General features: G+C 45.2%; 3 protein-coding genes across 9 annotated transcripts; 1 reads left to right on the top strand and 2 right to left on the bottom strand.

Annotated features, from left to right (window-relative positions):
* Positions 1 to 3490: 3490 nt before the first annotated feature.
* Positions 3491 to 12701, top strand: CYREN (cell cycle regulator of NHEJ). 4 transcript variants are annotated; one of them, XM_084612640.1, is made up of 5 exons: positions 3491 to 3915; positions 5320 to 5374; positions 8667 to 8817; positions 10290 to 10356; positions 11835 to 12701. In XM_084612640.1, the coding sequence occupies exons 1-5, from the start codon at positions 3805 to 3807 to the stop codon at positions 12072 to 12074; spliced, it is 624 nt and encodes a 207-aa protein (XP_084468766.1). In that variant the 5' UTR covers positions 3491 to 3804; the 3' UTR covers positions 12075 to 12701. The 4 variants fall into 4 exon arrangements, with proteins under 4 accessions (XP_084468766.1, XP_084468763.1, XP_084468765.1 ...); XM_084612637.1 differs by having other exon boundaries at positions 3770 to 3915; positions 8688 to 8817; XM_084612639.1 differs by lacking the exon at positions 3491 to 3915 and adding an exon at positions 3922 to 4114 and having other exon boundaries at positions 8688 to 8817.
* Positions 12702 to 15975: 3274 nt separating this feature from the next.
* On the bottom strand, positions 15976 to 24225 carry TMEM140 (transmembrane protein 140). Of its 4 annotated transcripts, XM_084633408.1 has the most exons (4): positions 24010 to 24225; positions 21087 to 21172; positions 19534 to 19637; positions 15976 to 17185 (listed from the first exon to the last, which is right to left on the bottom strand). In XM_084633408.1, exon 4 carries the CDS (start codon positions 17126 to 17128, stop codon positions 16541 to 16543), a length of 588 nt encoding a protein of 195 aa, XP_084489534.1. In that variant the 5' UTR covers positions 17129 to 17185; positions 19534 to 19637; positions 21087 to 21172; positions 24010 to 24225; the 3' UTR covers positions 15976 to 16540. The 4 variants fall into 4 exon arrangements, with proteins under 4 accessions (XP_084489534.1, XP_084489535.1, XP_084489533.1 ...); XM_084633409.1 differs by lacking the exon at positions 19534 to 19637 and having other exon boundaries at positions 15976 to 17182; XM_084633407.1 differs by lacking the exon at positions 19534 to 19637 and having other exon boundaries at positions 24010 to 24224.
* An 11844-nt stretch (positions 24226 to 36069) lies between these two features.
* AGBL3 (AGBL carboxypeptidase 3) lies at positions 36070 to 104853 on the bottom strand. Its single transcript, XM_084637676.1, has 22 exons — positions 104809 to 104853; positions 103056 to 103158; positions 100051 to 100111; positions 98477 to 98659; positions 90937 to 91044; positions 87939 to 88077; positions 86439 to 87221; positions 82237 to 82399; positions 81299 to 81425; positions 79018 to 79118; positions 78736 to 78857; positions 69575 to 69641; positions 53044 to 53142; positions 51190 to 51258; positions 48275 to 48328; positions 46781 to 46835; positions 46222 to 46293; positions 42887 to 43075; positions 41715 to 41763; positions 40072 to 40274; positions 38384 to 38633; positions 36070 to 37319 (listed from the first exon to the last, which is right to left on the bottom strand). Exons 2-22 carry the CDS (start codon positions 103140 to 103142, stop codon positions 36923 to 36925), a joined length of 3378 nt encoding a protein of 1125 aa, XP_084493802.1. The 5' UTR covers positions 103143 to 103158; positions 104809 to 104853; the 3' UTR covers positions 36070 to 36922.
* Positions 104854 to 144179: the final 39326 nt, after the last annotated feature.

Raw genomic sequence — 144179 nt, 5'->3', positions numbered from 1 at the left:
AGAATTGGTGGGAGGTTACTAAATTCTTGCACCTTTAGCTAAGGTACACATGGAAACTGGTGATTTGCAGGCTGAACTGATTGTCGCAGCAGTAGCACACAATTTTGCACCGTTTCTACTGGGGAATGGCTTTTTTGATGTGGCAGAATCTGTCCCAGGGTTTGTTAGTAGCAAGAAGGAATCTTGTGCTGAAAGCCTGAGGGGAGGGTGAAGTCACATGCTGCTGGAGAAGTAGGAGAGTGTCTCTTTAATTACTCTGTAGCAGTGGAAAATGGGCTATTGTGGGCAGGGATGGTCAAGGCCAGTTCCTGTAGCCCCGGGCCTCAGGGGTGGATAAAGCCAGCTCCTGTCCTGTGATCATCTCCCTGGGTGGGGGTGGGGAGAATAATCCACCTTGTAATGGGGAGGCCTTCCCAGCTGCTGACTGCCAGGAAGTGGCACATCAGCAGGGGACAGGCCCTACCCTGGGGTACACAGAGAGACATGTATTCCAGAGATGGAAGTTGGGGTCCTGACAACCGCTGTGGTGGGAACAGACCCCAAGAGTCTGTAGCTGGAAGCAAACCCAACCTCAGTGAAAGGGATGGGATTTTGTTGGCCAGTAAAGGGTCGGTCAGGGCTGTTAGCTGAGAGCCCACAGATGGATCAGGAACAGTTTTCCTCTTCGGGGACACTGGTATGTGCCTCGTGGGGAACCTAGAGAGGAAAGTCCAGATGGAAGGTGAGGGGGGACAGGAGGGTCTGCCCGCCTTTTCTTGGAAGGCTTTTCCCCAGCAGGAGGGTGAAGGATCTGCATCTGAAATGCCAGACCCCTCACCTGTGGATCAGGTTTTAAGGGAAGACTGGGGGTCAGATCTCCTGGAGGGGAGAGTCCACCCAGTTGACCTTTTAGGTTTGAGGTAGGGGATGCTATTAGATAGTTAACAGCTCTCAGGCACTCTTGGACTGTAAATGGCCTTTCCTACAACGCTTCCATCTTATGGGCCTGGAGCACCTTCAAGACCATTACCTGGTCCCCTACTTTGAAGGAACACTCTCTGGCATGTTTATCGTACCAGGCCTTTTGCTCTTCCTGAGCATCTTTTAGGTTTTCTCTAGCAAGGGCTAAAGAGTTTCGGAGCGTTTTGTAGGGAACAAACACCCCCCAACCCCCATTAGAAAGTATCATCTTTCCTTATTGGTCCTTTTGGTCAGGTGCCAACCAGATTATTCGAGCTTCTTAACCCCTTACAGATAAAGCAATTCAGTACAGCTTCAAGGAGGGATTTTATGCTACCCTTATCTTTGTTTATGACACAAGCTAAACTGTGTAAACACAGCCTGTCTGTCATTGCTTTGCTGGTTATCTTGTGTCTTTGGCTACTCCACCGATGGGTCAAGACAAAGGAGTTAATACTAATGGTAAACCCTTTCAAGATGTGTGACATACCTAATTTTTGGAAAAAAAATTTTTGTACATGCTAGGGATGGTGACAAGACAGTCCCACCAGCATGTTGCTTTCCAGCTTACACCTGTAAACAAGCTGGAAGCTTGGCATAGCAGCAAAAGCATAACAGGCCTACACTGCTGTGTGGAAGGGGAAACTGAGGCACACCATCTCATGGCATTGGTGGCTAAATTTCAAGACACCTACATTTTAACAGATATTGCTATCTGCACTCCGTTGGTTAGACACTGTGGGCTGTGGTGGGGGGGGGGGAGGAGGTAGAAGAGGAGAGGCAGAAAACTGTAACACATTAAGTTTCTGTAATGCAGGCAAAGCTAACAAACAGTGGAGTAGTAGTATATAGAAGCCAGGTTCTCCAGCTTTTACTTCTTCCCTTTGTTAATCTTCTGATCACTGTTGTTTCCCTTACATAGCCTTGCGGATCTCTAGGGAACATGTTTCAGCCCAGCTTCTGGGAGTTGGGGAATAGTGCACAAGTGAAATGTAGCATAAAATCCACTCATTCACTGCAGCTGTGTGAAGATAACTGAACCAGAACATTTTGGTCAGCCACGAGAGAGATGAAGGGGGAATGATCAAAGTCCATTGCTGTGTGTGTTGGTCTGGATCCGACCCGTGATCAATGTGCTCCCTTAAAGTGCAGCAAGGATAAGGGGAGAAATCAGGCAAGATGGGGGCAGGGGTGGAGAAGGAGTAAGGAGGGAAAAAAAATCAATTACTTGTTAAGTTGCTCAAAATAAGGCAAAAAACAGCCCTGGTCTTTTCAAATGTATACCCTAACCTTTACCCCAGAGAGAAGCAAGGTGAGGGTTGCCTTGTCTGTAATGCACAAATATTTCACACAAATTAGATTGTTGTTGAAGAGGCATTTTTTTCTGTGAAATGTACAGAGCGGAAATCATAAAGCATCTATTTTTTTCTGGGATAGTGACCATTTTTAAAAATTATGAATGTTAATGGATTAAATGAGTCCTGTCATGCAGTCTAAGGCTACAATGGGACCCTTTTAAAAACTGCTTCACTCTTGGCAGAAGAAGTCATTCTGGCATCTGTATAGTCTAAAATCCCCACCCTGTAATCACAAGTTTAAAGCACTACAGTACTAAGTTCATAATTGACTTAACATTAACACTGCTGCTGTGCAGTCTGCCAGCAGAGGGAACCCAAACTAACAAACAGTTCCAGGCTGTGCTGACTTCCAGGAAGATCCAGATTTTGCGATAGGGAGATAACCGAATTCCCTTGTCGGGTGTAGGGGGGACCGTGCTGTTTCCTAGCTGTAAAGGGGAAGGACCAGAAGTGTCACTTTTTAAAAACAACAACTACAACAAGGAGTCCTTGTGGCACCTTAGAGACTAACACATTTATTTGGTCATAAGCTTTCGTGAGCTAGAATCCACTTCATCAGATGCATGGAGTGAAAAATAACAGGAAGCAGTATATTATTACAGCACATGAAAAGATGGGAGTTGCCTTATCAAGTTGGGGGGATGGACGGTCAGTGCTAATGAGGCCAATTCAATCAAGGTGGTAGTGGCCTATTCTCAACAGTTGACAAGAAGGTGTGAGTATCAACAGAGGGAAAATTACTTTTTGTAGTGACCTAGCCACTCCCAGTCTTTATTCTGGCCTAATTTGATGGTGTCCAGTTTGTAAATTAATTCCAGTTCAGCTGTTTCTCACTGAACTTTTAAAAAATTTTTTTTTGGTTGAAGAATTGCCACTTTTAACTCTGACAGGTTTCAGAGTAACAGCCGTGTTAGTCTGTATTCGCAAAAAGAAAAGGAGTACTTGTGGCACCTTAGAGACTAACCAATTTATTTGAGCATGAGCTGTCGTGAGCTACAGCCCATTGTTTCATGTTCTCCGTGTACATAAAATCTCTCCACAGTATGCATCCGATGAAGTGAGCGGTACCTCAGGAAAGCTTATGCTCAAATAAATGTGTTAGACTCTAAAGTGCCACAAGCCCTCCTGTTCTTTTCACGTCAGGAAAGCGTCTCTCGGCAGCAGCCTGGGCCGTGGAGAGGGCCCAGCCTAAACCAGAACACAGCCAGCCCTCAGGGCTGGAGAAGCCCGTCCCGCGCCTGGCGGGTGGCTGCGGCACCCTCGCCACCCGGGCGCAGCGCTCGCCCCAGAGCGGGAGGGGCGGGGTCTGCTCCGCTCGGTCCCGGGCTCGGGCACGAGGCTGGAGGCCCCTGGAGTGGGCAGCGCGGCAGCGCGGATCCCCTCCCCCCACAGAGCGCGGCGGGACAGGGCCGATCTGCCGCCGCCGCCGCCCCCGCCCCATTTCCCGGGGGGGGCCGTTGCGATTGCCCCGCCCCCTTACGCCTTCGTGTTTTCCAGTCGCCCTCCAATGGGGAGAGGGCGAGGCGGAGCCCGGGGCCCGCTCCGCGTCACGAGAGGAGGCGTGAGCGCCGGGGGGCTCAGCCCTTTGCTCGCCGCTGGCCTGAGGCCCTTCCTGGGGGTAAGCGGGTGCGAGGGAGGCAGGACGAGTCCGGAGACGTGCCGGGGAGGTGTGTCAGTTCCTGCAGGGAGCCGCTTGTCTCCCAGCACCAGAGCTGTGGGGGCAAAAGGGACGGGGCAAGGCAGCCTGTCTGGTGATGCCCATTTGCCAGCTTTCAGCGCCCCCCCCCCCTCCCCGTGTCTCTCTCTCTCTGATGCTGGTGGGTTTTGCTGGGTGTTTTCCGCAGTGAGACGTTTCCGAGCACAGTCCGATCCTCGCAGCTCTTCGTCCGGGCCGCGTTACGGAAAGGTCGCTCCTTACCTGGCTCCGCGAGGCTAGAGCTGAGCTCGGGCAGGTCTGGGTGAGAGCCGCGCTTTAACGAGGGGGGGGGGTGGTGTCCGTTTCCCTAGCCCAGGCGAGGCTTCGAGCAAAAGCTGTTGCCCAGATTCCAGCTTTTTAGGCACCTTGCCCGTATCCCTGCTGCCGTTTGAGGCTCCGGAGGCCGCCAGCGTGAAGAGCTCATTGGGGGCCGGGCGGTAGCAGCAGAGTCCAAGCAGAACATCTCCTTGAGCCCGCTGCTCCTCTGTCCAGCATCCCCAGGCCTGACAACCACAGGGCAAGGAACCCCAGGGGCCTGCTTGCAGAACCAGGGGCCCAGTGAAGAGACAGAAGCGAGGCACAAAAGCAGGGAGCAGGAGCCAGCTCCGTGCTCTGTTGAATTCCAGACTTTTTAAAACAGGCTTTGGTGGAGGTTTTGCCAAGAGGGTGGGGCACAGCCTGCTGCGGGAGGGTTTGTACTCCAGGCACAGGTGCATCCTCTGTTGGGTGTATAAGGAACGCATGCTGAACGCTGGTGTAGGTGAATCCAAAGCCTTGTTCTCATAAGGTTCTTAACCTCCCCCCCCCCCCCCAGTGTAGGCCGGGTTTCAGTTAGTTTATTCCTCCCTGTAGTAATGTGTACACCTGTAAAGCAATCCATCTTTAACAAGCCCTTATGTGAACAAAAGTATTTCATGAAATTATTTTGAATGAAAACATTTTTGCGGGGGAGAGGATATAAATCTTCTCTTGGAAGAGTTGTGAGCCTAATCACAGCCACAATTGATTAGTGCCCAGGGACCAGAAAAATCTGATGAGGGGAGGCAATGTGGTCTGAGTGCAAAAATCGCATTTAGGAGCTTCTGATCCTGATTAGGTTCATGGCCTGGGGCTCATCACTTCACCTGTCTGGTTAAGTGACGGGGTGAGGAGCAATTAGTAGGGCCCTACCAAATTCACGCATCACAGACCATGAAATCGGATCTCACCCATGAAATTTAGCTAGTTTATGAGGGAGGGGCAGGGCTGGGGGCACTTACTGTACACTGGTCTCCAGATGCTAGATCTGGACAGCTGGGAGTGACAGGACTTCCTCTTCCCCTGCAGGGGCCGCTTCCAGGGACCGGTCAGACCCATGTCCGGAAACCTCCCCAAGCTGCAGGTACCTCCATGGCTGCTCATTGGGAGCCCAGCTCTGAAGGCAGTGTCACTGCTAGCAGCAGCACAGCAGTGAGGGTGGCAATACTGTGACCCCCCCCCACCCCACACACACACCCAACAATAGCCTTGAGACCCCGCCACGACCTCCATTTGGGTCGGGACCCCCGTGATCCCTACACCATGAAGCTTCTGATTTAAATATCTGAAACCATGACATTTACGATTTTTAAAATCTTCTGACCATGAAATTGACCAAAATGGACCGTGAATTTGGTAGAGCCCTAGAAATTAGTTGCTCTTTATGCACAGTTAAACACCAATTCTTCTGGTCAAGATGAGGGAAACTGCAATAAGTAACTGGCAACAGCTAAACGTAAATCAGATCTTCTAAAAATGCTTTCAGTCCTAGGTGGTGAGAGAAGCCAAGTTTGTTTGAAATTAAAAAAATTAACCCACTGTTAATAATAGAAATATCATTTATTTAAATATTTTGGATGTTTTCTACATTTTCAATATATTGATTTCAATTACAGTAACTCCTCACTTAAGGTTGTAGTTATGTTCCTGACAAATGCGACTTTTTATGCGAAACGATGTTAAGCGAATCCAGTATCCAATGGGGAGGTTAGGTTCCAGGGAAATTTTTTTTCTCTGACAAAAGACATTATATACATATACAATATACGTTTTAAACAATTTTAAACAGACAGTTTAATACCGTACACAGCAATGATGATTGTGAAGCTTGGTTGAGGTGGGGGAGTCAGAGGGTGGACTATTTCCCAGGGAATGCCTTACTGCTAAATGATGAACTAGCCCTCGGCTGAGCTCTCAAGGGTTAACACATTGTTGTTAATGTAGCCTCACACTCTACAAGGCAGCATGGACTGAGGCAGGAGGGAGAAAAGAAAATAGATGCAGGGCAGTAGCTGCAAACACTTCCCTGCAAAAACTGAACATGAGGATGAGCCCACGCTATCCAGCTGGAGCACACCACGCCCTCCTCCTGACAGCACATGCATGGCTGCACAGGTGCTTTATTTCCAAAGTGCTGGGGGGTGCGTGCATGAGAGAGAGAGACGTGCATTGCTCCTTTAAGAGTGCTAACGCCACGTTGCCTTTTTAAGCAGATCAGCCAGTTCAGACAGGAAGCAATAGCTTCCAGCAAGCTCCCTCCTTTCTGTCCCTGAGCCCTCCCCGTCCTCTGCTTGAGGGGGGCACAGGAACAGGGGGACACCCTGATATCAGCACCCCTCCCCCAGCAAGCAGGAAGGTCCAGAGAGCAGCTCCAAGGCAGAGGGTAGAGCAGGAGCAGCACGGCGGGGGTGGGGGACAGCTGAACTGCTGCTGGGCAGCTGCTGAGCCACATACCTTACAGGGAATTTAGGGGAGCTGAGGGGGGAAACTGCCAGCCTTCCCTCGTTCTAATCCCCACGAGGAGGGGCTGCTCTTCCAGAGAATCCTGCAAGCAGTGGACAAAGCAGGCAGCTGTCAAAGAACGTTATAAGGGAGTATTGCGCAACTTTAAACAAGCATGTTCTCTCATTGATCAGCAACATAACGTTAACTGGGACAACGTTAAGTGAGGAGTTCCTGTACAACACTGAATACAAAGTGTACAGTGCTCACTTTATATTTATTTTTTTATTACAAATATTTGCACTGTAAAAAAAATTATATTTTAATTCACTTAATACAAGTACTGTAGTGCAATCTCTTTATAATGAAAGTTGAACTTACAAATGTCGAATTATGTACAAAAAAACCTGCATTCAAAAATAAAACAATATAAAACTTTAGAGCCTACAAGTCCACTCAGTCCTATTGAGCCAATCGCTCAAACAAGTTTGGTTACAATTTGCAGGAGATAATGCTGCATATGTCTTGTTTACAATGTCACCTGAAAGTGAGAACGTGGCACTGTTGTAGCCGGTATCGCAAGATATTTACGTGCTAGATGCACTAAAGATTTTTATGTCCCTTCATGCTTCAACCACCATTGCAGAGGACATGCATCCATGCTGATGATGGGTTCTGCTTGATAATGATCCAAAGCAGAGCGGACCGATGCATGTTCATTTTCATTATCTGAGTCTGATGCCACTGGCAGAAGTTGATTTTCTTTTTTGGTGGTTCGGGTTCTGTAGTTTCTGCATTGTAGTGTTGCTCTTTTAAGACATCTGAAAGCATGCTCACCTCATCCTTCTCAGATTTTGGAAGGCACTTCAGATTCTTAAACCTTGGGTTGAGTGCTGTAGCTATCCTTAGAAATCTCACATTGGTACCTTCTTTGTATTTTGTCAAATCTGCAGTGAAAGTGTTCTTAAAACGAACATGTGCTGGGTCATCATCTGAGGCTGCTATAACATGAAATATATGACAGAATGCAGGTAAAACAGAACAAGAGAAATATAATTTTCCCCCAAGGAGTTCAGTCACAAATTTAATGCATTATTTTTTTAATGAGCATCATCAGCACAGAAGTATGTCCTCTGGAATGGTGGCTGAAGCATGAAGGGGCATATGAATGTTTAGCATATCCGGCACGTAAATATCTTGCAACATCAGCTACAAAAGTGCCATGCGAATGCCTGTTCTCACTTTCAGGTGACATTGTAAATAAGAAGCAGGCAGCAGTATCTCCCGTAAATGTAAACAAACTTGTTTGTCTTAGCAATTGGCTGAACAAAAAGTAGGACTGAGTGGACTTGTAGGCTCTAAAGTTTTACATTGTTTTGTTTTTGAGTGCAGTTATGAGACAAAAAATCTACATTTGTAAGTTAAACTCTCACGATAGATTGCACTACAGTACTTGTATGAGGTGAATTGAAAAATATATTATTTCTTTTGTTTATCATTTTTACGGTGCAAGTATTTGCAATAAAAAATAATATAAAGTGAGCACATACACTTTGTATTCTGTGTTGTAATAGAAATCAATATATTGGAAAATGTAGCAAAACATTCAAAAATATTGAATAAATTTCAATTAGTATTCTATTGTTTAACAGTACGATTGATCGCAATTAATTTTTTTAATTGCAGTTAATTTTTTTGAGTTAATCATGTAAGTTAACTGTGATTAATCGACAGCCCTATTTGAAATATATATTTATTCTGGCAGTGTCCCTTTAAGACATTAACTGGGACCTGTGCACATTCCTTGATGCATTAGCTGTGGATTAATAAATGCTTCTGTTTGCGGGGGGACTGTGCATAGGACAGTACCAGACAATCAGGCACATTGGTGAATGCTGAACTGTGTGAATGGCTGAGTCTTGACTGTGTGTCAGTTCCTTTTTTTAAATGCAAAGAGATGGAAAGTGCTGTGTGGAAGGCAAAGAAGAGAGTCCTCCCACCATGGATGGCCGTGCGGGAGGTGGAGCCAAGAAAGACTAGGTCAGCAGTGAGACTCAAGAGGGCGAAGAAGCCAGCTGTGGCAAGGTAAGCGCTTTGTGCAGCTGTGCCACCTGGGGCTGCAGTTGCATTGGCTCCCATGTGCAAAGCACCATTGGGCCTGGTCACCGGTTGGCTAGGAAACCTCCAAGGAGAAGCGAGGGTATCACACAAAAGTGGGGTTGGAGGCTCAGTCAGGGTGTTCTTCGCTGTGTCAGAGCTGCAGGGAGCGCTGTGCTGGCAGAGCTGCTGTCTCTCAGGAGAGATGGAAAACACAGAGCTGTTTGCGTAGATCTTATTACGCTCTTCACAAAAGCTGGAGCCATGGTTGAATCCCTTGTTGGGTATTTACCTTCTCTCTGAGCTATGTTATTCTTCACTTCCCTCCCTACACTCCCTCTTGTGCAGCATTCCTGGTACTCGATCCCTGCTGCTGGATTTGTACATGAGCCCTGTTCCCCCAGCCAGCACGGTGCTTTGCAATCCTGCAGGGATAACTGTTGTGTTTAGAAGTGTAAGGGATTATAATGGTTATTGAAATATACAGAAAGGAATGTTCCAAAAGGGTTCTGATTTCTGCTCTGAGCTGATGTACATCAGGAATAACTCCACTCAAATCATCAGATTTATACTGGTGTAAAAGTGGTGTGAGAGGACAATCAGGCTCCAGCTTCTGACTTCCTGCTATTGAAAAACAGGAATTTGCAGAAACAAAGGCAAACATTACAATGACTTCCTATGCAGGCATTCCTTAGTCCTGGGGGAATTCTATCCCCAAAAATTAAAAATTCTGCACACAATATTTTAAAATTCTGCATATTTTATTTGTCAAAATAACACTATGCAATCATGTCAGTTTCAATTATTTTGATAATTTATTTCAAAATACCTATCAGCAACTCTGTCTGTAACAATACAGACACAAAAAAATGTCTCCAGGAGTAGGGAGTTAAGGAAACCCCTACAACAACTCAGTTTCTGTTTGTCTGTCCCCTGTCTGGAGAGCCCAGCAGGGGGGCCAGACACCCACACTCCCTCCCCCCAGAGCCCAGCCCAGACACCCGCACCCCGTCCCCCACAGAGCCCAGGAATCGAGAAGGAAAAACAGCATGATGCTGGGTCCTGGGATTGTATGGAGTTTCCTGCATGCTCTGTCCTATTCAGGACATGCGGGGAACTGCAGCTGCAAGGAACCCTCCAGCTCTCTCCCCCTCACCCCCTGCAGTGTCTTCTATTTGCGAGCCAAGCTCTGCCAGCTCCAGCACGCCCTTAGTGGCATCCAGCAGCTCTGCAGCCCATTTCTGTCAGGGGAAAAGGAAATTTTGTTCCCAAACCATTAATTTCTGTGCAAATTCTGCATTGTGCAGTGGTGCAGAATTCCTTCACGAGTACATTCCTCTAATGTTTCCTATGCTGATTGTGTTTCCATGGGGGCAGCATTCACATTTCTGCCCATGACAGTGTTCCCCATCTGATTCCTGCTTTTGTTTTCTCTTCTGATCTTCTCTTGGTCTGCTCAGGACCGTGACTGTCTATTGTATGAATGAAGCGGAGCTGGTGGATGTAGCATTGGGGGTCCTGGCTGAGGTGAGCACTGAGGCCTGCTGGTCCATGCTCCTGCCAATGCAGCAGTTTCCTAACATGTCCCTGTCCTGATGCTTTTGCCCAGGCTAATTTAAAATGTCCTGCTTCCACCACTTCCCTTGGGGAAATGCCACTGTAGGGGGGCTAAATGGAAGCCTTCTCCTTTGTAACCAGCCACTTCCATTTCAATGATGCCATGATCCGGCATGTGTAACATTGTATCACGCCCCCCTGGAAGTGTTGTGATGTAAGCAACAACAGTGAATGGGTCAGTCAGGAGGAGGGAATGGGTGACCTGGGGGTTGAAGCTTGGGACTTGGGAAGTCTGCATGATATTTCATGCTGCGTCACACACTCCTGCATGACCTGGGGCAAGCCACTTAATCTCTCTGTGCCTTGGTTTACCCCTCAGTAAGTGGGGATAATGGTACCCCCCACCCCCTCGCCAGGGCATTGTGAGGGTTACTATTTGAGATGCTCAGACAGTGGTGAGGAGGGCCGTAGGAATGCCTATAAATAAATGTGAGGAGAGAAGTCCTCTTTACACAGACGCCCTTGTAATCAGCAGGAAGGCGGTGCAGAAAGAGGGCACCTGGTTAATGGGATTTACTAGCATGATTCCCAATAATTATTTATTTTGAGGGGAGGGAAGATTTCTCTGGAGTCCTGCAATTCCCCCCTCCCCCCTAAGCATGTCTGCCTCTTCCCCCTCCAACACCTACATCACAGTGACCCTTGCTGTGGCTGAGGGAGCCTCCAGCCAATCAGTCCTGCTTCCTGTGGCGGGGGGTGGGGGTGGGAGTGGTGCTGTGTGTCTTGAGAGTAAGTGCTGTGCTTTCCTTCACGGCCTTGTGGGGGCTGGGAGATGCCACCTGGGTTTGGTGTGCCAGGGGGATGGATGCAGGCGTTTCTCAGACACTCACTTGGGTGAGTAAATGCTACAGTGCTGAATTCACACTCCCTTGCAGGAGACTATGTTAATGGCACCTCAGCAGCTTTCTCTCGTTAGGTTGGCAGCTCCCCGGGCTCTCTGCCTGGAGTCTCCCCCTTCCTGTGGCCCTGATCCTGCAGTTAGATCGCTGCAGGCAGACCCTGGCTTTCGCATTGGCTTCAGTGATGGGTCAGCCCACGTGGCTGTGATTGCAGGACTGGCCCTTAGTTGTTCCTGAATGGAGAATCCGTTATTCCTCAGGAGATTAACCCCCCTCCTCCCCATGAGCACTAAAGACCCCGTGACACTCTGTGAAGGTGCACACATGTTAACTGCAACGTCCTCACCAAACTGTAGCTTGGGTAACTTTGTCCAAAATTCCCCTACAGCTTCAATGGTGAAGAGCAGTGTTCTTCGCTGCCCGGCCTAAGCCGGTGTTAAGTGGGGTGGGATGCAGCAGCTGTTGATCAGCCTTCCGCTGACTGGGGGCCTGGTGCCAGTGGGGATGGGTGTTTCTTCCTCTTGCTTCATGGACGTGTTTCTGTGCCAGAACTGTAAATACAAGGAAATAGAGGGGAGCATTCCATCTGAAACCGAAGGGGAGCAGGAAGGCCAGCAAACGCCGACGGAGCCTCAGTGGAGTCCAGCAAGCAGTGGCGGGGCCAGCACGCCCAGGCCAGGCCCCGAGCCCCATGCTCAGCCAGATGCTTTGGGCTGTGCTAGCAGGACAGACGTGGAGGACGACGAAGATGATGCTTTGAAATATGTCAGGGAGATATTTTTTAGCTAACATCTCACGAGGGTTTTTTAAGCAGAGCAAAAATAATGCCAAGGGAGCCATAGTCGGAGGGTGGGGCAGACCCAGGGGCAGGCTACAGTGGGTGGGGATACGGCAGTGTCGGGCTGTACGGGTTCCCCCAATGCCCTCCCAATTCAGAGGGAGCCCGGAGCAGTGGTGTGGATGGGGCCCCAGGAGAGAATGTCTGAGAGGAGCTCGCCCTCGCTCTGCCCTGAGCTGCATGGCCAGTGTCTGGTTCAAGTACAGCCCTTGCCCAGCGTGTCTGAGCCTTGGGACAGTCCCTCACCTTCCCCAACACTCCCCCCTTCATAGCCTCTTCCTTGTGAGCCACAGGTCCCCTCCTCCCTGGGCCAGCTCCCCAGCTGATCCTAAGTGGCCTCCTGATTGTCAGTCTCTGCCCAGAAGTCATGGAGATTGAACTCACCCTTCCAGCTCTGGGGTGGGGCTCTGCAGGACAGGGCAGGCACATGGAGGTGGGGGGGCCGGACCTGCTGTGCAGCATCCCTTGATCTGTGAATAAACAGTTTGTTCTGAAGGGCTGTCACTGGGGCACCTTTTATCAGTATTGTATTAAATTTGAAAGGTTATTAAAATATTAAATGTCTCTTTTAAAAACAAGCATCTGTGTGTTCTGCCTGCACCATGGGCCACCCTGTGCTGTCTCCTACCTCACCTGTGGGCATCATATTTACCTGATCTGTCAGTGGACTTGCATTGTCTCTGCTTGATGACAAGGCGAGCCAGAAAAGCAAACCGGTTCCATTGTCTAGGGCAGACCTGTTCACAAGCTCCCCCTGCCATGCCTGGTTTAAATGCACTTTAGTCATAATTTCTGCATCTACCCACAATTCTTAGTACCCACTGTGCACCTACCTCATGCAGGAATAGTAGTGAGCAGTGAGTTATTTGTCTGCATATTGTGTATAAAGATTATTGCAACGGTGCGAATAGAGAGTGCTTTGAGTCACACGCGTTACTCAACCAGAGAGCAGAGATGGCACCAGCCAAACATGCTCTACGACATTCCACCACCCTGTTCCAGCTCTGCCCTATTCACTCCTTGTCCTGAGTCTAGACAGTGGGGAGAGGCCCGCAGTGGCCGTTTCTTCTCTGTGGACAACTAGGACTTACAAACTGTGTGGTGATGCCACTATCTCATTTGCCATGAACAAGTAGCGGGTGGTGATACTCAGGTCCGCTCCAGGTCTGTAGAAACTAAATCTGTGCTACTGGGAGAGCTCAGCACCTGTTTCCCAACTGTCTGAGCTGCATTTTCTGCCCTGTTAACATATAAAATATGAGCAACTCATCTGAAGTATTTTGCGGGCAGGTTTGAATGCACATGGGTGTGCTGGAAAAGGTTTTCCACTGTCAGTGTTTTGGCCTTCTCTTTTTCAGTCTCCTGTCATAGGGACCAGATTATGCATGCAGCAGATGAAATTACCCAATAGAGCTAGAAAAGACCTGCGAGCCTTTCCTGATCTCCCTTTGGGCCAGGTACTGATGCTGTAGGTGACATGCTCGTAATTAAATCATAGAATATCAGGATTGGAAGGGACCTCAGGAGGTCATCTAGTCCAACCCCCTATTCAAAGCAGGACAAATCCCCAATTTTTGCCCCACATCCCTAAATGGCCCCCTCAAGGATTGAACTCACAACCCTGGGTTTAGCAGGCCAATGCTCAAACCACTGAGCTATCTCGTGCCTAAGCCCCCTTTATAGCACATAGGCATCCCCCTTTACAATGAACATAGATATGCCAGCATACCCACAAGGCTGCAGTAACCCTTCTCTGTTGAGTGGGTCTGGTAGGTAGCCCTGGTTTGTCTTACATCTCTTAGCCACTACTTAGAATTCTTTGCAACGTGCCTTTATTGTACCATGACTAACCACGGGCTCTCCTATATTTGCCTTATTCAGTTTCCTCAAGGGCACTGACCAGGCCGCAAGAGTCATCCTCTGTACACTAGCTCAGTTTAAAGCATTAATTCACTTTACCCTGCAGAAATTTACATTTCTGTACCACAAACTGTGCAACACTGTGCTGGCTGTAAAAGCCTTCCAGTCTGCCAGACCTATTAACACAATACTGAAACTGTAGATTTAAACGCTTGGATCCTCAGACATATATTTTTTAAAATAGAATCATAGAATCATAGTAAATCCTTCAAAGAACCACTCTGATCTAAAATACACATTTTAATTTTAATTACTATAGTACAAAAAACTTTCTTCCAAAGTCTTCCTGTCCTTTCTGTCCATCCCTTTCTCCCTTCACCCCCACGTTAAAGAGAGCCCTTAAAGGGACAACACCCCTTTCCTGCCAGATAGTGGGTCAAATGAGTTTCCCTTTCTTTCCGTCTGACTATTTGATGAACTAGTTTTAAGAGACCCCTCTAGCAAAATCAGTACCTTAGTAAGATATAAAATCCTTTGTTATGCCTAAAGTCTTTGGAAACATATTTTTTAAAGTTGGTGAAATTTCATAAACATGTCTATTGTTATGGAGATCACACAAAGTAAATTAGTGTTCGCTTTGTCTAAAAGCAATGAACATTGTTATGAACACACTAAACCTCTGCGATTGATTAATTTAAAATAATGTCTTTGTTTCAGTGAGTTAAATATGTAGTAATCTGGAATGATTACTTAATGATGGCTTAAGAGTACATTTAAAATGTAAAATCAGCTTAGAAATACTGATTAAGAAAATGTCATACAGAAGAGCTGCCTCACGTATTCCATAATATTTAAGGTTGTATTCAGCAGGACAGGTGACTTGCCTTTACTACAAAGTTTTTGCAGATAAAGCTCTGACAGACTTCAGGGTTTATAAAAAAAAAACTGTGACTGACATTTTTTTATTCCCAAGTTTAGTGCTTTTCATGAGGTACCTTCTGCATGTCCACTCTTCACCTCCTGGCATGCCGTGGAAAACATGTTCCATCTTCTTTAGAAAGAAATTGTAGAAGAGCGATTTTTTTCAAATGTCATTTGCTTTATTTGGGTTCAGGGATTTGGCTGGAAGGGGGGAGAGCAGGGAGGTGAAGGGGAGAGAGTGGGAATAGGGCGGGGCTTGGGCAGAGTGGGGGCGGGGCCTGGGGCGGAGCAGGAGTGGAGTCTTGGCAGGGCCACAGGCAGAAGAGGTGGGGTGGGGAGCTAGGCTCCCCAAACTGCAGCTTGACCCACCGCCCATGACAGCAGGTAAGAGTGGGTTGGCTCCCGCACACCCAGTGCACGCTACAGTCTCTTTAGGCAGGGGCTGTATTCACAGAGGCGTAGTCTGTGTGAGGAAGAGGGTACGGCGGTCTCTGTGGGGAACTGTGATTCTCTGCCGCCAGGAGGCAGGCAGGGCGGCTCGGTATCCTTTGCTGTCACGTCCCTCCTCCGCCCGGGCTGTGAGCCCGGGCTGCCATCGGGCATAGGGGCACCAGTTTAATAATACTGCGTAGGACCCCATAACTCCTAAGGACAGCCCTGTGAACTGCCTGACAAACTTAGACACAGAATAGTGTTTCAGCCTGTTCAGGTTTCTTCCCCACTCTGAACTTTAGGGTACAGATGTGGGGACCTGCATGGACCTGCTTATTCTTACCAGCTTTGGTTAAAAACTTTTCCAAGGTACAAACTTCGCCTTGTTCTTGAACCATATGCTGCCACCACCAAGCGTTTTAAACAAAGAACAGGGAAAGAGCCCACTTGGAGACGTCTTCCCCCAAAATATCCCCCCCAAGCCCTACACCCCCTTTCCTGGGGAAGGCTTGATAAGAATCCTCACCAATTTATACAGACGAACGCAGTCCCAAACCCTTGGATCTTAAGAACAATGAAAAATCAATTAGGTTCTTAAAAGAAGAATTTTAATTAAAGAAAAAGTAAAAGAATCACCTCTGTAAAATCAGGATGGTAAATACCTTACAGGGTAGTCAGATTCAAAACTTAGAGAATCCCTCTAGGCAAAACCTTAAATTACAAAAAGACACAAAAACAGGAATATACATTCCATCCAGTACAGATTATTTTACCAGCCATTAAACAAATGGAAATCTAACGCATTTATAGCTAGATTACTTACTAACTTTACAGGAGTTGTAAGACTGCATTCCTGATCTGGTCCCAGCAACAGCATCACCCAGATGGACGAACCCTTTGTTCCCCGCCCCCCTCCAGCTTTGAAAGTGTCTTGTCCCCTCATTGGTCATTTTGATCAGGTGCCAGCGAGGTTATCTTAGCTTCTTAAGCCTTTACGGGTGAAAGGGTTTTGCCTCTGGCCAGGAGGGATTTTATAGCACTGTATACAGAAAGGTGGTTACCCTTCCCTTTATATTTATGACATGGCCCAAAGCTGGAGATCAGTACACAAGAGCAGGCTATATAGGTTGAATAGTAGATGATGATAAAAACTTGATTGGGGAGCTCCCACAAGCTAGCACTGCATCTTCCTCCCTCTCTGCCTTCAGACCTGCAAGGCTGGGGCCTGCTTCTCAGGGGAAGGGCTTCCCTTTTCAGGAACCTCCTTGAGCCACGTGACATACACAGCAGCAGCAAAAAGCTGGAACAGCAGCAGGGCCTGAGCCCCAGCTAGCGCCATGAAACCCCCACTGAGTTCAGAGAGGTGAAGCCAAACCCAGGTCTGGAGCAGAAACAAGCTGAGGCCACCAGCCAGAAGTGCAGCCGAGAGGCCCAGCACCACAAGGGTCACTTCCCAGTCCTCTCTGGTGTTTGCACATTGGGCCTGTATGATTAAAAAGGGGGAGAAGCTACAGAGGACCTGGACAGTGTATACACAGAGCCTTGCCAGGACTAGCTCAACCTGGCCAACCCCCCTGTCCATCAGGTCCTTGAATTCTAGGCACTGCAGCTCTCCAGCCATCTGGTTCCACAGGCAGAAGTTGTAGAAGCCGATTCTTTTGTGGGGCAGGTTGATGATGTTTCCAGCATTCCATATCAGGGCATACAGCATCAAGAAAAAGGACCCTCCAGCCAGGAGGAGCATGGTCCAATAGAGCCGGCACGCCCCAGTTTTCTGCTGCAACAGACCCATTCTAGTTTCCACACTAGCTCCTCAGGACCACGGTCTCACTGTCCTCAAAGAGACCTGCTGTGAGACATGAATGGGGAGAGCCCTCAGTTTCAGTGTTCATGCCAGTAATCCCACTGCTTCCTCCATGCCCAGGTAACACACTGATTGAGGAAGTGGTGTAGCTCCTTCACATGGCTGGTCCACTAGAGGATAACAGCTTACTAGTGCTCAGAGACTTTAAGGTCAGAAGGGACCATCGTGATCACTGAGTCTGACCTCCTGCACACTGCAGGCCACAGAACTCACCCAGCCACTCCTGTAATAGACCCCTCACCTCTGGCTGAGTTAGTGAAATCCTCAAATTTAAACGTAAAGACTTCAAGTTACTATGAATCCACCATTTACTCTAGTTTAAACCTGCAAGTGACCCCTGCCCCATGCTGCAGAGGAACGTGAAAAAGCCCCAGGGTCTCTGCTAATCTGACCCTGGAGAAAATTCCTCCCCGACCCCAGATCTGGTGATCAGTTAGACCCTGAGCATGTGGGCAACACCCACTCACTGGAAAGAATTCTCTGTAGTAACTCAGAGCCGTCCCCAGCTAGTGTCCCATATCCAGCCGTTGGAGATTTTTGCTCCTGGCAGTTGCCAGTGGGCCACATGCCATTGTAGGCAGTCCCATCATATTATTGCTTCTTTTGCTAAAGGGGGCAGTTTGGTTGCTGAAGGGATGGGGTCTGTAGTGTGGGCTCAAGAGCCCAAATTCGAAGGCTGCTGACTGCTTATATGAGGGGCTGTTACATGCATTGTTAGTTTCCTGCATGTGGCAAATAGGGATTTTACTTCTTCTGGAAACAAGCAAGGGAAGAAATGAGCAAATTCTGTGAATTAACCAGGGGAACATTTAAACGTTAAACTAGAAGCAAACAAGAGTTCCTGACCCCGGCACCGGGCTGCAGGTACAAAGGTTAAAATTCCAGCTGCCTGTGAAGTGGGGCTCCCGTTGGAAATGTGACTAGAAATACCCTCGCAGGGTTCTGTTCTCACCAGTCCCACAGCCAATTTGTTCCGGTGACGAGCCAGGAGACGGTTGTTCTACTGGCCAGCCCCACACATGCCACCTGCGATCTGCAGCCCAGCCTGTGCTCGGCCTTCCTCTCATCAGTACCAGTAAGGACGAGTCTGGCTGACAATGTATGAGACAGCCCAGAGGCTTTGGCCCCCTCCCGTAGCTCTGCTGGCTGGGCAGTGCTCACTGGAGGACAAACAGGGCTGCAGCAGGAGGGGCGAACACACATCTTTGTGACATGAGGCAGAGTCACTTGTCTGACTGTAACCCTGCTGGAGGGCTGCCATCCTAGAGACAGAGGCTGAGGGAACTGAGGGGGCAGCACAGTTAAGCTGCTTTAGGGCATTTTCAGTTTTTCCAGTGCCCACCCCCGCAGTGACGCTGCCAAGAACTGGAGGTCGTCACATGCATTTTGCCTCATTTGAAGGCCCAGCAATATGGGACCTTACAGGGATGGGGGAAGGGACCAGGAATACCAGAGCATAACCTCACATTGGAAACTGACACCCATTTCACTGTTCCACAACTCCTCCTTCTGTATTTCTGGGGGCGGGGACAACAGGAAATGAGCAGAGACACCCACCATCAGCAGGGGAACTCTAGAGATAATCAACACGCTTCCTCCAGCCACTTGTAAGAGCAGTAAAGGCAAATGGGCCAGGTTCTGACTTTTATACACGTGTACACGCCCCCTCCCCAGATTGACGTCCTCCAGGGACGTACAGCCAAAGGAGGGGGGTGGAATTTGGCTCCATGGGAGAAAGGCTATGGATTGTCTCTACCTATTCAACTCATGCCTTATTGGCCAGGTACCCAGCCACCAAGAGTGAAAGTGAAAGTGCCTCACTGGACAAACATGCTCACATGATCCAGTTGATACAGTGCCAATAGTTATAACCATGACACATTATGGACTTAATCTGAAAAAAACAAACAAACACTAAAAGAAGCAGCTCTTAAGCAAAATGGTCACTGTGAGGAGGAGAGGGGTGAGCGTTGCCTTAGCTTCAACCTAAAGGTCTCTGTCAAGGACCTTCTAGATACAAACTTTTCTTGGCTGGACTAGGAGTCAGTTATTAGGCCAGTTAGTTGCCAAGTTTGATAGTGTGAAAGCCTTGGTGTCATTTACTGTAAATGCCTATATTGGCAGCACTGTCTCCTCCCAGGGAAAGCATTTTTTATTTCAGTTCTGGTGAAAATAAGCATGAATCCTGGGAAAACCAACACAAGAGGTGGGATTCCTATTGCCTGAAGTGGCAATTAGGTGCCTATCTTTCTCTCCTGAATCTCAATGGAGGGAACTAAACAATCTGACTATGGCCCCGAGACCCCAAGGAGACAGGTGCTATGGGAATCAACCTGCAGTCTCTCTTGTTCAGCTTGACTTGGCGGACTTCACTAGCGACTTCTCTCTTAGCTCCTTAGCTTCCTTTCAGCTGTGTTTTTGTGGCTTGTGGTTTAGGCTGAAAAACAAAAGCTGAGGTAAAAGCAGGCCTACGCAGGGAAAAGGATCAGCAAGATCTGCTGCCTCAGCCTCTCAAGGATAGGGTGACCAGATGTCCCGATTCCATAGGGAGTGTCCCGATATTTGGGGCTTTTTCTTATATAGACTCCTATTATTCCCCACCCAGTCCCAATTTTTCACACTTGCTGTCTGGTCATCCTGCTCAAGGTTGTCTTGCTGGTTGGGTCTGCATGTAGGTATCAACAAGGGACTGGGAGTGAGCGGGGGCCTGCCTACGCCGTGCTTAGCTTTGAACACTTCAGAGAGAGAGCATTTGCCTCTTCAAGCATAGTTAAGGATAAGATTACGTTACGGATTCTGTGACTTTCAGAGACCTCTGTGACATTTTCCAGCTCCGGGGTGGCAGGCTGGGTCTGTCGGCTGACGGGGGCTTTGGAGCTCTGAGCTGCCGTGGGCACAGGGGGCCAGGTGTCAGATCCCCTCCTTCTGCAGTGGGGCTTGGGCTCTCATCCCCGCCTCCCCACTTGGGCTCCAGTCGTCCCCCTGTCAATCCCATTTTGTCACAGTTCTTTTTAGTAAAAGTCAGGAACAGGTCAGGGCTTCTGGGAATGTTTGTTTACTGCCCGCAGCCTGTCCCTGACTTTTACTAAAAATAACCATGACAAAATCTGAACCTCAAGCATAGTCCCTGGAGTGTATTCCCTTGGCGGGGTATCCTCCTCTATGTATCCACCACTCAGTTTAACAGATCCACCCTCAGACATTTGGTTCTGGCAATGAGGACTTTGAATCATAGAGTATCAGGGTTGGAAGGGACTGCAGGAGGTCATCCAGTCCAACCCCCTGCTTAAAAAGCAGCACCAATCTCCAATTTTTGCCCCGATCCCTAAATGGTCCCCTCAAGGATTGCACTCACAATCCTGGGTTTAGGAGGCCAATGCTCAAACCACTGAGCTATCCCTCCCCCCTTCCCTGAACTCCCTTTGGATCCTGCCATCACCACTCCATTGGCTGTTACCACTGAGCAATGCGGGACAGGTGCTGTCTCGTGTCTCCCAGCGCCTGATGGTTATCGCGTGGGGAGGGGATACAGTTAAAGCCTCTAAACCACAAGCTCAAACCATGTTTTAAGTGTACCATGGTGAGATGGCTGGGCTGGGCTGTGCTGTGCTCAGGGCGTGGCTGCAGCACGGGTGGTTCCTGGGAATCCCCAGTGCTTCCAGCCCCTGTGCTGAGAGCCCAGGACAGGGAGCTGAACCAGACGGTGCTCAGAGCCTGTAAGCGGGTCTCTTTGCTAACCAACAGGCCACAAGCCATCTTTCTGCCATTGACAAAGGCTTAGCACCTACAGTGTAGGCACCCCCTTCCCTCCCCCCAGCCCGGCTCACCCACTCTTCTGGGGTGAGGGGCCCCAGTTCTCTCAGCATTACCCCTAGATCATCAATACCTCACTTCTGCTTCCGTATGCTTCGCTTAGAGATCTTCTGGCGAAGCCTGAATGTGCTCCTGCGCTTGTCAGTGGGGTCCAGTGCACTGTAACAAACACAACCATGCAAGCAGCTCAGAAGTGGGTGAAAGCCAGAGCCGGGGGCGGGGAGACTACAGGGCAGGTACTTGGTTGACTAGATTAATAGTTCCCAATTGATTTCCACCTGGGATGCACTGTCACCCTCCCCAAAAGACCCTGGTTTCTTGCTGCAGCCTGCCCCATCCAAAGGGGGATGAGACTTGGGGTTCTGGGCCTGTCATGGGGTGGGGCAGGAGCTGGGCCAGGGAGCGGGGGCCAGGCTGGCAGCCTGGGTTGGGCTGGTGTGGGAGCAGATACCAGCCTGGTGGCCAGAGAAGGGCTGGTGTGGGAGTGGGTGCCGGGCTGGAGGCCTGGGACTGGCTGGCATGGGAGCGGGCATGGGGCTGCCAGCCTGAGGAAGGCTGGTGTGGGAGCGGGCGCTGGGCTGGCAGCCTGGGGAGGGCTGGTGTGGGAGCGGGCGCTGGGCTGGCAGCCTGGGGAGGGCTGGCGTGGGAGTGTGCATGGGGCTGGCGGCCTGGGGAGGGCTGGCGTGGGAGTGTGCATGGGGCTGGCGGCCTGGGGAGGGCTGGCGTGGGAGTGTGCATGGGGCTGGCGGCCTGGGGAGGGCTGGCGTGGGAGTGTGCATGGGGCTGGCGGCCTGGGGAGGGCTGGCGTGGGAGTGTGCATGGGGCTGGCGGCCTGGGGAGGGCTGGCGTGGGAGTGTGCATGGGGCTGGCGGCCTGGGGAGGGCTGGCGTGGGAGTGTGCATGGGGCTGGCGGCCTGAGGAAGGCTGGTGTGGGAGCGGGCGCTGGGCTGGCGGCCTGAGGAAGGCTGGTGTGGGAGCGGGCGCTGGGCTGGCAGCCTGGGGAGGGCTGGCGTGGGAGTGTGCATGGGGCTGGCGGCCTGGGGAGGGCTGGCGTGGGAGTGTGCATGGGGCTGGTGGCCTGGGGAGGGCTGGTGTGGCAGCCGGCGCTGACAGAGGGTGTATTTAGTTATGAGATCATAATTTGGCTTGGCTGGATTCGATTTAAAGGCTAGAGGTTGGTAACGTCGATTTCAGCTGACGTACTGACATCAATACACAGGAATTGGATGGGTAACATCTGGCAGGAGCGCAGCCTTCCCCACTTTCTGCCTGCAGTGATCGGGTGGCACCAGCCCCACTCTCTCCCTCCTACCCCGAAAGGTAGAGTGACCAGACGTCCCGTTTTTAAAGAGACAGTCCCGTATTTAAGCCCTCCAACAGGTGTCCCGACTTTCTCTTAAAAATGGGCAAATTGTCCTGTATTTTCTGCCTCCCCTCAATCAGTACTGGCAAGTCCTGCTGCTGGCCGGATCCTTGCTCACCAGCCGCCCGCCCACCAGTGGGGGGGTCCAGTGGCTGATGATGGAGGTGGGTGTGCAAGGCTGGTGGCGGAGTGAATCCAGTGTCCATCGGCTGAAGAAGGCATCAAATGGAAATAACCAGAGGACCCCCGGAGGGCAGACTGGAATCCACCCAACAGCCTCAAGAATGGGAGAACCAAAGAACAAGATAACATCTGGCAACACGGAGCTGTCAGGAATGTGCCATCTGCTGATTGATTCAGCAGCAGCATGATGAAGCAATTCCCATAGACTGGCATAGGAAGAAATTCCTATAAAAATGGACTCTAGAAAGTGAGAATTTTGGGGTCTGATTCTGCAAACCAACTTCCAGGAGCATCAGATGAGCATCTGACAAGGCCCTGCTCCCTCATGTCCAGGCCACCTGGCCAGTGGCTTGGCATGAGCAACTCTAAGGCTGGTAACTATGATAACAACTTTGCAGAACCCGTGTGTGTGTGTGAATAAATATGAAATTGAATGGAATGTTATAGCTATAACTAACTGCTTACTATGATTCTTTCTGTATTCACAATAAATGTGGCTTTTTGCCTTTTCCCCTTTAATAAGATCCTGCTGGTTTTTATTTTATTGGTATAACAGAGATGAGGAAACTTTTGCTCTGAACATGTAGGTGGGAATGAGATTAGGTGCCTAAAGGATTTGGGGGGGTGGGTTCTGGATCACAGTGGATCCAACACTGGATCTAAACCCCAGAATTAAACCCCTTTGTAGATCTGGGCCTTAACGATCACTTGTAACATGAAAACTAAAAATAATGGGGGCTGATTATGCTCTCAGTTACTCTGTTTTTTCATGGTTATAATACGCCACTGAAATCAATGGTGTTGCTCATGAGTTGCCCTAGTGCGAGAGAAAAATCAGGCCGAGGAGATGTGAAAACTGATAGGGACATTTGGTAATATACTAATAGGACAAATGCAGATAACCAAATTTTTATTTTCTCAATCAATTCAACTGACATCCTCAAGTGGAAATCTAATCCATTGCAAAAAGAGAGCGTGGAAAGTAGTTTCAGGTGCTTCACCTACTCTCTGGAGCCCAATTACCTATTTCTGTGATTCTTTTCAGTCACATTTTTTCCCATTTAAAATTTTTGCTTTCTCTCCCCTCTTGCTGGGCAAAAATCTCATGCAAACAACAAAGGAAGCTGACCAAACAGAGAGTACTGCCAAATTCACCGAGTAAACAACAGGGGAAACTGACTATGATGAAATGAACTATACCCATAATGCTCTCAAATACACAAAGGAATCAAACTGAAAAAATAAATATATTTCTCCCGGATCTCTTTGCATTAGACTGATTTTAGGCATTCCATATATAACAGCAATAGGTAAACAATTCAGACAGAAGTAGGGTTTTTAAGTTGATAGTGTCCCTTTAAAAGACTCAGGAAGGAATGGACTCTGTGTTTTGCATGCACAGTATAATCTCAAAGTGACATTGCTCCCAGCCCACCAGAAGGGTACTTACATGAGGACCACCATTGTGCTGATTGCTGAACCCGAAAAGAAACACCAGCAAGAGGAAGCACTTGAAGTCTTGTTCAGTTTATCCTCTTTAGTACGGTTCAACAGCCCTGTCTCGGATAGAGTGTGAGAGCAAAACTTGAGCCTGTCCTCCTCTGAAGCTATGTAGTTATGCTGATAATCTTTGCCACAACACAGCAGATTTCACTTTCATTTTGATTGTTTGGGACTTCCCACACAATAATGGTTCTAGGTCAGATGAATGTTCCCAATCCCACGCCCTATTGTTGACTGATTTACAAGACAAACTTACCACGTAGCTGGGGTGCTCAGGCAGATTTGCATTTATTTCCTCGGTTGCTACTAAAAAGGGGGTTACTTGCTAAGAGTAAAGCAGGGTTCCACTAGAAACTTTTGCCAGTATAGCAATGTCAGTTATGGTTGTGATGCTTTTACAACTTTTCTATACCAGCAAAAGCCCTAGTTTAGATAGTTATACTGGCCTAAAAGTGCTTTTGCTGGGGTACCTTATTTTGCTTGGGGAACAGATATAAGCTATGCTGGCAAAAGCACTTTTGCTGGTATAAGCTGTGTTCACAGTAGGAGGGTTTGGACTATAGCTATACTATTCTAGCTTTTCTAGTATAGGCCCTGACCTGATTCCTGACTCACATTGACCCGCTTTCCTTCAGATCCCAACTTTCAGTATAGCTTCTGGTGGTTCTGAGTGTCTGCCCTTCACACACACACAAACACACCCATTGTCTATGAAATTCTCGGTCTCTTAGGAACTGTGCACACCACACAGCGGCTATCTGCCAACTATTTCTCAGAAAAGTTCCATGTGGCTAGGCAGGTAACTAGTGTGGTGTGGAGGCAATGACATGAAGGAGAACAATACCTACCTCAAAGAACTGTGCCGAGGATTAGTTCTAGAATCTTTTTAAAGTGCTCAGATTGTGTAAATAAGTGTACAGATTATTTTTACCTTCAACAGAATCAGTCAGGAGATGAGATCAGAGCCCCAGAAAAAAGCAGCAATTACACCAGCTTTTTGAACTCTGATACTTCCAGTCTTCATCAAGTCACCCAAAACTATGCAAAATCAGAGAGTGGTAAAAAGAGGGTGTTTTAGCTTTAGGACCTTGGGATCATTAGTCACAGCAAAGAATATACACAGAATTGATTTGCTTACAGTGTAGAATGAGCATGGACTATGAAATGGAATTCTAACCTGTTCCCCATTCACACTAACAGATCATTTACACACACAAGTGGAAGAATTAAGTGCCTTGAAGCAAAAATATTAATTCACCTTTTTGACTCAAATTTGTACACAAATTTGTTGAAGAAAGCACCCTGAGCTCACCATGATCAGAATTCAGACAGCCTAGACTGGGAGCTATTTAACAGTGACCTAAAGAAGAAGATCTAAGGGCATGTCTACACTGGCAGAGTTACAGCACAGGCAGTTACAGCACCGCTCAGAGAGCGCTGAACGGAAACCGCTGTTGTGTGTTCACATTGACAGCTGCCTGCACAATAGTGTGTTCATACTTGCGACACTTGCAGCGGTATCTGGAGTGGTGCACTCTGGGCAGCTATCCCACAGAGCACCTCTTCCTCTTCTGCCACTAAGAGTCACATGTGGGAAGGTGGAGGGGGTCGCAGGGCATCCTGGATCCTGTCCCAGTGCCCCATGATGCATTGCTTCTCATCCCAGCAATCCCTGTGCTTCCGTCCGCATTTGGTGCCATCTTTCAACAGTTTGCATACTGTGCGCCCTGCCCTGCCTCTTGCGGGTTGCAGGAATGGATCCCAAACTGCTGACCAATATGCTGCTCACTCTGACCAACACATCACAAGTGGTAGTTGAGTTATTCCTTAAACTACAAAGTATTGTTCCTGGAGGGGTCTGCCTGGGAGAATAGTGTCTGGGGGGCTTATTCAGCCTGGGTTGCTGCTGCTGGGGTGAAAGCCCAGGGTGTGTGTGGGACCAGATGATGTTTGGGACAGGAATATCTGGTATAATCTGGATCCCATGGATCCAGAACCCTGATGGCCGGACCCCAGACACCATGTTGCAGTGGTCTGAAGAGCGGTCTGAAACTATGGGCCTGTGCCCGCAGGTGGTGGGGCACCCCCAAGTACTGGACACATTGTAGCAGAGACCGAGTTGACTCCTGCACAAGCAATAAAGTTAGCAAAAACCCCGGGTGGCCCCTCGTGTTCCAGGTTCAGCGGGTGGGCCCGGGATATGGTGACTGAACCTAGCTGAGACCCAGCTGGCGTTGAAAGCCGCGTCCGGGTCGGGAGGAGATTTAGCAGGGGCAGCTTGGCAGCAAGCTGGTCATGCCGCACACAACAGTATCTTTGATATGTTGGTGGGGATGGTGCCTGCCATGCGGCTGAGCACATTGTTGGCAGAGTTTGTCTCAGCAGCTGCTGTGCCTGGGGAAGACCCCGTCTGGTTCGTAGAGATAATGGCTCTTCTGGCATGTTTGTGTGTCTGGAATGTGGCTGCTACAGTGGGAGAGCAGGTACCCCCGACCATAGCTCAAATAGCCCTTCCTCTGGAGGAATTGAGACTGATTGCCCAGGGTCTCCCAGCCCACATGCAGCAGGCAAAGTGGGAGGGATCCTATATGGTGGTGAACAGGGCAGGAACAACAGTGTATATAATAGATAAAACCCTGGAGGGAAAATGGGTACACTGCAGACAACTCAAATGAGCAGGGTCTGCCGCGGTGGGAGCATGGTGCTAATTTGTTTCTAAGCTTCTATCTTTCAGCCTCCAAACCGGAACATCAGGGGAGCTGGTACCAGCTGAAGAGTTATAGAAATGCCATGGTTCTAGTGTCATGACAAAGTCTGTGTTCAGTGTTCTGTGTCTGTCTCTAGTGGGCGTCTTGTGCTAGCACTGGGTCCAGAGAAAGAGGGGATGCTACACTAGACAGGATAAATACCTTTTCCTCTCTCTACTTCCCCCCTCTCCAACCAAATTATCTAACACATCCACCTCTATCCAAAAGACTTTGGTCCCCAATGCATCAGATTTATTTTTTGTTAGGTTCTCTAATAATCATTTTGTTGTTGATTTTTGTTATAGATACATTTGTATTGTTAGTTACATTTTCTTGTATTGTTAATCCCACACTTTCCTCTATGCACCCTGGTTCTACTTCCCCAAGCCCTGAAGGGTAGTTCATGGGCCCCCATATTTCATTATCACCCATTTTGACCTTGGCCCATAATTGTAGGGCCCCATCTTTCCGGTTTTGGATTTGTTTCCCCCCACCTCCTGCCCCCAGAACTCTTAAGAACTGTTAGTAACAGGGGATTCTGCAACATTTTAGCAACTACATGTTAGTTTAAGTATCAGCAATTTCACCAAGTTCTCTGTTACAATGTATCTTCCAAATCAGTTTCACCTTGCAGGACAACTGTGGTACTCCTACAAATCTTATTTGTTGTGTGTACTTTAAGAGGTCCTGACCTCAGTGACTTATTGTTTGATGGCTATTGCAGCATCAAACTTGAGCCTCATTTTGTTTGTTGATGTACTCAATTATTGTAATTGTAATGGTTTATTTTATATTCACCTGGTTATGATTGTTTGGTTCGTTTGCAACAGATCACCTGTGCCCTACAATGACAACAACTACTGTAATGACCACAGATCAAAGGGCTGAGTGTTGTAAGAGCAGTGGTGATCTGTATGCTCTGTATAACTGGTCTGTTCAAAAGGTCTGTTATACCTTCCTCCCCCTTTTGTCTCTTCTCCCTCTTTGAATACCTGTGAAGTGGCTTTCCCCCTCCTCCTCCCTCCTGGAATGCTTGTGGGATGAATGGGCTGCTTAAGCAGCTGGAAGATCAGAAGAGCTCCCAAGTAGACAAGGTGTCTGGGACTCTAATTAGGCAGCATTCACACACCCAATGCATGGACACTGCCCGAGGTGGAGTGTGACCAACCAGACGTGGCCAAGTCATTTCTAGCTGCAGGCTATGAGGAGCAGGTCCTTAAAAGGGGAAGGGGCCATGTGCTCAGGAGTGCACTCACAAGATTGTACCTCCTGTAAAAGTCCTTTGCCCGGACCGCCTGGCCAGTGGTTCACCGCGTTGCATTCCATCATGCCTTGGGAAGACTTACCTTCATTGCACCATCCATCGCTGTGCTGTGGGACACTTATCTTGAAGGTTCCTGACATCTCCAGTGCCGTGCCTGTCCTGGAAGTGTGAGTATGTGAGTGTGACCCTCCCCCTTCTTTCGAGCTTAGCTATCAGTATAATAAATGTGCTGCTTTCTGGTGGGTCATTAGTCCTCCCTAAGCTTACTAGCTGGCCCAATTTTGGGTAACATGGGTACCTTGACAGCTGCAAGGAGCGGTTCAACAACAGGCTGAGCAAGTGCAAAATGACTGTTGCATGTGCTTTTGGCTGTTTAAAGGCCTGCTGGTGCTGCCTATATGGGAGGCTGGACCTGGCCGATGACAATATTCCTATACTTATAGCCGCATGCTGTATACTCCATAATATTTGGGAAGGGAAGGATGAAAGCTTCACTCGGGACTGGACCATTGAGGCTCAGCGTCTGAAGGCTGCATTTGAACAACCAGGGACCAGGGCTATTAGAGGGGCATAGCGTGGGGCCATAAGGATCAGGGATGCTTTGAGGCAGCAATCTGAAGCTGAAAGCCACTAATATTTGTTGCTATACTTGGGACTGCAGTGCTTGTAATGCTAGGAGGTGATTGATCCACATGATGCAAGAGGGGCCTTAACATAATTGTATGTTGCTTTGCAGTGCTCTTTTTGCTTTCACTTAATAGAATAAAGATTGCTTCCAAACAAACACAATTCTTTTATAAAGAGACAACAACAAGAGGGGAGAGTCAAAAGAAAAAATACATCAGCAGAGAGGGGGATGGGGGAAGGGAATGTCCAAGGAGGAGGAGGGGGCCTTTGGGATGCCTAAAGATTTGTGTACATCCAGGAATCATGTCTAGCCTTCACCTCTGGAGTATAATGCAGTGGGTGCTGTACTTCAGCAGGGCCAAACTGCAGAGGGATGAGCATTGAGTGTAGTGGGTAGTGGGAGTCCACAGTACTGGACTGTGGGGAGGGAGGAGTGGAATGCTGCGGGTAGAGACTGGAGCCAGGAGGTTGATAAGAGTGTGTTGGCATTGTAGGGTGCGGCACATGGGAAAGAGTTTTGCGACAGCGGCTGCAGGGGAGGGCAGGCATGCTAGTAGCGCCTGAGGCATGTCCGCTTGGCGCTCCATAACATTTAACAGCCGCTCCGTGGCTTCGTTCTGGCACATCTCATTCCCCTTTTGGTCCCTCTTCTTGGTGTCCCACCACTCCTTCGATTCTTGTTTTCCGGCCGCCGAGTGCATCGTGACATCAGGCAGAAAGTCCTCTTTAGTTCTTCGTGGCCGCTTTCTAATTCTGCGCAGCCGTTCAGCTGGCGATAACAAAGAGGGAGACTGGGCTCCCAAGGTAATATCTGTGAAGCCAAAATGCAACGTTTTACAGAAGCAGTAATTGTTTGCAGTACACAGACCGCTGATTTAAAAGACAGACACTATGCACATACCTGTCACTAACTGGCTGACCCCAGGCAAGCACACATGAGCCACAAGACCCCCAAAATGGTGAGTAACCACAGGGGCAGAGGAAATCAGTGTTCCAGGACCATACTGTACACTGGGCACCTAGCTCTTGGGGAGAGCCAGCACTATAGTGGGGTCCCTATAATCATTCCTGTCCCCACATTTTCCACAGGCTGTGTTCATTATGGAAGATATCTCACTGCTGAGGTTGAGCAGGGAATCAAGGGATGATCTTCTCCAAGACTGCGGCTTCCATGCTGACCCTTATATGGCTCACCTGTGTGCAGCAATGGTCCCCCCAGTGATGGCAGAGTAGTGTGGGAAAGTTACCCTTAATGGGGCAAGAAACAAAGCAGCTCTGCCAAAGAATCTGCGGCAGCAGATGGCCCAGTATCTCCATGAGAGTTTCCTGGAGATCTCTGAGGCAGATTCCCTTGAAGTGAGGGAGTCAATCAACACCCTGTTCCCCCACTCAGACTAGGCATGTGGTAGTACGCGCATCATACAGACATAATCCTGCTTTCTGCAACCCTCCTGCCCTCAACAACTTGCTTCAGCGAGTCCCAAAATCAAAGCCACTTACCAGGGACCTCCTCTCCTGTTTGCACTTTGCCAAGATCCAACAGCTGTGACTGGCTAGCCTCCCCCAGAGTAGAGAAGAGCTCCAGGCTGCATGCATCTCTGACCTCTGAGTCATCCTCTGCCTCTGGGTCCCCCTCCACACCCTCATCCAAGACTTCCTCCTCTTGGCTTGGTCCACCCTCGACTGCCATGTGACCCAACAAAGTATCCACAATGGCCTTCGCAGTGGAGGTGGGGTCGCCACCGAGTATCGCGTTCAGCTCTTTGTAGAACAAGCAGCTCATGGGTGCAGCACTGGAGAGGTGATCTGCCTCCCATGCCTTGTGGTAGGTGTTCTGCAGTGCCTTCACTTTGACCCTGCTTTGCAGTGTGTCCCAGTTATGGTCCCTTTCTGTCACGCATCATGAAATCTGTCCATAGGTATAATGAAGTGAAGCTCTGTACCTCAGGGGAACACTCTACACAGCCATGTTCATCTTTATAAAATGATTGTGTGGTATCCAATGCAAAGTTTGTCACGTTGGGTGTCTTCAGAAGGTTCATGATGCACTGGGCATGGTTGTTATAGTGATGTTATAGTAATTGTTACAGTAATGTTATAGCAATGTTATAGGTTATAATTTCATGTAAGTAGTTATGAGGGTGAAAATGTATCCTCATGGCTTAAAATAAGCCCAGGCAAAAACTCTCCAAGAGCAGAGAGGCAGTTCACACTTCATCATGGCAGGTATGGGACAAACCCAGCCCAGCCTCACAGGAACAAAGGACGCTGACCTAGGCAGCAACAAAAGAATCTGTTAGACTCTTGAGGGAGCCACCCCCCTTCCTTTGGTCAGTTTGGAACCGCGATGAGGTAATACTCACTTGATTCTGAAGCAGGGGATGGGGGGTGGGGGCAAAGCCAAGAGGGAAGAAAGGACATGATAAAAGGGAGAGACATTGGCCATGCTCTCTCTCTCTCTTCCACCTACATCTATAGACATCACACCAAGTGACTGAAGCGCTGATCAAAGGGGAGAGCCTGGCTGAAGAGCAACCAGCCAGCCTGTGATGAGAAGCATCTAAGTTTGTAAGGGCATTGAAAGTATTAAGATCAACTTATAGAATGTGTTTTGCTTTTATTTCATTTGACCAAATCCAACTTGTTATGCTTTGACTTATAATCACTTAAAATCTATCTTTCATAGTTAATAAATTTGTTTGTTTATTCTACGTGAAGCAGTGCATTTGGTTTGAAGTGTGTCAGAGACTCCCCTTGGGATAACAAGCCTGGTGCATATCAATTTCTTTGTTAAATTGATGAACTCATATAAGCTTGCAGTATCCAGCAGGCATAACTGGACACTGCAAGATGGAGGTTCCTAGAGTTGTGTCTGGGACCGGAGATATTGGCTAGTATCATTCGGTTGCACAATCCAAGGAGCAGTTTACATGCCAGAGGCTGTGCATGAACAGCCCAGGAGTGGGAGTTCTCACAGCAGAGCAGGGTAAGGCTGGCTCCCAGAGTCAAGAATTGGAGTCACCTAGCAGATCACTGGTCTGGATAACACCAGAGGGGAACGTCACACATAATTCCTATGGCTGGAGCACAGCTGGGACTGGACAGCTTCCTCTCCCCAAATGCTGATGAGGTCCAGCAGCTCTGCATTGCTCCAAGTGGGGGACTGCATGATCACCTGGAAAGATGCATTGAGACCACTGCACGCATCACTGAGCAAACAAGACGGGGACTTTCAAAATTCCCAAGGAATGTATGGGGTGGGGCTCACGGTGGATCACCTGATGGCAGGGCAGTAGAGTTCAAGCCGATAACCAGAGAGGCAAGAACAGGCATTGTGGGACACCTCCCAGAGGCCAATCCAAGTGCTGTAATCGACCAGGTGTCTATACTGGCATCGCAGCGCTGTAGCCCCAGTGCAGAAAGCTGTACGCCTCTCCTCGGGGTGGGTTTTTTACAGCACTGCAACTGCACAGTTTCTGTGCACTAAGTGGCTTGGCAGTGTGTACATCTCAGGAGTTACAATGCAGAAAGCTCCTTTACTGCGCAGAAACTTGCAGGTGTAGACAAGGCCTAAGAAAAAGACCAGTAACTAGAGAATATAAAAGTGCAATAGAAGCATGTATAAAACAAGTGACATGAAAGAATATTCCCCAAATAAAGGGCATATACAACAGGAGGAGGCTGGAAAAAGAACAGGGTGCGTTACTACATTGTCCTTTCACCACTGGAGACCTGAATTCCAATCCTGTTTCAAATCACAAGTGAAAATGCTGATTTGTCTCAGATGATGCTTTGGATTAAGAAAAAAAGGGGATGTTCCATGCATTTAGGCTTGAGGTGTATCAGCAAAGCAGGTCCTGGCTCAGTGAAGGCCACAATAACCACCTGGAATCAGCAGAGGAGGTAGGTGACTTAGAAATGTTACATTTTACTTATTGTCATTGTTGGCCATATCTTTTACTGTTTGCTTTGCTTCACTATTTGTTTTCCAAGGAGGCTGGGTTTGTGTTCCTCTGATGGAGGCAGAATTTCCCAGGTACCTTGCCCTGAGGCCTTTTTCTGCAGCCATAGTAGGAGAGCAGCAGCCATGTGCCAAGACTCAGGAGGTAACATCCTCACATTCCTTCTAAATTATGTCAAAACATTGTAATATTGGGCTGGTAAGAAAGCACCATCGCCAGATAAGAAAGGAATCTCCTAAGATGTTTCAAGAAAACTTTGTTTGTTGGCACTCTACCTGGCAAGGAATCAGTTATCAACAGTTGTAGGTGTGAAATCTATATTGTTTATCTCTATGGTTTCTGTCTACTTCTTTGATTGTTTCTGTTGCATAATTAATTTTACAAGATTTAAATCAACTAAGATGGTGGGATATGAATGGGTAAAAAATTATTTCACAATATGTTAGGATTGGTCAAAGAATTATTTTCTAATATTTTCGTAAAATGATTGGTTAAGGTATAGCTAAGCAGAACTCAAGTTTCACTAGATAAATTGAGGTCCAAGATGGAGACCAGCTGGGAAGGAAAAAAAAAAGGAAAAGGGAAAAGAATAATAGGAAGGAAAGACCTGAAAGAAGGACTCACCCCCGAAGACACAGCCTGAGAGCAGAGCTGCAAAGAATCCTCTGCATGACTGTGATGTGAAGCAACCAGAACCAAGATGAGACTGAACTTGCCTGGGCAACAGGAAAAGTCTAACTGTGTGATCAGGATTGGCGAGCATAGCATTGTATGCTTAGCATGTGTATTTTGCTTGGTAATTGTTCATAAATAGAGGACAAGGATATTACTGTGTGAAGCTCTTTCACTGGTAAAAAGATCCTGGAAACGCACAGAAGAGTATGCCCTGAGCCCTAGGAAATGGGTAAGGGTGGGTACTTAAATGAACCAGATTATGCCAGGAGCCCTAGGAATTGGGTATGGGTGGCCCTGAGCCCTAGAAACTGAGTAAGGGTAGGTGCCTTTTGCCCAGAGCCCTAGGAACTTGGAAAGGGGGAAGGTGTGTAAATCAACCAGGTTATGCCTCGAGTCCTAGGAACTGAGTAAAGGTAGGTGCCCTAGAGTGTGTGGGTAACAGCCACAAATCTGCCACTGCTGTTGAGGCTGCTATACCTGGAGGTAGGGTGAGTCAAGGCCAGTGAGGAGTGTGTGGGGGGCGGGGCATGACCTCCTAGTAAATGTACCATCGTTTTAAACTGGTACTGTAATTTGTTATCCTGGTGAGGTATCAATACTGTCAGCAACATTTGCATGCTGGACCTAACCCACTTCATGTTTTCTCTCAACTGCAGGAAAACCTGCTGGAACTGCCAGCTGGAGAGAAGCAAGTGTGAACTTTCTGTGCAAAGGCTATAAAGCTACTCATGTTTGTAAGTCTTTACAGGATAAGGCCCTAACATTTCATATACCGATCTCACTACTCACATGCATGGAGTGAGTGTGTAAAGGTTTGAAGCTTCGAACTGAAATGAGCTATCTTGAGATTGTTACTGGCTCAGGATACAGCCAAAGCAGCTACAGTTACATCATTATCCTGTTTACTTACAATATCGTGTTGCTCAGTACACAAAAGGAGGGAGTCAAATCTATAAACTTTGGATGCTGCTTGTTACTGTGACATTCCCACAGCACAGGGAGGCTGTGTTTGTTGTGGTATAAAGCCGAGTAAATATCCTTTTGGGGCTCTCCATTATCTGACCCACATTTCATGTGAGCATGAATATTTTCCACAACGCTAACAGATACACATTTCCAGGAGAGGGCAGTCAGGTTTGTATAATTTTTGGTGGTGCCCAGAATGGGTCCAAGTCCTGCCCCCCCCCCCCACCTGCCTTGTAAGACAATCTATATTTTTTAAAATAATGTAAAAATGGACTGGAAACAGTAAGTGTTTAACAGTTTCCTTCTATTGCACCACTGTCACTGCCCATGCTCCTAGGGCTCCTCTCAGGTCCAGGGAGTTACACTTCCCCGGAGCAAGAAATCCTCATTCAAAAACAAGAGCAACAAGAGTTCAGAGGGGAAACTGACAGTCAACAAACTTTTCCCCACCCTCAACTCCGGAGAGAGATTGGGAGGGTGGGGGAGAAACTTCAGCTGCATCCCGGGAGAAGCCCTGAAAGGAGCTGCTCATGATGCGGGAGGTGCAGAGAGAAGTCCTGCTGGCCACAGGGCAGCAGAAGGCTACATTGCACCCAGGGAGACAGAGGGGAAAGAAGCTGGGAGGGGGGAGAAGGAGAAGCAGTGAAGTTGTTTGCAGTGAGGAGACAGGAAAACAGCCCAGAGTGGAGATGGGGAGGAGGAAACGTGGTGTGTGGGGGGGTTGGAGTGCCCTGGCTATAGCCATAAAGAAGGGAAACTAGCAAAAGAAAAGAAAAGCAGAGGAGAGGAAGGGAAAGAAAAAGCGCAAAGCAGGCTGAGCAGCCACCTGGGGCTCCCTGAGCTGCTGCAGACACTCTCTCCTCTGAAGCTCCACCCAAATGCCTCAGCCTGCCACAGGCGCTGCTCCCTTTTGTAGCTGGAAGCGGCGGGCAAGCGAGCACAGCACGGAGTGGCAGGACAGCTGCCCGCTGCCCAGGGGGCAGGCAGGGATGCTCTGGGGGAGGCACGTGGGGGCGGCAGGCGGGGCTGGGGGCTGGTCCAGGTGAGGGGCGCCAGGCTGGGCCGGAAGAGAGATCCAGCCCCGAACACTAGTGGAGCCGGGCCCCTGTGCCCTGAATATTGCTGGAGCCCGGGCACCGCAAGCTCATATAACTCGCTACTCTCGTTCCAGGATTCATCACAAACTGCATGCCATGCTCTCACTGAACCTCCCTGAAAAACTGCCCTGAAGCCAGCTTACTTAGCTGCGTGGGAATGCTCCTTGGCTGCTTGAAGATTCCCTGTACAGAGAGGAATCCTCTCTGGTGGTGTACGGCTGCTGCAGCTTGCTGGCCATCCTGCCTCAGAACTGTGCCTGCCAGAATAGGCCCTGGAGGTTGCTGACTGTTGGTGCAGATTAATGTAGGCTGATCTAATCTGTGCCGGTAGACTGGCCTGGTGCTGAGCTGCCCAATGATCAGGAGGGTTCAAACGTCACCTTTACAATCTGCTCTGGAGCTGCACTGAGCCCCGTTGGTCACAGCTCAGGATCTGTCCCACTACTTGAAGGTTTCCTACGGTGCCTCTCATTAACTGAGGCAATTAGGAATTACATGGAAATCCAGACCTGGGGTTTCCAGCAAACTTCCTGTTCAGATTACTGATTGTAAGAATGTCTAATAATTTCTATTTTGTGGGGCACACTGTATGTCAGTTCAAGGAATAAAACCAGAAACATGCATTGCTTCATTGTACCATATGTTGAGCTCTTCTCATAGGGTCACATGTTTGAACAACACACCTTTATTCTAGTCACAACAAACACTAAATGCACAGCGAGGTTCTGGGATACAGTGGACACACGTATCATCTGAGTACTGAGAAAAGCATCTCTGCACTTAGCACTGGTTAGCCAACTTTACTGATGTTCTCAAACCCTGAGCTCGTGTCCTTGGGATTAATCCAGGTCCATCTCAGGGAAGGAACAAATATTAAATTGGCATAAGCAAAATGAATTACATGGACAGCAACAAAGACAGAAGTTCTAGTCTCATCTGGGATGCAGCCCATAGCAAGGCCTGTGACAAGATGGAATTTTTAAGGCACTTTACTTACTTTTAGCTTTTTAATTTTAGAATAAACCTCTGCTTTATGCTTTTGCCTCACAGCGGGACAACATTCCCCTTTACTTCGCCAGACACTCTAGCATAGCCAGTCCCTCATCTGTATTCCCTATATTTCCCCAAAGCTCCTAATCTGTGACTAGCACCATTCAGCAGTACAGAACTGGATGGAATTCTCTTGGGGATTCACCAGCACTGTTTCTTAAAGTGGCTGGTAGGGTCTGAATTGAGTAACACAAATCCTTCCCCTTTTTAATTTTCCATTCAGGTCATACATCACTTTAATTCCGAAGAAGTCAGATGATTCAACTGGGTTTTCTTATGTCTGAAATTTGCTGACAATTAAAAATTAGAAAAGAAATTTAAATGCTGTGCCTTCTTTAGCTGTCACTCAGAAGCCCCGGAAATCTAGAATCTGTCTTTCAGGACAATGTGAGGCTAAACTCCTTTGCACTGTATACACTTCTGCTGCATTTGCAGAGCACTCCTTCCAAAGGGTTTCACCGGGACTGGAGTCCTAATCCCTCAGGGTATCTGATGTGAAGCCACTCATTTCCCAGCGTTGGAGTCCTGTCTGAATGGAGCCTGGCTGGCTGTATATTTTAGCCTGTAAGGTACCATTTTTCATAACATTTGCATCAATTTCTAAGCCTGAAAGGAAATTCACCCAGTTGCGACTGGAAGGTCTTGTAAGTAGAGTCTGTGACCCAGGCTCCAGAGCTTTTCTCTTAGCCATGGCCTTGGTCTCAATATTGCACAATAAGCCTTTTGCTGATGTCTTCTTTATGGCACATAGCAAAGAGTCTGGACGGAATGTTTCTCTGTTGTCATGTTGGGCCAGTAAAATCATTTTGCTTGATAATGTAGGCCTGGCCATGTTCCCTTTCATATTTGAACAAGTTGCCAGGTCTGCTCTGTATAAAAAAACAAAACATGTCAGTCAGTGCCTTACATGTATCTCAGTCCACCCTATTCAACTTGTATTATAGCCATGTCTACAAAATACCATCTGGTGGCTGCGTCCTCCAATTCTGTCTATCCAATCAATCTAGCTATCATTCTAAGTATTTTACCAATTCTATATCGTAGTTAATAACTCTTTCTAGCAGCATACAAATATAATCAATGGAGATTTCTTGTCCTACTGGCTAAATCCAGTGCTGGCCACACTCAGCTGAACTGCTCCGTACTGGGTTTTGACTTAGTTTTGGGGTACAAACCATTGAGAGGTAGAGATAAAGAAGAGGTAGTGAGAGGGCAGTCCTAGCCAAACTGCATGCTGGGAAACTGAACATGTTGGGAAATTTGAACAGCTAGAGTTCAATTGGATACAAGATATTTTGCACTTCCTGTGCTACACTGTTGTACAGTAGCATGCCTCATAAGTGGTTGCAAATCAACTCACAGGTTTCCATTGTCAATAACATGATACCTGTGCACAGATTTTGTATGATTGTAAAGTGCAATGGGATTCTCCCGGATGACAGGTGACAATTATTATAATCTATATGGCTTATGACCCTCCAATTTATCTAACACAGATCAAGAGACACGCATGTCAGTCTCAAAAGATAGGTTGAGTGGCTTGGTGAATAAACCTCTCAATGTGTATATCAGGGATCAAGAGTTAAGATTAGCTTGAGATGCCAAACAAAAATGAGGGCTATGTTCTTAGCTCAGTTCTTACTGGGCAGCAGTTTGCATTACAAAAACCAATGCATCTGATAGACCACAAGTCAAGTGGAAGTTTCTACTCAGGAGAGACTCAGAAATAAGCTCATGTGCAGTGAGAATGGAGAGATCCCTGAGAGGGTGAGATCCCTCATATTTCAGTTGCTCAGCTGTGTATGGCTTAGAAATAAAGCAAGAACTTTTGCTTCTGTTAGTGCTGACACCCTCATTGTTCATGCCACAATGTACATTCAACGTATCACTGACTGGATAGGCAAGTTCAGTAACTGGACTCTTCTTCACCTACCGGTGCTGGCCAAAGGCTTTTGGCTGTGGTTCACCCTCATGACACTTTTCATTGGATTGCCTGCCCTTTGCACCAGGTACTATAGGGAGAGAAAGTTGCAATGATTCTTCTGTCTGGCAGGACTTGATCATCCTAACATTCGCTTCTTGGTTTGTTGTCCTGATTTGGCCGGACCTTGCACTTTTCAGTGGTGGCCTCTTCACTTTTCTTTCTTCCCTGTTTGAACTGCCCTTCGCATTGTGATCCAGATCTGGGCCAAAAAGGAAAAAAAGCTACACCACATCAGCCATATGTGAATTCTTTATTAGCTAAGATGACACCTGGTTTTAGTGAAATGGAAACCTGCTCTGATAGTTTAGTTTAATTTACAAGAAATGGAAAGTCTGGCAGCAGTGGGTGCATCCAGTACAAGAAGTGATCTACAACATGCTTTACAGCCTAATATACTGTATATAATGCAGGCCCCTCTCAACATGCTATAAAAATTCCAGAGCCCAGCAGGGGAAGGGGGCGCCTTGGGACAGGGGCCTTGGACATAGGCGTAGTTTGATTTCTATTGGAGGGGGGGCCGGGGTCAGCGGGGCTTGAGCCATCTCCGCATGGTGGGGTCCAGGGAGGGAGTTTATATATTTAAATTACAACTCAAAGGTGGGGGGCTTAGCTCAAAAAATTTGAAAACAGCTTAGGGTGCAGGGAGGGGGTAGCTAGGGGCTGTGTGCAGACAGAGGGTAGCTGGGGCGGTGTGCACACAGGGGGTGGCTGTGGGTGCAGGGAGTGGGGTGGCTAGGGGCTGTGTGCTGGGAGGACTCCCATGCCGTCACTGTTCCCGGAGGGGTCTACACCATAGTTGGGTCTCTCCACCCAGGGGGCTCTTACCAGTTGCCTCTGTGGGAGCAAAGGGGGCTGGGAGCCGAGGAGCAGCTTCAACCTGGGGCACGAGCAGGAGATCAGGGAATGCTGCCGCTGCCTGCTCCATGGCATCAGCCAGAGCAGCAGCTGCCCCACACTGCCCAGCTCTGGCTTCCTGCCTCCAACCTGGCCTGGGGGCGGGGAGAGGAGATTGTAGGGGGACTCGGGGAGGTGTAGAGCTGCCCCCGGGACTGCCATGCTCTTGCGTTGCAGTTTGGGGTGGGGGAAGCAATGCCCTCCATGTCCTCAACTCTGTCGACCATGGGCTCAGGGCTTCTGCCCCACAGGGAGCACCAGGTCTCGGGGCTCTGGACTTCAGCCCCACAGGGGGTGCTAGGGATTGGGGCTTCAGCCCCGTGCCTCCCCCCAGCTTCAGGCCCGCGCGGGGCGCCGGCCAGGGATTGGAGCTTCAGCCCCGCGGGCAGCATGGGGGATCAGGGCTTCAGCCCCATGCGTCCCCCGGCTTCAGCCCTGCAGGGGGCGCTGGAGATCAGGCAGAGGTTAACTTCCAGTAGAAAAGATATAGATTCATCTCCTGTGTCCTGGTCAATTTACTCAATGAAACCAGTTCTGACATCCTCTGGCATGTAAGTTATTGCTGAAAACCTAATGTTTCCTGTATTTTTCAGCACAATCACTGCACTTCCATCATCTATCTCATTGCTTTGTAAAAGGCTTTGAGATATCTGGAATAGGGAATGCACTAAACAAAAGCAAATCTGTTGTCTTTTGGCACCTAGAATACTTTAATTAAAAACATATAAAAAAACCTTTCGTACAGGTAACTGTCTTTTCTGTGCAGCTGGTGACCCTTTTGCCTTGGTGCTTCTCTACACTTCGGGATGTCATCCTGATGAACGGTGAAGAGAGGTTTGTTCTCTTAGGTAGGTTTGCATCTTGGGACATGGTTTCTCCTAATCCCAGTGGCAAACAATTATTTTCAAGAATGTTGTCTTGGGCACCCTGAGTCAGTCTCTCAGAGCTGAAAGAGATGGCGTTCACACCTGTAATTAATTTATTTCCAGACTAATTTGTGACTATATATATATATATATATAAAAGATAATGACACGAAAAAGGACACTGTTACAGCTGGAGGATTTCCTGCTGTTACATTAATGCCAAGTTAAAGTGAGGCATTTTCCCATATAGTTCAACTGTACAAAACAAACTGTGGTGGCTCAATCATTTTATCTGATGGATACTGATGCAAATGACATTTGGCCACCATCCATCCAGGATCTTATACTGGTGCCCGTTCCAGGAGTACTGGAGAATCATCAGAGTAGCACAAGAGTAAAAAACAAGAACAATGATATTTCTTTTTTCCCTTCCTGGGAAGATAGACTTAGGTTCTTTTTATTTTTTTAATACAAAAGTATGAGACATAAGGTACTATTGTGGGAAAGCTTGAACGAAGAGGTGGGTTTTGCTTTAACTCTGAATGTAGAAAATTTAGTGGTTAACCTTATTTCATAAGCTCTTTGGGGCAGGGACCAGCTTTTTCTCCTGTGTTCGTTCAGTGTTTAGCACGCTGGGATTCCGGTCCATGACTGGCGTTCTAGGGTGCTACCACAACAATAATAGTAATAAGAATAATAATCAAAGAGTTCTCAAGTCTTGGTCTGGCTCTTGTGAAGGTTCTTTCTCTGCTGCACACTGATAGATTTAGACAAGTCTATCGTTAGCCACTCATGCAAGCCAGCTTCAGCATAAAAGTATTGTTTTTAAAGCATATGGTACTTTTTATAAATAAATTGGATGCTGACTGGCCGAAGCTTTATCCTCTTTCAAATGTAATAAATAATTTTCTGCCATCCTGCAATTTGACTGGCTACCAGTAGCACTGATTCTACTTTTGAATAAGATACCACCAGGCATTGCCAACCCAGGAATAGCTTACAGTGCATATTGAACAAGCAAAGGGAACTAATAGCCTATCAATATGTAGGTATTTATGTACATAATGAACACTGAGTGTCAGTGTTACTGGTATAAAAGTCCTGCAGATCCATAAGAGAATACAGCCTTCAGAATTCACTGCCAAGACAGTCCATGTCTTACCTGTAAGTATGTGAGTAGTCCCATTGACTTCAGTGGGACAAATCACATGCTTAAAGTTAAGCACATGTGTAAGGATTTGCAGAACTGGGGCCTAAAATGGCAAGACAAAATGACAGAAGAAGAGAAAGTCAGATAAAGAAAAAAGATTGGTGGGGGAAAAAACCCACCACCACCACCACCAGCAGCTCTGAAAATCATCTTCCAAAAGGTGATCATCCTTCCCCTGGTGAATGATTTTAATCTGTGTTTCAGTCTACTTCCCTCTCCACATCATAAAGAGGGACTTTGAAAAATCAAGCTGGGATCACTCTTTCCCCTCCAGAAGAAATTCTGGAAGTCAAATGTAATGTTCTCTTACCTGAAGCATTTTCCCACTTGCTTGATGGAGGCTGTAACAGGCAGCTTTACTGTAAAAAGTGGGAAAGAAATCATCACTGTAATGAATGTGCATGTCAGATTTAGAGGAAACAGTTCGTCACACAATACAATACCCTGATTTTTGTCTTTACAGTTTACCCCCACTTTTGATGGCTAACTTAAGTCATTGGGAGTTGTGGGTGCTTAGGACCTCTGAAAACCAAGCCACTTATTTAGGTGCTTAAGTACAGATTTAGTAGCCTAATTTTAGGCATGCAGCTTTGAACATTTTGACTTTGGATCATATATCCATTATTCTGCTAGTACCTCAACTGGATTTACCATGATATTTGAAACAGCACAACTGATCAAATAGTCTTCAGATTAAACAAAATTTAGACTATTCAAGGTCTGATAGATGAGCAACATACATTATAACTTCCATTAAAATGAGTACATGCTGCTTTTATTTATTTAATTTATAATAATTTCTAATGAGCTCAATACCTTAGCATCTGAGCACCTCTAACATTAATTAATTAGTCTAAACACCCCTATGAAGCAGGGAAGTATTATTATTTTTATTTTACAGATGGGGAAACAGAGGCATAGAGCAGTTAAGTGATTTGCCCAAGGTCACACAGGACAACTGTGGCAGAGCTTGGAACTGAACCTCAATTTCCTGATGCCCAGGTCTGTCTTTAATCACAGGACCACCCTCCCTCCCATTTGATAGTATAGTTCTATCAAAATCAAGAGGAAGGCCCCCTCTACTGCACCTAGTTTCAATATGTGGGACTCAGGGTCTCTGGGTTCAAAACCTGACCCTGTCACAGACTTCCTGTGTAACTTGGGGCAAGTCACTTCATCTTTTTCAGCCTCCATTCTCCATCTGTAAAATTGGGATAATAATATTTCCTTTTGCACACACTTTGAATGTCTTGCTTACTTACTCTGTAAACTCTTAAAGACAAGGGCAGTGTCTCCTCCCATGCACATATAGAGCACCTAACCGACCCCTAAGCACTACTGTAATACAAATAATAATTAGATCCCAACAGTCTTGCTCTGGGGATTGTCAGCTGCCTGATGATCTCTAATGTTAATATGCCATTCAATTTTCTAGATATGTTTTACTCCTTCATCTCCCTCCCAGTTTCCAATACTCCTCACCTCTTCGCTGGGCCTTTTTTTCTTTCACTTTTGGCCTATCCACCACCTTGGGAAGCTGACACCCAGAGATTGCCCCATTCCCTGCTGTTGCACCTTTATAGCACATTTGTTTGAGGATGGCAGGAGGGAGAAAAAGTCTCTGGGATATGAAATGTTTTAGAGGTTGGGACACAGTGGTCCAGTCCAAGTCTAAGAAAACAAGAATCAAGGTCAAAGATAAATGCATTTAGTCATGCATTTCCTTTAGTCATTGCTTTAATCATTCTTCCTTTAGCTAGTGCCATTTCCAGAAAAACCTAGCAGAATATAATCTACAAATCTCTACAAAGTTGTTTATTTTTGGATATGGGATACAATAGCTGAGGACTGTGAAAGATAAAGTGTATAACCCCTCTAAAGGCTGCAGGCCAAATCTCAGAAACCTTATTCTACTAATGAATTTTCAAGTTCCTTGTTAACCTCTACTTCTGCAGACAGGCCTTGAACAAGCAAAGCATTTAAGCCTGTGCCTAACTTTAAGTACATGAATAGTCCCACTGAAGTCAATTATGCCTGGAACTATTTGTGCCCACAGTTAGAGGCTGAGGGGAAAAAAAATACAAAGTCAGATTTTTTAAATCTGTTCCTCCATAATACCTGGGCTGGTATAGGTATGTGAACTATATCTGTATAGGTGTGAATATATATACACTCTACTCTGAAGCTACTTTCACTCTAAATAAAGAGTGGGTTTTCTTTTAATAGTGAAATACAATATATTTCAACAATAAAAACTCTTCAATTATTATTATTTAATACAAAAGTTGGCAAGCTGGAGACCAGCAACAAAACTTTTTGTGGAAATTTTGAAAGTCTTAGCTGTCATCTTTGATCCACTAACCCAAAGAAGGAGAAGGAGGCAAAATGTAAAAGTTAAAATGATTTTTCTACATATTTTTAAATATATATTTTTTTGTTTCCCATCAAGTTCTACAAGAGAAAAGCCATCAAGTAGATAGCTCCCTTGCTAATGGTAGGTATTGTTGGATCATATTAAAGAAGTTCTGTATTAAAATCACAAATGAGTTTGATTCCCCAGAGTTTCAATTCCAGGGTATTACTAATTAAGAGGTCTCTTGGTTTTTGGTACTGTTTCTCTCCCTCTATGTGTGAAACTTGCAAGCTGCTAACTGTGTTAGTACATTCTAAGACAGAGTCTGTTCTCAAAGCAGTTCACAGAGAGAGAGACTCAAAGCAATACTCTAACAACAGAAACAGCACCCAGAGACTCCCCACCCTTTTGTTGTATTAACAATTGTGATTAAAATAGAGATAGAGGATGTATGTGGATGGATGCTTGGTGTGGATAATAACTGAATGATCAGGGAGGTGCCAGCCTAAGAATCCAGTGTCCATCGGCTGAAGAAGGCGTCAAGTGGAAATAACCAGAGGACCCCACCAGGAGGGCAGACTGGAATCCACCCAACAGCCTCAAGAATGGGAGAACCAAAGAACAAGATAACATCTTGGAGCCGTCAGGAATGTGCTATCTGCTGATTGATTCAGCAACAGCATGATGAAGCAATTCCCATAGACTGGCATAGGAAGAAATTCCTATAAAAATAGACTCTAAAAAGTGAGAACTTTGGGGTCTGATTCTGCAAACCAACTTCCAGGAGCATCAGATGAGCATCTGACAATGCCCTGCTCCCTCCTCATGTCCAGGCCACCTGGCCAGTGGCTTGGCATGAGCAACTCTAAGGCTGGTAACTATGATAACAACCTTGCAGAACCTGTGTGTGTGGGTGTGTATGTGTGTGGGTGTGTGTTTGTATGAATGAATGTGTGAATAAATATGAGATTGAATGGAATGTTATAGCTATAACTAACTGCTTACTATGATTCTTTCTGTATTCACAATAAATGTGGTATTTTGCCTTTTTCCCTTTAATAAGATCCTGCTGGTTTTTATTTTATTGGTACAACAGTATAGCAACTCTGAATTCATGTCAGGAAAAACAGATAGGGATTCAGAGACCTGTTTTTAAGCAGCATGAATGGAAAGCATGAAATCATCATTAAAACAAATTGTTACAGTATGACATTATTATTATCCCTCAGTATTGTATCATGGGTTTGTTTTTTTAAACAAATAGCCTTCACAACATACAAGATATTTACGTATAAAAAAAGAGAAAGCTACTGTCTAAAATTTATCCCTATGTGTTACCAATAAATCCTGACCATGAACCAACTCCATAGGGTTTGTCAGGAGTTTTGTTAAACCCTCCACAGAATTCCTGCATTTTAGGTGCTCAAATGCACACATTCTCCTTACTTACTTATTAATTAATTATTATTATTATTACAGAACGCAAAACTTGGTAGGCTCCCTATGAGTGATGAGGCCACTCATGTCAGAAAGGCAACTTCCAGTATCCTAAGTACAGCTATAGACAGAAGAATCATAGAATCATAGAATCTCAGGGTTGGAAGGGACCTCAGGAGGTTATCTAGTCCAACCCCCTGCTCAAAGCAGGGCCAATCCCCAACTAAATCACCCTAGCCAGGGCTTTGTCAAGCCTTAAAAACCTCAAAGAAAGGAGATTCCACCACCGCCCTAGGTAACGCATTCCAGTGCTTCATCACCCTCCTAGTGAAAAAGTTTTTCCTAATATCCAACCTAAACCTCCCCCACTGCAACTTGAAACCATTACTCCTGGTCCTGTCATTTGCTACCACTGAGAACAGTCTAGATCCATCCTCTTTGGAACCCCCTTTCGGGTAGTTGAAAGCAGCTATCAAATCCCCCCCTTATTCTTCTCTTCTGCAGACTAAACAATCCTGGTTCCCTCAGCCTCTCCTCTTAAGTCATGTGTTCCAGTCCCCTAATCATTGTTGCCCTCTGCTGGATGCTTTCCAATTTTTCCACATCCTTCTTGTAGTGTGGGGCCCAAAACTGGACACAGTACTCCAGATGAGGCTTTACCAATGTTGACTAGAGGGGAACGATCACATCCCTTGATCGGCTGGCAATGCCCCTACTTATACAGGGCAATTGCCATTAGCCTTCTTGGCAACAAGGACACACTGTTGACTCATATCCAGCTTCTCGTCCACTGTAACCCCAAGGTCCTTTTCTGCAGAACTGCTGCCTAGCCATTTGGTCCCTAGTCTATAGCAGTGTATGGGATTCTTCCATCCTAAGTGCAGGGCTCCGCACTTGTCTTTGTTGAACATCATCAGATTTCTTTTGGCCCAATCTTCTAATTTGTCTAGGTAAGAAATAAGTTATCACTTAGCTACACTTAATCGATATGCAATGTAGACACACACACACACACATTGTTACTCACCCGATCCCTGTTCAGGAAAATAAGGACTGAGATATTGTTCTGTGTAATTTGCTTCCGCGACTGGTATAGCTTCTGGAAAAGATTTTAAAGATTGCATTTAAGGGAAAGCAAGCTTCAGGTTTTCTATCTGCATAACATTTCATCATGGTTGCTTAACCAAAATTTTGCAAATGAAATGTTATGACATTTTGTAAAGGCAAAAATATTGACTGTGTGTCTGTGGAGAATCTTTCTGGAATAAATAATTATTAAAGGCATAAATAAATAAATAATGTCCAAGTAAAAACAAAAATTAACAGTAGGGTGGGGTGAGGTGGGAGCAGGGAAGGCTTATACTTGTAATTGTATTCTTCTACTTTCCTCATTGCCTAACTTATTGGTTCCTGACTCCACGATAAGCTACTGGGGCGTGTGATGTCTTTCTGCCCAGTTGTTGGCCCATGAAGCAGCAGTATAATGCTATGTCCTACAAATCCCATCAATTATCAGTGCTAAAAGACAATATTTGGATTACAGGGGCTTCATACCCCTCTGCATGCCCCCAAAAAGTGAGGCTTACCTTTCACCATGGGATCAATTTCCTTAAGTATTTTATGTAATGCCATGCTGCTAGTCTGTAAGAGAGGACAGAGACATATATGTATATTATTATTATTAGTCTACTCTAAATGAAACTGTGTGAGAGACAGAAAGAGAAAACGGCATTGTGCTGCTGCTCAATGGTTTGCCGAGGGAGTGCAAATTGGTTCAATGATTTCCCCAGAGGGTGAAAACTTGGGTAGAAGTTGGGTGGTTTGTTCCAGTGGGAGAGGGTTAATTGGTTGAGACTGAGTGGTTTCCGGAAGGCTGAACTGGCTGGTTGGATTGCTGTTGGGATAGGCGGAACAGACTGACCATGGGAGTGAAGCGGGATGTAGAGGTATTGGGGACATGGAGACTGATGGAAAACACTGGGTCACATGATAGACCTTGTTTCTGGAATTCTTAATTTGGGGATGGTAGTGGAAACTGAGAAAAAAATCAAGCGGGAAGACTCATGCAATATTAATTTTATTTGCAAAGAGATTCAGTTTTATATTTCTTAATCATTTTTAGTGGCAAAGCTAATACATGAAATAATTTTACAAAAATGATTTTGGAGATGACTGGGTCTCTTTACCAGGTCCATGAACTAATAAAGCAAATGAATCAATGGTAGTAGACACATGGATTTATTATCTTTTATTTATGTTCTGCTCAATTATATCTGTAGCACTGCACAACAGTGAGAAGCACCACAGCAAGATTCTTTAAGATGAAACTCACTATCACGATCGAGAGTCTTTTAAAAAGATTTTGAGCCAAACACTCAAGTGTTGTAAAATGCCATTGCTCTACTGAAGTCAATGGAGTTATGCTGGTTTACACGAGTGGAGAATCTGGCCCTTTGTGCACATCACTTCATTTGTAGAACGAGTGTAGCATTTAATAAGTGGCAGTGCTTACTAAAGCAGGCTACGTATCACAATACTTTTTGAATACAATACTTAGTGTTCCTGGACCATCTGAGGGACCCTGACAAGGCTTCCTTTAGGTGTGACCTGAGTGGCAGTGAGGTTTGCTTTTTTTTTTTTTTTGTACTTCCTTGATTCCTCAGGATTTAGCGGACTGCCTGACAAGTGCTGTCTGCTGTGTCAACCAGAATCTTTCCTCCTGGCCTCTTCAAGCTGGGTTGTGCAACACTTGTAACACTGTTTTGGCTCACCCATCCACTATGCCTGAAATTTATGAACACTTTACATGCTCTCTGTCACTAAATCCTTGTTTGGATTTACACCCTGGAGTAGGACTAATTTAGACTTGTGGCCTTAATTAATGTCCTTTTTGGACAGCTGGGCCCACTGTTTTAAAATCCCATGTATGAGGGATACTCAGGGTAAAAAGATAAAGAAACAAACAAAAGCTAACCACCATATTAGGGATGGATGCAGATTGATCCTTCTGGACAGCATGATTTATAACAGGAACTATAACCTCCTAGATCACAAGATTCTTTCCACTCAAATATAAGTACCTGGACTTTGGTGACATCATTACTTCTGGAACTAAAGGGGAGACAGACTGAAACCTTTGAAAAGAGAAACATATGAATCATATGACAGAATGACACCATCAGCACCACAAACAAGGAAATCAATAACATATTTCATGCTACTATTGTTCGGCGAGCTCTCTGTAGACTAAAGCAATTTCAAACATCTTTTACAATTTTACTTATCGTACACAATGGGAGTCAATAAAGGGAAATTAGCAAACAGGTTTTTATTTACCTGCACTAGAAAAAAGCATCGTGTTTGAAAACGGTTTCTAAACATAATCTAAAACACAGTTTCTCTAAACCAATTCTGAACACAGTTTGGACGAGATTCTTTTTTTTTTTCGAGATTCTTTTTTTTTTTTTTTTTAAATAGGAACCTAAAATTAGGCATCTAAATAACTGGCCTGAATTTTAAAAGGGCTGAACACTCAAAGGGGCCCATTGACCTGTATGGAAGCTGCTGGCACTCAACACTTTTGAAAAACTGGCCACAAGTAGGTGTTTACACAGAGATTTAAGAGCACAACTTAAAGCTCTTATTTTTTGAAAATCTTGGCTTTAGGGCCAGTTTTTCAGTGATCAGGACCCACAATAAGAGTGTATTAAGTTTTAGATATACAGTGTATTATTAATTACCTGTACTATTTTTTGTATTCTGAAAGAGCCCACAGTACACTAAGTTCTGCCAACCCCCACAGAAAGATACAATACTTCCCCTGAAGCTTTAGGGCTTGCAGTCTAATTCTCCAGTCCTGCAAACACTAATGCACATGTGTAACTTTACCTGTGGGACTTGTGAGATAGGATACGTTGAAACAGAATCATCAGTTATACATTTCTAATTATTAAATAAATAATAATAATAATAATACCACCCGTCCTGAGGCCACTACATTTACAACAAAGTCCTGAGTCCTTCCATGGATCCCCTTTAAACTTGGCTAGGTTAACAGCACACTCATCTGATTGCTACATAGCTGTTCCTGGCCAACAGCATTTAGGTTATGCAACAATTTATGGGAACTGTCTTTTGGCCTGCCTACCAACAGTGTGTCTGATTGTGGTGTGTTTGCGTGTTCTAGACATGAGTGATGGTATCGTTTCTTTCCTGTTAGGAGGCAGTGTATTTGAAAGAGCAGGATTCTTGTAAATTTCAATTTACTGCCTGCACATGAGAAGATTTATTTTATGATCACTCAGCAGTGGTCTTGCCATTGATATGCCAGAAGTCCAATTCTATTCCATTTGACCTACTGGTAAAATTCCCATGGACTTTAAGGGGAACATGATTGGGCACATGTATTTGTATAAAGTGTACTAAAGTATTAATTAAAACATGCTACTTGTTATAAGAGAGTCAGATTTTATATCCAACAACTTTGACAGTGTGCTTTTGACATAATTAAACACAAGAGATGCTAGCTTGGTCAGTTAATACATGCTAAGTATCATGTTACTTCCTTTGAAAGGTAGGAAGGTATGTGAATCGGCATCACATATGAATAGTGCAAATATTTTGATATTCAGAACTCTGGGCTGAAATGGTTTCCAAAGGTTATTTAGAATCATCCATGCCTTTTTATCTAGAACCCCAATAACCCTCTTTTTTCCCTCCTCTTTACAGGCCCCAAAGTGTTTAATAGGACAAGTGCAGAGTCCTGCACTTAGGACGGAAAAATCCAATGCACCGCTACAGACTAGGGACCGAATGGCTAGGCAGCAGTTCTGCAGAGAAGGACCTAGGGGTGACAGTGGACGAGAAGCTGGATATGAGTCAACAGTGTGCCATTGTTGCCAAGAAGGCCAATGGCATTTTGGGGTGTATAAGTAGGGGCATTGCCAGCAGATCGAGGGACGTGATCATTCCCCTCTATTCGACATTGGTGAGGCTTCATCTGGAGTACTGTGTCCAGTTTTGGGCCCCACACTACAAGAAGGATGTGGAGAAATTGGAGAGAGTCCAGCGAAGGGCAACAAAAATGATTAGGGGACTGGAACACATGAGTTATGAGGAGAGGCTGAGGGAACTGGGATTGTTTAGTCTATGGAAGAGAAGAATGAGGGGGGATTTAATAAGTGCTTTTAACTACCTGAAAGGTGGATCCAAACAGGATTTATCTAGACTATTCTCAGTGATAGCAGATGACAGGACAAGGAGTAATGGTCTCAAGTTGCAGTGGGGGAGGTTTAGGTTGGATATTAGGAAAAACCTTTTCATTAGGAGGGTGGTGAAACACTGGAATGCGTTACCTAGGGAGGTGGTGGAATCCCCTTCCTTAGAAGTTTTTAAGGTCAGGCTTGACAAAGCCCTGGCTGGGATGATTTAGTTGGGATTGGTCCTGCTCTGGGCAGGGGGTTGGACTAGATGGCATCCAGAGGTCCCTTCCAACTCTGTTATTTTATGATTCTATGATTGATGGAGAAATGCCAGAAGAATGTAACATTTTAAAGGACTGACAGAAATCCCCATAAAGGGAAGGAAATCATGGAGAGAAAGTTTTTACAGAAGTGGAGGGAGAGTAGTAGGTGGCTTCTGAGGTCAGAGGGGATCTGGTCAAATCCTCTGCCCCAGTGCATGTCCCTACAGAAAGGGCAAGGCTATCAAATAACATGCTAGTGGAGACTGAACTTTAGCATCTTTGGCCTCTCTCAGATTCTTGGATGTGGGTACCTTCCTTTAGCTGGAAACCTGTGACCTAAAATAGATACATTTTACTGTAAAGAGAAGTGATCTTTTTCCGATTAAGTATTGTTGTTTTATCACAACAGTGTGTCCAAACTCACTCCTTCTGAATTAAGCTGCCCATATGTTAGTTTCTGGTCAGATAAAGAACAACTTCCTAAGCTGAAAGAAGGCACCTCCATAGTTTAGAGTATTGAAAAGCCCTCACATTTTTGCTTCCATTTCCTCTGTTCTTAGTGATGCTGTGAAAATTCTCTTCCGATGGTTTGGCTTTTCTCTAAATGGAAAACAATAAATAACCATCTTAACACATAAGGAAAAATATTCCAGCTCACGAAAAGGGTGGTACAGAATACTAGGGTTCCAATGCTAAAAACATGAGGTGTGGGCAAACCGCTGAAGATCAGTGCTTTCCTCTTACCGTTCTAGTCACAAACCAGTTATGAATCCTGGACACAAACATACCTCGAACTGGTAGCAGGCCCCACTCTTCCTCATCTCTGCATACCTGTCTTGTAACTCCTGGGATCGAGGGTGCAAGGTAGTCTTGGTGGCACGGTTGCCACTCTTTTGTAATTTCATAAAATTAATATACGGGTTCCTGTAGAGGAAGCTATGTATACGTAGTACAGAGCACAACCCAGCTTGTGAGGCATCTTTTTATCAATCTACTTAAACCAGTGTTCCCCAAACTTTTTATCTCGCACCCCCCTTACCCCTGTCCGTGTCCCCACCCCTCTGGAGCCAGGGTCGGGAGCAGGGCCACAGCTCTGGGAGGAGAGGACACAGGCAGGAGTAAGGAGGCCAAGACTGGGGTCATAGCTGGGGACGGGGACAGAGCCAAGGCCAGGGGCTGAGGTCAGCAGCCAGGGCCCAGGGCCAGCAGCCATGGCTGGTAGCTGGAGCCCCGGGTGTGGGGCTGGCAGCTGGGGCGTGGGCCAGGAGTGGAGCTGGGTGGCACTCCCTCCCCGCTCCCTGTGGGGCTGGCCTAGGCCCCAGCCGTATCCGCCTGAATGTTCCTCTGTGCCCCTCTACGGGAGAGTGCCCCACAGATTGGGGACCTCTCTGATCTAAACCATTAATAAAACCCTCAACACTAGAGTATACATACAACTCAAAAAGGCATATCATGGAGAAAGCAGTTAACTTATTACTATTTTTTCTTTAAAATTTGTGAGCTATTTTAGTTTTCTAGACTTGGTCAGGCAAAGTGTGGGTGAGGGCTGCATGCAAACTTCCCCCCAGGGGAGTTGGACAATGTACTTAAATAGTGACCCAGGATATCTGTGGCAATTCAAGTCCTAACCCTTTTCTGACAGCTCTAACAAATTATACAAAATTCTGTGGCCATTTCTTGAAGGCCACAAGAGGGGATGTTGATAAGATCACTGATCTTGTTACTTAAATTAGTATTGCACAACATACTGCATCAGACAGCAAGTGCTCAAATTGTAGTAATTTTTTTCCCAGAAATGATGATTTACTATGCTTTTGAACAGATTTGGCAAAAGTTATTAATCTTCCCCAAGTAGCAGCTTACATAACAGTTTACTGTTTCTTGCTACTATCCTACATACAGTAGAAACGATAATCCACACAATGTACAATGTGCACAAGAAATTTTTAGTCTCTTTCCACATCTCAGCAAAAATTGACTAGCAAATGGCATGGTGAAAGTTCATATGAATAAGATTTAATTGTTTTTACACTATATACTACAGTACATATGTTAGAAGAATGTGAGGTGAGGTTGGAAGTAATTAGAACTGAAATTCACCAAATAAAGGCCTGATTCTGTGAAGTGCTGAGCATCCTCAACACCCATTGACTTTAGTCTTTCACAGGTGATACTCTGTATCCTGCAGGATCTGTATTGCACCATCTTTACTTTTTTATTGTTTGATTGCTTACTGGCTAATTTGCAAAGTGTAGTAATTCACAATGCAGTCATTAATGCAAAACTGTAAGGTTCTAGTGATCCTCCTAATTCTGTTGGATGGAGAAATGCTATTACAATTCACTGTCTAGCACGTATATAACCCCTGAAATAATCATGCCCTACCACTTGCTCTTGAGTATAGTTTGTATGGTTCTTTTCCAGTGTTACTAGATAGGAATTCCTCTCTTTCTTCGTTTTCATGCACTTCTTCTTGGATTTTACCTAGCAAACAAACCAGAATTTATATGGATGAGAAACAGTAGCACCTTACATTTCTATGAAGTTCCACTGTCTTGGGTAACTGGAGTCTGGATAAAAACAGAGTCATGTCCCCCCAACTTCTATTATTTTCATTGAAAATTCCCTCTATTGCCAGAAATCAGTTATCCAAAATGATTTAGTGCCCCCCATGACATTTGGAAAACCAAGGCCATAGTGTAGTGCTTTGCATCCTGAGGCCTCAGGTAAACCACAAATGTGTGTGTTCTAGAACGAACTTTTGTGGAGCATCTATATCAGGGGTGGGCAAACTTTTTGGCCTGCAGGCCACATCTGGGTGGGGAAATTGCATGCAAGGCCATGAATGTAGGTCTGGGGCAGGGGGTTGGGCTGTGGGAGGGAGTGTGGTGTGTACAATGGGGCTCAGGGCAGGGGGTTGCGGTGCATGAGGGGGTGCAGCATGTGGGAGGGGGTTCATGGCAGGGGGTTGGGGGTTTATGGCAGGAGGTTGGGGTACAGGTGGGGTGCAAGGTGTGGCAGGGGGTTGGGGTGCAGGAGTGGTGCGACAGGGGGGCTCAAGCAGGGAGTTAGAGGGCTCAGGGCAGGAGGGTTGCAGGAGGGGTTCGGGGTGCGGGCTCCTGCCCGGTGCCGCTTACCTGAAGCGGCTCCAGGGTGGCAGCGGTGGGCAGCGGGGCTAAGGAGGGCTCCCTGCCTGCCCTGGACCCGTGCCACTCCCAGAAGTGGCCGGCACCACGTCCCTGTGGCCCCTGGGGGAGGGGGAGCAGAGGGCTCTGCACTCTGCCCTGGCCTGGGGGTACCACCCCCAAAGCTCCCAAGTTCCTCGTTCCCAGCCAATGGGAGCTGCGGGGGGGCGGTGCCTGCAGGCAAGGGCAGTGCGCAGAACCTTCTTTCCCCTGCACCTCCAGGGGCCGCAGGGACATGGTGCTGGCCGTTTCCGGGAGCGGTGGGGGACCAGGGCAGGCAGGGACCCTGCCTTAGCCCCACGGCACCACAGAGGTGGCAATCCTGCAGGCTGTATCCAAAGCCCTGACGGCCCGGATCTGGCCCGCAGGCCATAGTTTGCCCACCCCTGGTCTATATTGACACCTGTAAAGGTGTTATCTAACTGCCAAATCACTTGAATCAGTTAACTCAGGTTACAACAGGACCACAAAAATAGTGAGTGGCTTTTATAGTCAGCACAGGAGTAGTGCTGATGGAATCAAAGTCAGCCCTCCTTGACTAGAACCATGGTCTTTTCTGGGTCGACTCAAGGAGAGGAATATATAAAGATACATCTTTGTACTTTGCTATCATGGGATCATATGACCGAGTTTGAGCTTTACTGTTTTGTTTTTTTTAATTCAGGGGAGGGATTTTTGGTAAAAAAGCTCAGGTTTGGGGGAAGATTTTTCACACTGCTTTCAGCTGGCTACTCCGCACAGCCCACCAGTCTTGTGTCACTCGTTAGGATAAACATGCACAATGCTCACCTGATGGTTGGAGGTGGAGCAGAGGGAATGAAGAGTTTGAAAGTGTCAGGAAAAATCCAGTTTATTTTTGTATAAATCAGTATTTGCTGGTAAGTCTAGAACAGTGGTTCTTAACCTGGGGTGCATGCATCCCCTGGGGTGCGAGATGTCCTTTCTGGGGGCGTGAGACTTGCCAGATTTTTTTAGAAGGTAAATCATCGAAAACACAAATTAAGCACAGGCACGTAAGTACAACTACTTTGTTTCATCAAACCTATGTATTTATTAACATTATACATTTTTTAATGATTACTGTAATATACAAACAAAAATATATCTAATTTTAAAGAACTGACCTACTTCAATGATTTTTGATAAGGGATGCGAGTACATATTTTGATTTTTGATAAGGGGTGCGAAAACATATTTTGAGAACTAAACGGGTGTAGGCTGCAGTAAAGGTTAAGAACCTCTGGTCTCGAATCTGTTTTAAATTTTTATTCAGCTGGTTTTAACAGGTAAATATTAACTCTTCACACCCACAACTGGAAAATTTTGACCTAAATATTTGGACATCTGGATTTATAATTCGTAAGTGGATAACTCTTAGACTAAGGTTAAAGATGGTAATTTTTTGAGGAGGCCTGCAGGGTACAAAAGACAGAAATGCCAAATAAATTCCCACATAAAAGAAGAGGTGGATTAATCTCTGATAAGAAATAAATCTGATTAAATCAGAGTTAAAATAGTCATGGTATTACACAGCAATAGTGGTGTAATTTATAGTACACAGCATACATTGCTTGGTTTCTTTAGAAATGGAGCAAAGAGGGGTGGAGAAGCTTTAGTTTTAACCAAACATCATCAAAACAACCCAAAAGTTAGAATAATCCAAATGAAATCATAGAATCAATCAGCCCAGTCATCCAGAAAGCCTGTGTGTATTTGTTTTTAAAGGATTTTAGGGGCAGGCCACTTTTGGTATATAGATTTCTGTTTTATAGCTTTCCTTTTATTGTTTGTATTATGTTAAAACAGAAAGCTACAATAAATGGAAACTATTAGTGTTAGCTGAAAATTACTAATAAAAAAATAACTCCCACACAAAAGACTTAAAGGTAAAAAACAATTTTGCCCAGTAGGAGGGGATTGAACATCTGAAGTACTGAACACTAATCCTTCATGCCAAGGGCATAAACCCTGATTCAAAAGAATGGTTAGGTATGCACTTAAATCCATCTCTACTCAGCAAATCAATTCAGTTAAATATGCACTTAAGTCCCATCGCCTTCAATGCAAAGTGCTTTGCTGAACTGGCACTATAATAGCAAATGCTGCCCCCCAGAATAGCTACTATTGAGGGTAGGAACAGAACTGTGTTAACATCACTTAGTGCTAGAGTCATGACTGGTGCATGTGTTCTGGAAGGGAGTGCATCATCTGAGACACGAGCACTTAGCATTAGGGAATGATGACTGACTCATCAGCTCATATGTAGGCACCATGAATTCTCATGCTGAATGCTGGTGTCATAGAATCATAGAAATGTAGGACTGGAAGGAACCTTGATAGGTCATTTAGTCCAGTCCCCTGCACTGAGGCAGAACTAAGTACTATCAAGACCATCCCTGACAGGTGTTTGTCTAACCTGTTCTGAGACAATGACACAGATTCCACAGCCTCTTGAGGTAATTTGTTTCAGTGCTTAACTATCCTTACAGTTAGGAAGCTTTTCCTAATGTCTCACATAAATCTTCCTTTCTGCAATTTAAGCCCATTGTTTCTTGTGCTGTCCTCAGTGGTTAAGCTGAACAATTTATTACCTTCCTCTTTATAACAACCTTTTGTGTACTTGAAGACTATTATCACATCCACACTTAGTCTTCTCTTCTCCAGACTAAACAAACCCAATTTTTTCCAATCTTTCCTTGTGATCATGTTTTCTACATCTTTAATCATTTTTGTTGCTCTTCTCTGGATTTTATCCTGTCTGTCCACATATTTCCCAAAGTGTAGTGCCCAGAACTGGGCACAGTACTCCAGTTGAGGCCTTATCTGTGTTGAATAGAGTGAGTGGAAGAATTACTTCTCACGTCTTTCTTACAATGTTCCCACTAATACATCCCAGAATGATGTTAGCTTTTTTTTGCAACAGTATTACACTGTTGATTCACATTTAGTTTGTGATCCACTATAAAAAAATTGTTACTAACCTTCCATAACTGTTGTTCTTCAAGATGTGTTGCTCAGGTCCATTCCAATGTAGGTGTGTGCTCGCCCCGAGCACTGCCACCAGAAAGTTTTCCCTCAATGGTATCTGTCGAGTTGGCTCTGGTGTCCCCTTGAGTCGCGCTTTCATAGCACCAGTATATAGGGCCCTGCCACCCGTTCAGTTCCTTTTTGTGGGCTAACTACGACAGAAGGGAAGGCAGGAGACGGGGTTGTAATGGACGTGAGGAACACATCTCAAAGAACAACAGTTATGGAAAATTAGTAACCGTTTTTTCTTCTTCGAGTGCTTGCTCATGTTCATTCCAATGTAGGTGACTCCCAAACAGCTGTGCAGGTGGAAGGTTCAGAGTTCATTGGCACGCTGACTGTAAAACTGCTTGGCTGAAATTCACGTCGTCTCTAGCTTGCTGGGTGATGGTGTACTGTGATGTGAAAATGTGGACTGATGACCATGTTGCTGCTCTACAGATGTCCTGAATTGGAACTTCTGCCACAAACACTGCCACCAATGCTTGAGCTCTTATAGAATGGACTGTCAATGGAGGATCTAGGACCTTCACTAGGTTGTAGCATGTGTGGATACAGTAAGTGATCCATGATGAGATTCTCTGGGCCGAGACTGGACGGCCTTTCATTCTGTCCGCAATGGCTATGAACAGATGGGTGGACTTCCGAAAGGGTTCAGTCCTTTCTATATAAAAGGCTAGCGCTTGCCTAACATCCAATGAGTGGAGTCTCTGTTCCTCCCTGTTAGTGTGTGGCTTAGGATAGAAGACTGGCAGAAAGCTACCCTAGTTACTATAGTCAGGGTTCCCTCCCCACTCTGAACTCTAGGTTACAGACGTGGGGACCAGCATGAAAGACCCCCTATGCTTATTTCTACCAGCTTAGGTTAAAACTTCCCCAAGGCACAAATTCTTTGTCCTTGGAGGGTACGCTGCCACCACCAAGTGATTTAACAAAGAATCAGGGAAAGGACCACTTGGAGTTCCTATTCCCCCAAAATATCCTCCTGCCCCCCCTCCCCCGCCAAGTTCTTAAACTCCCATTTCCTGGGGAGGCTTGAGAATAATATCCTAACCAATCGGTTACAAAGGGATCACAGACCCAAACCCCTGGGTCTTAGGACAATAGAGAAATCAGTCAGGTTCTTAAAAGAAAAATTTTATTTTAAAAAAAGGTAAAAATCACCTCTGTAAAATCAGGATGGAAAATAACTTTACCGGGTAACAAAAGATTCAAAAACACAGCAGAACTTCCTCCAGGCTTAAGTTTCAAAGTTACAAAAAACAGGAATAAACCTCCCTCCAGCAAAGGAAAAATTCACAGGCAAAACAAAAGATAATCTAACACGCCCTGCCTGGCTTTTACTTACAATTTTTGTAATAAGAGAGACTTTTAGGATGGTTTATAGGAGGAGTTTTCTGACCTGATGCTTCTCCGCTTCCCAAGAGAACACCCCAAACAAAACCTTCCCCCCTCAAGATTTGAAAGTATTATCTTTCCCCATTGGTCCTTTTGGTCAGGTGCCAAGCAGGTTATTTGAGCTTCTAAACCCCTTACAGGTAAGGAGGAATTCTAAGCTACCCATAGCTGTATGGTTATGACAGTGACTTAGGACAGAAGACTGGCAGAGAGCTATCCTAGTTACTATAGAATTATAAGACCACCTTTGGCAGGAAGGATAGGTGTGGCTGCAGCTGTACCTTGTCCTTGAAGAAGATCGTGTACGGTGGCTCAGAGGTAAGAGCTCGGATTTCTGAGACTCTTCTGGCAGAAGTAATGATGATTAGGAAGGCCACCTTCCAAGAGAGGTAGAGCAGACAGCATGTTGTCAGTGGTTTGAACGGGGGTCCTGTTAGCCTTGCCAGCACAAAATTGAGGTCCCAGGGTGCTGCTGGCTGGTATACCTGGGGGTACAGCCATTCCAGCCCCTTAAGGAACTGGCCACAGACTGAGTTTGAGAAGACTGGCCAGTCGTTCACCCATGGGTGAAAGGCTCAGATTGCAGCTAGATCGACCCTTATGGATGACACAGTTAGGCCTTGCTGCTTTAAATGGAGTATGTACTCTAAAATGAAGGGCAGTGATGACTTGGTAGGTGAAACACCCTTTTGTGCTGACCAAATAGAGAATTTCTTCCATTTTGTCAGGTAAGTGGCTCTAGTAGATGGCTTTCTGCTCCCTAAAAGCACCTCGTGAATTGGCATGGATCAAGCCAGTTCTGCTGGGTTCAGCCATGGAGCTTCCATGCCATGCCTTGATGTAGAAGGCTGTGATTCTGAGAGATCAAGTCCGGAAACAGGGGCAGGCTGATTAGTGTGTCCACCGAGAGATCTAGGAGGGTGATGAACCACTGCTGACACAGCCAGGCTGGGGCTATAAAGGTAAGATGTGTCCTGTCCCTGTGACCTTCAGCAGCACCCTGTGTATGAGAGGGATGAGAGGGAATGCATAGAAGGGTCGGTCTATCCTAGGGAGGAGAAAGGAGTCTGTGAGTCACCCTGACCTGTGGCCTAGGAAGGAGCAGAACTGAAGACACTTTCTGTTGTACTTAATCATGAACAGGTCTACCTGGGGAGTTCCCCACCTCTGGAAAACAGTGTTCATGTCTGGGCAGTAAATGGACCACTTGTGATGGCTGGAAAAGGTTTTCTTGAGGTGATCTGCTAACTCATTCTGTGACCCTAGGAGATAGGAGGCTTCAAGGTGGATCGAATGGGCTATACAGAATTCCCACAGGTGAAGTGTCTCCTGGCACAGGGGAAAGGAGCGCGCTCTACCCTGCTTGTTTATGTAAAACATTGCTATTGTGTTGTCTGTGAGGACTGACATGCAGTTGCCCTCCAGGTGGGGTTGGAACACCTGGCATGCTAGGCGTACCACCTTCAGTTTCCTCACATTGATGTGTAAAGAGAGCTCCTCTGGGGCCCAGAGGCCTTGAGTTCTGAGGGTCCCCTGATACATCTGTCATGAAAGACATTGATGGTTGGGATCTCAAGAATGGGACTCCTGAGCATATTGTTCCTGTGTCCAGCCACCAAAGCAGGGTGGAAATCACTGATCATAGAATCATAGAATCATAGAATATCAGGGTTGGAAGGGACCCCAGAAGGTCATCTAGTCCAATCCCCTGCTCGAAGCAGGACCAATTCCCAGTTAAATCATCCCAGCTAGGGCTTTGTCAAGCCTGACCTTAAAAACCTCTAAGGAAGGAGATTCTACCACCTCCCTAGGTAACGCATTCCAGTGTTTCACCACCCTCTTAGTGAAAAAGTTTTTCCTAATATCCAATCTAAACCTCCCCCACTGCAACTTGAGACCATTACTCCTCGTTCTGTCATCTGCTACCATTGAGAACAGTCTAGAGCCATCCTCTTTGGAACCCCCTTTCAGGTAGTTGAAAGCAGCTATCAAATCCCCCCTCATTCTTCTCTTCTGCAGGCTAAACAATCCCAGATCCCTCAGCCTCTCCTCATAACTCATGCGTTCCAGTCCCCTAATCATTTTTGTTGCCCTTCGCTGGACTCTCTCCAATTTCTCCACATCCTTCTTGAAGTGTGGGGCCCAAAACTGGACACAGTACTCCAGATGAAGCCTCACCAATGTTGAATAGAGGGGAACGATCACGTCCCTCGATCTGCTCGCTATGCCCCTACTTATACATCCCAAAATGCCATTGGCCTTCTTGGCAACAAGGGCACACTGCTGACTCATATCCAGCTTCTCGTCCACTGTCACCCCTAGGTCCTTTTCCGCAGAACTGCTGCCTAGCCATTCGGTCCCTAGTCTGTAGCGGTGCATTGGGTTCTTCCGTCCTAAGTGCAGGACCCTGCACTTATCCTTATTGAACCTCATCAGATTTCTTTTGGCCCAATCCTCCAATTTGTCTAGGTCCTTCTGTATCCTATCCCTCCCCTCCAGCGTATCTACCACTCCTCTCAGTTTAGTATCATCCGCAAATTTGCTGAGAGTGCAATCCACACCATCCTCCAGATCATTTATGAAGATATTGAACAAAACTGGCCCCAGGACCGACCCTTGGGGTACTCCACTTGATACCGGCTGCCAACTAGACATGGAGCCATTGATCACTACCCGTTGAGCCCGTCAATCTAGCCAGCTTTCTACCCACCTTATAGTGCATTCATCCAGCCCATACTTCCTTAACTTGCTGACAAGAATACTGTGGGAGACCGTGTCAAAAGCTTTGCTGAAGTCAAGAAACAATACATCCACTGCTTTCCCTTCATCCACAGAACCAGTAATCTCATCATAAAAGGCAATTAGATTAGTCAGGCATGACCTTCCCTTGGTGAATCCATGCTGGCTGTTCCTGATCACTTTCCTCTCATGCAAGTGCTTCAGGATTGATTCTTTGAGGACCTGCTCCATGATTTTTCCAGGGACTGAGGTGAGGCTGACTGGCCTGTAGTTCCCAGGATCCTCCTTCTTCCCTTTTTTAAAGATTGGCACTACATTAGCCTTTTTCCAGTCATCCGGGACTTCCCCGGTTCGCCACGAGTTTTCAAAGATAATGGCCAATGGCTCTGCAATCACAGCCGCCAATTCCTTCAGCACTCTCGGATGCAACTCGTCCGGCCCCATGGACTTGTGCACGTCCAGCTTTTCTAAATAGTCCCTAACCACCTCTATCTCCACAGAGGGCTGGCCATCTCTTCCCCATTTTGTGATGCCCAGCGCAGCAGTCTGGGAGCTGACCTTGTTAGTGAAAACAGAGGCAAAAAAAGCATTGAGTACATTAGCTTTTTCCACATCCTCTGTCACTAGGTTGCCTCCCTCATTCAGTAAGGGGCCCACACATTCCTTGGCTTTCTTCTTGTTGCCAACATACCTGAAGAAACCCTTCTTGTTACTCTTGACATCTCTGGCTAGCTGCAGCTCCAGGTGCGATTTGGCCCTCCTGATATCATTCCTACATGCCCGAGCAATATTTTTATACTCTTCCCTGGTCATATGTCCAACCTTCCACTTCTTGTAAGCTTCTTTTTTATGTTTAAGATCCGCTAGGATTTCACCATTAAGCCAAGCTGGTCGCCTGCCATATTTACTATTCTTTCGACTCATTGGGATGGTTTGTCCCTGTAACCTCAACGGGGATTCCTTGAAATACAGCCAGCTCTCCTGGACTCCTTTCCCCTTCAAGTTAGTCCCCCAGGGGATCCTGGCCATCTGTTCCCTGAGGAAGTCGAAGTCTGCTTTCCTGAAGTCCAAAGTCCGTATCCTGCTGCTTACCTTTCTTACCTGCGTCAGGATCCTGAACTCAACCAATGGGGGGAAGTGAGATCACCTTGTCCAGACGGTGTCGACCTGGTATGTATACTGATGCTGGCCAAGATTGGAGAGGCATGATGCCATATGCCCCAAAAGCTTTGAGCAGTTTCTTGCTGTGGTGATGGGGTGACTCCTCAGGCTCTCTATGAGTGCCCCTAGAGCTCTGAACTGGTTTTCTGGGAGAAAGGCTCTGGCCTAGGTCAAGTCAAGGACAGCCCTGATTAATTCTATCCTTTGAATCAGGGAAAGGATGGATTTCTGCATGTTTATCAACAGCCCCAGGTCCTGGAAAGTTTACTGTATTAACTTTACATTTGCCTCCACCTGGGCCTTGGATCGACCTCTGATCAGCCAGTCGTCTAGGTAGGAGTAGACCTGAACTCCTTGTCTCTTGAGAAAGGTTGTGACTGCCATGCACTTCGTGAATACAAGAGGAGCTGCTGGCAGGCCAAATGGGAGTACTGTAAATTGGTAGTCCCTGTGGTTTTCAATGAACCGTAGGAACCTTCTATGTCCCCAAAAGATAGCAATACGGAAATACTCGTCCTTCAAGTGGAGAGCAACAAACCAGTCCCCTGGATCCAGAGAAGGGATAATGCTGGCCAAGGAGGCTATGCGAAACTTTAGTTTCTTCATGAATCTGTTGAGGTTTTGGAGATCCAAGATCAGTGTGAGGTTGCCGTTGGCTTTTGGGATTAGGAAGTAATGGGAGCAGAACCCCTGGCCTCTTAATTCTGGCAGAACCTCTTTCACTGCTCCTGCCCTTAGGAGCGACTGCACCTTCTGGGCTAGAAGTTTCTCATGAGAAGGGTCCCTGAAAAGAGATGGGGAGGGAGGGTGGGAAAAAGGGGAACAAGTGAATTGAGCTATCATGCATAGTACCCAGCGATCTGAGGTAATGAGGGCCCACACCCGATAGAGGTGGGATAACCAGACCACAAACTCCAGAGAAATTGAATCCATACCACATCCTGGTAAGTCATCCCCGAGCATCCAATCAAAAGGCCTGCTTAGACCTTGCCGAGTGTCTTGGGCGTGGCGGGGGGGCAGGCACTGGGGCAGACGAGGTTTGGGACAGAGGCCTCCTCTAGTATTCTCTGTTCCTTCTCCTGCTGTACCCTGTCTCTGCTGTGGTGAACAGAAGCAAGCCATTGGTTGGGCCTTGGGGCTTGTAATGCTTCCTGGCGGGGGCTGGTGTATGCAGCCCCAGGGATTTAAGGTTGGCTCCAGAGTCCTTTAAGCTATGCAGCTTCGAGTCTGTCTGCTCCAAGAAAAGCTATTTGCCTTCAAATGGAAGGTTCTGAATTGTCTGCTGAACTTCATAGGACAACCTCAAAGACTGAAACCACGAGCTTCACCTCATGGTCACTGCTGAAGCCACGGAACGGGCTGCAGAGTCTGCTGGAGGGATGCCTTAGCCATTGATTTCTCCTTCTCAACTAGGGCCAAGAACTCACCCTTGGACTCCGGTGGCAAAAGCTCCCTGAATTTCGCTATTGCACTCCAGGAGTTGAAATCATACCAGCCCAGGAATGCTTGATGTTTAGCGATCCTGAGCTGGAGATTCCCTGTTGAGTAGACCTTTCTGCCAAAAAGGTTGAGTTTTTTTTACATCTTTAGTCTTGGGAGTCAGTCGTTGTTGACCCTGCCTCTTCCTTTCGTTTGCTGCTGAAACAACCAGCGAGCCCACTGGGGGACATGTATACAAAAATTCATACCTTTTGGGAGGGACAAAGTCTTCTCCATCCTCGTTGCAGTAGGTTGGAGGGATGCAGGAGTCTGTCATAGAGCTTTATAGGCTCCAGAATGGCATCATCATTCAATGGCATGGCCATCGTCGATGGCCTTGAGGCTGCTAAAATATCCACTAGAGCAGTGTTTCCCAAACTTGGGACACCGCTTGTTCAGGGAAATCCCCTGGCAGGCCGGGCTGGTTTGTTTACCTCCCGTGTCCGCAGGTTCGGCTGATCACGGCTCCCAATGGCCGCGGTTCGCAGTGAGCTGCGATCAGCCGAACCTGCGGACGCAGCAGGTAAACAAACCGGCCCGGTGCGCCAGGGGCTTTCCCTGAACAAGCGGCGTCCCAAGTTTGGGAAACACTGCACTAGGGCATGGGAGGATTCGGAAATCTCCTCCATCTGGATACCCAGGTTCTGGGCTACCCTCCTCAGGCGCTCCTGGTGCACCCTGTAATTGTCCTGGGAGGGCACGACAGTTGTTCCTGCCACTGCCTATTCAGGAGAGGAGGAAGAAGAAGCCTGTACAGGCACAGGTCTGTGTTCTTCTCCCTCTGCCCTGAATGGGTCCCGTGGGGGTGGGTCCTGCAGGTTGGTACCAAGCTCAGCATGGGGGATCAATCCCTGTTCTGAAGGGAATGGTGGGGGAGCTCTTGACTCCGATACAACGGAATAGGACCTTCTGGATTGGGGGCCCTGAAGTGGATGGAAAGCCCAGGGATTCCAGAATGGCCACTGCAGTGGCATTTGCCATTGTGCTGGTGGCCAGGCCGTCGGCAGCATGCCCTGGGTCATGTTAGCCATAGAGTATTGCCATTGGAGTGGTGTCCGCTCCTGCGTGAGGCATAGGACTCCACTTCAGAATTAGAGACTGAGGAGTCACTTCCTGGGGACCAGGGCAGAGTGGTACCAACTGGCTAAATTTTCTGTAAACAGTGTGGTTGCGCAACAGCCTATTTAGCGGTGTGCAGGCTTCCAACCTGCCATGGCCGGGGCGCTGCTCTGCCAGCCCCAATTCTGCTGCGGCCCAGACCTGCTGTAGCCGGGGTGGTGCGGCCCAGCCTGGACCCAAGTGCAGCCGAAGTGGCCCAGCCTGGCCCTAGGCATGGTGTGGCCCAGGCGGCGCGGCCCAGACCCAGCCCAGACCTGCTGGGACTGGGGAAGGGGTACCTATGCTGCAGCCCCAGCCCCGCAGCAGCCATGGCGGGGAGAGGCGCCTCTTCCCCCCAGCCCAGGTGCTGCTGCAGGGAGAGAGATCTGGGGGGAGTCCTCTCTCCCCACCGTAGCCCTGGAGCAGCCTGCACCCCAAACCCCTCAACCCAACCCCCGCACCCCAAGCTGGAGCCCTCACAGCCCTGCACTCCAACCCTCTCCCCCAGCCCTGAGCCCCTCATCCCTGGCCCTACCCTAGAGCCCACACCCCCAGCCAGAGCCCTCACACCCCTGCACCCCAACCCTCTGCCCCAGCCCTGAGCCCCCTTCCACATTTCAAATCCCTCAGCCCTACCCGCACCACATGAATTTTGTTGTGTGCACCAATAAGGAGGTGATGTGTCACACATCACCTCCATATTGGTGTATACAACAAAATTAATTCCGAACATGGGTGGGAAAAATTAGACGGAACACTGCCAACCGGTGTTGGAGAATGGTGCTGGAAGAGAGGAGATTGGTGCTGTGCCAACATGTCTGACTTGCCCTTTGACAGTACCTGCCTCGGTGTCACATTGGTCCTCGTTTCCATTGCTACCACTGTCAGTTCTCGAATGGCTGGGGAGGGCGGCACCGGGAGGGATAGTCAGTCCCTCGCTGCCTCAAACGTCTCCGGTGAAGATGGTAGTATCAGGGCTAGTGAATCCTGGGAGAGCCCAATGGTACCGGATCAACAGTGCCCTTCCCGGGGCTGGAGTCAATGGTACTGCATGCCCTGCTGGCGTCTCCAAATGGCCCAGCATAGGTCGCACTCTATTGACATCTCTATGGCCCATAGACCTTGGAGCTGGAGAACGCCCCAGTCAGTGTTTCTCTGCTTCTTTGTCAGCACCGGTGATGGAGAGCGGTGCCAAGAGTCCCGTCCTGTAGTTGACTTCTTCGGCGCCAGGGATGCATGTCAGTGCCGGGAGCCCTGGGCAGTAGGTGCGGAGTCCTTCCTCGGTGCCAGGGAGGCGGAATGGCGCTGTGCTTCCCTCAGAGACGCCAGGGCATTTCTCACAGAAGTCAAAGTGCTCAGTGTCAAGTCCACATGACTTGGACTACTGCACATGGGCCTGCCCCAGGCACTTAAGGCAGCTAACGTGTGGGTCACTAACCGGCATCAGTTTATGGCACAACGCCCATGGTTTGAAGTCCGGGGACTGAGGCATATCCTGGTGCCGGGGAAGGACTAGCCCCACTAAGCAGGCTTTGCTACTGACTATACTACTAACTAGTTAATTAACTAACTAAAACTCAACTTTAAAAAGGTAACTATTTACATTCTACAAAACAAGTTCAATGAGGGAAGGTACTTGCAGGAAAAATGCAAGAACGAGCAGAAGTTCCAGTGCCTGTCACGGGTAGTAAGAAGGAACTGAAGAGGCGGCGGGGATCTATATATCGGCGCTATAAGGGCGTGACTCAAGTGGGCACTAGAGGCAACCCAATGGATACCACTGAGGGAAAACTTTCCGGCTGCAGTGCTTGGGGTAAGCACACACCTACACAGGATTGGACATAAGCAAGCACTGGAAGAAAAACCCCAGATCCTTCTGAAGTACTCCTTCATAGGCAGTTATTTCCCATTTTGTAATGCACGATTGATTATTCCTTCCTAAGTGTAGTAACTTGCATGTTAGTGTCCTTACTGAACATGTCAGTGTCCTTACTGAATTTCATGCTATTTATTTCAGACCATTTCTCGTCTGTCAAGATCATTTTGAATTCTCATTCTGTCCTCCAAAGCACTTGCAACCCCTCCCAGCTTGGTATCATCTACAAAATTTATAAGTGTACTCTCTATGACATTATCCAAATCATTTATGAGGATACTGAATAAAACTGGACTCAGGACAGATGCCTGTGGGACACCATATTGAGTGGGACACCACTCAATATGCCCTTCCAGCTTCCACTCTTTGAGTATGGTTTTCAAACCAATTGTTCACCCACCTTTAGTAAGTTCGTCTAGGCTACATTTCTCTAATTTGTTTATGAGAAGGTCATGTGAGACAGTATCAAAAGCCTTACTAAACTTGAGATATATCACATCCACTGTTTCCCCCCACGCACAAAGCTTGTTACCTTGTCAAAGAAGGATATTAGGTTGGTTTGACATGATTTGTTCTTGACAAATCTATTTTGACTGCTACTTATCACCTTATTTTCTTCTAGGTTCTTATAAATTGATTGTTTTATTATTTGCACCATTATCTTTCTGGGTATCAAAGTTAAGCTGATTGACCTGTAATTCCTTGGGTTGTCCTTATTCCCCTTTTCATAGATAGGTACTATATTTGCCCTTTTCAAGTCCTTTGGGATCTCTCCCATCCTCCACAAGTTCTCTAAGATAATAGCTAATGGCTCAAAAATCTCTTCAGACAATTCCTTAAGTATTTTAGCATGTATCTCATCAGGCCCTGACGACTTGAACGCATCTAATTTGTCTAAATAATTCTTACCTTGTTCTTTTCCTACTTTAGTCTCAGATCCTACCCCATTTACACTGATGTTCATTACGTTAGTCATCCAATCACTGCTAACTTTTTTTGATGAAAAGTGACACAAAAAAAGACATTTAACACTTCAGCCATTGCTGTTATTTTTTGTTATCATCCTCCTAATTGAATGATGGGCCTACCCTGTCCTTAATCTTCTCTTGCTTCTCATGTAATTGTAAAAAGTTTCCCTGTTATCCTTTATGTCCCTAGCTAGTTTACTCTTGATTTTTGCCTTGGCCTTTTTAATTTTGTCTCTACATGCCTGTGCTGTTTTTTTATATTTATCCCTCATAATTTGACCTAGTTTCCACTTTTGTATGACTCTTTTTTGAGTTTCAGATCATTGAAGATATCCTGTTTAAGCCAAGAATGGTCACTTAGTTTGCTTTTGTGCCCTTAATAATGTCTCTCTAAAAACTGCCAACGCTCCTGAACTCTTTTTCCCTTTGCCTTGCTTCCCATAGGATCTTAACTACCAATTCTGAGTTTGCTAATGTCTGCCTTCTTGAAATCCATTGTCTTTATTCTGCTCTCTTTCCTCCTACCATTTCTAGACTCAAGAACTCTATCATTTCATGATCACTTTCATCTAAATTGCCTTCCACCTTCAACTTCTCAACCAGTTCCTCCCTGTTTGTCAGAATCTAGAATTGCCTCTCCCCTCATCGCTTCCTCCACCTTCTGTAATAAAAAGTTGTCTCCGATGCATTCCAATGATGCATACTACAATCCTAGATCTGGTTATTCTTTTAAATTGCAAAAATATTTCTTTGTAACCAGAAAAGCTAGAAATTGTTTTTCTTTTGAAATGGAAAACAAAATTCTGAAGAACTTAGTACAGAAGATTATGACAATTACAGAACGTTATGGGAAGACCCTAATTTTGTTTACTGTTCTGTATTATAGATTTGGACTGCACCTGGAAATATTGTACAGCTCAGTGACATGCGATAGACCAGGAGTGGGCAAACTTTTTGGCCCAAGGGTGGGGAAATTGTATTCAGGGCCATGAATCTAGGGCTAGGGCAGGGGGTTGGGGTGTGGGATGGAGTGAGGGGTGTGAGAGGGGGTGTGCAGGAAGGGGCTCAGGGCAAGGGGTTGGGGTGCAGAAGGGGTGCGGGGTGCAGGAGGGAGCTCAGGGCAGGGTTTTGGGGTGCAGGAGGGATGTGGGGTGCAGCAGGGGGCTCAGGGCACGGGGTTGGGATGCAGGAGGGGGGTGTGAAGTGTGGGAGGGGGCTCGGCAGACATTTGGGGTACAGGAGGGGATATGGAGTGTGGGAGGGCTGCGGCAGGGGGCTCAGGGCAGGGGGTTGGGGTGCAGGATGGGTTCGGGGTGTGGGTTCTGACCGCAGTGCACAGCAGGGATAAGGCAGGCTCCCTGCCTGCCCTGGCCCCATGCTGCTCCTGGAAGCGGCTAGCATGTCCGGCAGTGGCTCCTGGGGTGGGATGGGACAGGTGGCTCCAACGCGTGCTGCCCTTGCCTGTGGATACCACCCCCGAAGCTCTCATTGGCTGCGGTTCTGTGTTCCCAGCCAATGGGAGCTGCAGAGGGCAGTGCCATTGGCCGTGGTTCTGCATTCCCAGCCAATGGGAGCTGCTGCCCCTCACTCCCTGCCCCAGGAGCCACAGGGAGGTGGTGCCGGCCGCTTCTGGGAGCAGCTTGGGGCCAGGGCAGGCAGGGAGCCTGCCTTAGCCCCACTACGCCACAGGGCAGGGAAACCTGTGGGCCAGACTGAAAGCCCTGATGGGCCGGATCTGGCCCGCGGGCCATAGTTTGCCCTCTCCTGCGACAGATCAACACAGTCCATTAACTGTACTTAACACTATTCAGGAGGAGACACCAGAGGCATACTCAATTTATTAACTAGCATTATGACTAGTTTGTTACATACTTTCACCTCCTGTTTAGCCTAAGCACATAAAAGTGTTCTTTCAACTTGAGCAATTTCTTTCTTGCTACATCCAGGAAAGAGATCTAAGCAGCTGAGAGAAGTTTATAGTGTACCTGAGTATCTGGTTTTAGCCAGTGTGCAGTTGTATCGCTGGAGTCTGAGCTGTCAGAAACATGGGTACTGTGAAAGATTGAACATTGTTTTATTTCCTTAGTTTTGTACTGGAAAAAATATTCTGTTGAGTTCATCCATATAATAAGCCAGTGCCCTGCCCTGCCTCCCCCAACACATAGTAACCCTATTGGAAATGCTGCATAGATTGTGGTTTTCACATTTCTCTCATCTAAAGCACACAATCCCATTGTATAGGCTGCAGGACCTGGAGTTAAGCAATATAACAGTGGGGACCTTGATCATGGGAACTACAGGGTTGTCTGACAAACCTTGGTTCCTCAGTACAATTTGATGTGTGCAGATGACATTTCCGGTTTCTAGCTAGCTGTAATTCTACTTTGCATTTTCACTCTATTTTATATCATTTCATCTAATAACATCTCATCTAGTTTTCCATAACTGAGCCTTCCATTAGTTCTCTACCAAGATGCAATGTATTGCACGCATTAAGCCCTGGTCTACACTAGGACTTTAGGTCGAATTTAGCAGCGTTAAATCGATTTAAACCTGCACCCGTCCACACAGTGAAGCCCTTTATTTCGACTTAAAGGGCTCTTAAAATCGATTTCCTTACTCCACCCCTGACAAGTGGATTAGCGCTTAAATCGACGTTCCCGGCTCGAATTTGGGGTACTGTGGACACAATTCGATGGTATTGGCCTCCGGGAGCTATCCCAGAGTGCTCCATTCTGACCGCTCTGGACAGCACTCTCAACTCAGATGCACTGGCCAGGTAGACAGGAAAAGAACCGTGAACTTTTGAATCTCATTTCCTGTTTGGCCAGCGTGGCAAGCTGCAGGTGACCATGCAGAGCTCATCAGCACAGGTGACCATGATGGAGTCCCAGAATCGCAAAAGAGCTCCAGCATGGACTGAACGGGAGGTACGGGATCTGATCGCTGTTTGGGGAGAGGAATCCGTGCTATCAGAACTCCGTTCCAGTTTTCGAAATGCCAAAACCTTTGTGAAAATCTCCCAGGGCATGAAGGACAGAGGCCATAACAGGGACCCGAAGCAGTGCCGCGTGAAACTGAAGGAGCTGAGGCAAGCCTACCAGAAAACCAGAGAGGCAAACAGCCGCTCTGGGTCAGAGCCCCAAACATGCCGCTTCTATGATGAGCTGCATGCCATTTTAGGGGGTTCAGCCACCACTACCCCAGCCGTGTTGTTTGACTCCTTCAATGGAGATGGAGGCAATACGGAAGCAGGTTTTGGGGACGAAGAAGATGATGATGAGGAGGAGGTTGTAGATAGCTCACAGCAAGCAAGCGGAGAAACCGGTTTTCCCGACAGCCAGGAACTGTTTCTCACCCTAGACCTGGAGCCAGTACCCCCCGAACCCACCCAAGGCTGCCTCCTGGACCCAGCAGGCGGAGAAGGGACCTCTGGTGAGTGTACCTTTTAAAATGCTATACATGGTTTAAAAGCAAGCATGTGAAAGGATTACTTTGCCCTGGCATTTGCGGTTCTCCTAGATGTAGTCCTAAAGCCTTTGCAAAAGGTTTCTGGGGAGGGCAGCCTTATTTCGTCCTTCATGGTAGGACACTTTACCACTCCAGGCCAGTAGCACGTACTCGGGAATCACTGTAGAACAAAGCATTGCAGTGTATGTTTGCTGGCATTCAACCAAAATCCGTTCTTTATCTCTCTGTGTTATCCTCAGGAGAGTGAGATATAATTCATGGTCACCTGGTTGAAATAGAGTGCTTTTCTTCAGGGGACACTCAGAGGAGCCCATTCCTGCTGGGCTGTTTGCCTGTGGCTAAACAGAAATGTTCCCCGCTGTTAGCCACAGGGAGGGGGGAAGGTTGAGGGGGTAGCCACGCGGTGGGGGGAGGCAAAATGCGACCTTGTAACGAAAGCACATGTGCTATGTATGTAATGTTAACAGCAAGGTTTACCCTGAAAGAGTGTAGCCACTGTTTTATAAAATGTGTCTTTTTAAATACCGCTGTCCCTTTTTTTTTCTCCACCAGCTGCATGTGTTTCAATGATCACAGGATCTTCTCCTTCCCAGAGGCTAGTGAAGCTTAGAAAGAAAAAAAAACGCACTCGTGATGAAATGTTCTCCGAGCTCATGCTGTCCTCCCACACTGACAGAGCACAGACGAATGCGTGGAGGCAAATAATGTCAGAGTGCAGGAAAGCACAAAATGACCGGGAGGAGAGGTGGCGGGCTGAAGAGAGTAAGTGGCGGGCTGAAGAGAGGGCTGAAGCTCAAATGTGGCAGCAGCGTGATGAGAGGAGGCAGGATTCAATGCTGAGGCTGTTGGAGGATCAAACCAATATGCTCCAGTGTATGGTTGAGCTGCAGCAAAGGCAGCTGGAGCACAGACTGCCACTGCTGCCTCTCTGTAACCAACCGCCCTCCTCCCCAAGTTCCATAGCCTCCACACCCAGACGCCCAAGAACGCGGTGGGGGGGCCTCCGGCCAACCAGCCACTCCACCACAGAGGATTGCCCAAAAAAAAGAAGGCTGTCATTCAATAAATTTTAAAGTTGTAAACTTTTAAAGTGCTGTGCTTAAAGTGCTGTATGGCATTTTCCTTCCCTCCTCCACTTTCAAAAATTAAGGAAATTAGTTAGGGAAGTGGATTGGACTGAAGAATTTATGGGTTTAAAGGTAGAGGAGGCCTGGGATTATTTTAAATTAAAGCTGCAGAAGCTATCGGAAGCCTGCATCCCAAGAAAGGGGAAAAAATTCATAGGCAGGAGTTGTAGACCAAGCTGAATAAGCAAGCATCTTAGAGAGGTAATTAAGAAAAAGCAGAAAGCATATAGGGAGTGGAAGAAGGGAGGGATCAGTAAGGAAAGCTACCTTATTGAGGTCAGAATATGTAGGGATAAAGTGAGACAGGCTAAAAGTCAAGTAGAGTTGGACCTTGCAAAGGGAATTAAAACCAATAGTAAAAGGTTCTATAGTCATATAAATAGGAAGAAAACAAAGAAAGAAGAAGTGGGACCGCTAAAAACTGAGGATGGAGTGGAGGTCAAGGATAATCTAGGCATGGCCCAATATCTAAACAAATACTTTGCCTCAGTCTTTAATAAGACTAAAGAGGATCTTAGGGATAATGGTAGCATGATAAATGGGAATGAGGATATGGAGGTAGACATCACCATATCTGAGGTAGAAGCGAAACTCAAACAGCTTAATGGGACTAAATCGGGGGGCCCAGATAATCTTCATCCAAGAATATTAAAAGAATTGGCACAAGAAATTGCAAGCCCATTAGCAAGAATTTTTAATGAATCTGTAAACTCAGGGGTTGTACCGTATGATTGGAGAATTGCTAACATAGTTCCTATTTTTAAGAAAGGGAAAAAAGTGATCCAAGTAATTATAGGCCTGTTAGTTTGACATCTGTAGTATGCAAGGTCTTGGAAAAAATTTTGAAGGAGAAGGTAGTTAAGGACATTGAAGTCAATGGTAAATGGGACAAAATACAACATGGTTTTACAAAAGGTAGATCGTGCCAAACCAACCTGATCTCCTTCTTTGAGAGAGTAACAGATTTTTTAGATAAAGGAAACGCAGTGGATCTAATTTACTTAGATTTTAGTAAGGCGTTTGATACTGTGCCACATGGGGAATTATTAGTTAAATTGGATAAGATGGGCATCAATAGGAAAATTGAAAGGTGGATAGGGAATTGGTTAAAGGGGAGACTACAACGGGTCCTACTGAAAGGTGAACTGTCAAGTTGGAGGGAGGTTACCAGTGGAGTTCCTCAAGGATCAGTTTTGGGACCAATCTTATTTAATCTTTTTATTACTGCCCTGGGCACAAAAAGTGGGAGTGTGCTAATAAAGTTTGCAGATGATACAAAGCTGGGAGGTATTGCTAATTTAGAGAAGGACAGGGATACCCTACAGGAGGATCTGGATGACCTTGTAAACTGGAGTAATAGGAATAGGATGAAATTTAATAGTGAGAAGTGTAAGGTCATGCATTTAGGGATTAATAACAAGAATTTTAGTTATAAGCTAGGGACGCATCAACTAGAAGTAACGGAGGAGGAAAAGGACCTTGGAGTATTGGTTGATCATAGGATGACTATGAGCTGCCAATGTGATATGGCTGTGAAAAAAGCTAATGTCGTCTTGGGATGCATCAGGAGAGGTATTTCCAGTAGGGATAAGGAGGTTTTAGTACCGTTATATAAGGCACTGGTGAGACCTCACCTGGAATACTGTGTGCAGTTCTGGTCTCCCATGTTTAAGAAGGATGAATTCAAACTGGAACAGGTACAGAGAAGGGCTACTAGGATGATCCGAGGAATGGAAAACTTGTCTTATGAAAGGAGACTCAGGGAGCTTGGCTTGTTTAGCCTAACTAAAAGAAGGTTGAGGGGAGATATGATTGCTCTCTATAAATATATCAGAGGGATAAATACCAGAGAGGGAGAGGAATTATTTAAACTCAGTACCAATGTGGACACAAGAACAAATGGATATAAACTGGCCACTAGGAAATTTAGATTAGAAATTAGACGAAGGTTTCTAACCATCAGAGGAGTGAAGTTTTGGAATAGCCTTCCGAGGGAAGTAGTGGGGGCAAAAGATCTATCTTGCTTTAAGATTAAACTCGATAAGTTTATGGAGAAGATGGTATGATGGGATAACATGGTTTTGGTAATTAAATATTCATGGTAAATAGGCCCAATGGCCTGTGATGGGTTTTTAGATGGGGTAAGATCCAAGTTACCCGGGAAAGAATTTTCTGTAGTATCTGGCTGATGAATCTTGCCCACATGCTCAGGGTTTAGCTGATCGCCATATTTGGGGTCGGGAAGGAATTTTCCTCCAGGGCAGATTGGAAGGCCCTGGAGGTTTTTCGCCTTCCTCTGTAGCATGGGGCACGGGTCACTTGCTGGAGGATTCTCTGCTCCTTGAGGTATTCAAACTACAATTTGAGGACTTCAATAGCACAGATATAGGTGTGAGGTCTTTTTTAGGAGTGGTGGGTGAAATTCTCTGGCCTGCATTGTGCAGGAGGTCAGACTAGATGATCATAATGGTCCCTTCTGGCATAAATATCTATGAATCTATGAATCCACCACCCCTCCTGGGATACCTTGGTAGTCATCTCCCTATTTGTGTGATGAATGAATAACGAATGCATGACTGTGAAGCAGCAATGACTTTATTGCCTCTGCAAGCGGTGATTAAAGGGAGGAGAGGAGGGTGGTTAGCTTACAGGGAAGTAGAGTGAACCAAGGGGTGGGGGGTTTCATCAAGGAGAAACAAACAGAACTTTCACACCGTAGCCTGGCCAGTCATGAAACTGGTTTTCAAAGCTTCTCTGATGCGTACCGCGCCCTCCTGTGCTCTTCTAACTGCCCTGGTGTCTGGCTGCGCGTAACCAGCAGCTAGGCGATTTGCCTCAGCCTCCCACCCCGCCATAAACGTCTCCCCCTTACTCTGACAGATATTGTGGAGCACACAGCAAGCAGTAATAACAGTGGGAATATTGGTTTCGCTGAGGTCTAAGCGAGTCAGTAAACTGCGCCAGTGCGCCTTTAAACGTCCAAATGCACATTCTACCACCATTCTGCACTTGCTCAGCCTGTAGTTGAACAGCTCCTGACTACTGTCCAGGCTGCCTGTGTACGGCTTCATGAGCCATGGCATTAAGGGGTAGGCTGGGTCCCCAAGGATACATATAGGCATTTCAACATCCCCAACAGTTATTTTCTGGTCTGGGAATAAAGTCCCTTCCTGCAGCTTTTGAAACAGACCAGAGTTCCTGAAGATGCGAGCATCATGCACCTTTCCCGGCCATCCCACGTTGATGTTGGTGAAACGTCCCTTGTGATCCACCAGAGCTTGCAGCACTATCGAAAAGTACCCCTTGCGGTTTATGTACTCGGCGGCTTGGTGCTCCGGTGCCAAGATAGGGATATGGGTTCCGTCTATAGCCCCACCACAGTTAGGGAATCCCATTGCAGCAAAGCCATCCACTATGACCTGCACATTTCCCAGGGTCACTACCCTTGATATCAGCAGATCTTTGATTGCGTGAGCTACTTGCATAACAGCAGCCCCCACAGTAGATTTGCCCACTCCAAATTGATTCCCAACTGACCGGTAGCTGTCTGGCGTTGCAAGCTTCCACAGGGCTATCGCCACTCGCTTCTCAACTGTGAGGGCTGCTCTCATCCTGGTATTCATGCGCTTCAGGGCAGGGGAAAGCAAGTCACAAAGTTCCATGAAAGTGCCCTTAAGCATGCGAAAGTTTCGCAGCCACTGGGAATCGTCCCAGACCTGCAACACTATGCGGTCCCACCAGTCTGTGCTTGTTTCCCGAGCCCAGAATCGGCGTTCCACAGCATGAACCTGCCCCATTAGCACCATGATGCATGCATTGGCAGGGCCCATGCTTTCAGAGAAATCTGTGTCCATGTCCTGATCACTCACGGGACCGCGCTGACGTCGCCTCCTCGCCCGGTATCGCGTTGCCATGTTCTGGTGCTGCATATACTGCTGGATAATGCGTGTGGTGTTTAATGTGCTCCTAATTGCCAAAATGAGCTCAGCGGCCTCCATGCTTGCCTTGGTATGGCGTCCGCACAGAAAAAAGGCGCGGAACGATTTTCTGCCGTTGCTCTGACGGAGGGAGTGGCGACTGACGACATGGCTTACAGGGTTGGCTTCAGGGAGCTAAAATCAACGAAGGGTGTGCCTGTACATCAAGGAGTATTTCAGGCAGGACTGCACGGAGGGTTCCAATAAGAAATGGTGCACCTAAGTTATCGTTGTTATTGGAACAAGGAGGTTAGCCTGGCCTCTGATTGATACATGGCTAGATTTACCTCGCTGCACCTTCTCTGTGAGTGACTGCAGTGTGATCTAGACAGGGGAGGAGGCAAATGAGTACAAAACAAATCTGGTCTATTTCTTGTTCTGACCCACTCCATCTATCTTTTACATCTTTGGCTGGCAGCAGACGGTGCAGAAGGACTGCATGCCATCCACATCTCATGGCTGCTTGGCAGAAGATGGTACACTACGACTGCTAGCCATCTTCATCTCTTGCCTGCCTGGCATAAGATGGTACAATACGACTGCTAGCAATCCTCATCTCTTGCCTGCCTGGCAGAAGATGGTACAGTACGACTGCTAGCAGTCCGTATCGCCTGCCCGCTCACCATAAGACGGTTCAATAGGACTGCAGGACTAAAGAGAATGACCTGGTCAAGTCACTCCAAATTTAGTCCCTGCGCCCATGTCTGCCCAGGCGCTCCCAGCCGACGTGGCCAGGAGCACCTCGGACACGACGAGGACGACTACCAGTCGTATTGCACCATCTGCTGCCAGAAGGCAATGGGTTGCTGCTACTGTGCAGCAAAGCCGTACCGCGTCTGCCAGCACCCAGGAGACATAGGGTGACGGTTACCTGAGCGGGCTCCATGCTTGCCGTGGTATGGCGTCTGCACAGGTAACTCAGGAAAAAAGGCGCGAAATGATTGTCTGCCCTTGCTTTCACGGGGGGAGGGAGGGAACGGGGGCCTGACGATATGTACCCAGAACCACCCGCGACAATGTTTTAGCCCCATCAGGCATTGGGATCTCAACCCAGAATTCCAATGGGCAGCGGAGACTGTGGGAACTGTGGGATAGCTACCCACAGTGCAACGCTCCGGAAGTCAACGCTTGCCTCGGTACTGTGGAAGCGCTCCGCCGAGTTAATGCACTTAATGCACTTAGAGCATTTTCTGTGGGGACACACACACTCGAATATATAAAACCGCTTTCTACAAAACCGACTTCTATAAATTCGACCTAATTTCGTAGTGTAGACATACCCTAAGATAGGCCTGTTTGTATTAAAAAACAAAAAAATAAAAACAAAAACTTCATCTCTTCATTTGCTTATTATTCACCAAGAGGAGTGAAGACTTCAGATTTGGGAGGTGTACTTTTTAGTAATTCATAATGCAGAGGGTATTTTGAAGAGGCAGTTTTGAAAATAATGCACTGACAAGGGCCAAGAGATATTTCATTTGCTGTATTAATTAGAAGCATCAAGATTTTCAAAAAATTACAAAATATTACTCCTTGTGAAACGAGTTTGGAGATCTCCGAACTATTCACAATAGGCCAATATCCACATCTCATTAATCACCTGCACAATTGTCATTAATTAACTTGTCAGTTTCAGCAATGAGATCAACGACTGATTGGGCCCTGGAGATTGAACTCCCACGTGATATCTAGGGGTGGATCATTCGGGGAGAAGCACATTGCTGGCCATTGTGGGGAATCTTGTTTTGCTATTGCTTATGATGGACCTATTCTATAGCTAAATGGAGTACAGGACTTCAGACTGGCTCCTTTCTACAGCAATACAGTAGAACCTCAGAGTTACAAACACCTCAGGAATGGAGATTGTTTGTAAGTCTGAAATGTTCATAACTGTGAATAAAACATTATGGCTGTTCTTTCAAAAGTTTACAATTGAACATTGACTTAATACTGCTTCGAAACTTTACTATGAAGAAGAAAAATGGTGTTTTCTATTTATTATTTTAGTAGTTTACATCTAACACAATACTGTACTGTATTTACTTTTTTCCCCCTGCCTCTGTTGCTGCCTGATTGCATATTTCCGGTTCCAAATAAGGTATGTTGTTGAGTGGTCAGTTTGTAACTCTAGTATTCGTAACTCTGAGATTCTACCGTACATTAGTCTACACTGAAGCAAGTGATACACTTTGTCCTACAGCTAGACTTCTCTGCAAACATGTACAGTCAAAAAATAGTGTATTGATTTACATAACACAGCTGATCAAGTTCTGCATCAGTTTACAGTCAGTGCAATTCCATCTTTCCCTAAGAGCCTTCAGAACCCCACACTGAGCTAAATGAGATCCTACCTTTCTATTGTAGGACAGGGCAAAGCTTGCGCAGATAAGGAGGTTCTATCCACAGCCAACTGACCATTAAAGACTCAACCTGAGATTCATATATAATTATCTTCCAGTAATTTCAAAATTAAATTATTGGTAATTATTCTAATACCTAGTGTAGTCCTCTTTACCAAAGTGCACAATAAGGTAGAATACATCTCAGTATCTCTCAATAGTTTTGATTTACCTGGAATCTTTGTCTAACATGGCATCTGTTACAGAAGCATCTGAGTCACAATTAAGATTCTCGGAGTTTGTCTTAACTTCCTGTTTCACCATTTCCTCTAATTCTTTCAGACACAGATAATACTAGGGAAGATCATACACTTAGTTAATAATGAAGTCCATTGCCTTATTGAAAGGCACTTATCAAAACCAATATAGTGTTTGTTGTTATTACTTTACAGAGTGTCACATTTTATCACAGAAATACTTTTATTCCACTAGTTCTAAGAAGGACTTTTCTTACCTTACTCTTGTCTGGATCACAGTAATCCAAGAGGGCATCACAGAAATGGTATCCTATTGACTCTAAGTCTTCAGTGTGGAAGTGAGTGCCCCCTCTATTACCTGAAACATCAACAGAGATACTCACAAATGAAGACATAACTGTCCTGCTCCCTCCCTGCAGTGATATTTTCAGCCTGGTGAAAGTAAGTTAAAATTTCTTTGGTTCAAGACTAGTCGCTGCTCCACAAACTTATAATATAGCTCCCAGAAAAACACTCCACCCTTCCAAAGCCCTTGTGAAGGCTGTTGGTTTTCCAAGACATCTTAGAACAGTTTTCTACCCTCTCAATACAAAGCTCAAATGACATGATTATGACATTGTCTTGTTGTTCCTGTGCTCCATCTGACTGAAGCCAGAGTATGAGCAAAACTTCTTGGAATAGATCTGTTGGTCCCCATGCTTTTGATCAAATAAGGAAGTTAGTGCTTCTTAGTGTCCCTCCACCTTTCACCAGAGGTCAGAGGTTCATACCCTTCTTTCAGGAGTGGCTCACAGTAATTCTCCACATTGGCAGTCAATAAAACCAAAATGACCTTAAATAAAGCACAGCTTATTTAGCACACCAAATAGAAAATAGAAAGAAAAGTCATGTAATTACAAATCAAATTGAATACACTTGTTCATTCTAGAGACTGCACAAAATGTTAGGCCAGCTGTCCAAAAGTTTTGGGATAATAACCACTGAATAGTTCCTATAGCAAAGCTCTGACATTCTGGACCTGGAAAAGCTATGTGTCTGGTCAGCACTCTATCTTGGTCTGTGTGTGATCTCCTCCTTTCTCTGGGCAAGCAAACACCCTCTTTTATAGCCATTATGGCCTTTTCTACCCTAAGACAAATTTGACCTGTACTTCCCCACTGGTGCAACAATGGTGGAAGCTCTTGTCCAGACAGCGTAAGAATGCTGCAGACATGTCAGCCTGATGAGGTTCAATAAGGATAAGTGCAGGGTCCTGCACTTAGGACGGAAGAACCCAATGCACAGCTACAGACTAGGGACCGAATGGCTAGGCAGCAGTTCTGCGGAAAAGGACCTAGGGGTGACAGTGGACGAGAAGCTGGATATGAGTCAGCAGTGTGCCCTTGTTGCCAAGAAGGCCAATGGCATTTTGGGATGTATAAGTAGGGGCATAGCGAGCAGATCGAGGGACGTGATCGTTCCCCTCTATTTGACATTGGTGAGGCCTCATCTGGAGTACTGTGTCCAGTTTTGGGCCCCACACTTCAAGAAGGATGTGGATAAATTGGAGAGAGTCCAGCGAAGGGCAACAAAAATGATTAGGGGTCTGGAACACATGACTTATGAGGAGAGGCTGAGGGAGCTGGGATTGTTTAGCCTGCAGAAGAGAAGAATGAGGGGGGATTTGATAGCTGCTTTCAACTACCTGAAAGGGGGTTCCAAAGAGGATGGCTCTAGACTGTTCTCAATGGTAGCAGATGACAGAACGAGGAGTAATGGTCTCAAGTTGCAGTGGGGGAGGTTTAGGTTGGATATTAGGAAAAACTTTTTCACTAAGAGGGTGGTGAAACACTGGAATGCGTTACCTAGGGAGGTGGTAGAATCTCCTTCCTTAGAGGTTTTTAAGGTCAGGCTTGACAAAGCCCTGGCTGGGATGATTTAACTGGGAATTGGTCCTGCTTTGAGCAGGGGGTTGGACTAGATGACCTTCTGGGGTCCCTTCCAACCCTGATATTCTATGATTCTATGTCCACACTAAAGCTTCCCTATCGCTATTACTGATGGAGCGGCACCTACAGAAAATTCTAAATCCATGCTTTGACACTGTAGACAGTGTCCCCATTGTGAGTGTCTCAGAGGGGTGGAATTATATATGACATTACTTTAAACAAAACCAGTTTGGGACTAATAACATTTCTCCTCGCCTCTCACCAACTATCCTCAATAAGCAATCTCTCCACTCATTTGTACAATTGTTTCTGGCATATCTATTTCTAGCAATTTCATTGAATTTGGTAGGCAGGCCCACTAATTAATTATGTATTGGTTTCCAGTACATGTCTGTAATAACTGTGGCCTGAAAGTTAACGTATGCATACCCTGTGTTAAAATGCTCACTCTAACTTCATAGAATTTGTCATTTCTCTCTGTTAAATAGTATTCTTTGAGGATGATAGCTAAAACCATCACAGATCACTACTGCATCTGTAAAAACAAACAATCAAAACCAGATTTTGTTTGATGACCCCTACAATCTCCCTTGAATAAAAAAGGCCTTACCTAGTTTAGAGCCACAAAAAGTGGCTTCCAAAGTATAGCTGTTGCGGATGCCCATCTTCCACATCACTACTCGACCTGTCCCTTCTTTGCTTTTCTGTACTTTGAAATTGCAGTCTGGGAATGAAAACTTGAAAGGAGGATGTAGGGTTAGTTCCCTGTCTTTTAAGGAGCACCCTTTCCTACTAACGTAGAGATGAAGATACCAGTTTCTTCTTAACCTCAGTAATGTGTAAAACTTTCAAGCCAAAATAGGAAAATAGTTAAAGGTTCAATCCATCCTTCTTTCACCCTGTAGTACATAGGTATTGCATCACACATGGTGCATGACAGTCTTTCGATATTTAGGTACAACAGAGTGGTGGGTGGAATGAGAATCTGCCTTTGATTATACCAGTTTGTTTTACTTTAACAAGGATTTGTAATCCTTACACGTGTAACATCTTTTAATACTGCTGTTCATACTATCCCCATTAGTAGAACTAGCATCAGACTGCGGGGCCAGCCCCTCAAAGCCTCCAATTCTCTTTTTAACACTAAGATGGTGTGAGATGCATGTTTAGTAAAAGTCTGAATAGCTCTTCTGTCATGGGTGAACAAATCAATAATTTGGTATCCTGGGCCACATGGAGCTTTGGATCACCTCATCATTGTTTTCTGAAGAAAACAATTAGACTCAAATGCTACAGTAATAAATCTAGTGTGACGGTTTGTGTGTTGTGCTATTATTGAATTGCTGAATCCCTATTGGTTTAGAGAACGGATCTGTTGTGTGTTTTAGCCAATCAGAAGTCTTTTTATCAATAAAAGCACAATCTTGTAATGCTTAGTATCTTTACTAAGTTTGTTTCCAACTGACTGACATTTTAGCAAATCAAATTGGCTTACACAGATTTCATTTAGTATAGTAAAGGACTATTTCAAGTTAGCGACTTGCTTACCTTATCTGGGCAGTTCTTGCTCATCATGAGAGGAAAGATGCGTTGGTGCAAGCATGGCACCTCCACTTGCTCCCCACCATCACAGCCATACATGAAGACATTCTCTTTTCTGCTATGACCATGAAGATCACAATACAGGAGAATGTCACGCTCCTCCATCACTCTGTAACAAGAGAAGAAACAATATTTTACTACAAATGCTTTTTTTTCTGCATCAGCCAGGGCTGATGGATTGCAGCAATCTTCATAGGAATAATTAAATACATAAACATATGCTTAGCTTTAAGTATACAAGTAATCCCATTGATTTCAACAGGATTACTCATGTGCTTAGAATTAAGCATCCACTTAGGTGCTTTGATGGATCAGTGCCAAATAGCTCAGCACCTTGCAAGATCAAACCCAAAAAGTGTGCCATGGCTTAGTAACAACAGGATTCAAGTCTGTGCATCAGAACTTTGTGTTCATTTTATTAAAACAGTTATAATGAATCAATCATTCTTCATGAGTCCAAAAAGCTGGGAGTCATTATTTTTAAAAATGTGGGTAACTGAACTCTATTCCTTTTTAGATCTCATTTCCTTGATCTTCCTTTCTTCAACAACTATTATCTGGGACTTCCCTTCCATCTCCACATTTCCCTTCCCAAATACATTCACACTGGTAAATTTCCCCTCTAGTCCTATCAACCCTTGGGACCAAGAATGATCTTCAGCCACTTCAGGTGTATATTAAAACAATTTGTAGTATTGCACCAGGATGCTACTTTTATGTCCCTTCTTGTACGCCACATCATACACAAGGCACAATCTTGAGACTTATAACACACTACTAATATATAGCACAGAACTGTGTAGCCAATAGCTCTTTGCCCATTCAGGGCAAAAGAAGTATCAGTTTCAAGAATCAGTTTTTTCCAATATTGCAAGTTTTGGAATATGTTGCATTTTGTCTATAATTTTTTAAAAGAAACTTTGCAAAACTGCACAAGAATTGGCACAAGAAATTGCAAGCCCATTAGCAAGAATTTTTAATGAATCTGTAAACTCAGGGGTTGTACCGTATGATTGGAGAATTGCTAACATAGTTCCTATTTTTAAGAAAGGGAAAAAAAGTGATCCGGGTAATTATAGGCCTGTTAGTTTGACATCTGTAGTATGCAAGGTCTTGGAAAAAATTTTGAAGGAGAAGGTAGTTAAGGACATTGAAGTCAATGGTAAATGGGACAAAATACAACATGGTTTTACAAAAGGTAGATCGTGCCAAACCAACCTGATCTCCTTCTTTGAGAGAGTAACAGATTTTTTAGATAAAGGAAACGCAGTGGATCTAATTTACTTAGATTTTAGTAAGGCGTTTGATACTGTGCCACATGGGGAATTATTAGTTAAATTGGATAAGATGGGCATCAATAGGAAAACTGAAAGGTGGATAGGGAATTGGTTAAAGGGGAGACTACAACGGGTCCTACTGAAAGGTGAACTGTCAAGTTGGAGGGAGGTTACCAGTGGAGTTCCTCAAGGATCAGTTTTGGGACCAATCTTATTTAATCTTTTTATTACTGACCTGGGCACAAAAAGTGGGAGTGTGCTAATAAAGTTTGCAGATGATACAAAGCTGGGAGGTATTGCTAATTTAGAGAAGGACAGGGATACCCTACAGGAGGATCTGGATGACCTTGTAAACTGGAGTAATAGGAATAGGATGAAATTTAATAGTGAGAAGTGTAAGGTCATGCATTTAGGGATTAATAACAAGAATTTTAGTTATAAGCTAGGGACGCATCAACTAGAAGTAACGGAGGAGGAAAAGGACCTTGGAGTATTGGTTGATCATAGGATGACTATGAGCTGCCAATGTGATATGGCTGTGAAAAAAGCTAATGTCGTCTTGGGATGCATCAGGAGAGGTATTTCCAGTAGGGATAAGGAGGTTTTAGTACCGTTATATAAGGCACTGGTGAGACCTCACCTGGAATACTGTGTGCAGTTCTGGTCTCCCATGTTTAAGAAGGATGAATTCAAACTGGAACAGGTACAGAGAAGGGCTACTAGGATGATCCGAGGAATGGAAAACTTGTCTTATGAAAGGAGACTCAGGGAGCTTGGCTTGTTTAGCCTAACTAAAAGAAGGTTGAGGGGAGATATGATTGCTCTCTATAAATATATCAGAGGGATAAATACCAGAGAGGGAGAAGAATTATTTAAACTCAGTACCAATGTGGACACAAGAACAAATGGATATAAACTGGCCACTAGGAAATTTAGATTAGAAATTAGACGAAGGTTTCTAACCATCAGAGGAGTGAAGTTTTGGAATAGCCTTCCGAGGGAAGTAGTGGGGGCAAAAGATCTATCTTGCTTTAAGATTAAACTCGATAAGTTTATGGAGGAGATGGTATGATGGGATAACATGGTTTTGGTAATTAAATATTCATGGTAAATAGGCCCAATGGCCGGTAATGGGTTTTTAGATGGGGTAAGATCCAAGTTACCCGGGAAAGAATTTTCTGTAGTATCTGGCTGATGAATCTTGCCCATATGCTCAGGGTTTAGCTGATCGCCATATCTGGGGTCGGGAAGGAATTTTCCTCCAGGGCAGATTGGAAGGCCCTGGAGGTTTTTCGCCTTCCTCTGTAGCATGGGGCACGGGTCACTTGCTGGAGGATTCTCTGCTCCTTGAGGTCTTCAAACTACAATTTGAGGACTTCAATAGCACAGATATAGGTGTGAGGTCTTTTTTAGGAGTGGTGGGTGAAATTCTGTGGCCTGCATTGTGCAGGAGGTCAGACTAGATGATCATAATGGTCCCTTCTGGCCTAAATATCTATGAATCTATGAAGTTTTGAAAAAAAAAAAGGGGGGGGGGATTTAACACATCCCCCAAAAAAGCAGTTCCAGTAGGATTTCATGCAGGTGATGTGATATTAGCAGAATCATTCATGCTGGGCCATCACTCTGAATGGGAGTTGGCAATTCATGATGGATCAAGAAAGAAAGGGAAAAAAAGGATTACCCGTTTTTAGGTGATAATGTGCTAAATGTGAGTCTAGATATTTGGGGCATTTCAGCACATTTTTCTAAATGTATTTATTTTTATATTTTGCTATACCAGTTGCCTTTAAACTGTAAAACTGATGCAGGGTGAAGAGAGTGTTTTTCTGCTACACAACTTTGCAAAAGACTAGTCTGTACCCATCTATCATAAAAACTTTTGTCCTCTCTCAAATCTATACAAGTTGTCTCCTATGGGAGAACATTCAATTTTGTTCTCTAGCAGGCTCCAAAGTCCTTCCCCAGAGTCATCAGAAACTCTTGAAAGGGTCAGTATTAGATAGGCCAGAATGGAAATAAGTAAAAGCCAGTGTTTGAATTTGAACTTCTTTGAATATTTTTCTAATGGAAAGGTGGTAAGTTAGACAGAAGGATTCTTGTTTGAAGAATGGAGAGGCACAAAGGGAAAGTGCTTATGATTAAACATGTACCTGAGAATCAACACATACTGTAAATGACATTGTAGGTTAAATATTAGCTTTATCAGCACTGACAGACTCCTTTCAAAGCTAAAGCCATTAGAAGAACCCAGTTACATAAGCCAAACCTGAATGGTGACTCTGGGTATGAAGTTATATGTATAACCAGATGACTAGATGTATGCACTGCATAAGGAAGTGAAGCATTAGAAACCAAACACACTTATACTCAAATATACAGTAAATTTGATAGGACTAGTAGTCAAATACAAGGTTGGGATCCACTCTGGACTTGGCTCACTTTAGGGCACTGTCCTGCACCAATGAAGCTGTCAGATATTTTGCCACTGAATACAATGGGAGCAGAATTAGGGCCTTCATCTGTAAATATTGATGGGGAGTAGTGAGGAATAGGGCTATGAAAAAAAATCACTTTCTGTTCTGGGGCTGATGGTTCCCTGAAAAATTCTCCTTTGCTACCCAAGGTATCTTTTTCATTCCCTGTATTAAAGCTGTATTACAGGGTGCTGTGCAACAGAAAACATTGCAAACTACAATAAAAACTCAAGCTTCTTAGAATTTAAACAAATAATACAAACTGAATGGGTTAAATATGAGATGAGAGACAATAAATATGAGGCAAATATAGTGCAAACATTGGTTATATTAAATAACACACACTACAAATAGAAAGTTTTTTTGGGTCTGAAGAGAGGAGAGATGATGTTACCTTCTGATCATGTTCCGGGTGTACCAAACAGAAGGAAAAGATTCCTTCAGGTCTGATGTGTAATTACGATTTAAGTCCTGACCTGCTAAGGAGCAGCGATAATTTCCCACAATCACACCATCTGGGTTCAACATTGGTACTACTTTGAAGATAAAAGTGTCACGGAGCAACTGAGCATTGCCTGAGTTGCCCAGAATGTAATCCAGAAAGCCTTTCATTATCCAGGAGCTGTTTGTTTCGCCTGGGTGTACCCTCGCAGTCAAAATCACAGCTGCCTTACGCTTTGCCTCCTTGCCACTTTCTGAGGGACTGGTGATGGTTAAAACATACACTATATTTCTTGCTAGTGAATGGCACAAGATGCGGATCTTACAAAACTTGGACCTTACTGGATCTCTAGAGATGGCTGCCAGGTAGTCCTGCAGGTTGGAATAGGTGTAAGGATAGCAATGGGCAAAGTAGCAAGTGTCTCGGTCATGTGGGAACTGGAATGTCCAAGTGAGTGAGAAATACTGATGCCCATCTTGGCCAAGGTTGTTTTTGTAATACTTGATTTCATCTCCTGTCCTTTGCCAGCCAACTTGGTGTATCTTCGCATCCACTTCTGAGTACAACAGTGGACGCATACCGTGGTTGTACAGGCTGGTGGGCTTGGTGAAATTGACAATGGTGAAACGATAAGGCATTCCTGCGTGAGTGTTGGTTACTCGGAAGTAGTACCACTGGGTGTGTCTAGTTGTGTAGAGGTCAGTGCGCAGTGTCAGCTGGTATTCGAATTCACTACTGGTGTACAGAAAGAAGACAAGCATTTTTAATGCTGGTTACCACAGAAATACATTACAGACTCAAATCATGCTGGGGACTGTGGGACGGAGAAGGAATTTCTCCAACATCATGAAAAAGCACTGTACAATTAGCCACACTGGAAGTGTGGGGGGATTTCCACTTTCGTATAAACAATCAAAGCATAGGCTGCTGCTAGGGTCAGTATGTCAGACTAGATGGAATGCGTCAGTAATATAAACCTCACATTCCTTTAGTGCTTACGTAAAATAATTAAAATGTGTGACCAAACCAAGGCTCGTTAAAAAAAAATCTTGTGCAAAAAATTCACTAAACTAAATAAAAAAATATTGTCATCTGTGTAAAAAAAAAAGTGTGAATGTGTGTGTATGAACTTATGCAGGTAGGGTGAAATTTATAGCTGTGCTGAGAGCCTACATCACCATTTTGAAGCTTCACTGGTAACACCAGTTGTACATAGTTCTTGCCCAGACTCTTTGTACAGAAGTGAATTTCACCTATAGATAATATTTAATGCCATGGAACGGTTATGAGATTGTTCCATTTGAAGTCCACATGAAAATATTCTTAGGGCTTATTCTGTTAGTGTAATTCTGGGTGCAGGCCCCAATGACACTCAGGGTACTTACAAAGGCGCATTTGACTTCAGCTGGTGCCTACACTACCTCAACAAAGAGGAAAAGATCATAAACCTACACCTTGACCACCTTTTGCAGATTCCCACTCTCAAAACGTGCTTCAAAGATCAAAGTGTTGTCCCAGTCTTGAGCGATGACCTGCTTCGAGGGGTAGCTACCCCCTACTCGAGAATACACAAAACAGGATTCCTCGTTAGCTAGTGAAAGGAGCAGAACATACATATTATTCACAGTTGTGAATAATTTTCAGCAATGCTTAAAACCTTTTACAGAAATTACACACTTGATTTTTAGGGCATATCTAGTGTAAATTTTAAAAGGAGTTGTGAAAAGCTTTAGCCACTCCTTCCGAATGCCTTTCAATCCACCACATGGCTAAAACATCACCATTATGCTTTGAAAATTTATTTGTTTACTATTTTTCCTATTACTATAAAGCTCCCTTTTTACTTATAAATAGTCTCTGTATTAAATTTATCTTGTTTACAAGTGACAAGCTAATGCATTAACCCACCAGTTCCCAAAATGTGGCCAGAGAGAACTTACTGTTCACATAGTTTTAATTTGCCTCCTTTATTGTAGCTGCTAAATCAGATTAAAAGAAACTATTTTTTTTCCATTATTACTTTCTGTGTATGCAATTGCTGTAGTTGACACAGGGATGTTATACAATCATAAACTAGAAAGGAGATTGCCTGTGCTATCATGACTTGAAGGGGTGACGTCCATGAGACAATTTCTCCATTAAGGTATGATCCATGGTATAACAACATTTTAACCCCCTGCATCAACCCATCTCCCTATCTATACTTCGGTTCCCCTCCTAAAACCTACTGTGCACTGTTTCTGGCAAAAGAATAGTTACCATATCCAGCCAAGAGATGACTGGGTGTATTTCAATCCTAAAATTCTGATTCAGCAAAGCACTTAAGCATGTGCTTAATGCTCATTGACCTTAATGTAAAGCATATGCTGAAGTGTTCAGAACTGGAGCCTAAATTAAGTGATTCCTATACAATATAAAGCACCTTGAGATTTCTCTTGATGGAAAGCTCTATACACACTGAAAATTTTATAAAACCTGCCTCCTACTTCTATTATGGTTACTAGGAGCTATGCACAAAAATCCATTAATCATTATAAAGACCTTACATTTAAATAGGGCCTGTCATCCCAATGCACATTACAGCCATAGATTGATATACAAAATATACAAAGAATATCACTTCATTCACTGCTCAAACACTGCTCTGTCCAGACTGAAATGTGGCAACCATTTAACAGCACACAGAACACTAGGTGAGTGAGGCAGGAAATGATAAATACAATTTCCAAACTGGAGGTGGAATTTTATTAAGCAGAATGTAATTATTCAAGTGGGTATTTGGCCAGGACAGCAGGATTAAAACCCCATCTCTTGTGAAAAGTGCCCTGGGTCTTTAACACCTTCTATGATTCTATGATTACCTTAATCCCCAAGAAACACACACTCTTTATAACATGGTTTGTATGCAGCAATAAAGATTTCAGTGGTTAGTGATTACAACTGGTTGAGATCTTGGTTTCACATAACATCCAAAAGAAGGTGTTTTCAGCAACAGAGCTCCCCTAACACTATTGTGGTTCAGAAGAGAATCAGAAAACAGAGTACCACCAAATGAATCAAAAGTACCACTGCCAGTTAAGACAAAATCTTAACCTTTGTTATTAACAACTTTAAAAGTGCAGTTCAAGCAGTTTCTGAACATCAGTGGGAATTAGCCTGAAACTAGTTTGTTAATCTCTCTCTAGTGATGTTTTCATAATATTTGAGCAAAGAGAGTATGAACGTTCAAAAATGATTTTCTTCCATAATTGCAGGGATAAAACTGAAGATACATGTTGGCAGCAGACTCTTAGTATCTTGTTTGCAAATTATCACTTTATACTATGACCTTGTCAACTCTCTTAAGTTAAACAGAATCAGGTTGGGGGACTACTTATCCCCTTAGAGATCTGTAGTTAAGTAGTCCCCCAACCTGATTCTGTTTAACTTAAGAGAGTTGACAAGGTCATAGTATAAAGTGATAAGTTGCAAACAAGATACTAAGAGTCTCCTGCCAACATGTATCTCCAGTTTTATCCCTGCAATTATGGAAGAAAATCATTTTTGAACGTTCATACTCTCTTTGCTCAAATATTATGAAAACATCACTAGAGAGAGATTAATTAACAAACTAGTTTCAGGCTAATTCCCACTGATGTTCAGAAACTGCTTGAACTGCACTTTTAAAGTTGTTAATAACAAAGGTTAAGATTTTGTCTCGGTTATTTTTAGTAAGTCACAGACGGGTTGCGGGCAATAAGCAAAAATACACAGCAGCCCTGACCTGTCCCTGACTTTTACAAATAATATGGTGGGAGAGAAAGGGCCAGGGGGGAAGGAATGACACTGGATCTAAATGGAGAAGACTGATAGCATCAGCCCCACTGCCACGAGGGGGCACTGCCCTGGCTCCAGACCCTGCCACAGCTGCAGGACGGGGGCACACAGCAGCAGCTCTGGCTACAGAAGCAGGGGACAGTGGAGGGGGGGTGGGGCGGGGGAGGGGATGCACAGGCCCAGCTTCAGCTTCAACTCGGCTGAAGCTGCGGGTTGGAAGAGCACAGCCACAGATCCTGCAGCAGCTCCGAGGAGGGTGCAAAGCCCCTGCTCCAGCCAAAGCCATGGGTCCAGGATGCACAGCCCTGGCTCTGCCTCCACTGCTGACAGCTGAAGCCAAAGTCATGGAAGTCCGGTAAAGTTACAGAATCTGTGACTTCCCTGACCTCGGTGACTAAATTGTACCCTTATTAATAACATAAGCAGAATCCAAGGATGGGGAGAGAGCTCTAATTTATGTCTATATCTTCAGATATAGAAGCTTATCCAAAACTCATTAAAATCATGGGAAAGACTACTACTGACTTAAATTGGCTATGAATCAGGCCCCCCAAAAATAAAAGAAACCCAGTCAATCAAAATGGGTGCCAAAATTACATGCACCTTGTAATAACATTTCACAATGTGCTCCCACCTTCATCTGCTAAATAAACCACTGTGTCCTCTCTGGGATATTGGAACAGTGGCTCAAGCTCCAGGCCCGTTGGGTGGTACAGTGGCTCAGGCTCACGGGGAATCCAGTCTGAAAAAGAAGAGACAGAGAGAGAGCTAAACTACAAAGGGTGTCCATCACAAATGAAGGCTCTGAAAGCTGCTCCTTGATTCTTCTCCCTGCTTGTCAGGCAGCAACTTCAAAATGGTTTGTGGTAGGAATAAGTGAATCATGCCTTTTGGAAGATCAGAATTTTTCTTAGGTTTATACAAGGGTTTTATAAGCTCATACTTTACCTTGATAATTTGCCTTTAAAAACATCATCTGAGTGGATGTCATGTTTTGGGGTGCAATTCAGAGCAGTAAGAAGTTGTATCACTGCCTAACCTGTAACCGGGGGTGCCTTAAATGCTCTACTACTCTGGCTCAGAGCCCAGACACCAACAGGCAGCAGATAAGAATACAGTTCCGTGTGTGCATGTGCTGGGCAGCTCTGGTTTAGCACTTTGACCCCAGCAGCCTGCCTACAATACAACACCCCCACCCTTGTCTCCACCAGCCTTGGTTACTATTTACAGGGTGATACCAATACACTCCCTGTCCCGAATTTCCCCCAAACCATCTGCCCTGTAGTGTCCAGTCTTCTCCTGGAACTCAGAGAAGTAATAAGTTTCTTTGCGCCTTTAAAGAGACAAAAGCACCAGTTATTACTTAAAGTGGAGTTAATAATTATTCAATTCAAACCCAGCACTAGATTGGTTTAGATTATAAATAAAACAAGCGTATTAACCAAAAGAGAGGTTTTAAGTGAGTTCAAGTTCAAGAGCTGAAGACAAAATGGTTACAAGCAAATAAAAGTAAAATATGCTTCATAGTGGCTAAGGGCTTTCTACACTTGAAATGCTACGGCAGAACAGCTGCAGTGCTGAAGCTACAAGACTGTAGCATTTCAGTGTAGACGCTACCTATGCCAATGGGAGCGGTTCTCCCATTGACATAGATAATCCACCTCCCTGAGAGGTGTAAACTAGGTTGATGGAAGAATTCTTCCATTGATCTAGTGCTGTCTACACCACGGATTAGGTTGTCTTAACTACTTCACTCAGGAGTGTGGATTTTTCAGAAATATAGCTGGGTCAAGCTACCTTTTTAGTGTTGACCGGTACCAAGACTTAACTCAACAAGCTACAGCCTTGGTTCAAGGTAGATTTCTTACCAATCTCCTTCTTTCCAGCCATGGCTGTTTTTTTCTCAGTTAGAACCTTTCACCAAAGTACAAATGCTGGTTTCCCTTGTCTTCCTATGTGAAAGATCTTTGGCTAAGCAGGTTTCTCACATATATTCAGTTCCCACAGACTTCAGTTCCCACAGATTTCACTTGGTTGAAGGACTCATCTTTCTCATCTTGCAAGAACTCTGGCCCCTTCTGTCTATCCAGTGATGGATGCCAAGATGGCTTTTTTTCTCTCCTTATATCTTCCCAGACTCACTGTTTTGTCTCCAGATTCAGGATGACCTCATGCTGTTCTTCCTTCCTGTGGGCTTCCCATCCCCCTGCTGACTGGTATGTAAATGGGGCTTCCATTGTTTTTGGTCACATCTTGCTTAATTTCATTAGAGACAGGTAGATACAGTAAAACCTGCCAAGAGCGACCACTCATGGGAGTTAGCAAAAGTGGTCACTTGTAAGAGGTGGCCTCTTTTCAAAGGTATGCACACCAGAGAGTGGTGGTGTTCCGTGGCCTCTGCAGGTAATCGCTCGTGACAGGAGGTCTTTTTTCAGAGGTGGTCTTTAAAGTAGGTTTTACTGTAGCTGCCTTCCCTCCTGTCTAGGAGAAAATCTGTTTCTCCTTTTGTTGGGTCACAGACTTTAAAGCATAATATCAGTGAGTATTCATAATTCCTCACATAGAGTTAACACATACATTTTACAATTATATGAATCACCAATGTGTTATTGGTTATCATAATAGACCTTACTTGATACACTTTTATAATACAGCAATATCACATACAATCAGCTGATTCAATTACTTATCACTTGATGTTCAGACCCCTGCAAGAGGCTCTCTTGCCTACTCATTAGATTGATGGCTTTGTTTACCTTCTATGTAAATGTACCTTCATTGTCTGTGCCAGATGACCAGGCAGCTCAGACAAACAAATACACATTTGTTTGCCCAAGGCAGACTGTGCTTATGCATTGCTTGCCAAACTCATTTTAAGAACTTAATTCTAGCACATATTCATAACTCTTTGTACACACCTTGTACATACATCACACAAGAATATGCATGATCAGTGAATTATTTGTTTTCCAATGATATCTTACATGTCCCCTTTTGGATACAGAGTCTGACAAGAGTGTTAGGTGTAGTGAGTATGTCAGGTCTGACAAGAGTTGCTGACACAAAGAGTGAACCACAAATGGGCATCTGTGTCAAAGTGGGTTACTTTAAAAAAAGATGAGTGTATAGGGAAAGAGGAGAAAGAAACATAGGTGATGAAGCTCTACTGGCCATAGTGGCTGTTTGACCAAAACCAACAGATAAGTGACTATCTTAACTCAAAGGACAAGGGTGTTGCAGAAAGAAAAATGGAAATCCACATGGTTCAGAGATGCATACAGCTTGTTAAAGGTATGGATAAATTTATACATGATGACTGTTTGCTAGGATTATTTAACTTGTAAAGAAAAGTCAGCAAGACTGGAGTATTCAAACTATGAAGGACACATCGAAAGTGTAGCTGTCCTTCCTTTTTACCCTACCCTAGGATAAAAGAACAGAGTAGTCAATTGATTAAATTAAAGGGCAATAAATTTGGACCACAGTTTTAGTACCTATGAATAATTCTCATTCACAATTCGAAATAAAAACAAGTATTGGATGGGAGGGTGTATTATTCTCTGGTAAAACTGATTTTCTACATTCCTGTACTACTCCTGATAATGCTAGTGACTGGAAGTCTATCAATTGATATATGTCACTGTTGTTAACACTCTGGATCTTTGCTTATGACATGACTAGAACTCTCAGCCCATAAAACAGTTTGTAAGGCTGTGGCTAGAGGCTCCAGTTACAGCTATCTGCACATTCACATGAAGGGTGTCAAAACAAGCCCCACAGAATCAGACGTACAACTTCCATTATTGATAATGGGAGACTGCACAACTCATTCTCTTTGTTAAAACTGCCCACTCAATATAAGAAAGTGCTGTATCAAACGAATGATCATGCCTCCTCCATCATACCATGGGCCAGGCATATAGGTACAGAGGTGTTCATCTGTACATTTTAAATTTTAAGAAGTGTTTATATATTTGAAATATTACGTCCTCACCTCTTCTTCGGTCAAGGACAAAGGCAAGAACTGGAGTTGTATGAAAAGAGATGTCACATATCTATAATATGGGCTGCAGATTTTTCCTCCCCTAAGGAAGGGGGAGCAAAAAACTTTTTTGCTATAGAGAAGCCAAGCAAATTTGGGATCCTAGAGAAAAGTAAGAGACATTAAACATGTTTTGCTGCAAAGTTCACCTTTAAACCATTAATCAAGAGGTGAAAGTCTCCATTATTCCCATTACTAGTAGTCTTCTGAGTGATCCGGTTCCTGTAATAATTTCCAAAAATAATGTGATTTTGATTTAACTCCTTTTCCTCCCCTGCAGTTAATGTATATTAGAAAGGGGTTGATAGGATGTGAGGGAGAGATATTCCTGGTGGAATTCTGCATCACTGCGCATGTGCAGAATTCATGTCCCTCACAGATTTCTTTGCTTCCCCACAGAAAAATGACTTCTGATGAGGAAGCAAAGGGAAGCCTCAAGAGTGGTCATGTGCCCCTCCCCAGCAGCACAGGCAGGTCAGTTTGGGCTCCTGGAGCAGCCAGTAGAGACATAAATCACCGCCGGCGGAGGGGAAGGGGGCTGGACAGTCTTGTGTGTGATAAAGAAAGACACTGTGTCCCTCTCACATGCTATTGTGGCACGCTTGGCATGGAGGGGCAGGGCTTTGGGTTGTTTCTGACGAAGCAGGCGTGGGGCAGTCTCTGTCCCCTCAGGCAGAGCAGAGTGTAGCAGCCTCCCTGCTCAGTAAATTGTTCCCATTGTCATTGTGAGGAACTGTCTCAGACTGACGTGTCAAAAGAGGAGATTTTGGAACAAATTGATAAATTAGACACTAATAGTCATGAGGACAAGATGGTATTCATCCAAAAGTTCTGAAGGGACTCAAATATGAAATTGCAGAACTATTAACTGTGGCATGTAATCTATTGCTTAAATCTCTGTACCAGATGACTGGCAGATAGCTAATGTAACGCCAATTTTTGAAAAAAGGCTCCAGAGGCAAATCTGGCAATTACAGGCCAGTAAGCTTAACTTCAGTACCAGGCAAACTGGTTGAAACAATAATGAAGAACAGAATTATCAGACTCACAGATTAACATGATTTGTTAGGGAATGTGCAGCACCACTCAAAAACTCTAACATAGTGGTTCCCAAACTTGTTCTGCCACTTGTGCAGGAAAATCCCTCGGCCCACGCCGCTTCCAGCAGCTCCCATTGGCCTGGAGCAGCGAACCACGGCCACTGGGAGCAGCGATCAGCCAAACCTGCAGACACGGAAGGTAAACAAACCAGCCAGGCCTGCCAGGGGCTTTCCCTGCACAAGTGGTGAAACAAGTTTGGGAACCACTGCTCTAACAGAATGTGTGGAACCATTAGGAAAGGGACAGATAATAAGACAGAAAATATCATAATGCCACGATATAAATCACTGGTACGCTTACACCTTAAATACAGTGTGTAGTTCTGGTCTCCCTATTTCAAAAAGATATATTATAATTGGAAAAAGAACAGAGAAGGGCAACAAAAATGATTAGGGTTATTGAACAACTTCCATATGAGGAAAGCTTAAAAGACTAGGACTGTTCAGCTTAGAAAAGAGATGACTGACAGGGGACATGATAGAGGCCTATGAAATCAAGAACGGTGTGGAGAAAGTGAATATGGAAGTGTTATTTACCCTTTCACACAGCACATGAATTGGGTACCCAATGACATAAATAGGTAGCAGGTTTAAAACCTACACAAGGAAGAACTTCTTCACACAACGCACAATTAGCTTGTGGAACTCGTTGCCAGGGGAAGTTGTGAAGGCCAAAAGTATAACTGGGTTCAAGAAAGAATTAGATAAGTTCATGGAGAATAGGTCCAACGATGGCTATTAGCCAAGACAGTCAGGGATGCAACCTCATACTCTGGAGGTCCCTAAACCTCTGACTGCCAGAAGCTGGGAGTGGACAATAAGAGATGGATCACTCTATAATTGTCCTGTTTTGGTTATTCCCTCTGAAGCATCTGGCACTGGTCACTGTGGGAAGACAGGATATTGGGCTAGATGGACCATTGATCTAAGCCAGTATGGCCATTCTTATGTTCTTATCACCTGGAAGATTTTTTATATAAAAAAATAATAAGTAATGTTTCTTCCTGCTTGTTTTTTATGTTAGAAATGTATATCCACTGGAAGATGCTGTTGTGACCAGGGGTCAGATGGAAGGGAGACAGGAAAGAGGAACGGTAGTGATACTCTTCCAACGTCTGACCACAAAATAAGCCCCACCCACCTATCACTCACATTTGATTGTGCAGATGTTCAAACTATGATCACATATGCTCTCTGAACTCCTTGGCTCAGCTCCCTCTCAGTAAGGTCCACATACAACCATGGTTCTGCTTGGCTTCCTTTGGGTGATGCCTGCTGATATTTTGCGCTTGATTCCCCCTGGTGTGAGTTCAGCTAACTTGCTTGGGGTACCTGTAAGGCTCTTTGGGATTGGCTCCTTCTTGACTAGGGACAGGAAAAAATGGCAGTACTCTTCTGAAGCCACTCACTACCGGTGCCAAAATAAACTGTTATTTGCAGTATTGTGCAGCTCTTCATAATATGATATTCCCTCTCCTTTTATACATACTTTGATGAGCAGCAAGTTAACAATGTTGACATTTAAAGTATTATCTTTGGGCATCTGAGTTAGCACACATTGAGATGAATGGGTCATGCCTCTTGGAATTATTATTTTGGATTCTGCAAATGTAGGCAGATTTCACTGAATCAGTTAGCCTCAAAAACATGACTCAAGTGTACCTCCACAAACAAAACAGTTAGAGACTTACTTTTGCTTTTTAAATTAAAGTTTATGATTCTGGAAAACAAGCAGGCAGCATGAAAAAGGTGCTGTACCATGCTGTATCACACTCTACCACCATTTACCAGATGAATTGGAGTCCTGGTTATGATTGAAAAACTAGTGAAGTTATAACGTCACTAGAGACAAGAGAATGAAAACTGGGAAAATATTTTTAGTAATTGTGTTTAAAACCTTACTTTTTGTTTGGTTTTGACACCTATTTATCTCTCATTTCTAATGAGCGCTTGGGAGAAACATAGCTTTTGTTAAAGAGTGAACATCCTCATCCCTTCAATTAAATTGTGAAGGCTCAAAATATACAATCATGGGATCCTCAAGAAAATATTTAGTTAACCCAGGGAAGATCAGACTTGATTTTTCTTACATACACACAAACTTCCAAAATTTCATCTATCATAAAATAGTAAAATGGGGCATAAATCTAATTTTTAAAATATCTTTTGCAGGTCTCCTTTGCAGAACCAAGTCTAGAATGAAGTTCAGACACTTTCCTTTGTTCTAGATATTAGACCACATGTTCTCTTGCAATCCTGCTGTACAAAGAGAAGACTCTATTCTCTCAACTTTCCCCGTGGCACCCCACTCAATTCATTTTCTGGTGTGCTTTTTGTTCTCCCTGAACAGACTTACTCAAGGCTGATCTTAGGTGTCAAGACAGATGCTGACTATGTTAAAATCCACATGAACAGCAATCTGATAATTACATTTTTATAATACAATTGTTTGTACATGTTAAATGACACACTCTCTGCATAAGAGAGACAAGGTGGGTGAGGTATTATCTTTTATTGGCCCAACTTCTATTGGTGAGAGACAAACTTTTGAGCTTCCACGGAGCTCTTCTTCATCTCTCTGAAAGCTCAAAAGAAGTTGGTCTAATAAAAGATAATACCTCACCCATCTTGTCACTCTAATATCCTGAGACCAACACAGCTACAATAACACTAGATTATCTGTATGACTGTTTCCAAAAATACAATTTTATTTATATGCTCATTTTGACAACAAGTGTGTCCCTACTAAGTGGGCGATCGAAACCCAATCCTATACTATTCAAGTCAGCAGGAGTTTGATCACTGACTTTAAGGGGAACAGAATCAGGGCCATCAACAGTTCAATCTCATCTCAGAAAAGCACATGATCTCCACTGATTGCTCCCAAACCACAGTGAATTTTATCAGTAAAGCACAGAGACTGGCAAGGAAAGTTCTTAATAGTGTCCCAATAGCTTTGATAAAGATTCATTTGTAAAAAATTATGAAAAGTTAAGTATTAATATTATTATTGACCAATATTTAGGACTTACCAATGTGCTCAATTCTATCCCTGATGACCTCACATTGGTGTGGCCAACGTATTAAACTCAGGTGACGTGCAGGAGATATGCCATAAAGATTGCGAGGCTCACGAAGCCGGGGTACCCATCTCCCAGAGTTATATGCCAAAACAATCTGTTTTGTCCGTGGGAAAAGCTGATCACAAATGGAATCTATGTGAAAATGAAAAATTACACTAGTCTCTTCATTCCTTCCAGTGACAGCATGCAAAGCCAATTGGTCTGAAACTAATGGATAATCCAGTACCGCAGACTGGTTTCATGAATTTACTGTCATCCCACTGAAAAAAAGATCAATGCTGCATGCTATAAATCACCCTGAATTTAAAAAGCTGAGTTAAATGGACAATGGATTACATCTATCACAAAATACATCAAGTACTCTGCTATAAGTAATAAATAGGATAAATATTTCAAGCCAGGACCTTTCATTTGAGTCTTTGTAGATATGTATTAGCATCTTTTAATAGAGTTAGAAAGGATTTGTTTCATGTAATCTGGAGCAAGTCTCTTAGTTATACTTGTTAGGGGTGTTGAATGCAGCAGGAACAGGGGCACAACCAGAATTTTCCTAAGGAGGGGGGCCCAGGTAAGGTCACGGGCCAAGTAATAGAGGTTACATTCTGAGACGTTCACATCTGTGTATAGGGTTCCTCACCTTCATACTGCTGCATGGCACATGTATGTCCGCACTAAGTCGCCATCTCTCCTGGAGAGGGCCCGGAAGAGGTAGAGGAAGTAGCATGAGGAGATTGCAATCCAGGGTTCTAGGAAATGGGAAGTTGGGTCTGGGGGTGGGAAGGGAGGTAGATGAGGAGTTCTGGCCAGTCTCTCTCACCTGGGTCCAAGTCTTGGACCCAAAGAAGAAGTAGTGAATGAAGCTGTCAGCAACCGGCCAGAACAGGGGCAGGAGCACCTCCGGCATGCCACAGATCCAGAAAACAAGGTCACCATCTTCTCATGCTGCCTCCTCCACCTCTTCCACTTCTGGGCTCACTCTGGAAGGAGAAACAGCTGTTTGGCGAGGACTTCTACAGGAATTTGTTGTAGCGCCTGTGGCCAAGGGTGAGTTGGGTCCTGGGCTCATAGGTCCCTCTCTCATTGCACCCCTGGAGGGAATGTTATCTTTTCAAAGTGTGCAGTTTGTCCTGGCTTACTACTTTCTCTGGGTCTGCTTTGTCTCAGCACAACAAATAGAGACTGGGGTAATGCCTTTTCATCTCTGGGGACCTGGGTTCAAATCTAGATTATGTCTAGAGCACGTGGAAAAGAAATTAGTTTAGCTGTCTCATTTTCATTCCTAGTGGATAAATGTTCACATCCTGAAGCCACCACACAATTTGGCAAGATCAATAGTTTCTGATGAAAGGAATGCAGCAACTTCTCATTGAGGTGCATTAGCTGAACAACTGCGTGAGGAAGCATACATAGCTTTTGCTCAGACTACACTTGGCTCTCTTGTCACTTGCATGAGCACTAACCTTCTCATCCTCCCTTGTGACCTTGCAGTGAAAGTGTATGGGAATAAATGGAAGGGTTCTAACCTGTGAAAAATGCACACTGCTCAAGATCTTCTGCCACAAATGGGTTAAAGGGATCTTCATCCTAAAAATAAGACAACAGGATAGGCTCCTCTTGTTTCTATTTAACCAAAAGGAAGCAGCAATAGCATCTGTCCTGGTACCTGTTCTAGAAGGATAAGGGGTTTTCAACAGTGAGATTACTCACTTGTTCATTATTATTATGAAAACACTATATCATAATGAAAACATTTCAGTGGTGGGGGAGAGGAGGACATGCCACTAAGGGAATGAGTTTCAACAAACATTGCAAATATGAGGAACTGACCACTCCCTGCATAACTGATCAGCTTCCATTTGGTCAATTACCTTGACAAATGAGCATGACTAAATATATTTTGCAGGAAATCTGAACAGAGCAGATGCCAACTCCAACCAGCCAGATAAACTATAGGAAACTAGAAGGCTCAGAGGATTGGTAAAGGGATATTTAGTCTTCTCTCTTTGTAAACCAATCTGAAGTTACAGTTATAGCAGAAGTAACTGAAAGTTGTTAGGTTTCAGAGTAGCAGCTGTGTTAGTCTGTATCCGCAAAAAGAAAAGGAGTACTTGTGGCACCTTAGAGACTAACACATTTATTTGAGCATGAGCTTTCGTGAGCTACAGCTCAAAAATTATAACAAAAAGTTGTTATTAATGGCTGTTCAGACGTCTACGAAAAATGAGTTTGACAAGTGTTTATATCACAAAAATTCCCAATTCCACACTTGGCACTTTTGTTGCCAGTTTCAGTAGAGAGACCAATGTTTAAAAGAGCCATAGAGAGGAAATTACTATCTTGACCCTGAAGGTGATTTTGCCAGGTCAAGGTTGGAACATTCTAGCAAGGCAATATGAAGGAGCATGAACTGCTGCTGGTGCTGCCTATCCTGTATATTTTCACTTAATACAGTACTTAGCCTATAGGGCTGTCAGAATGGCACCCCTACCATTAATATCACATTCATGTAAAAAACCCACCTTCCTTCCTGAAATACCTTGGAAACTTTCTAACTCTAAAACTGTTTCACAACTGCAGCTGGAAATTCTGATTTATTTGTGGACACTATTTACATTAATATTTTAAATATTGTTATGAGCTGAGTAAAATCTCATTGAAATTAATAAGTGTAAACATGCCCTTCATTTAAGATATTTTTAAGGAACAGATAAGGGGTGACACCCAAAACAAGGCATAATGGAGTTTGCAGAGAAATAGCACCATGTGGGCAGAGTATTCCACTCATTAGCTGTTGTGTGTGGTCAAAAAGACAACCTGGAGTGCAAACAAGAAACTGAGAAAGACTCAGAGGCAGAGCAAGAAAGCCAAGCATCAGCCTATGGCCCTGGCAGAAGGCTAGAAAAAAGGTTTTGAGGTGGTGATGCTGGCAGAATGAAGCTTGGGCCTGGAAGCTCAGAAACTACTCCTTTTGGCTTTGGTTCCTCCTGCCTTTGCAGAAGAACTTTGCACATTCCTTGAAAATAAACAAGACTGCATCAAAGAAAATACCAGACTATCATCAATTTGTACTCCCAACTGGAACAACCTACAAGGTCCCAAACTTTGACTAGCTGCTTGGATCAAAAAGTAACCATACATGGTTTCTGAAAATTTACCTAGAACAGAAGAATATGATGACAAGATTTTCAGAAATGACTCAATGTGTTTCAATTTTTGGATGCCTACTGGAAACACCTTATAGGGCTTGATTTTCAGATGATTGGTGCTGAGTACTTTTCAAAAATCAGGCTCCTTTACTGTGTCTCAAGTTAGGCACCTGAAAATTGAGATATGCAAAATCAGTAGTCACTTTAACATCTCAACAATCCCAAAGCATTACTATTGGGTTAACCCAGCAGCAACCTAGTAGTGTTAGTTCTCTGTACTGGCATGTGGGAGTCCTTGCTTTGATTCCCTGTCATGCTTTCTCAGACAGGGGGCTAGAAATACCCTGGAGAAGTGAATTCACAATCCCCACCCCCAGGGAGAACAGGGTAGGAGGAAGGGTGTTACATTACTCAACAATGTAAAACCATACTGTTCTGAACAGTATCAGTGGTGAGCTCAAAGGGGGTTCCACTTAGTTCTGTGCTAAACGTGTGGTTTCAAAACTGGGGTCTATGGATCAACAGTGGTCCACAAAACACTTGTTGGTAGCTGTGGAGAGCTAGCTAGTGACATGGTGTTGTCTCGCCTCTTGCTTTTGGCTGCTAAGCCATTTTAAAATAAGTTAAAACGACATCAGTGTTTTCATATTACTTTTCCATGAAAACAACTGATGTAGTTGCCCCAGGATGTTAATCGCAAATGTGAGAGGAGGTGTGTGTGAGACAATGTCTCAAAGATTCAATCCACCCTACAAAAAAGTTTGAGAAAAGCATGGGAAAATATAAGGCATGAGGGAAAAGACAAAACTCTGGACTCCCTCAGAGATGAAGAGAAGAGGAAGTAATTACCATCAGCATCATCACATACATCTCTCGGTTTTGTTGATATGCTATGACATCACTTCACTACATGTTTGTAGTTTGGAAGTAATACAAAAGAATGTTGTATTGGAAAATAGCTGAGAAACCAATCAGACCCCTGTGCAGACCTCAATCCCTGCATAAAGTTTGCTGTAGGACTGGGGACTGTATTTTTACTTTGTGCATTTGATAGTATTCTGTGTATACCCAGTGGCACTGGTAAGTTTTCCCTTTTTGAACAGGATAGTGGAGATAAAAATATTTTAAAAATAGGAAAATGTGGTCATAAACCCACACAAACTGACAGGGAAACTCAGGGGAAGGTGTAATACCTGAAATTACTTTTAACTCTTTTTTAAAAAAGTGGCTAGGTTTCAAGATCACAGGACCTCTTTAAAGTGGGGAACTGGAATCAGATGTCATCAAGTTTGCATAGAAAGCAAATCATATTATATTGATTGGTACATTATAAATAAATAAATAGATACATACAAAAGGATGAAGGCCAAAGGGAGACGTACCGAATTGTATTCATCACTTATTATGCGATTTATCAGCTGCTTATCCTTGTCTGAATCTTCTGACATAATCTTCAGAAATGTGAACATTAAATTGTTCTGCAGACTGTGAAATACATTACAATTTCAAAATGACTGTTTTTACACTCTTTCTACACAAATAAAGGGGCAGCAAGGGTGGGATTCCTCCTGAAATCTCTGCCTTCTATGAAAACAATGAAGAATCCTGTGGTACCTCAAAGACTAACAGATTTATTTGGGCATAAGCTTTCGTGGGTAAAAAACCCACTTCTTCAGATGCATGGAGTGAAAATTGCTCTGTAATTTTCACTCCATTCATTTGAAGAAGTGGGTTTTTTACCCACGAAAGCTTATGCCCAAATAAATCTGTTAGTCTTTGAGGTGCCACCGGACTCCTCGTTGTTTTTGTGGATACAGACTAACATGGCTACCCCCTGATACTTGCCTTCTATGAAAATATTTCTTTACAGTGACAAACAATTAGGCATTATGCCACCAAGAGAGGTAGTCAAAATGCCATCACTAGCTGCATTCAAGGAAAGATTAAAACAAACACTAGAGGAAGCCATAAAAGGAAACCCTTTGGAAAAGAGAATAGAATGGATTATAACTAGATCTCCTGGAAGATCTTTGGGATGGTGTTTACATTAACCTTTTCTCTAAAAATTTCCCAATGTTGCTAATACCAGCACAACTCCTGCTGTGATAGCAACGGAGATAAAGCTAGAGGGTGGAACTGGAATATAGGCATCAGCAGACTTCCATGCCAGAGAATTCTCTACTGCACTTTCCTCACAGACCCCTCAATAAAGGGAAGGGATGTGGTTGTAGAAGGCAGATGTGTCAGGGCATACTGTGTTCTAACTATTCTGCTGGCCCAAAGAGGGGCACCGCAACAAAGCAGACCTAGGCTGCTCTGACTGATGGCAGGAACTCAAACAGTCCCTGATTGCTTTCAGAAATGGAGCAAACTGTAAAGGTGATACACAGCCATCTTTGCCTCCACACTGAACAGAACTTAGCTTGGCTGCTGCTCGGAATCAAGACCTCTATTTATTTGATTCTCTTTCCCTGTGAAAAGATTCAGATTTTGCAAAGTAGCAGTCAGTTTAAACTGGCATAATTCTTGTTATTTTCACGGTTGCCCCCAGGGTTCTGAACAGCAGCATGAAACAGAACAATTTTCTTTATTTTACTTGGTTGCTGTTTGGCAAAGTTACCAGCTGAAGTGAAGGCCCTGGAGCAGCGTTCTGCTGCTGAGTAAGATGATTCATGGTTTACATTGGGAAGGATTTTTTCTTTTTTTTTGGTGCTAGAAGCTTCCACTTTCAAAAGTGAAATAATAAATTCTGCACAGATTAATAGTTCAGGTCTCAGTGATCCTGGGGGCATCTGGGCAAGTGCGTTTTTCAGACTCTCTCTACACAACCCAGCAGGTTAACAGGGAGAAGGACGTTCAGGGAGGGGAAGGAGGCTTAATTTGCTGCCTCTGAATCTTTGTCCACCTCAGATGCCCTGGCCCGGGCTTTCTTTAGCAGCTGGCCACAGGCTGGCGGGCATGTCCCGTATGACACGTCTGACCCTCTCTCAGGGACGTGCTCCTGGAAGTGCCGTCCCATCCTGTCCAGGCCCCATTCTACCTCCACTACACCAACCACAGCACCCCCAATCTACACTCACCCCGACAGCCCGCCGCACACCCCTCCCCCACTCACCCCGCTATGCAGCCACTCACATCCCCTTCCCCCCTCCATGCCAGTGCCGCTTCCGGGCCCCTGGCCGCGCCCGCCATACCTGAGCCCCGCCCCAGCCCCGCCCCCTCTGGGCGCGCCCCGCCCCAGGCCCAGGCGCGGAGCCCAAAGGGGCGGAAATCCCGCCCATGAGCGGCTGCCCGGTTGCCTCAGCAACCAAGTTCTCCGCCCGTCTCGCGAGAATTCTGCCCGCTGCCCGCCCCCGGGATGACCCCGACCCGCGGGGGAGGCGCAGAGGCCACGTGCCGGGGGCGGGGTGAATAGTTCCCAGGCTGTAGCGGGGCCTCTTCCGCCCGGGCCCCGCCTGCCTCGTGTCTCCTCCCCCCTGTGATTGGCCCTCAACGTCCCCCTTTGCCAGGCACCCCGCAGCTGCCCTAATAGGGAGGAGCCACCGTCAGCCCCCCCAGGTTGCCTCCAGCTCATACCACTGTCAAACCGGAACAAAGTTGGGGTGTTTCTGGCTTGTGAGCCCTTGGGTTTTCCAGCTTTCCTCTGCGGCTAGACACTTGCTTTAAATGATTCCATCTATAAAGCACGAAAGGGGGGAGTCTCATGTAATCCCCGGGACTCCGGGAGCTGGGGCTTTATGCTACAAGAGTTGGCAACTCTGAGACCAGTCTAGGCTGGGATTTGGGGGAAATCTCCCAATACTGCACTGTATGGCCTCCTGTGCAGCTCTCCTGATGGGTATTGATGGTGGGCGGGGGAGCATTAGTGCAGATTGCTTTTTCCACTGGAGAGCTGAGTTGCAAATAGCAACCCAAACCCCTCATCCCCAGCCCCACCCCAGAGCCCTCACCCCTCTCCCACACCCCAACTTGGAGCCCCCTCCCACACTCTGAACTCCTTGTTTCTGGCCCCACCCCAGAGCCCACACCCCCCAGCGGGAGCCCTCACTCCCTCCTGCACCCCATCCCCAATTTCGTGAGCATTCATGGCCCTCCATACAATTTCCATGTGGCCCTCAGGCCAAATAGTTTGCCCACCCCTGCCCTAGATCAAAATTTTCACATGGCTCCAGCTGGTTACTAAGCATTTAAAAAACTAGTATTGTAATATAACCCAGAAGAACCAACTAAAATGTTTCAACTAGGGTTTTCATTTGCATGATCAGAGACTGTCCTTGTTTCTCTAGAGCTGAGGCTCAGGGTCATGAGGAATTGAGATTATATAGGTGAGGCAGTGCACAAAGCAGCATAACCTAATGACTAGAGTGCTGGACTAGAATTCAGGAGACTTGGGTTCTATTTCTGGCTTGGCCACTAGCCTGCTGGTGACTTTGAACAAGTCACTTGACCTCTCAGCCTCAGTGTTCTGATCTGTGAAGTGGGGATAATGATATGGATCAAGGGTGGCCACTTGTGCATTTCTGGAATACAGGACGTTCTAGTACAGCAGGGAATGCTGTGGGCTTGCCCTCGCTAGTGTGACCTTGCCTGCCTGGTGCATGTGATGTCAGACTACATGGGAGATGCATTTTTGAAGAGCGTGCTGCTTCTCCTGTACTGATGTGATATGTGCAAGGTCATGCCGGTGGAGTGATGCACTCTTCAGAATAAAGAAAAGGAATACTTGTGGCACCTTAGAGATTAACAAATTTATTTGAGCGTAAGCTTTCGTGAGCTACAGTTCACTTCATTGGATGCATTCAGAATGTCATCCCCCCGTTATACCAGACAAAACCACATCCAATTTTGTCTCGGTGCCAGATCGGACAAGCCTTAAAAAGCAGGACTGCCTAGTTCAGTGGTGCCCAACCTTGTTACACAGGAGAGACACATAAAACTAAGAACAACCTTGTGTGGGCCAAACAGATTCTACATATTTTAATAAGATTTAAAGTTACCTGTATTGATTTCTATTTTAAGTTCAGCTTGTTTCGTATGTAATTAGATAGGTTATTTCTATGTATGGTATTGTTTATTTACACACTTGTGTGACCTAAAATGATGTAAACATGATGACAAAAAACTAACGAATTGCCTGTTAATATATTGTGTTGAAGTAGGCCCCGGGCCTTATGAAATGCTCTGGTGAGCTCTGTATGGCCCATGGGCTGTAGGTTGGGCACACCAGGTCTAGTTTAAAACCAGATGCATGGCCTGCCTATACAACAGACAAAATGCTTTGAAATCTACTGAAGAAGAGAGCTGTATAAGAGCTAGTGTTAAGGCTGTGAGAAAGTTGTGATTTTTTTTGGTTCAAAAGTTGCAGCCACAGTTTGTTAAAACTGCAGTTTTGGAGCAGTCAGAAGTACCACAAAAGGTAGTGTGCGGGGAGCAGGTGTGTGTAGGCAGCTGTGGGGAGACAGGACCTAAACTCTTGTTTTGTAACTGACTAGATGTTGAGTTGGCAGCAGGGTCCTTTACCTTCCTATGGGGCTGGATACCTCTCCCCCCCCAGTTCTGTGTCTGGCTCTCTCCTCTGCATCCCCTTTCCTCCCCTCTAGCAGGAGCCCCAACTCTTGTCCAAAGCACCAATGAAGGACAAACTCACCAGTGCTGCCCCAGGGTTGGTGGTGCTGGCCCTGCTTGGGACAGACTCTGCCTGCGGCACCATGCTGGGGCCTTGCCGACTCCCCTCCCCACTTGCTGCTGGGCTCTGGAGTCTCTCCCTGTTCATCCTGCTCCTGGGTAGCCAGGTGGCCCAGTGAGCTGGAGGTGGGGGAGCCTGGCCCTGATCTGCACAGCTCCCAGGTCCTCTCCTTGTCTGCCTCCACTCCCACAGCAAGTGCCAGGACGCAATGCCAATTACTCAGATTTGGCCCAGATGCCCCTCCGCATAACAGAGGGATGTCTGGGCCAAATTGGAGAAAATGGCAATGCAGAAAAGTTGCAGCGAGTGTGGAAAATTGCAGTTTCCCCAACAAAATTGTGGACCGCCATTTTTTTTCAGCCTTATTTATACTGCCTTTGCTGCTTCTGTATTGTGTATGGAAGACAGCAGTTTCCAAGGGCTGTAAATCCAGCACTTCACAAGAGTTCAAGTTCACAGTACAGTAAAAGGAGTAACATACCTTGCTATCAAAGTAAATATAATCAAGTAAACCTTGCCCCTAAATCGTGCAAATAAATATTAATTAACCACCACCTCCTCCTAGGTCTTCATGCTGTTAAACAGGGTTAAAAGTAATTTACCTTAAATGCTGATTTTTCTTGTGGGTCCCGCAGGATTATTCCTTTAAACTTCAGTTGTTTTAAACAATGCCATTGAAATGTTGATGTTACTGAAGGGTTAATAATTAGGGATTAGTAAATACAAATATGAGATTGGGTATGTGGAAGACTGAGAAGTCACTTTCTTAAAACAGTAGCCTTCCTTTTATGCTGCGTGCTTTGTAAACTTTTGAGCCCTAGATAAATAATAGATTCTGTTGGCTTTCTTGACTTGCTAATGAGAAGGCAGCATCATGAAAGACAACCCCAATCTATTGTTGCAGGCAACTGTCAGGGATCTAAGAGTGGCAGTGAAGAAGGGTGAGGAATGGTATAAACAAAGAAATTAAAAGTGAAAGTCCACCTAGACCTCCCCCAACTCTGGAAAAGTACATTGACATACAGGAGAAATGGTGCAGTACTATGAAGCAAAAAGAAAAGAAGTACTTGTGGCACCTTAGAGACAAACCAATTTATTTGAGCATAAGCTTTCGTGAGCTACAGCTCACTTCATTGGCTGTAGCTCACAAAAGCTTATGCTCAAATAAATTGGTTAGTCTCTAAGGTGCCACAAGTACTCCTTTTCTTTTTGCGAATACAGACTACACGGCTGCTACTCTGAAACCTGTTGTTATGAAGCAATCATTCTTTCAGGTTAATGAAATTGAACAGACTAAGTGATGAAATTATAGAGAGACAGAAAGAGGCTGAGCATGGCTAGCATTTGGATATTAATTTTTATTCCTGTTTTTATTCCTGAGTTTTATTCCTAACTCAGCACTTGCTATGTAAATTACCATGGAGAGGAAATTTAGGTTCCTTTTATTAGTATAATATGTTTATCTTGTGACTTCCAAAGGATCCTATTTCTCACTACTGAATCATTACAGCAGGGAGGCTTCATTTAACTGTTGACTTGCTGAGTGGCAATACATGGCAAATTGGACACAGAAAATGTGTCAGGCCTCTTCCTTTCTTAGGATAGAGAATTCAGAAAAGGGGGCCTATAAAGGATGCACCGTAAGAACAGAAATCTCTATCTTATGATTTTTCGGTACTTGCCTGATGTTGGATCAAATTGCATACAAAGAACAGGAATAGAGGCACTCAGGGATCATAAAGGACTCATCCTTGCATGGAGCCTATACAGTGATTAGTGAGAATAGTGACATCATGTCCCCAGAGGTGTGCAGTATTGCAAACTTGATTCTTTCCACACTCTAACTCAGCATTCTAGCTAACTAATTACTGGGACTGAATTGTGTAGGGGCTCAGACTTTAAAGGGGGTGGATAGATGGCATTGAGATTGCAAGGGTAATCGGGGTAGTGGCAGTTAAAGAGAGGGATAAAAGAAGTAGTGTTGTATAAAAGTAGATTGTATTTTCTAAATGGACAACCTAACCTATACTCTCTATTACTGAGAGAATCCTCACTCATTGCTCTATTTGCTTTCTACAACCAACTCTCTGTATAACTTTTCATGAGTGATGTACTTGAATACTTGGATGCTAATATCTAAACTGTATTCTTAAATTTATTCACCTAAATTTGGGTTATTGTTGATTTTGCGCTATATGTATCTTCTGACTTTAAAAGTAAACCTTGTATTTGTGGATAATCTAAGCACTATACCCAGATGTTCTATATAATTATTTAACATTAGATTTAATAAAAATTTTAAATCTGTAGAAGAAAATTTAGACTGGACATGGCGAATTACTGTAATGGCGTAAGTTGTAATGAAATGCATGTTATGAGTTATTGACATTGCACTCCCTGCAAAGGGTTAAATACAGAGTCTTGCCCAAAGGATTTCCTAAGGACTATCTACAGTCCTAAAGGGGATTGTGTGGGTTAAGCAGTCTCTTTCCTCTGCACCATGAAGAAAAGGAGTACTTGTGGCACCTTAGAGACTAACCAATTTATTTGAGCATAAGCTTTCGTGAGCTACAGCTCACTTCATTGGATGCACACAAAGGTTCTTGAAAGCCTGAGGCAAAATCTGAAACTGAGGCCCTACCCTTACAAACACACATACACACACACACACACACCACACAAGGGGGTGCAAAAACAGGTCAGTTACAAAAACACAAATGTGAGGCCCTAGGTGTGGGGGTTGAAGAGCAAGCTCGCCTTACACTCACCCTGTTGCTCAGCCACAGCTTTAGTCCTGCTGGTCTGGGGCCAGACTCCCCACTCTGAGTGTTGTGATCTGGCCCACAGGATCATAACACTGGTGTTGCCGTCCCAGGAGGAAGATCACAAAGTCACTTGGTTTGGGGGTCTTCTCAAATTGGGGCCCCAGGGCAAGCTGCCCTCCCCAGGAGGTCCTCATTCAGAGAAATTGGCTTTCTAGTGAGCATTAGTTATGTTTGAACTTGTCTCCTGCAGTAATTGCTTGGGAAAATATGATACTAGCTGCTATAACTGTTGAAAAGCTATTTGCTGTAATGAAAATACCTTGACGTGTTCTCCAAAAATGGATGGGAGTTTTGCTGTTTTCTTCACAGGGAGAAACACTGGGGCCTCTACCTGTATAATGGTAATAAGTTTTGTGATTGTGCAAGCCTTAAAGTGGTTTATTGCGTAGGTGAAACCAGGATCATCACAATTTGACCCACACATCTGGGAGAGAACTACTTTCCTCTGTGAACCATTTCCCATAAACAGTTATATAACACCCTCTAGTGTCACGTACAGAACGGATGTTTCTATTTCTCTGTAGGAAAGCCACTCCTGAGATATGAATGCAGATGTGGAATATCTGCCCCACTCAAGAAATTGCTTGAAATTAGACATGTCTCTTTCAGACAGCACTTTCCTACCACAGTGTTTTGCTGCCTCACATAAACTAAAATATTGTTTAAAATAACAATATCCAAAGCACCACTATTTTACAACAGAGGCTTTCCAACACCACAAGTCAGTCAGAATTCTACTCAGATAGGTTTCAGAAAGGATCCTGATGCTTATGCTGAAAAATAACACTGATTGTTTAATTTACTGAAGATTTAACAATTGCTTGCTTTATACTCTATTTCCCCCCAAATGCAAGTAAGGGCTCAGGATAGCAGCTATGTGGCCTAGTGGAAAGTACCCTGGACTGTGGTTCAGGAGACCTGCTTTTTATTCCTGGTTTGCTGTGAGGCATTGGGTAAGTCACAGCTCCCTCCGTGCCTCAGTTTCCCCATCTGTAAAATGGGGATAATGATACTGACCATCCTGTATAAAGTGTTTTGAGATCTCCTAATGAAAAGCAATCTATAAGAAGCTAGCTCTTAATATTACGAGTTGCTTGACTTGCTTCAGCTATATACACTGGGAACTAATCCTAGAACAAAAGGTTAGAAAATAACTGTATACTCGAATGTAGTGGCTCTCAACCTTTCCAGACTACTGTACCCCTTTCAGGAGTCTGATTTGATTTGCGTACCCCCAAGTTTCACTTCACTTAAAAACTACTTGCTTACAAAATAAGACATAAAAATACAAAAGTGTCACAGCACATTAATACTGAAAAATTGCTTACTTTCTCATTTTTACCATATAATTATAAAATAAATCAATTGGAATATAAATATTGTACTTACATTCCAGCGTATAGTATAGAGCAATATAAACAAATCATTGTCTGTACAAACTGACTTTGCTAGTGCTTTTTATGTAGCTTGTTGTAAAACTAGGCAAATATCTGGATGAGTTGAAGTACCCCCTGGAAGACTTCTGTATATCCCCGGGGTACACATACCCCTGGTTGAGAACCATTGCTCTAATGGTTATTAATATTAATTATTTGTATTACCATAGAGCCTAGAAGGCATAATCAAGGTCAGGACCCCGTTGTGATGGGTGCTGTACAAACTATTCCTGGGGGAATTCTGCACCACTGTGTGTGTGCATATTTCATGTGCCACACACACACATATTTGCAGAAAATAGCTTCTGCTGAAAAGTTGCTGCAGTTCCTCCTTTTACCCACCAGAGGGCGTGTGGCGCTAGAATAGAGCAGCAGCTCCCAGCAGAAAATGACTTCTGCAGTTCTGCCTTTTCCCCCACCAGAAGGCGCTGTGGCGCTAGAATACAGCAGCCACTCCTGGCAAGCCCCGGCCAGGATAGGGAAGAGAAAGAGGGTACCTTCTTCACAGCACCTGTGGGGCCAGGTCAGGAGACAGGGGCTATGGGGAGACAGACAGCATGGGGTTTCTGGGGGAGTCAGACAGGGGCTCATAAGGGCTAGTGGGGGAGGACATATTGGGGCAAGGGCTGGATGGGAGTCGAGGTGTGGGGCCACATGGACAGAGGGGAAGGGGGTCCAGAGCTACAGGGGGGAAGGGGTATGGCTGAGTGGGGGCACAGAGACACATAGGGATGGGGTGCAGGGACATATGGAGTTGAGAGGATGGGGCTGGCCAAGGGGGTGCAGGGACACATGGGCAGAGGAGGAGGAATGAAGAGCTACAGAGGGGTGGCTGAGTAGGGGCACGGAGACAGGGACAGGGGCAGGGGCAGATGTACCTGACTGAATGGGAGAGGCTAGGGGTCAGGTAGGGTCTGCATGGGGTTGCTCCCTAAAAATCTCTCTCCAGCCCCCCCCCCAAACCTGTTCCATGCTTTCCCCACCAATACCCAACAACCTTTCAAATTTATACCCAGGCTCCTTCTCAGCAATTACTTCCCTCTCCCTCAGTTCTTTCATTACCCCTGACTCCCACAAGCCTTTGCACTGCTTCTGAGGGGTTCAGGAAATATGGTTCTGTACTGTAGTTTAAATTAATTATTACTCACAGTTCTGTATTAATATGCCTAGTAAGAAATCTATTTGTCAAAAAACATTTTCTGCATCTTTTTTTCTTGTCTGTATTGTTACAGACATACTTGCTGACAGATATTTTGAAATAAATTACCAAAATAATTGAAACTGGTGATTATATTGTGTTATTTTGACAAATAAAATATGCAGAATTTTAAAATATTGTGTGCAGAATTGTTAATTTTTGGGCACAGAATTCCCCCCAGGAGTAAAACATTTAGCAAGAGACAGTTGCTGTTTCAGAAAGCTAATAAGAGACAAAGGAAGGGAGAAGAAATACAGGGGTGAAGTGTCTTTTCCAAAATCACACAGTAGCAGAGCTGGGACTAAAAACCATGTCACCTGGTTTCCAGTTCACTGCCCTAGCCACTGGACAATACTGGCCCTACTGAATGATTTTAGTGAGATGTTATGGTACGTTGTTTTCTTGCTAGAAAAAAATGTTTTGGCAGTAGTATTCACTAGATTTACAACATTTTCTTTTTGCTTTGAATAAGAAACATTATCACACTGTATGCTAAGCCCAAATTAACTATGGATTTCAGAGTAAGTACCTTAAGGTTACTGTTTGATATTCTAAGCTAGAATTTGTGTGGTGTTTTTGAAATGTTTGAAACTATTCTTTTAAAACCAGTGACTGAGCACTGAGAGGTAGTGCTTGAGCCAGCTCTCTGGTCATGCTGAGTACTAATTAGCTTCCCTAGAGAAGGCCTAAGTGGGCAGAGGTGTGCCTGATTACCAGGCCAGATTGGTTGCAAGGGACTCAGTGAGCCAATTAGCTGATTAATAGGAAAGCTAGACAGAAAAGCAGGGGAAGAAGGAGACACATGGAAAACAGTGCTTGATTTGTAATGAAAGAGGTGCCAGGGCTCAAGCAACTTTTTTACTTTCATAAGACACAGCAAGCCCAGAGATGGCGGGGCTCAGCCTTGGCATAAATTAAGCACCGATAGAGGGCTAGGAGAGGGCTCGGTGCCTGGTTTTTGCCCCTCGCTGCAGAGCTCACCAAACTTTGTGGGAATTATTGTTGTAGTAGCTTGGTTTGCTCTCTTATAAATTCCTGCAGGCTCTTTTGTTGCTCTGTTTGCAAGGGCAAGCGAGAACTGTTTTTCTGCATAGTGGGATTCTTAGAAGGCCTGGAGGGTTTTCTGCATCTCTCTTTACTGCTCTACCACCCATTACAGTGTTTCTGCTAGCACCCAGCCTGCCAGACCTCTTCAGAAGTTCTTCCATTCACACAGATTCAAGCAAATCCCAGACAGATCCCCCACCGGTGACTGGGTGGTGTGCCACACCTCTGTCTCTTCTACAGACTCACAATATTGAGACTTTCTTGTTTGTAAACACCCCTGTAGTTTATTTATAGTCTTTTAATCCCTCTACCAATACGTAGGTGTGTCTCCACATCTTTACAACTTTCTAGTCATTTTTCCTGAAAGGGAAGAGGAGGTAAGGTCTCTACTCAGAGACCTTCCTTCAGCAGGATCTCCTAACCCTCTATTTATCTCTACTATAGCCCTTCTGTGTCCTTTTATACAGTTTCTCTGTTAACGGGATAATTGGCTCACTAGTGCCAATCTGTAGTCTGGACTGGTAATCAGCTACACCTCTGTCCAATTAGATCTTCTCCAGGGGAACCTGTTAAGTATCAATAGTGACAAGAGTGCTGCTTCAAGCACTAGCTTTTAGTACTCTGTTTTGAACAGCTATATTTGTTACTGCTGTGCGTGTAAAGGAATTGTGAATATTATGTTACTTGATCAAGAATCTTGTATAAACTTTGAGAAAAATGCTTCTAATGTATTTTCTCTTTTGTTAATTTTTCTAGCTTGGTATAAGTATCAGAATGCTCTAAGGATGTTTCTTCTGTTACTAAAGTAGACAGCTTACCCTCAGGGTATGTCTACACTGGCAGAGTTACATCACAGGCAGTTACAGCACCGCACAGAGAGCACTGAAGGGAAACCGCTGATGTGTGTCCACACTGTCAGCTGCTACACAATAGCATGTTCACACTCGTGGCACTTGCATTGGTATTCAGAGTGGTGCACTCTGGGAAGCTGTCTCACAGAACATCTCTTCCTCTTCTGCCACTAAGAGTTGTGGGAAGGTGAAGGGGGTCATGGGGCATCCTGGGTCCAGTCCCAATGCCCCATGATGCATTGCTTCGCATCCCAGCAATCCCTGTGCTTCCGTCCACATTTGGTGCCATCTTCCAATGGTTTGTGTACTGTGCGCCCTGCCCTGCCTTTTTGGACTGCAGGAATGGATCCCAAACTGCTGATCGGTATGCTGCTCGCTCTGACCAACATGTCACGAGTGGCAGTAGAGTTATTCTTTAAACTACAAAGGCAAGAGGAGCGCGACATTGATCTCACCACACATAGTAGCTACGACACGAGATTGCTTGTGACATTCCTGGAGGTGCTGACCACAGTGGAACGCCACTTTTGGGCTCGGGAAACAAGCACTGAGTGGTGGGATCACATCGTCATGCACGTCGGGATGATGAGCAGTTGCTGCAGAACTTTCAGATGAGGAAAGCCACATTCATGGGACTGTGTGAATGGGAATGTGGGCTCGCCCCAGCCCTGCAGCGCAAGGACATAAGAATGAGAGCTGTCCTGTCACTGGAGAAGCGCGTGGCGAGTGCACAGCGGAAGCTGGCTACTCCAGACTGCTACTGATCAGTTGCTAACCAGTTTGGAGTGAGAAAGTTGACTGTTGGACTTGTGTTGACAGAAGTGTGCAGGGCCATTAATCACATCCTGCTCTGAAAGACTGTGACTCTGGGCAATGTGTGTGACATTGTGGATGGCTTTGCACAAATGGGCTTCCCAGACTACGGAGGGGAGATAGATGGCACTCATATTCCAATTCTGGCACCAGACCACCTAGCCACCTAGTACATTAATCAGAAGGGGTATTTCTTTGTGGTTCTCCAGGTGCTTGTGGATCACCGTGGGCATTTCATGGACATTAACATAGGCTGGTATGGAAAGGTGCATGACGCATGCATCTTTTGGAACACTGGAATACTGTACAGGAAGCTTCAAGCTGTGAATTTCTTCTCGGCCCAGAAGATCACCATAGGGGAAGTCGAAATGGCATTTGTGATCCTGGGAGACGTTGCCTACCCCCTTAATGCCATGGCTTATGAAGCCATGAACGGGGCACCTTTACAGCAGTAAGGAGTGGTTCAACAGCAGGCTAAGCAAGTGCATAATGACTGTTCAGTGTGCTTTTTGCTGTTTAAAGGCCCGCTGGCGCTGCCTATATGGGAGGCTGGACCTGGCCGATGACAATATTCCTATGCTTATAGCCACGTGCTGTATGCTCCATAATATTTGTGAAGAGAAGGGTGAAAGCTTCACTCAGGGCTGGACTGCTGAGGCTCAGCACCTGGAGGCTGAATATGAATAGTCAGAGACCAGGATTATTAGAGGATCTCAGCATGGGGCCATAAGGATCAGGGATGCCTTGAGGCAGCAATTTGAAGCTGAAAGCCATTAATATTTATTGCTATGCTCGAGAGTGCAGTGCTTGTAATGCTAGGAGGTGATTGTGATTGGTGCAGACGATGCACCATGAAGGTTTAAGGAATTTGCCTGTTCCTTTACAGGGCTCTGTTTGCTTTCAATTAATGGAATAAAGATTGCTTTCAAACCAAAACATTTATTTTATTAAAAAACAATAACTGGAGGAGAGAGACAAACAAAAAAACACATCAGCACTGTGGGGGATGGGGGAAGGGAGGGTCCAAGGAGGAGGTGGTGTCCTAGGACTGTTAAAGATTTGTGTATGTCCAGGTGTCGTATGCAACAGTCGTATGTCCTTTGGAGTACAGTGCAGTGGGTACTGTACTTCAGCAGGGCTAAACTGTAGAGGGACGGGTGTTGATGCAGTGGGTACTGGGAGTCCGCAGGGCTGGACTGTGACTGAGCAGGAGTGGAATGCAGCGGGTATAGACTGGAGCCAGAAGGTTGATAAGAGTGTGTTGGCGGTATCTGGGGGGGAGCATGAGAAAGTGTTTTGTGACAGCGGCTGCAGGGGAGGGTGGGCATGCAGCTGCTTGGTTTGCAGTGCTAGTAGCACCTGGAGCATGTCTGCTGGGTGCTCCATAATGTTTAAGAGCCGCTCCGTGGCTTCGTTCTGGCGCACCACGTTCTACTTTCGGACCCTCTTCTCGCTGTCTGGCCACTCCTTCAATTCTTGTTTTTTGGCTGTGGAGTGCATTATGACATCATGTAGAAAGTCCTCTTTAGTTTTTTCTGTCCACTTTCTAATTCTGCACAGCCGTTCAGCTGGCAATAACAAAGAGGGAGGCTGGGCTCCCAAGGTAATATCTGTGAAGCCAAAATTCAACATTTTACAGAAGCGGTATTGTTTGCAACACACAGACCACTGATGCAGTGATTTAAAACACAGCCACTATTCACATACCTGTCACTAACTGGCTGACCCCATGCAAGTAACATGAGCCACAAGACCCCCAAAATGGTGAGTAACCACAGGAGCAGGGGAAATCAGTGTTCCAGGACCATACTGTACACTGGGCATGTGGCTCTTGGGGAGACCCTGCACTGTCAGTGGGGAGGCTTATAATCATTCCTGTCCCCACATTTTCCACAGGCTGTGTTCATTATGGAAGATATCTCGCTGCTGAGGGTGAGCAGGGAATCAAGGGAGGGTCTTCTCCAAGACTGTGGCTTCTGCCCTGGCCCTTATGCAGCTCGCCTGTGTGCAGCAATGGTTCTCCCCCGCAGTGACGGCAGAGTGGCGTGGGAAAGTTACCCTTAATGGGGCAAGAAACAAAGCAGCTCTGCTAAAGAACCTGCAGCAGCAGATTACCCAGTATGTCCATGAGAGTTTCGTGGAAATCTCTGAGGCAGATTCCCATGAAGTGAGGGAGTCAATCAACATCCTGTTCCATTGCTCAGACTAGGCATGTGGTGGTACACGCATCATACAGACACAAGCCTGCTTTCTGCAAACCTCCTGCCCCCAACAACTCGCTTCAGCAATTCCCAAAATCAAAGCCACTTACCAGGGGCCTCCTCTCCTGTTTGTGCTTCACCAAGCTCTGACTGCTGTGACTGGCTAGCCTCCTCTGGGGTAGAGAAGAGCTCTTGGCTGCATGCATCTCTGACCTCCAAGCCATCTTCTGCCTCTGGGTTCCCCTCCTCCTCCATATCCTCATCCAAGATTTCCTCCTCCTGGCTCGGTCCACTCTCGACTGGCACACGAGCCACCGAAGTATCCACAGTGGCCTTCGCAGTGGGGAGGTGGGGTCACCACTGAGTATCACATCCAGCTTGTTGTAGAACTGGCAGCTCATGGGTGCAACACTGGAGCGGCGGTTTGCCTGCCATGCCTTGCCTTGCAATAGGCATTCTGCAGCTCCTTCACTTTGACCCTGCACTGCAGTGTGTCCCAGTCATGGCCCCTTTCTGTCATGCATCGTGAAATCTGCCATAGGTATCATAATTCCTATGGCTGGAGCTCAGCTGGGACTGCACAGCCTCCTCTCCCCAAACACCGATGAAGTCCAGCAGCTCGACATTGCTCCAAGTGGGGAATCACCTGGTGCATGGAGCAGGCCTGGCCACCTGGAAAGATGCATTGAGACCACTGCACGTGTCACCGAACAAACAGGAAGGAGACTTTCAAAATTCCCAAGGAATTTAAGGGGTGGTACTCCCGGTGGGTCACCTGAGGGCAGGGCAGTAGAGTTCAAACCGATACCCAGAGAGGCGAGAACAGGCATTGTGGGACATCTCCCAGAGGCCAATCGCAGCGCTGTAATCGCCAGGGTGTCTACACTGGCACCGTGGCACTGTAGCCCCGGCGCAGAAAGCTGTTCGCCTCTCGTCGGGGTGGGTTTTTTACAGCGTTGCAACTGTGCAGTTTCTGGGCACTAAGTGGCTTGGCAGCATCTACGCCTTGGGAGTTACACCACAGAAAGCTGCTTTACTGCACAGAAACTTGCCAGTGTAGACCAGGCCAAAGTGTCACAAACACAGCTAACATAAGGGGAGAAAATAGGGTAAATAATGAACAGAAGAAAATATAGAGCAACTTTTTAAAAAGAACAGGAGTACTTGTGGCACCTTAGAGACTAACAAATTTATTTGAGCATAAGCTTTCGTGGGCTACAGCTCACTTCATCAGATGCATAGAATGGAACATATAGTAAGAAGAAATATATATACATACAGATAAGTTGGAAGTTGCCATACAAACTGTGAGAGGCTAATTAGTTAAGATGAGCTATTATCAGCAGGAGAAAAAAACTTGTGTAGTGATAATCAAGATGGCCCATTTAGACAGTTGACAGGAAGGTGTGAGGATACTTAACTGTAAGGAAATAGATTCAATATGTGTAATGACCCAGCCACTCCCAGTCTCTATTAAAATCCAAGTTCATGGTATCTAGTTTGCATATTAATTCAAGCTCAGCAGTTTCTCGTTGGAGTCTGTTTTTGAAGCTTTTCTGTTGCAAAATTGCCACCCTTAAATCTTTTACTGAGTGGCCAGAGAGGTTGAAGTGTTCTCCTACCGGTTTTCGAATGTTATGATTCCTGATGTCAGATTTGTGTCCATTTATTCTTTTGTGTAGATACTGTCCAGTTTGGCCAATGAACATGGCAGAGGGGCATTGCTGGCACATGATGGCATATATCACATTGGTAGATGTGCAGGTGAATGAGCCCCTGATGGCATGGCTAACATGATTAGGTCCTATGATGGTGTCACTTGAATAAATATGTGGACAGAGTTGGCATCGGGCTTTGTTGCAAGAATAGGTTCTTGGGTTAGTGTTTTTGTTGTGTGGTGTGTGGTTGCTGGAGAGTATTTGCTTCAGGTTGGAGGGCTGTCTGTAAGCGAAGACTGTTCTGTCTCCCAAGATCTGTGAAAGTGAGGGATCATTTTTCAGGATAGGTTGTAAATCTTTGATGATGTGCTGGAGAGATTTTAGTTGGGGGCTGAAGGTGACAGCTAGTGGCGTTCTGTTATTTTCTTTGTTGGGCCTGTCCTGTAGTAGGTGACTTCTGGGTACTCTTCTGGCTCTGTCAATCTGTTTTCCCACTTCAGCAGGTGGGTACTGTAGTTTTAAGAATGCTTGATAGAGATCTTGTAGGTGTTTGTCTCTGTCTGAGGGATTGGAGCAAATGCGGTTGTATCGTCGAGCTTGGCTGTAGACAATGGATCGTGTGGTGTGGTCTGGATGGAAGCTGGAGGCATGTAGGTAAGTATAGTGGTTAGTAGGTTTCCGGTATAGGGGGGTGTTTATGTGACCAGGAAATGGACCGCTTGTGTGGATTGGTCTAGGTTGAGGTTGATGGTGGGATGGAAATTGTTGAAATCATGGTGGAATTCCTCAAGGGCTTCTTTTCCATGGGTCCAGATGATGAAGATGTCATCAATGTAGTGCAACTAGAGTAGTTGTGTTAGGGGATGAGAACTAAAGAAGCGTTGTTCTAAGTCAGCCATAAAAATGTTGGCCTACTCTGGGGCCATGCGGGTACCCATAGCAGTGCCACTGATTTGAAGGTTTATAGTGTCCCCGAATGTGAAATAGTTGTGGGTGAGGACAAAGTCACAAAGGTCAGCCACCAGGTTTGCTGTGACATTATCGGGGCTACTGTTCCTGATGGTTTGTAGTCCATCTTTGTGTGGAATGTTGGTGTAGAGAGCTTCTACATCCATAGTGGTCAGGATGGTGTTTTCTGGAAGATCACAGATGGATTGTAGTTTCCTCAGGAAGTCAGTGGTGTCTCTAAGATAGTGGGGAGTGCTGGTAGTGTAGGTCAGGGTTCTTGGCATGTGTCTGCACAGATCTGTTCCTGTGCCTTTTCAGGGAGTTTTCTGAGCAGATGGTGCAGTTTCTTTTGGTAATCCTCAGTGGGATCAGAGGATAATGGCCTGTAGAATGTGGAGTTAGAGAGCTGCCTGACAGCCTCTTGTTCCTATTTCAACTTATTCATGATGATGACAGCACCTCCTTTGTCAGCCTTTTTTCCTATGTGGACTCTCTCATCAGGGTGGCAATTTTGAAACAGAAAAGCTTCAAAAACAGACTCCGACGAGAAACTGCTGAGCTTGAATTAATATGCAAACTAGATACCATGAACTTAGATTTGAATAGAGACTGGGAGTGGCTGGGTCATTACACATATTGAATCTATTTCCCTACAGTTAAGTATCCTCACACCTTCCTGTCAACTGTCTAAATGGGCCATCTTGATTATCACTATGCAAGTTTTTTTCTCCTGCTGATAATAGCTCATCTTAACTAATTAGCCTCTCACAGTTTGTATGGCAACTTCCAACTTATCTGTATATATATATATTTCTTCTTACTATATGTTCCATTCTATGCATCTGATGAAGTGGGCTGTAGCCCACGAAAGCTTATGCTCTACTAAATTTGTTAGTCTCTAAGGTGCCACAGGTACTCCTGTTCTTTTTGCAGATACAGATTAACACAGCTGCTACTCTGAAACTTTTTAAAAAGAGTATTGGTAGTTATAAATTTTGAAGCAGCATGGCCACATGGTGGTGGTAGTTGATAAGGAATGTAGAGTAATGGCTCAGAGCTTTGCTTTTCACTAAGCCATGGAGTCATATGTGGGCTTTGGATTACACTGTATAGGAGCACAGGGGAAAACCTGCAATATTCAGGCTGTCTGTAGGTATGTCTTCACTGCAGAGTTAACTACACTTGAGTTACTCCTCCTGAGTTAGCTTGAGTGAGGGCACCCACGCTGCAAAAGAACACGAAAGTTGCTGCCTCCCTGCTGGCACTGCACTCACTTTGTGTCACAGTCAGACTGCTGGGGCACATTCCAAGGTTCTTAGCACGGTCAAAAGCTGAGCTGCTCTCTAAATTCTTTCCCAGGGAATTTGAGAGAATTGATTGATTCTTTCTGGGCACTTGGGGGGAACCGTGGGAAGGTATCTGAGTAATGGTGGTACTTGAGTGATGCTAGCCTGCATCCACACTAAAGAGAGGTCATGTTAGAATTGAGCATTAGCAGCCTTTGGGCTTTTGACTATTTCACCTGATGGGCCAGCTAGCTAGAGAGAAAAGCACCATTGCACTCACTATAAGCCTTTTTGTGTGTGGATGAGTCTAAAGTTAGCAGCAATATGGGTTATAACTGGAGTTTACTTTGCAGTGAAGATGAGCCTTAGGCTGCCAGACGGCAGTCTTGCCGCTTTGTAGCTTCAAGAGCTAACCCTCTTGGGAACACAGCAACGTTTGATTGGGTTATTTCACAGCATGCTCATACAACTTAAGAAATGCCTCTCTATCTTAAACCTCTGTAAATCAAACAAGGACGTTTGGCGCTAATATAGGCCCCACTTCATCAAAGCATTAAGTACTTGAATTCAGTAGGATCTACACATGTGGGTAAGTGCTTTGCTGAATGGGGCCCATAAACTAGTTCCACTCTTGCTCCCTTCATATAGTCCATTTTTATTTCTCATATATGATTCTTCTTTTAATGTTGAATTATTTTAAAACTCATTTGTTGCTCATTAAGTCTCCAGTCCTGCAAACACTTTAGCACATGCTTATCTTTACCGTTGATTTCAACAGAACTGACAGTAGTAAAGCTAAGCGTGAATGCAAATGTTTTCAGGATGTGGACTTAATTAAAATATCACTTCAGCATGCCCCAAATTGACCTAAGTCTCTACTTCTACTCCCTCTCCTCCCATTGGAGATTTGGGGATAATCAGATATCTCTTGGAGATAAGACACCAAAATGAAGACAACTGTCTAGATATTATACCCTATGCTCACCTCCCAATAATTTTTTCTAGTCCCATATGACTTAATGTAGATATATTATAAAACAGATATCAAAATATAAAACTTATCTTCTTATCCCAAACCTTTCAAAGACACATTATTTCGCTTAACCTACTAATTAACTGTTTAAACATATATATTCCTGCTAATCATTTTTCACTAATTTGTTAACTTTGCCCTTAAAATCAGTGATATTCCTAGATACTATTAGAACAATCTTGCTGAAAGAGTTCTGCAGATTTTGCTGGATCTTTACAGTATTTGTGAAGTGCTCGGTCAAGCATATTCTTTTAAATATTTCTTCTTTGTTTTCCACTCCTGATCTTTTCTTTCCTTAGCTAGTCTAGCAAGATTCACATCCCTAACAACCAGTATTAATTGTAGGTTTCAGAGTAGCAGCCGTGTTAGTCTGTATTCGCAAAAAGAAAAGGAGGACTTGTGGCACCTTAGAGACTCTAAGGTGCCACAAGTCCTCCTTGTCTTTTTTAGTATTAATTGTGTTTCTGCATTTGTTTTTCTTGTCCTGGTTGCAGTTTTGATAAGTCTCTTGATCTTTATTTGAAAGGTACAGTCTCAAGAGTGGCCAACCTGAGCCTGAGAAGGAGCCAGAATTTACCAATGTACATTGCCAAAGAGCCACAGTAACACATCAGCAGCCCCCCCCCCCCCCCGTCAGCTCTTCCCCGCCCCCAGTGTCTCCCACGCACCAGCAGCACCGCCGCTCAGCACCTAACCCTCCATCCCTGCACCTCCCGCCCGCCGCAATCAGCTGTATTATGTGGAGGAGGCTGGGGGGTGGGGGTGAGAAGGAGGAGCAAGGGTGCAGCAGACTCAGGGGAAGGCGTGGGGGCCTTGGGGGAAGAAGTGGAGTGGGGCTGGGGCCTGGGGCAGAGCCAGGGGTTGAGCAGTGGGCACCCTGTAGCACATTGGAACGATGGTGCCTGTAGCTCCAGCCCTGGAGTTGGCACCTAGGCAAGGAGCCGCATATTAACTTCTGAAGAGCCGCAGGTCGGCCACCCCAGGTCTATAGGAAAACAAGTCATTATTTGTATTTTATGTTACTATTTGGATCAAGAACTTAGTGAGACATTTTTCAATTTTATTTTAAGGGTTTAACAATGAGATTCTCAGACTGTATGGTGATGAGTGCCTAGAAATACCTGAGATCATCTCTTTAGCCCTGGAACAAAGTAAGTGAATGTTTCAATATCTCTATCATCATTAAAAAATCATTCTTTTGGAGATTGTCTAAATGTCTAAGCCCCTTCCCATATTTATTGTGGGATAAGGAATTCTATAAATATTATCATTAGCGGGGAATGTACTTTGTTCATATTTTCCGACTAACTCTTTGACTTTTGTACAAAAAATAAATCTCTCCCCCTTGAGTACCTCGAGGAATTTTTCTTATTCTTGGCGTCTTTCTTTTCTGCCTCCTTCCATTTTAAAGTCTTGGCTACAGCTTTGTGACATTTTAGCCACAACTTGAAATGACATAAAGGGGAAATTGTTTTTTAGTATTATAAACTTGGCCCTGGTTTGTCAAAAGGTTCATAAACGTTGTTCCAGTTTTGAGCTGACCCCTGGTGTTTCATGGTTTCTTTCCAAACCCATGATGTTGGATTTGTTGCAGCACAAAACTAGGAGGGGGAATGAGAGGTGGAGTGGACCCACGTGACATGAAATGCAAGGAAGAAATCTATGCAAATTTACAGTTTTGTAAACTTTTGTACAGCTCTAGCTGATTCCATTGCCATTTGGATTATAAATTAATTGGGGGAGGAGACCATCTTTTTGCTCCGTGTTTGTACAGCGCCTAGCACAATGTGGCTTTGATCCCTGATTGGTGCATCTGAGTGCTGCTGGAATACAAATAATAATTGTGTTATTTAACCAATGGCTGCTATAACTCTTCTTGAAATGTGATATCTTTCCACAAAGTTTGTTTTCATACTCAGTATTCAACTGCTTCTATCAATGGTTATCCCTGTCATTGCCGTGACTATATCGGTGTGAACTGATTTCTGCGATTAGCTCATTTTTTAAAACTCGATGCTATAGCTATAATCAAATCAGGGGTTAAAAGTTATAATGTTATTGAGGCCTAACCATACCTTCATAAAAGAGTTAGAACCCTGGACAGACAGTCCAAGGCTTGAGCCCGGTTATAGGGACGCTACACTACACTGCAAACCTGTTGTAACCTACTCAGTCACAGCTGTAATATAGACAGGGTTGAAGAGCCAATTTCAGAGCAAACTAATCTCTCTGTCTCCCTCTTTATCTAATTTCCTTTGTGTGTGGGCGGGGCATATGTGTTTGTTGTTTTTTTGGGGGTGGGATGGGGTTGTGCATGCAAGCAAGGGCTTTGTTGGCATTTCCTCAGCTGCCTCTGCAAACATCTTGACAGCTAACCAGCGAATCTTTTGAAACACAGTCTGTCACGTCTGCCATTCTTTACTATCTTCTTTCCAATTTTATTGACATCAGTATTAGGCAAAATTGCTTTCCCAGACCCCAGGCAGCCTTTTAAAAAACTTCAATCAGTTCAAGAACTGCATGTGACTACACGAACAGGCCTGCAATATGAAATCACACAAGACATAGGTGTTACCCCACCTTCCCTCTCACACATCTCCTGTAGCTCACGAAAGCTCATGCTCAAATAAATTGGTTAGTCTCTAAGGTGCCACAAGTACTCATTTTCTATCTCCTGAATGGTTATTGCTGGCCATTCAAGACTATTTTAATGAGCAGTGAGGGTAACTTACAAGATCCAACTAGACTGCCTTGCCTTTAGTGGGTTGTTGTTTTTTTTTTAATAAAACCTTTGCCCCCATCGCAGCAATAAAGAGGAGTGGGGGGCATGGGAGTGAACATGCCTCCTCCCAGATTTTTTGTCCTTGCCCTGACCACTTGCCATCATTTGTGGTCCTATACTAAATAAATACAGTTTTTGCGGTGTAGCCCAAACACCATAGATACTTGTCCTTTGTCCAGACAGAGGGGCAGCCAGGCCAAATGGCGTTGCGACCTGGTGCATGGAGAGTCTGTTCCTGTACGGCTGAGTGCAGGGGAGTCTGCCAAGAATTTGAGTTCTGGCAGCACCAGCACATGCCCTGTGTGGGTAAGAAAGACTGGAAATTCCCTGGCTGAGGGAGATCCGGGGTCCCTGTGGGAGGGGAGGGGGACATAAATGGGGACTAGAACGAGGACTGTGCAGGGGTGAGGGGACACCAGAATTTGTCCCCTCTTTTCTTCACCCCAAGAAATTTCTGAATTCGTGCTGCTGCTTTAATGTTGTAATTTGTACAGGGGTGATTTTAGGTACAGGTTTGATAAATGGTTACCTAGGGTACCACATTCTCAGGAAATAATGGCCCCATGAGTTTAGGAGGCATTTGTCTGTAAGAAGTAATCAGTCCAGAAGCGTCCCTGGGCTCTGAGAATCCACCCCCAAAGCACAGGCTATGGAAGACAGGCAGACCAGAAGACATGTTCCCTGACCTGGCAAAAAGATAAGGGAAAGACAGAGGAGCAGCTGACAAGGAAAGAAGTGTCCTGGAGAAGGGGGAAAACTCTTGTTGTGGGGAACATGCAGAAATGGGAAGGATGGTGACAGAGTCCTACTTTGTCAATATGGGGAATCATTTAAAAAAAAAAAAAAAAGCTGTTTTGAACGCTAGTCCTGTTCCACAGCAATACTTCACCAAAGTGCATCTTTCATAGTTTTACTCGGAGTTTGGGAGCATAGCTACACTAAACACTCTAATTTGTCACAGGAATAAAGCTGAATTTCTAACCTCCAGAGCTTCATTGATGGTAAGGCCAGTATAAAATCACCTAGTCTGACCTCCTGCATAACACAAGCCATAGAATTTCACCCAGTAATTCCTGTAAGAAACAGCAACAAATCCCTCTTGATACTCCTTACTGCATCTATTACATGTCTAAAACCCCTCTTAACATGGATTGAGTTGTGTTATGGCACTGTAGCATGTGGAATATGTGCGGTAAGGTATCTTATTTCAATGAGCAAATATTTTTTATGGAAGTGATGTGGTTTGTATAAAATATTTGTTATACTTTGCTTGTTAGTTTTTAAGACCTGGTCTACACTAGGACTTTAGGTCGAATTTAGCAGCATTAAATCGATGTAAACCTGCACCCATCCACACAACGAAGCCCTTTATTTTGACTTAAAGGGCTCTTAAAATCGATTTCCTTACTCCACCCCTGACAAGTGGATTAGCGCTTAAATCAGCCTTGCTGGCTCGAATTTGGGGTTCTGTGGACACAATTCGATGGTATTGGCCTCCGGGAGCTATCCCAGAGTGCTCCATTGTGACCGCTCTGGACAGCACTCTCAACTCAGATGCACTGGCCAGATAAACAGGAAAAGAACCGTGAACTTTTGAATCTCATTTCCTGTTTGGCCAGTGTGGCAAGCTGCAGGTGACCATGCAGAGCTCATCAGCAGAGGTGACCAAGATGGAGTCCCAGAATCGCTAAAGAGCTCCAGCATGGGCCGAACAGGAGGTACGGGATCTGATCGCTGTATGGGGAGAGGAATCCGTGCTATCAGAACTCTGTTTCAGTTTTCGAAATGCCAAAACATTTCTGAAAATCTCCCAGGGCATGAAGGACAGAGGCCATAACAGGGACCCAAAGCAGTGCCGCGTGAAACTGAAGGAGCTGAGGCAAGCCTACCAGAAAACCAGAGAGGCGAACGGCCGCTCTGGGTCAGAGCCCCAAACATGCTGCTTCTATGATGAGCTGCATGCCATTTTAGGGGGTTCAGCCACCACTACCCCAGCCGTGTTGTTTGACTCCTTCAATGGAGATGGAGGCAATACAGAAGCAGGTTTTGGGGACGAAGAAGATGATGATGATGATGATGAGGTTGTAGATAGCTCAAAGCAAGCAAGCAGAGAAATCGGGTTTTCCCGACAGCCAGGAACTGTTTCTCACCCTGGACCTGGAGCCAGTACCCCCCGAACCCACCCAAGGCTGCCTCCTGGACCCGGCAGGCGGAGAAGGGACCTCCGGTGAGTGTACCTTTTAAAATACTGTACATGGTTTAAAAGCAAGCATGTGAAAGGATTACTTTGCCCTGGCATTCGCGTCTCTCCTGGATGTACTCCCAAACCCTTTGCAAAAGGTTTCTGGGGAGGGCAAACTTATTGCGTCCTTCATGGTAGGACACTTTACCACTCCAGGCCAGTAACACGTACTCGGGAATCATTGTACAACAAAGCATTGCAGTGTATGTTTGCTGGCATTCAAACAACATCCGTTCTTTATCTCTCTGTGTTATCCTCAGGAGAGTGAGATATAATTCATGGTCACCTGGTTGAAATAGAGTGCTTTTCTTCAGGGGACACTCAGAGGAGCCCATTCCTGCTGGGCTGTTTGCCTGTGACTAAACAGAAATGTTCCCCGCTGTTAGCCACAGGGAGGGGGGAGGGTTGAGGGGGTAGCCACGTGGTGGGGGGAGGCAAAATGCGACCCTGTAACGAAAGCACATGTGCTATGTATGTAATGTTAACAGCAAGGTTTACCCTGAAAGAGTGTAGCCACTGTTTTATAAAATGTGTCTTTTTAAATACCGCTGTCCCTTTTTTTTTCTCCACCAGCTGCATGTGTTTCAATGATCACAGGATCTTCTCCTTCCCAGAGGCTAGTGAAGATTAGAAAGAAAAAAAACGCACTCGAGATGAAATGTTCTCCGAGCTCATGCTGTCCTCCCACACTGACAGAGCACAGACAAATGCATGGAGGCAAATAATGTCAGAGTGCAGGAAAGCACAAAATGACCGAGAGGAGAGGTGGTGGGCTGAAGAGAGTAAGTGGCGGGCTGAAGACAGGGCTGAAGCTCAAATGTGGCGGCAGCGTGATGAGAGGAGGCAGGATTCAATGCTGAGGCTGCTGCAGGACCAAACCAGTATGCTCCAGTGTATGGTTGTGCTGCAGCAAAGGCAGCTGGAGCACAGACTGCTACTACAGCCCCTGTATAACCAACCGCCCTCCTCCCCAAGTTCCAAAGCCTCCACACCCAGACGCCCATGCACGCGGTGGGGGGGCCACCGGCCAACCAGCCACTCCGCCACAGAGGATTGCCCAAAAAAAAGAAGGCTGGCATTCAATAAATTTTAAAGTTGTAAACTTTTAAAGTGCTGTGCTTAAAGTGCTGTGTGGCATTTTCCTTCCCTCCTCCACCACCCCTCCTGGGCTACCTTGGTAGTCATCCCCCTAGTTGTGTGATGAATGAATAAAGAATGCATGAATGTGAAGGAACAATGACTTTATTGCCTCTGCAAGCGGTGATCGAAGGGAGGAAGGGAGGGTGGTTAGTTTACAGGGAAGTAGAGTGAACCAAGGGGCGGGGGGTTTCATCAAGGAGAAACAAAGAGAACTTTCCCACCGTAGCCTGGCCAGTCATGAAACTGGTTTTCAAAGCTTCTCTGATGCATACCGCACCTTCCTGTGCTCTTCTAACCGCCCTGGTGTCTGGCTGCGCGTAACCAGCAGCCAGGCGATTTGCCTCAACCTCCCACCCCGCCATAAACGTCTCCCCCTTACTCTCACAGATATTGTGGAACACACAGCAAGCAGTAATAACAGTGGGAATATTGGTTTCGCTGAGGTCTAAGCGAGTCAGTAAACTGCGCCAGCGCGCCTTTAAACATCCAAATGCACATTGTACCACCATTCTGCACTTGCTCAGCCTGTAGTTGAACAGCTCCTGACTACTGTCCAGGCTGCCTGTGTACGGCTTCATGAGCCATGGCATTAAGGGGTAGGCTGGGTCCCCAAGGATACATATAGGCATTTCAACATCCCCAACAGTTATTTTCTGGTCTGGGAATAAAGTCCCTTCCTGCAGCTTTTGAAACAGACCAGAGTTCCTGAAGATGCGAGCGTCATGTACCTTTCCCAGCCATCCCACGTTGATGTTGGTGAAACGTCTCTTGTGATCCACCAGTGCTTGCAGCGCTATTGAAAAGTACCCCTTGTGGTTTATGTACTCGGCGGCTTGGTGCTCCGGTGCCAAGATAGGGATATGGGTTCCGTCTATGGCCACACCACAGTTAGGGAGTCCCATTGCAGCAAAGCCATCCACTATGGCCTGCACATTTCCCAGGGTCACTACCCTTGATATCAGCAGATCTTTGAGTGTGTGGGCTACTTGCATCACAGCAGCCCCAACAGTAGATTTGCCCACTCCAAATTGATTCCCAACTGACCGGTAGCTGTCTGGCGTTGCAAGCTTCCACAGGGCTATCACCACTCGCTTCTCAACTGTGAGGGCTGCTCTCATCTTGGTATTCATGCGCTTCAGGGCAGGGGAAAGCAAGTCACAAAGTTCCATAAAAGTGCCCTTACGCATGCGAAAGTTTCGCAGCCACTGGGAATCGTCCCAGACCTGCAACACTATGCGGTCCCACCAGTCTGTGCTTGTTTCCCGAGCCCAGAATCGGCATCCACAGCATGAACCTGCCCCATTAGCACCATGATGCATGCATTGGCAGGGCTCATGCTTTCAGAGAAATCTGTGTCCATGTCCTGATCACTCACGTGACCGCGCTGACGTCGCCTCCTTGCCCGGTATTACTTTGCCAGGTTCTGGTGCTGCATATACTGCTGGATAATGCGTGTGGTGTTTAATGTGCTCCTGATTGCCAAAGTGAGCTGAGCGGCCTCCATGCTTGCCTTGGTATGGCGTCCGCACAGAAAAAAGGCACGTAACGATTGTCTGCCGTTGTTCTGACGGAGGGAGGGGCGACTGACGACACGGCTTACAGGGTTGGCTTCAGGGAGCTAAAATCAACAAAGGGGGTGTCTTTACATCAAGGAGTATTTCAGGCAGGACTTCACGGAGGGTTCCAATAAGAAATGGTGCACCTAAGTTATTGTTCTTATTGGAACAAGGAGGTTAGCCTGGCCTCTGATTGTTACATGGCTAGATTTACCTCGCTGCACCTTCTCTGGGAGTGACTGCAGTGTGACCTAGAGGAATGAGTCCCCTAGATGGGGGAGGAGGCAAATGAGTACAAAACAAATCTGGTCTATTTCTTGTTTTGATCCACTCCATCTATCTTTTACATCTTTGGCTGGCAGCAGATGGTGCAGAAGGACTGCATGCCATCCACATATCATGGCTGCTCGGCAGAAGATGGTACAGTACGACTGCTAGCCATCCTCATCTCTTGCCTGCCTGGCAGAAGATGGTACAGTACGACTGCCAGCAATACATATCGTCTGCCTGCTCACCATAAGACGGTTGAATAGGACTGACTGCAGGACTAAAGAGAGTGACTCCAAATTTAATCCCTGCGCCCATGTCTGCCCAGGCGCTCCCAGCTGACGTGGCCAGGAGCACCTCGGACACGACGAGGACGGCTACCAGTCGTACTGCACCGTCTGCTGCCAGAAGGCAATGGGTTGCTGCTACTGTGTAGCAATGCCATACTACGTCTGCCAGCACCCAGGAGACATACGGTGACGGTTACCTGAGCGGGCTCCATGCTTGCCGTGGTATGGCGTCTGCACAGGTAACTCAGGAAAAAAGGCGTGAAACGATTGTCTGCCCTTGCTTTCACGGAGGGAGGGAGGGAACAGGGGCCTGACGATATGAACAGAACACCCGCGACAATGTTTTAGCCCCGTCAGGCATTGGGATCTCAACCCAGAATTCCAATGGGCAGCGGAGACTGCGGGAACTGTGGGATAGCTATCCACAGTGCAACGCTCCGGAAGTCGACTCTAGCCTCGGTACTGTGGAAGCACTCCGCCGAGTTAATGCACTTAATGCACTTAGAGCATTTTCTGTGGGGACACACATACTCGAATACATAAAACCAATTTCTAAAAAAACGACTTCTATAAATTCAACCTTATTCCGTAGTGTAGACATACCCTTAGATACGCTTCTGAGTTAAGCAGATCAGCAAGCCAACTTGTCAACAGAAAGGACTGACAACTAACAAAGGTCAGGCAACTGACCTGTCCCCTCATTCTTTTCCAGTTCGAAGGGATCTGCATCGAGCTTGGAATGCTACCGAATGGACGATGTGATGCCTAAAGAGAAAGTGAAGAATCCAAACTGATACCCGGTTCATCTACAAAATAAATCTGTATTGCAGAAATATTTAAAATAAATTGTTAAATGAGAGAAGTTCTGTGTCTGCTACTAGGAAATGACAGCCACTGAGCCCATGAAACAAAGATGGCAATAACTAAACACTCAGAATTTTTTCGTTTGAGTTCACTGTCTTCTCTAAAACATGTGACCATAGCATTTCCTGTTGCATACAGCTATCACAAACAGCAGAAGAGATATTCTGCCCCAGCTACCCAGTGCCTGATTGTACCCTACATATAAAGCATTTGTATTCTATGAGGGGAGATGGTGGAATCTCCTTCACTGGGGATTTTTAAGAGCTGGACAAACACCTGTCAGGGATAGTCTAGATCAGGGGTGGGCAACTTATGGCATGCGTGCCAAAGGCGGCACGTGAGTTGATTTTCAGTGGCACTCACGCTGCCTGGGTCCTGGCCACCGGTCCGGGAGGGCTCTGCATTTTCATTTCATTGTAAATGAAGCTTCTTAGACATTTTAAAAACCTTATTTACTTTACATACAACAATCGTTTAGTTATATATTAAAGACTTATAGAAAGAGACCTTCTAAAAACATTAAAATGTATTACTGGCATGCAAAACCTTAAATTAGAGTGAATAAATGAAGACTTGGCACACCACTTCTGAAAGGGTGCCGAGCCCTGGTCTAGATAATACTTAGTCCTGCTTTGAGTGCAGGGGACTGGACTAGACAACCTCTCAAGGTCCCTTCCAGTTCTATGATTCTATGAGATGTTTGAAGCAGACTGCTGCTCTTTGCATAGGTACAGGACATAGGCGCTGACTCCATGGGCTCTCTGGGGCTGAAGCACCCATGGGAAAAAATTAGCGGGTGCTCTGGACCCACCAGCAGCCAAGCTCATTCCTCCTTACCTCCTTTTACCCCGCTCCAAATGCACTGCGTCCCTGCTTCTCCTCCTCCCTCCCAGCGCTTACCACCCCCACAACATCTAATAGCTGTTTGGTGGTGCTTAGGACTTTGCGGGAGGGGAGGGAAGGGAAGGAGCAGGGACGTGGCATGCTCAGGGGAAGAGGTGGAGAAGAGGCTGGTCAGGGACCGCTACTTGGGGGAAGGGGGTGGAATGAGGGTGGGAAGGGGGCGGGGCTGGAGTGGGAAAAGGTGGGGTGGGGCAGGACTTTGGGGAAGGGGTGGAATGGGGGTGGGACAAAGGCGATGCAGGGGCAGGAAGAGGTGGGGCAGGGGCCGGGGGGGGGTGTCGAGCACCCATGGTACAAGATTTCCATGGCCCGTCTCCAACCTATTAACTTAACAGCTGTTTTTTTCCTGGCATCTGCCAGCTACAGTGACAATGAGTATAATTCAGTGGGAATGTCAGTGTGGATTGACTGTACATCCAGTTAAACAATTGCACGTTATACAAGGCAAAGCTTACAAGAAACATTTTGGAGGTCAGGATATTGAGAGAGCGTGCATGGAAGAACATGTTACTGAACAAATGTAATGAATAACACTAGGAAGCTATGGCATGGAAATATTCTTTGGTATTTGAGACATTCTTTTTCAGGAGGTTGGTGTGGGGTGAAGAGAAGCATAAGAGTTAGCACAAGGGTTCTTATTTGGTGCGGGTGGGGGACATACTGGTTGGGTTTTTTTTTTTTTGTGGTTGGTTATTTTTTGATTTGAGGTTGGGAGCAGCTCCTGGCTCTATTTTTGATTTGACTGTATTTTTAACTTTTGGCAAAGGCACCGAGAGCCTTGGATAGGTTTTTATATAGATTATAAAGAAAAATAAAGAAAAATAAGCTATTTGTATCTCTGTGCTGTGTGTGGGCTGTAAACAAACCCATTACTGAGATGTCACTGACCTGAACAGGACCAAAACGTACCCCGTGCATCATCCTGTTGTTTGTTTATAATTATAGAGATCTCAGAGTCAATACGTTAAGAGAATTAATGTTGTAATGGAGCCTCCAAAAGGACCCCTCCAGCCCAGGCTATCAGCAAGGATAAGTAACACTTGGAGTCTGCACAGCATAAACAAGTGGGGCCTCATACAAATGGTGCCATGGAGTGTGCCTTCATGGGACCAGATACATGACCAGTGGTAAAGGATGCCTTCAGGTTTCAAAAGCTGTGATTTTACCCATTTGTCCATGAAGCTGTCTTCTGAATATATCTAATTCTACCTCTGGCAGAAATAAGAGACATTGTTTCCTCAGTGGCGACTTAGCCTTCCCTGGACTATTATACCCACCACCTATGCAGATGTTCCAGTCTTGATTTCAGATGGCAGAGAATCCACCACAATCCTAGGTAAGTTGTTCCAGTGGTTAATTATCCCTCACCATTAAAAACCTGAATTTGTCTAGCTTTAGCTTCCAACCACTGGACCTTGTTTTGCCTTTGTTTGCTAGATTAAAGACCACTCTACTATTAGAAATCTTTCCCCATGCAGGTACTTTAGTCCATGATCAAATCGCTTAACCTTTTGTTTGATAAGATAAATAGACTGAGTTCACTGAGTCTCTGTCCAGACCTCGAATCATTTTTGTAGCTCTCTTCTGAACGCTTTCCAATTTGTCAACATCTTTTGTTAAAGAGTGGACACCAGAACTAAACACATAATTCCAGTAATGGTCATACTAATATCTGGTCTGGGGTCCTGGACAGTAGTGAACAGCTAAACACATCACAAAAACACATCTGGCAGTCTCATCAGAGAGGTAAAGGACTGAATGGGCAATGGAGATTGACCTCCCTTTCTCCTCTCTAGATGAGGTCAAGGTTAAGACACATCAATGAGGGGCAGTATGGTGATGTTTCCACTGTAATCACTAGTTGCTGTATCAGTTTGGTTGAAAAATAGAAGATTTCATTCTCTAGTGACTGTCTGAAACGTTTCACCAGTGCTCAGTTCACTCACACTTCTTTGAACGAAGGGAAAATATTATGAAAATAAACTTGTGTGTCTGGCAACAACACAAACAAAATTGCCAGCATTATAAATTACACTTCGGCTCCATTATGTCCCGGTGTACAATGTTTGAAGTTTTATTTTTAATCAGTGACTGTGAGATAAGGTTCCTCAGGGACCAGCTGCTGGAAGAACTTAACTTAAACACTCATGTTGGACCACCACCTTAGTCAATGGGCTGCATAATATCACAAGGAAATCATTGCTTGTTGCAAAGTAAGTTAGACAATGTTGGGGTTTAGTGCAGCCAGAGTTATTCAAGCTAAACACTGCATGAAATAGCTATAAATGTTTTTGAATATATAGGAACAGCAGACAAAGTCTATGTGAGAAGGGTATAACATCAAAGCACCTCATTCTTCAGGCAGTTCAGAACTTCAGAGCAGAAAGGAGCAAGAGGAAATAAGATCAAGGTATATAAAAGAAGGGATGGCATTGAGAAGGCCTTTTGGTTGTGCCTGTTAGTAATCTAAGGACAAGGGTAACTTGAATTTGAAAGACAGATCGTTTAAAGTGGATAAAAGGAAGTAGTTCTTATGCAGCATGAACCTGATCCAAAGCCCCCCGGAGTCAAAGGAAGGGCTCCCATGAACTTCAGCTGATGTTGAATCACGTCCCTTATAACTGAACTGTAGACCTTGGCTGCCATATCATATTATTGAGCTAAGAACCACTCATCTCTAAATCTAGTGTTTTTGTTGGTAATACAAGGACTGGAAAGCCTCAGGAAACTGCTGTTCCGACTTCTTGTTAGCCAGTGTGGTGAAACAGAAGTTTAGTTTTGTTGCTGGTTTGGTATATCTCATGGGAGAATAACCTCATTTTTGGGATGTATCTGCTCTATGTCTCAGCAGTTTGTCCTGAATTTGGTATTCTCAGCTGTGACCCATGGAGGCATGGTTACACCCAGTATGGCCGCTCTTATGTTCTTATGTACAGAACAGATGATGGAAAGGGGAGAAAGGCAGGGAAAGGAGGGCAAAAGGGAGAAAGAGAGTGGGGGTGAGAATGGAGGAAGCGAGGGAGGGAACAAAGCTAGTGAGCTGGATAAGAAAGTGTAAGTGATGCAGGAGGAGCCTAGAAGACATGGTCGAGGCTGAGGTCAATGGGGAAATGAGGCAAAATGGGGGAAGGCAGTAATGTTTGATTAGGTCATAGTGGCTTCCCCCTTGTTCTATTTCACCAGCAGTTGCCCAAATCAGACTTGTTAACATTTTATATAGGGGTGAATACTATTTAAAAAAAAAGATTCTCCATTTTTTTAAAGTCACTTTCAATTGATACAGAATAAACCTCTTAAAATACTATGGATGAAAAGAGTGTGGTAACCTGAAGCAGCTGCCTAACTTGCCCCTCACCTCCAAAAAACTCCATGGGAACTAACCTGCTTCCTAGTTGCTGGTACCTTCCTATTAGCTAACCCTTATCCAACACCTTCCTTAAGGCACCAGGCAATGCTCTAGATCTAGGAATTAAAGGTGTTTAGCCACTATCCATGTGATATTAGAAGTCCACAAAGAACAATCCCTCATCAGCTGTGTCCACACTCATTCTCTATGCTTGCTTTTTTGGAAATCTTGAGAGATAACTGATCCTGGCAGATAACAAGTAGGGAGATGAATGGAATCTTGACTTAAAAGGTTTTGCTTCAGTCACATGAAAAGGATGGCAAGTGAAGAGTTACCATTTCACAGGCTGCTGTTTCTATTGCTTAAAACATCTTCATTTTTTACCACCTTTTCTGTCTTGCTATTGAATCCAAAAGTTTGTAGATGCCCAAAGAACTGAATTGATTTCTGTGTTTAAATTTGCTGTTGTAATGAGTGATTCTGAATTTTACAAGCTTTTCATTTTATGTTCTTTATTATTTCATAGATACATAGAAAGCAGAGATGGAAAAGACTTAACATGGTCAGTCATCTAGTTTCCTCTCCTCTGACCCATTCAAGATTGTTCCCAGGAGGGTATTCTTGGGTATTTTATGCAGTTTAGTTTCAAATGACCCAAGCAATGAAGCTTCACCACTTCCTTTGAGAGAAGAGTACATTCTAATGGATGTCACCATTAGGAAAGTTCCCTGATGTAGCCAGTTTAAATTTTTATGTGCTTGTTGTCATCAAATAGACTCTCATGAGGTCACCACCTCTGTCATCCTTTCTTGTTTATACCCTTTTGACAGGTGGGAATCAAAACTCTGCTTGGGATAAATTCATTGAAGTCAATGGAGTTTCATTAGCTCCTTTCCTCTTTTCCTCTAAATTTCCTCTCCCATCGTTGTGCATTATTGTTGATAGTCTTTGAATTTCTTATAGTTTATCAAAGTTGTGGTTTCTGGAGCGCGTAGAACTGAGGGCAGATTTCTTGGGGGTGGTAACAACAACGTTAGGCTCCTTTTAGTCTCCTCATACCGAATTAGGATTCTGTGTTGTGAATGATGCCTCAGTATATGCAGCCCAAAATCACACTGGCTTTTTTTTGCTGACGTATCTCATTGCAATCTCATAGCTAATTTCCTGCACACTGTCACCCGGGGGGTCTCTCCTGGGACCAGTTCCTACCAAATTTCTTCTTACATAAGGCTTGTGTTTTGAATGATTGCCTCCAGATGCTTTAGCTTGCATTTTTTTCCATGCTGAATATCAGTATATCCTCTCCATCTATCTGACTTCTCCAGACCCAAGGGTGTGACATCTTTGTTTTCAGTGGTTTTCACAAAACTTCCTAGTTTAATATCACCCAGAAATTTAATTAACAAATGGCCTGATTTTCATAAGTGTTCCTAGCTCAACAGCTCCCAGTGAGAAAAATGGGAGCTGGCAGGTGATGGGCACTTCTGAAAATCAGGCCACTGCTGTTTACCTTTCTAATGACACAGTGCTTAGCACAATAGGGCCTCAGTCCTGCCTGGGGCCTCCGAGACACCTGTTAAAGAAGCCCAGACCTGATACTGATCCTTGGGGGACCGCATTAGACACCTTGTCCCATCCTGATACCTTGATGTGAATCATTCTCCTTTGTTTACAATTCCCAAACTGTGAAACTATCAAAGCAATTTGAATCAGTTTTGAATAATACAATGTTTGGTAACATATTATGCAGGAGGTCTGCAAAGCAGCTGTAGTGGCCCTGTGTCTCTTCGCTGTCTGTAAGCCATTAAGCATCTCTATGGTGCTCTATTAATAACAGTTTTGTATGAATGCTTGTAATAACTGCATGTGTTTGCTCTTGTATTAACAAACATGGGGATGTCCAGCTTGATCCTTTGCTATTTTCAATGTCTTTGTGGAATGGAAACCAAAGTTAGGTCGCTGAATTCCACTTGTTGGGCTTTTCCGGCCTCTGTGAGCTGCAGACGTTACTGTTTGGGATATGCCTAGTAATCTTCTTGGTTGTTACCCCTTTGGGGAATGGACCATAATGATGGTGATCTGGCTGGACCATCACCTCCACACCCCATGTACTTCTTGTTCAGCCACCTTTCCTTCTTGGACAGTTGTTTTTCCTTCATCACCACACCCAACCTGCTGGTAAACCTCTTGTTGGAGAAGAAGTGCATCTCCTTCAGTGGCTGCATTGTGCAGATAGGTTTTTTTCTTCATCACCATGGCGGACACTGAGCTCTTGCTGCTGGCAGCCATGGGATATGACTGCTAGGTGGCAATTTGCCACCCCTGCATTACACGGTCATGAGCAGAGCAGTGTGCATTGCCTTCATGGCCAGCTCATGGACAGATGGCTTCACAACATCCTTCTTACACATTCTCCTGATGTCCAGGTTGCCTTTCTAGGGCTCCATTGTCATTCACCATTTTCACTGTGACATCTAGCCGCTCTTGGAGCTGGCTTGTGCTGACACCTTCCTGAATGATGTCCTGATCTTTGCCGTCGGAGTGGGGTGACTCTGGTGAGTTCTTTCATCCTGACTTGCATCTCCTATGTTTACATCCTCCCCATCATCCTGAGAAAGCACTTTGGGTGCCACGGGAAAGTAAAGGCCTTGTCCACCTGCTTCTCCCATCTGACAGTGATTGCTATCTTCTATGGGAGGATGAGCTTCATATACACGTGCCCCACCTCCAGCTTGTCTAGCAGTCTGGATAGCTGGTATCTGTGATGTATATGGTGGTGACACTCATGCTTATTTACAGCCTCAGGAATGTGGAGGAGAAAGGAGAAGTGAGAAAAATACTGGAGAGAAAAAAGTGATGCCAATTAAATGAGGACAGTGAATGTCCACTGAAAATCTCCTCCTCTCGCCTCAGAATCCTTGTATCTCTGTTTCAAACCACGGTACATCAACGTACACTAGGGAACTTCTAGTGCTCAGCAGTGGGGTCCACACAGATAATTAGTGAGGCACTGGAGAACCCCAGCTTGCCACGAATGAAGTATTCGCGTAGACATATCCTCTCTCTGTTCCTCACCCCCCGCCCCCCAACTCCCTCTGCATATCTAGCAGAGGCCTCCTCTCCGTCCTTCACGCAATCTAGTAGCTGTTGGTATGAGGGCCTTCTCCTGTGGCAAGTTGCCCATGCAGAGCTGTCTTCCTGTTATTTCCATCTCTTTGACTTTAGGCTCTTTCATTTCTGCTATTATTCCTTCCCTTCTATAACATGGTCGCTGTATTGCTTGACTCTGTGAAGCATTTTGAGGTACACTTTGAAAGAAAGAGGCTATAAAAGTAAAGTGGTGGTGTGCTGAACTTTTCACTTGTGTGGGTGCCTATCAGCAGTCTTTTCTGTGTCCCTTCTCATAACATTCCTCCCACAGGTAATCCAGGAGCCTTCTCCTCTGCCGCCTCTGCCAATGAAGCAGCCTTCAGGTATCTTTTGGCTTTGTTCACTTTCCACTTCCTTTTAAATCTTGTCTGAAAACTTCTTTGTCTTTACATCTCTCAATCTCTACCTCCTCTTACTCTATGGTGCCCACCTATCTTTAGTAATGTTTCCCATTCTCTCTGAAAGAAGAGATCCTTTCACACAACAAGGGGAGAATTGGTTATGGAATGAGGGTTTATTTCCAAGTTATTGAATGTATTCTTAAAGAACAGGGGCCAAATCCCTGGCTGGTGTAAATCAGCACAGGTTTGCTGACTTTGAGGGAGCTATGCCCGTTTGCACCAGCTGAGGATCTGGCCTCTAGTTGGAGGTACATTTGAATGTAGTATTTAATTAGTTAAAAGCAAATTCTTCAAGAGCAGGATGTTAAAACCTTTGCTAAGATTCTACCCTGGGTACTTTGAAGAGGACATCAGCAAAGCCAGATGTGTCTCACACTGGATTGAGAATTAGGAGACCTGGATTCTAAGCTTGCCTCTGCCACTGATTTTCTATGTGACCTCAGGCAAGTAGTTTCATCTCTCTGTGCTTCTGTTTCCCCTCCTACCTTTTGTCTGTCGCACTATGTGTTTGTACAGCACTTAGCAGTTCAATAGATCCACATCTCAGTTGGGACCGCTAGCTGCTACTCTGTGGTGCAGTCCTGCTATTTAAAGTATAGATACTCTGCTCTGCCAGCATGGCCATGCATATACAGGGTGTGCAAGCTCACGCTGTGCGGAGATGCTGTTTTGTTCTTTACAATGGACACCTCCATGCAGCTGCATGGAGGACACCATTTTGTTTCTGTATAAAATAGTATCCTCCATGTGGTGTGACCTCACACAAGTACAGTGCATGCGAGGCCATGCTATGCAGAGGATGCCATTTTGAGAACAAAATGGCATCCCTCCATTCAGTAAAAGTGCCGGAATGCTGTTCAGGTGTGATCCAGCCCCACGACAGCACAGCTGCTACCATAATAAAATAATACTAAAAAAGCTATACAATTGAGTATTTTTAACCAAGGGAGGAATGCTTAAGATGTATCACTAAATCCTCTCACTTCATTTTCTGTATTTCTTCTGATTGTTTACTCTGAACGCATCTTTGCTATTGAGAGAGATTATTGTGAGATGTGTATGACCCTTTGAGATATAACTGAATTGATTTATTTTGGTTTACTTGGGATTTACTGTAGGCCTTATCATGTAACCTACACAAAGAACCAAACACCTAATTTACTCTGAGGGGGGACGCTTGGACTTGGTTGGCAATAAATACCTCAACTCTGTGATCAGACCCATTAGAAAGGAAAGCTTTTATTATTGCTTAGAGCAGGGGTAGAGTGGGGAGAGGAGAGCATGTTCTGAGAGGGTGGTGAATGTGATCAGTGTGTCAGGAACCTAGTTACAGGTATGAAGCTGGGAAAGGAGGCAGTCTTCAGAAAGAGGGCATTACATTTCAAATTTTCTAAACCTTTTTTTTTTTTTTTTTTACTGTTACATAGGATGAATGATTGAAAGTTTGTCAGTGTTGCCGACTTCTGTGACATTTGGTGATTTTCTTAAAGCCCCAGCTGCTGGAGTCAGGTGATTACTAGAGAATCTCAGTTTCATTTAATTTTTTGTTTGTGTGTTTATGTGTAAGTTTCCAGCCTTGAAGGGTTGGGGAGAAAAAGTGTAACGTGTATAGCAAAGGCACCCTAAAGCTCAGAAACAGAACCCAATATTTATTATTTTAAAAAATATTTGGATTTTTAAGCCCATTTCATGATTTTGTGGGGGTCTGGCTCATGATTTATGAATACTTGTGTTGGTAATATGGAAATCTGCTCATTTATTCAACTGTCACATCTCCCCCATCACGTGTATGTACCCTAGGGTATTTTATAGGGTGATTCATGAGAGATGGCCTATCCAGACTGGGTTGTTACTGTAGAGTGACTCTTATGCACTAGGTTGTTCACACATTGATTTGTCATCATGGGGCTGCTTAGTGTTGAGCTTCGAGAGTTCTTGAATTTAGAAGTAAAAGGGCTATTGAAATATGTTTTGGATTAGTGAGTTGGGAAACATATAAAGAGTTTGCGAACAGCTTCAAGGCTATATCCATGGAGCTATGCTGGAGCTACTCCACCTGAGGTGCTGGCCCATAAGTTACAGAAAATGTAGGCTATGATGTTCCAGAAAATATGGGCTAAATCCCACTCCTGCTTGTTATCGATTCCACTGACAGTGGCCTGTCACAGGAATCGGTGACTAAGTATTATCTCCCCAGTAGCAGCACAAACAGAGGAGAATGTAGATTTGCTTCTCAAATGATGTCATAACTGAACTCTGTCGCTTATTGGCTACATGGCAACAATAGCTCAGAAAATAACTTGCCTTCTTTCAAGGGGGGATGAGAGGTGGGGGCAGTGATGGAGTGTTTCTAAAAGGCTCCTTCTGTCCCAGTCCGATCTGGCCAGAGGTGAAGGAAATAGCATGAAATGCTTCTAGTGAAAACATGATGTGTCTATTGTTAAAAGTAATTTCAGACCATCTCTTCAGGATTTTAAAAACAATTTTAATAGTAAAAGAACAAAGAATAACCTGTTACAATGTGTACATGCTGCAGTAGTATTTCATAAGGTTTTTTTACATATATTTTTTTCCTTGCAACATTGACAACTCTCACAGCTTCTTCTGAAAATTAAGATTGCAGGGGCTCTCTTGTTCTCTCTTTTTTTAAAGACCAAAAGAGAACATGTTTTAAAATTCCTTTCATAAATCTTAAAACTCCTTAAAATGAAAGGAACAATTATCATCTTAACCCCCCCCCCCCAAAAAAAAAAACAACCTAAGACCAACAGCAGCTGCCCCAAAGCCCCTGCAAAACAGGACTTCAGCCAGGTATGGGAGCTAGCAGGGAATGTATTGATTTTGGACTCCTTTGAAGAGGAAACCTAGCAATACTCTTATGGCAGAAGGGAATGTACCAACACAGGGTTCAGAGGAGAAACTATATCAATACCTTGATGTTCACTAGAATGTCCCAATCTCTGGACGCCTTTAGAAAGAGGGAACTTTGAGAATGCCCCAGTGTTTGCTGGCAGAGAACAGTCCCAATGTCACAAGGTCATGTCTCAACCTGGGACAAAAATGGGAGCTCAAGGGCTACTCTAATGCTCAGTCCTTTTGTTATGTTCCTAATTAAGCACACTGATGAGAGAAGCAATGATCACACTTCTCTGTGTGATCCAGTAAGTGGAACCAATAGGCCTTTTTCCAGACAAATTATAAGAGAGGGTCAGAATCTGAGAGGGAGAGATAAGGGTCATATAAATAGAGCAATTTAAGGTGAGAGAAAGCACAAGAAAACTGACATCCTTATTTAATCAAAAAACCAAAGGCTATTAAGTATGACTGAAGATAAATGAAATAAGTCACTCATATTTAAAAGCTAAATACAAATCAGACCTGCACAGAGAAGATTTTGAGAAAGAGGAAGAGCTGTAAAAGGAGCAAAGGGTGCAAGAAACGAGGAGCAACAGTGCATGAAAAACAAAGGTTATAGATGGTATCTGCCTAACAAGTAGTCCTGTGATTGGTTGAGGGGGTTTCCTGCAACTGTGGGGCCTACTTTCGATCCTCCCTCTGTTCACACATCTGGGCAGAGTTCCTCTGGGCAGCGTCCACTGGCTCCCTTGACACCTTTGAGGAGCAGTGGTGCTGTCCAGGGTTCTCTGCTCTGTGTCCCCCACAGGTTTCCTACCTTTGACCCTCACACTTATCCCTGTTATTTTTCCATTGTCCCATGCAATTATTTGAGTCCCGGGCCCAGTGGATCCTCCCCATGGGCTGCAGGAGGGTGCTTTACCAGTGGGCGGGCTTGTGTCCACCGACTTCCCGGAACCCAGTATGAAGTAGTCTTGTGATGTAGTTTGCCAGTTGACACGCAACTTGTACTTGTAATGGTTACATTGCTGTAATGTGTTTCCTGTTTGTGTACTATGTACTGCCTTCTAGTGACTGGCCTATTGAAAATAAAAGCAGTACAACTGACAGCTAATGAGCATATTCCTTTATCTTTAAAGTGATGAGTCTTGTTTTTTTGGATTAAAGATCCTCACAATAGCTGGTGATGATGATGCAGCCATGTATTTGTAACAAATCTTTGCGTAAATTGATTTTAAACTTTACACATATTTGCTAAACATTTTCAAGTAAGAATAGAGATATATATAGAAATCATTAGTTTGACACATGCAGTGTAAACCACGGAAAGGTAAATTTGAATGAAGCTCACCACAATGATTAGAAAGATGACATCCTCTTTTATGAGTATCAGACAATAAAAACCACTTGTCCCTTGACTCTGAACAAAATTAAAATCCTTTCTTAATGCAAGAGGGGAAGGGAATATTCTTGCCCATTCTCTGCACAATTCTGAGTGTGGCTAAATGCAACACCATTCACCAGCCCAACAAGGACAAAGGCTGCCAGAGATCAAGAGATAGATCCATAAGGTTAAGTAGAACTACTCTCCTTCTGCCTACTCTCAGTTGTTCTCTTCCACCTGCACCCCAACTTGCTGCACCAACCTCTGAGATCTGGTGTTCAAGTTCAACACATGCAATCTGCAAAGCTTGAACTGGAGAAGGGCACGGAAAGAAAATGCTTCA

The sequence above is a fragment of the Lepidochelys olivacea genome (assembly GCF_965140295.1).
Source record: "Lepidochelys olivacea isolate rLepOli2 genome assembly, chromosome: 1".
Lineage (NCBI taxonomy): Eukaryota > Metazoa > Chordata > Testudines > Cheloniidae > Lepidochelys > Lepidochelys olivacea.
Note: the sequence above shows the minus strand (reverse complement) of the source record. Positions and strands in the feature narration are given on the sequence as shown.

Bases quoted from the DNA above. Each gene is read 5' to 3' on its own strand.
- TMEM140 (XM_084633408.1), bottom strand. From the start codon at position 17,128: ATGGGTCTGTTGCAGCAGAAAACTGGGGCGTGCCGGCTCTATTGGACC.
- CYREN (XM_084612640.1), top strand. From the start codon at position 3,805: ATGGGGAGAGGGCGAGGCGGAGCCCGGGGCCCGCTCCGCGTCACGAGA. The intron at 3,916-5,319 runs GTAAGCGGGTGC...CTTCCCCTGCAG, and splicing joins GCCTGAGGCCCTTCCTGGGG to GGGCCGCTTCCAGGGACCGG. The intron at 5,375-8,666 runs GTACCTCCATGG...ACTGTGTGTCAG, and splicing joins GAAACCTCCCCAAGCTGCAG to TTCCTTTTTTTAAATGCAAA.
- AGBL3 (XM_084637676.1), bottom strand. From the start codon at position 103,142: ATGTTCACATTTCTGAAGATTATGTCAGAAGATTCAGACAAGGATAAG. The intron at 100,112-103,055 runs GTACGTCTCCCT...TCTTATTTTTAG, and splicing joins TAAGTGATGAATACAATTCG to GATGAAGATCCCTTTAACCC. The intron at 69,642-78,735 runs GTAAATCAAAAC...AATCTTTCACAG, and splicing joins ATGTTAGACAAAGATTCCAG to TACCCATGTTTCTGACAGCT.